At 44.7% G+C, this 141,369-nt stretch overlaps 10 protein-coding genes and 1 long non-coding RNA gene across 24 annotated transcripts; 7 read left to right on the top strand and 4 right to left on the bottom strand.

Annotated features, from left to right (window-relative positions):
• Positions 1-8,912: 8,912 nt before the first annotated feature.
• On the top strand, positions 8,913-17,998 carry LOC139575876 (platelet endothelial cell adhesion molecule-like). Of its 2 annotated transcripts, XM_071401268.1 has the most exons (15): positions 8,913-9,054; positions 9,205-9,228; positions 10,204-10,497; positions 10,806-11,087; positions 11,259-11,519; positions 12,903-13,190; positions 13,964-14,263; positions 14,563-14,844; positions 14,978-15,110; positions 15,280-15,350; positions 15,669-15,722; positions 15,823-15,912; positions 16,071-16,127; positions 17,433-17,461; positions 17,670-17,998. In XM_071401268.1, exons 1-15 carry the CDS (start codon positions 8,997-8,999, stop codon positions 17,808-17,810), a joined length of 2,364 nt encoding a protein of 787 aa, XP_071257369.1. In that variant the 5' UTR covers positions 8,913-8,996; the 3' UTR covers positions 17,811-17,998. The 2 variants fall into 2 exon arrangements, with proteins under 2 accessions (XP_071257369.1, XP_071257378.1); XM_071401277.1 differs by lacking the exon at positions 17,433-17,461.
• Positions 17,999-54,863: 36,865 nt separating this feature from the next.
• On the top strand, positions 54,864-57,730 carry ppp1r27a (protein phosphatase 1, regulatory subunit 27a). Its single transcript, XM_071401254.1, has 3 exons — positions 54,864-55,756; positions 56,134-56,284; positions 56,573-57,730. Exons 1-3 carry the CDS (start codon positions 55,237-55,239, stop codon positions 56,691-56,693), a joined length of 792 nt encoding a protein of 263 aa, XP_071257355.1. The 5' UTR covers positions 54,864-55,236; the 3' UTR covers positions 56,694-57,730.
• A 5,840-nt stretch (positions 57,731-63,570) lies between these two features.
• On the top strand, positions 63,571-67,399 carry LOC139575840 (mapk-regulated corepressor-interacting protein 1-like). 6 transcript variants are annotated; one of them, XM_071401209.1, is made up of 6 exons: positions 63,571-63,901; positions 65,022-65,137; positions 65,785-65,876; positions 66,071-66,189; positions 66,398-66,502; positions 66,595-67,399. In XM_071401209.1, the coding sequence occupies exons 3-6, from the start codon at positions 65,872-65,874 to the stop codon at positions 66,657-66,659; spliced, it is 294 nt and encodes a 97-aa protein (XP_071257310.1). In that variant the 5' UTR covers positions 63,571-63,901; positions 65,022-65,137; positions 65,785-65,871; the 3' UTR covers positions 66,660-67,399. The 6 variants fall into 6 exon arrangements, with proteins under 6 accessions (XP_071257310.1, XP_071257320.1, XP_071257344.1 ...); XM_071401219.1 differs by lacking the exon at positions 65,022-65,137 and having other exon boundaries at positions 63,730-63,901; XM_071401243.1 differs by lacking the exon at positions 65,022-65,137 and having other exon boundaries at positions 63,764-63,921.
• Positions 67,400-72,969: 5,570 nt separating this feature from the next.
• Positions 72,970-76,429, top strand: LOC139575832 (THO complex subunit 4-like). Its single transcript, XM_071401187.1, has 6 exons — positions 72,970-73,368; positions 74,810-74,965; positions 75,091-75,238; positions 75,620-75,686; positions 75,778-75,952; positions 76,124-76,429. Exons 1-6 carry the CDS (start codon positions 73,123-73,125, stop codon positions 76,136-76,138), a joined length of 807 nt encoding a protein of 268 aa, XP_071257288.1. The 5' UTR covers positions 72,970-73,122; the 3' UTR covers positions 76,139-76,429.
• A 1,013-nt stretch (positions 76,430-77,442) lies between these two features.
• Positions 77,443-93,314, top strand: LOC139532006 (rho GDP-dissociation inhibitor 1-like). Of its 5 annotated transcripts, none has more exons than XM_071329370.1 (6): positions 77,443-77,598; positions 88,272-88,467; positions 90,014-90,097; positions 90,775-90,851; positions 91,077-91,140; positions 91,554-93,314. In XM_071329370.1, the coding sequence occupies exons 2-6, from the start codon at positions 88,278-88,280 to the stop codon at positions 91,751-91,753; spliced, it is 615 nt and encodes a 204-aa protein (XP_071185471.1). In that variant the 5' UTR covers positions 77,443-77,598; positions 88,272-88,277; the 3' UTR covers positions 91,754-93,314. The 5 variants fall into 5 exon arrangements, with proteins under 5 accessions (XP_071185471.1, XP_071185237.1, XP_071185563.1 ...); XM_071329136.1 differs by having other exon boundaries at positions 77,444-77,598; positions 90,011-90,097; XM_071329462.1 differs by having other exon boundaries at positions 77,446-77,598; positions 88,275-88,467.
• On the bottom strand, positions 93,268-103,407 carry LOC139531812 (cerebellar degeneration-related protein 2-like). Of its 2 annotated transcripts, none has more exons than XM_071328801.1 (5): positions 102,816-103,407; positions 97,296-97,408; positions 96,091-96,239; positions 95,641-95,805; positions 93,268-95,458 (listed from the first exon to the last, which is right to left on the bottom strand). In XM_071328801.1, the coding sequence occupies exons 1-5, from the start codon at positions 102,892-102,894 to the stop codon at positions 94,489-94,491; spliced, it is 1,476 nt and encodes a 491-aa protein (XP_071184902.1). In that variant the 5' UTR covers positions 102,895-103,407; the 3' UTR covers positions 93,268-94,488. The 2 variants fall into 2 exon arrangements, with proteins under 2 accessions (XP_071184902.1, XP_071184817.1); XM_071328716.1 differs by lacking the exon at positions 102,816-103,407 and adding an exon at positions 97,587-98,681.
• Positions 103,408-103,525: 118 nt separating this feature from the next.
• Positions 103,526-118,107, bottom strand: LOC139531729 (ATP-dependent DNA helicase Q5-like). 2 transcript variants are annotated; one of them, XM_071328504.1, is made up of 18 exons: positions 117,717-118,106; positions 117,332-117,453; positions 116,657-117,178; positions 115,614-115,710; positions 115,180-115,454; positions 114,932-115,014; positions 108,415-108,636; positions 108,029-108,131; positions 107,460-107,496; positions 107,293-107,351; positions 106,605-106,678; positions 106,397-106,490; positions 106,101-106,277; positions 105,212-105,864; positions 105,078-105,123; positions 104,730-104,954; positions 104,550-104,622; positions 103,526-104,472 (listed from the first exon to the last, which is right to left on the bottom strand). In XM_071328504.1, the coding sequence occupies exons 1-18, from the start codon at positions 117,808-117,810 to the stop codon at positions 104,291-104,293; spliced, it is 3,138 nt and encodes a 1,045-aa protein (XP_071184605.1). In that variant the 5' UTR covers positions 117,811-118,106; the 3' UTR covers positions 103,526-104,290. The 2 variants fall into 2 exon arrangements, with proteins under 2 accessions (XP_071184605.1, XP_071184691.1); XM_071328590.1 differs by lacking the exon at positions 104,550-104,622 and having other exon boundaries at positions 117,717-118,107.
• LOC139532210 (uncharacterized) lies at positions 110,374-115,539 on the top strand. The gene is made up of 3 exons (XR_011666525.1): positions 110,374-111,091; positions 112,753-112,936; positions 113,176-115,539. It is a non-coding gene; the product is annotated as an uncharacterized lncRNA (long non-coding RNA).
• Positions 117,880-119,375, top strand: LOC139560465 (nucleoplasmin-like). Its single transcript, XM_071377313.1, has 7 exons — positions 117,880-117,885; positions 118,119-118,189; positions 118,310-118,428; positions 118,541-118,623; positions 118,768-118,978; positions 119,138-119,197; positions 119,307-119,375. The coding sequence occupies exons 1-7, from the start codon at positions 117,880-117,882 to the stop codon at positions 119,324-119,326; spliced, it is 570 nt and encodes a 189-aa protein (XP_071233414.1). The 3' UTR covers positions 119,327-119,375.
• Positions 119,374-123,668, bottom strand: LOC139531916 (butyrophilin subfamily 1 member A1-like). 2 transcript variants are annotated; one of them, XM_071329009.1, is made up of 7 exons: positions 123,456-123,668; positions 121,961-122,041; positions 121,180-121,278; positions 120,958-121,059; positions 120,574-120,846; positions 120,377-120,455; positions 119,374-120,271 (listed from the first exon to the last, which is right to left on the bottom strand). In XM_071329009.1, the coding sequence occupies exons 2-7, from the start codon at positions 122,018-122,020 to the stop codon at positions 119,685-119,687; spliced, it is 1,200 nt and encodes a 399-aa protein (XP_071185110.1). In that variant the 5' UTR covers positions 122,021-122,041; positions 123,456-123,668; the 3' UTR covers positions 119,374-119,684. The 2 variants fall into 2 exon arrangements, with proteins under 2 accessions (XP_071185110.1, XP_071185027.1); XM_071328926.1 differs by having other exon boundaries at positions 120,574-120,849; positions 123,456-123,617.
• An 8,211-nt stretch (positions 123,669-131,879) lies between these two features.
• LOC139575825 (uncharacterized) lies at positions 131,880-141,113 on the bottom strand. The gene is made up of 5 exons (XM_071401175.1): positions 140,781-141,113; positions 139,790-139,881; positions 136,670-136,768; positions 135,055-135,225; positions 131,880-133,774 (listed from the first exon to the last, which is right to left on the bottom strand). The coding sequence occupies exons 1-5, from the start codon at positions 140,851-140,853 to the stop codon at positions 133,580-133,582; spliced, it is 630 nt and encodes a 209-aa protein (XP_071257276.1). The 5' UTR covers positions 140,854-141,113; the 3' UTR covers positions 131,880-133,579.
• Between the last annotated feature and the right edge of the window lie 256 nt (positions 141,114-141,369).

The raw sequence follows: 141,369 nt of genomic DNA, 5'->3' as shown, positions 1-141,369 counted from the left end.
GAGATGGACAGAGCGTGACTTAGCCCGCTGAGTGAGGCTGTGTGTGGGAGAGAGGGAGTGAGGAGAGAGGGATGAGGGAGAGGTGGAGATAGGGCCATCACACGGAGATGTTCTGTAGTGATGCCATATAGAATTTTGGTTTATCATATCCAATGTGCAGTATTAGATGTTTGTGAATGGATGTCCCATCAAATGAGCACATTGAGAGCTTGGGACTAGAAGGTTCTATCTGCAAAAAGATGATTCTTAGGTAATTGGCATTAAATTCCGAAACCCTCAATGGTTTGAATGGTGTCAGCAGTTTTTTTATTGTATTCTTTTATACTTAACATGAATTGGGGTAGACATTGAACCCCCGCCTGCGCCAGGGTGCAGAGCGGTTGACTAGGTACCCAGATCCACGCACGGGTCTTGGGCGAGACCCAAGCGCTTGATATTGGAGACCGAGGTGGGAATACCCGGTTCACCGGCAACCCCGATCCCCTTCGTACACGGCCGATGCACCTGCCCACAGGTGCACCATGCAGCCGTGCCTAACTGGGAAAGGGGGGATGGAGCCGATCGGGAGCAATCCAGGCGACATGGAGAAGCAGGGAACTAAGCTTGGGCGAGAGCCGAAGCCACCCTCCCGGCCCAGAGCCACACACAGAGAGAAGGGAGAAGCCTCCCCAGTCTTCAGAGAGTCATAGATACTCCCGCCGTTTACCCGCGCTTCATTGATCTGTTTCGCTTGATAGCCCTCCGAACCTGCACTTGTTTGATGGCCCTCAGACCTGCAGACGTTTTTTACGGTTATATATTTGTTCCCTTTCTTGAAGTATAACTTATTGCCCGTTTTACTATCGTTCTGGGCTGATTGGTCAAGGCAATCCCGAAGTTACAGATCTGACTTGCCGACTTCCCTTACCTACATTGTTCTAACATGCCAGAGGCTGTTCAGCTTGGAGACCTGCTGCGGATATGGGTACGGCCCGGCGCGAGATTTACACCCTCTCCCCCGGATTTTCAAGGGCCAGTGAGAGCTCACCGGACGCTGCCGGAACCGCAACACTTTCCATTGCCATCCAGGACCTCTATACCAGGCAGTGTTAGAGGAAGGCCCTAAAAATTGTCAAAGACTCCAGTCCCCCTAGTCATAGACTGTTCTCTCTGCTATCGCACGGCAAGTGGTACCGAAGTGCCAAGTTTAGGTCCAAGAGACTTCTAAACAGCTTCTACCCCCAAGCCATAAGACTCCTGAATGTCAAATCAAATGGCTACCCAGACTATTTGCATTGCCCCCCCCCCCTCCCTTTATGCTGCTGCTACTCTCTGTTATTATCTATGCATAGTCACTTTAATAACTCTACCTACATGTACATATTACCTCAATCAATGTGCCCCCGCACATTGACTCTGTACCAGTACCCCCTGTATATAACCTCGCTATTGTTATTTTACTGCTGCTCTTTAATTATTTGTTACTTTTATTTCTTATTCTTATTTTTTGTAGGTATTTTTTTAAACTGCATTGTTGGTTAAGGGCTTGTAAGTAAGCATTTCACTGTAAGGTCTACACCTATTGTATTCAGCGCATGTGACAAATAACATTTGATTTGGATTAGATTTATTTAGAGTACTAAATGGGTAGAGAACATTGGTATAGGTAGAAAGCTATGTCAATAACTAAAGTTTGACAAAAATGCAGATAGAACCAAAAATAGTCCCAAGCTCTCGACATGAGAACCGTGGCTGTCAGCCTCGCTTGACTACGACTATGAGGAAAATGTTGTTTATGATATTTATTTTTTTAAAGTTGAGTCCTTGTTCGGTTATATAGGTTGTATCTACCTGTTCTTCCTGTAGAGAAAGACCTCTGTAGTGTTTCTATTTGAATACTTTGATTTCTGACTTGAAACATAACCTTAGATTCCAGTACAGTTTTTCCACGTCTTTTAAAGGGCTATTGGTCTACAGTGCACCAGAAACACAATTCAAATATGAGAGAACGTGAGAGCACAAACTAGGGAAACGGATGATTCACAATGTGCCAGACTAACTTACTGTAAGAATGACTGATTGGCATCATTGTCTCTACTTCAGTGTGTCAGAAGCAAGAGAAATTTGGCAACTTAATTTGCTTTAGAAAAATCGTTCATGTCTGTGAAGTTGTTGACTCAGTAAAGGATCACCTGCTAGTGGGAACTGTCAAACCACGGAGTACGGTGTAATAGAATATCACTGCTTTCCTATAACTGCCTATGTGAAGTATAGTGCCACGTATTGATAAAAGGCTGTAGCTAGAGGTGGCTACATTGATCATTGCAATGATTTATGTATATATCTGTGTTATTTTACTGTGTTACACCAATTCAATAATGACAATGTCAATAACAATTCCCTCTCATACCAGTCCTATTGGACAGTAGGAATGTTTGTGTTCAGCTAGAGATGTGCTCTACTGCTTCAAGGCCCAAAAGTTGTCGTCATGTGTCATGCTACTTTACTAGTTGATGTGCAGAACCTATGAAAGAAATGTGTATTAGAAGCTTGAAATGAGGCTAGTACATTACAGTTTTTGAAGGTTGTATCTAATACAAGCTAAATTAGCTGAGACTAATTCAAAGTGAGAGATGAATTCCAGGGTGACATCACAAAGAGAAATGCTAACGAGTTAGTAAGAGGACACTGGCGCTGCTGGTCTGATTGAGTTATAAGACAATGGTGCTCTCATTTAGTAGGCTGCTAATGCGCAGTTTACATGATTCTCTCTCTCCCTCCATGCCTCTCTCTAGCCCTTTACCACTCTCTCTTTCTCTCTCTCGCTCGCTCCCTCCCTGCCTCCCTCTCTCTCCCTCTCTGGTATTGATGACATGCATTATTAGCACGGTGAGAGGTCTTATAGGCAGAAGCATAGCAGTGCGGTGTGCAGAGCCTGAGCCAGTCAGAAGAGAGGAGGGGAGCTTTGGCAATGCCGCCCGGGGCTATGACATCAATCAGACCTCTGTACCCACGACCCACAGAGAACTGACCGCCTCAACAGCAACGCTACAGGGCACCATCAATCCCTCTCATATGTGAATGCTCTTTAATGGCGAATACAAACACATGCAGCCTGCCACTCTATTCTCTCAACAACACTGTCGTCGGTTTTGGAGGTCATTCACTGAATGTAATGTATACCTGATAAGAGAAACAATGAGAAAATGTCAAGTAGACAGACATTCTGCTCAAATAACACCCCCCACCACCTCCCTGTTGCACTCAGCCCTGCCTCTGCCGCAGCAGGCGGGTGACTCTCCCCTCCCTGTTGCACTCAGCCCTGCCTCTGCCGCAGCAGGCGGGTGACTCTCCCCTTCCTGTTGCACTCAGCCCTGCCTCTGCCGCAGCAGGCGGGTGACTCTCCCCTCCCTGTTGCACTCAGCCCTGCCTCTGCCGCAGCAGGCGGGTGACTCTCCACTCCCTGTTGCACTCAGCCCTGCCTCTGCCGCAGCAGGCGGGTGACTCTCCCCTCCCTGTTGCACTCAGCCCTGCCTCTGCCGCAGCAGGCGGGTGACTCTCCCCTCCCTGTTGCACTCAGCCCTGCCTCTGCCGCAGCAGGCGGGTGACTCTCCCCTCCCTGTTGCACTCAGCCCTGCCTCTGCCGCAGCAGGCGGGTGACTCTCCCCTCCCTGTTGCACTCAGCCCTGCCTCTGCCGCAGCAGGCGGGTGACTCTCCCCTCCCTGTTGCACTCAGCCCTGCCTCTGCCGCAGCAGGCGGGTGACTCTTCCCCTCCCTGTGGGACCTGTAGGATGATTTCCAAGTGACTGAGCATCATGGCATGATGAGGAGCTCAGCCAGATCCATTCAGACAGTCAGCTCCATCTCTACTGTACATCAGCCACAGTCAGCTGTGCACCCTCGTGTGACAGACAGACTGGCCATGGGCGCCAATTACACACAGCAGCATCCTGGGTAGAAGAATGTTTACCAACTACACTGTTTATGACAATCTAGGGCAGCGTAACAGTATGTTTTAGTTTAAATTAGGTGCACAAGGAGTCTGTGTTAATATACAGTATGTGTAAGGCAGGTGACTTTGAAAAGTCAGTTTGTCCAATGTGTGAAAACTTAAAAGCATGAGTACAAAACATGAAATAAGGCATTTTATGTAAGAAATGTAAGCAAATGACTGCACAGCGGATGTTACATCTATATATGCATGCTAGCTTCCAGCTATATTGCAACATTGAGTCTGAAGGACTTAAGGTACAGTATGTGGGTGGGTGCTGGACCCCTCAGGTACTTTGTGAGAAAACAAAGCTTTTTCACACTAACCCATGAGCCAGCGGTGCAATTAAGTACTAACCTGTCCCATGAATGTTTAACGAATACAGGTCATCACTCAGGTCCTGGGGCATATGGAGACGCAAAGACACACACCGCACCGCACCATAACACAACACAGCAGAGTAAAATATAACAGAACACAACACAACACAGCACAGCACAGCAAAACAGAACACAACACAGCAAAACAGAACAGAACACAACACACCACAACACACCACAACACAACACAGCACAGCACAGCAAAATAGAACACAACACAACACACCAGAACACAGCACAGCAAAACAGAACAGAACACAACACAACACACCAAAATAGAACAGAACACAACAAAACACACCACAGCACAGCAAAACACAACACAACACCCCACAGCACAGCAAAACACAACACAACACCCCACAGCACAGCACAGCAAAACACAACACAAGGACAGCAGCAATTAGGGCAACACCTCAGGCTTTACAGGCTACGGGCCATATGCAGATGTGGATGCGGTGAGAAGAACGTAGAGTAGGTGATGTTGCTGCTGTAGCCCTTTTCCCTGTGAGCCTTTAGCACCTCTTAGTGGTGAGATATAAGAATTGCAATCAGGACTGAGCAGGAATTCACACTATAATGTGGACAGACAGACAGTTTGTGTAAAATACCCCTATATGCTCTTTGGACAGAGTAGTTATTTCAGACATTCTCTGTTTGTCAAGCCCCTATTAGTGTACTATGTAGATCCTATGTAGATATCATCAGAACCACACTAGCCCAAGTCTTTTGTCTGAGAGGGAGCAAAGAAGTTGTCATAACAAGGTAAGCAGTAATGAAGCACAGTCTTTCGGTTTGACTTTCTCCCACTGACTGTAAAATTGAATTTCCTGGCTACAGACATAACCTTTTTGGTTAACCCTTTATGTGTTGTATGGTCATACTGCCTTAAAACCTAGGAGGGTTTTGTTGGACTTGCCAATCATTCATAAACAATAAGCACATGGACAAAGTACATTTTGGTCTGTATTTGGGGATATCTAATTCAAAACTCAATTTCCATTAGCAGACATGAGTGATGGAGAGTTGATGTTAATGACAAAGATGATATTGCTAAGAATATCTTGAAGGAGTTAATCTAAGGATTCTTGTCATCTTTCATTATTTTGAACAGCATTGTAATGAGAGGTTAGAATAAGATTCAGATCGTACTGTATGAGCCCCTGCTGTGTTGCTGGAGGATTAACAGCAGGTGGTATCAAAGACTACATTGAGTAGTCACTCATCACACTCCTGCATGGGTTTGGCTCAAAGTCAACACTCAGACTCATCATATCATAGCATCCTATCATGTCTGCCAATCAACCAGGGTCCTATCTATAGGCTAAAATCCACACTTGTTGAAGTCATGACTTCGTCCCTCTATGTACACTAACAAAGCCAGGCAAGGCTTAATTAATACTTAACTACTGACAATAACAAATACAGTGCCTTCAGAAAGTATTCATGCCCCTTGACTTTTTCCACATTTTGTTGTGTTACAGCCTGAATTTAAAATGGATTAAATGTAGAAGTTTTTGGTCACTGGCCTACACACAATACCCCATAATGTCAAAGTGGAATTATGATTTTTTTATATATATATATATATATATATATACAGTGGGGAGAACAAGTATTTGATACACTGATGATTTTGCAGGTTTTCCTACTTACAAAGCATGTAGAGGTCTGTAATTTTTATCATAGGTACACTTCAACTGTGAGAGACGGAATCTAAAACAAAAATCCAGAAAATCACATTGTATGATTTTTAAGTAATTAATTTGCATTTTATTGCATGACATAAGTATTTGATCACCTACCAACCAGTAAGCATTCCGGCTCTCACAGACCTGTTAGTTTTTCTTTAAGAAGCCCTCCTGTTCTCCACTCATTACCTGTATTAACTGCACCTGTTTGAACTCGTTACCTGTATAAAAGACACCTGTCCACACACTCAATCAAACAGACTCCAACCTCTCCACAATGGCCAAGACCAGAGAGCTGTGTAAGGACATCAGGGATAAATTGTAGACCTGTACAAGGCTGGGATGGGCTACAGGACAATAGCCAAGCAGCTTGGTGAGAAGGCAACAACTGTTGGCACAATTATTAGAAAATGGAAGAAGTTCAAGATGACGGTCAATCACCCTCGGTCTGGGGCTCCATGCAAGATCTCACCTCGTGGGGCATCAATGATCATGAGGAATGTGAGGGATCAGCCCAGAACTACACGGCAGGACCTGGTCAATGACCTGAAGAGAGCTGGGACCACAGTCTCAAAGAAAACCATTAGTAACACACTACGCCGTCATGGATTAAAATCCTGCAGCGCACGCAAGGTCCCCCTGCTCAAGCCAGCGCATGTCCAGGCCCGTCTGAAGTTTGCCAATGACCATCTGGATGATCCAGAGGAGGAATGGGAGAAGGTCATGTGGTCTGATGAGACAAAAATAGAGCTTTTTGCTCTAAACTCCACTCGCCGTGTTTGGAGGAATAGAAGGATGAGTACAACCCCAAGAACACCATCCCAACCGTGAAGCATGGAGGTGGAAACATCATTCTTTGGGGATGCTTTTCTGCAAAGGGGTCAGGACGAATGCACCGTATTGAGGGGAGGATGGATGGGGCCATGTATCGCAAGATCTTGGCCAACAACCTCCTTCCCTCAGTAAGAGCATTGAAGATGGGTCGTGGCTGGGTCTTCCAGCATGACAACGACACGAAACACACAGCCAGGGCAACTAAGGAGTGGCTCCGTAAGAAGCATCTCAAGGTCCTGGAGTGGCCTAGCCAGTCTCCAGACCTGAACCCAATAGAAAATCTTTGGAGGGAGCCGAAAGTCCGTATTGCCCAGCGACAGCCCCGAAACCTGAAGGATCTGGAGAAGGTCTGTATGGAGGAGTGGGCCAAAATCCCTGCTGCAGTGTGTGCAAACATGGTCAAGAACTACAGGAAACGTATGAGCTCTGTAATTGCAAACAAAGGTTTCTGTACCAAATATTAAGTTCTGCTTTTCTGATGTATCAAATACTTATGTCATGCAATAAAATGCAAATTAATTACTTAAAAATCATACAATGTAATTTTCTGGATTTTTGTTTTAGATTCCGTCTCTCACAGTTGAAGTGTACCTATGATAAAAATTACAGACCTCTACATGCTTTGTAAGTAGGAAAACCTGCAAAATCGGCAGTGTATCAAATACTTGTTCTCCCCACTGTACATCTATTTGTAAGATTCCTCAGTCAAGTAGTGAATATCAAACCCAGATTCAACCACAAAGACCAGGGAGCTTTTCAAAAGCCTTGCAAAGAATGGCACCTATTGGTGGATCGGTAACAATATAAATAAAGCAGACATTGAATATCCCTTTGAGCATGGTGAAGTTATTAATGACACTTCTGGATGGTGTATCAATACACCCAGTCACTACAAATATACAGGCGGACATCCTAACTCAGTTGCCAGAGATGATTTTACCATGAGGACAAAGGTGACTTTAAAATAGTTACAGAGTTTAATGGCTGTGATAGAAGAAAACTGAGGATGGATCAACAACATTGTAGTTACTCCACAATACTAACCTAATGGACAGAGTGAAAAGAAGGACGCCTGTACATAATAAATATATTCCAAAACATTCATCCTGTTTGCAACAACGCACTAAAGTAATACTGCAAAAAATGTGGCAAAGCAATTCACGTTTTGTTTAGGGCAAATCTAATACAGCACGTTACTGAGTACCACTCCATATTTTGAAGCATAGTGATGGCTGCTCATGTAATGTGTACGCTTGTAATCGTTAAGACTGGAGAGTTTTCAGGATAAAAAATAAACTGAATGAGGCACAGACAAAATGCTAGACGAAAACCTGGTTCAGTCTGCTTCCACCAGATACTGGGAAATGAATTCACATTTCTGCAGGACAATAACCTAAAACACAAGGCCAAATCTACACTGGAGTTGCTTACCAAGAAGACAGTGAATGTTCCTGAGTGACCGAGTTACAGTTTTTACTTAAATCTGCTTGAAAATCTATGGCCAGACCTGAAAATGGTTGTCTAGCAATGATCAATAACCAATTTGACAGAGCTTGAAGAATTATGAAATGAATAATGGGCAGATATTGTACAATCCAGGTGTGTAAAGCTCTTAGAGACTTACCCAGAAAGACTCACAGCTGTAATCACTGCCAAAGGTGATTCTAACATGTATTGACTCAGTGGTGTGAATACTTATGTAAATTAAATATTTCTGCATTTAATTTTCAATCAATTTGCAAAAATGTCACTTTGCCATTATAGGGTATTGTGTGTAGATGGGTGAGGGGAAAAAACTATTTAATCAACTTTGAATTCAAGCTGTAACACAAGAAAATTTGGGGTAAGTCAAGGCACTTTACATTTGGGAACTTGCATATCCTGAGGAAGCAGCGGTCCTTTCCTGGTCAATGAAACAAAAAGAAGGCCAATGATAAGACGAAGGCGTAACACACACACATAGACAATTATGCCCCGCCTTCTCCACCTTCCTGCTCCTTGCGTACTCCACCTCTCATTCCCTGTGGCCCGGCCCATGTTTCCCTTCTTCCCCTGTCCCTATGTGAGCGCCTGCCACTCTTGCTCCTGGCTGTGGTGCTGTATCAGTATCATCACTCAGGATGGACTCCCCACCACTCTACCTGCCTCTGCTGCTGCTGACCTGTCTGCTCACCCTCTGTAAGGATCCAGCACTCTACTCTACTTTCTGAGCTCAGATAGGTTACCTTTAGTTCACCTTCTATTCATATGTATGTCTGTCTCTCACATCACTTGCTTTCTATTCTTATTCCTCCTCCTCTGTCTCCCTCCACCTATCTCCACTCACAGGGCAAGGGGCAGGAGCTCAGTCATGTAAGTATGAGATACAATTACTTTCTGTATTTGATGCCACTTTAATAAATGCACCAGAGAGCTGGAAGAGTCCCGGCATAGAGACAGTTTGAGGGCAGTTGGTCCTCTCTACGGTTGATAAGCGGCTATTTTTATGCCTCACACAAAAAAAAATATTTTTGTAGGAAATGGGTATTGTGAGCGTCTGGCTTCCTTGACATTTTCATGTTTTTCATTCGATTTATTGAAGGTATTTTAAGCGGAATACGCAGCTGGTTTCATTGTTTTGTGTCAGCATGTGAACAAGCTTCTGAGATGTTGAACCTCTTTGATCCACCTACATTCTCAGATACTGTAATGGTTTTATTTTTCTCAGCAACTTAGTTCATTCTGAGCTCTTGGTGGGGTATTGAGAGTGAGCTGGTGGCATATAACTGTAATAACAGACCGTATCTATTCCCCGAAGGCTGAGTCACAAATTTGGCTCCAAAGTACTTTTGGCTCAGGTCTCAGCCTTTTCTCCTGCATGGCTGAGCTGTATGTGTTACCTATTCTAAAAGCATTCCCATGGAGGATGTGGAACAAAATGCCCGCTTTGTTGTGTCAGCTCAGGCACAATAGTGTTGTTGGTATTGAGTGCGAACAGGAGCCAAGGTAAGGCCACAGCCCTCCCAGGGGAGGGGACGGATGGTCTGTGTTTGTTAAAGTGTTTTCCTCCTTTCCTTCCTCCTCCACCTCCTGCTTACTGTGCAGTGGAGTGGAGGGCCGCCAGGCACACCTCCTGCTTACTGTGGAGGGCCGCCAGGCACCAGGGAAGGGCCTTCCTCTGTCTGGAGGACTCTACCTGCACTGTAAAGGAGAAAGCACAGAGGGAACTCCCTGGCTAGTCTTGAAGAATAGTCAATTTAGCCTTGGTTATTTTGCACCCCAAATAGTAGTTTGCATTAGCCTTGGATGTCATGGTGTCTTTGTGTGTCTGTCTGTGTGGTTGTCCAGTATTCACCATAGATAGTGTGACACTCAAACTGGACCCAAGTGGCGAGGTAACCAGTGGGACCTTGATGGACCTGAACTGTGAGGTCAGCGTCAGCCATGACCAGTCCCACCCCCTGACACACAGCTTCAACTTCCTGCGAGACGATGTCCTGGTCTACTCCAAAAACACCACCGAACCTGCGGTCCTTCACCAGCTCACCCCGGCCAGGGCTGCCAACTCTGGCACTTACAAGTGCCAGGTCATAGTTCAAGACAAGAGCAAAGGCAGCAGAACCCACAGACTCACCGTCACAGGTACTGCTGAAATGGATCCATGATTATATTGACTTTCTGGTAAAACTCTCTAGGTCTCTAGATCCCGTAGGGCGGTGCACAATTGGCACAGTATCGTCCGGGTTAGGGTTTGGACGGGGTAGGCCGTCATTGTAAATAAGAATTTGTTCTTAACTGACTTGCCTTTTTAAATAAAGGTTAAATAAAATAAAATAAAAATATCTTCATTCGTAATCCATTATATGTAGGTACATACAGTATCAAGTATTTTCCTCCTGATGATGCATGGTATGTGACATCCTAGTGACTGACTGATTGTTCGACCACAGGCTTACAGACGCCTGTGCTGCAGGTGACCTCCCAGATCCTGTTTGAGGGGGATGAGGTGATAGCTACCTGCAGCGCCCCAGAGGAGTCTGGCTCCCTGCTCTTCCACTTCTACCAGGACCAGGAGAAGATCAGGCAGGTGAGGGCCAATGGGAACTCAGTGGAGACCAGGCTGGAGCTGAAGCATGCTGGGGACAATCACCTGCGCTGTTACTTTGAAATCACCATGCTGCCCGACGCTGGGAGGTCCAACAACAGTAACACTGTCAAGGTCATGGTCAAAGGTAAGAGTGGGGTTGAATGCTGACTATAACTGTTGCATTTGTCATTCGAAGGTTCCGGTTCAGATTTATAGTAGCTATGGGCATTATGCTTCTGTGTGATTCAATATATCACCTGTAAAGAAAATAAATGTTGGGTTAAAGAATTTCCCTGTTCTTCTGTTGTATCATTAGAACTTTTCATCACACCCGTCATGAACATTCTTCCTGGTAAAGACGTGATTGAGGGTGACGTTGTCGAGTTTGTCTGTCGAGTGGTGAACCCCCCACCCAATGTGGTGGTCTTCCTGACTAAGGACAAGAGGGTGCTTAAGTCAGCCTTCATTAGTCTCAATCATTCGCTCAGTGTCCTGGCAGAGGACTCTGGGGAGTATGTGTGCAAGGCGGACAGAGGCAATGTGCAGAAAGAAGCCTATAAGAGCATCAAAGTCAAAGGCAAGTATTGGATGTCTGACTGTGTTGTAAAAGGTTGGGCCACATGATGTAATAGTGAGCATTTTCTAACTTAATTTAATGTTTGAATTTAATGTTTCGCCATGCCAAAGTTTCTTTGAATTTAATGTTTGGCCATGCCAAAGTTTCTTTGAATTTAATGTTTCGCCATGCCAAAGTTTCTTTGAATTTAATGTTTGGCCATGCCAAAGTTTCTTTGAATTTAATGTTTCACCATGCCAAAGTTTCTTTGAATTTAATGTTTCGCCAAGCCAAAGTTTCTTTGAATTTAATGTTTCGCCATGCCAAAGTTTCTTTGAATTGAATGTTTCGCCATGCCAAAGTTTCTTTGAATTTAATGTTTCGCCATGCCAAAGTATCTTTGAATTGAATGTTTCGCCATGCCAAAGTTTATTTGAATTTAATGTTTCGCCATGCCAAAGTTTATTTGAATTTAATGTTTCACCATTCCAAAGTTTCTTTGAATTTAATGTTTCGCCATGCCACAGTTTCTTTGAATTTAATGTTTCGCCATGCCAAAGTTTATTTGAATCTAATGTTTCGCCATGCCAAAGTTTATTTGAATTTAATGTTTCGCCATGCCAAAGTTTATTCGAATTTAATGTTTCGCCATGCTAAAGGTTATTTGAATCTAATGTTTCGCCATGCTAAAGTTTATTTGAATTTAATGTTTCGCCATGCCAAAGTTTATTCGAATTTAATGTTTCGCCATGCTAAAGTTTCTTTGAATTTAATGTTTCGCCATGCCAAAGTTTCTTTGAATTTAATGTTTCGCCATGCCAAAGTTTCTTTGAATTTAATGTTTCGCCATGCCAAAGTATCTTTGAATTTAATGTTTCGCCATGCCAAAGTTTATTTGAATCTAATGTTTCACCATGCCAAAGTTTATTTGAATTTAATGTTTCGCCATGCCAAAGTTTATTTGAATTTAATGTTTCGCCATGCCAAAGTTTATTTGAATTTAATGTTTCGCCATGCCAAAGTTTATTTGAATTTAATGTTTCGCCATGCCAAAGTTTATTTGAATTTAATGTTTCGCCATGCCAAAGTTTATTTGAATTTAATGTTTCGCCATGCCAAAGTGTATTTGAATTTAATGTTTCGCCATGCCAAAGTTTATTTGAATTTAATGTTTCGCCATGCCAAAGTTTATTTGAATTTAATGTTTCGCCATGCCAAAGTTTATTTGAATTTAATGTTTCGCCATGCCAAAGTTTATTTGAATTTAATGTTTCGCCATGCCAAAGTTTATTTGAATTTAATGTTTCGCCATGCCAAAGTTTATTTGAATTTAATGTTTCGCCATGCCAAAGTATATTTGAATTTAATGTTTGACACTCTGCTTTTTCTGTCTGATCCCCATAGAGTTGTTTTCCAAGCCAGTCCTGGTGATGAAGCCCAGAGAGGTGTTTGAGACACAGCGCTTCACACTGAACTGTGATACTGACAGCTATTCCCATGAGAGAATCAACATTGGGGACGTGAAGTACTCCTTGTACAGGAACCAGGTCCTACTGACATCAGGAGGGAAATACAGTGCCACAGCACACCCCTCCCTTAATGGAAATTACTCCTGCCAGGCCCAAGCCCAAGGAACAGGCCAAACCAAAAAGATCTTCAAAAACAGCACACAGATTGTCCTCAAGGCAAAAGGTGAGTCTCTCTGTGTGGTGTGGTGGTTAATTTCTTTACTTTCAAATGAGGAGAGACAAACTTATCACACAAGTCAGAGATATACTTAAACTGAATCTTTATTCACTTATTAATAAGGGAGCAGGTCAATACAACACACACATATAAAGTGAATCGATTGAGTGCCCTAAGATAATGATGGCTGGTCGACAAATCACCCTCAGATGATTCGTTGAGAGCCTCGAGACAAAGGTACAAAGGTCTTTTATAACCAAGATACACCCCCTTCAGTCTACATGACAAACAACAGATGTATGGAATGGGTTACAAGTTTAAGATTTGTTTGAAAGATACTGTCTGCTGTGAATTATAAGTATCTGCTGTAAAAACTTCTCATTGTTTAGAAACCAGGGTCTGGCCCGAGCTATCTCTCCCTGGTAGCTTCCAGTCAGGCACACAGACACTAATCATGCTATGGAATGCGATCTTGTCAGGTTTATCACCCAGAAGATATTGTAAATCTTCTGTCAGTGTTAAATTTCCTAGAGGCTCACTTTCAGTAGAACACACACAGATAGATGAGTGTTCTACCAACCCCTTATTATGTTGCATAAAACAACAATTTTCAACCAATTGTCATTTCTGTTCTGACAGTGGATGGGGTCATATTAAAAACACTCTCATTCAACATTCTCAAACATTGCATGTGCTTGATTTTCTAAACAGTTTTTCTCTTCTCTGGTCTCATTCTGTCTTATTCGTTCTCTTTTTTGTTCCCCCTCTCCCTCTGTCAGTGCCTGTGTCAGTCCCTCTTCTGAGTGTGGTAGGAGGCAGGTTGATCCTGGGCAAGCCCTTCCAGCTCCAGTGTCAGAGTGACAACGGTAGTCTGCCCATCACCTACACCCTGCTGAGCCCCTACGGACAAGCTGAGTTCAGGGTGGTCCGCAGACCCTGGGATCTGGCCCTCTTCAACATCACCTCCATCCACAGGAGCACTGACATCCACAGCTTCTCCTGCAAGGCCGAGAACTACCCCAGTCAGCCCCACATGGAGAGCTCAGGAGAGCACCTCCGACGCACTGCCACCATCATAGGTGAGTTGGCCACACCACCTGTTTATAACAGAACCAAATGTATATATATATACATACATACATACATACATACATACATACATACATACATACATACATACATACATACATACATACATACATACATACATACATACATACATACATACATACATACATACATACATACATACATACATACATACATACATACACCTACATATGGCTCTGGCTTATAAAAGGGAGATGCTGGTACAGTCAGTCTAACTGATGATATAGTAGATTTATTGTAATGACTCAACAACATTAATTCCCCACAGAGCCAGTGTCCAGGCCAGTACTGACCGTGACACCCAACATGGGGGACGTGGCTGAGGGGGAGAACCTGACCCTAACCTGCACTGTCCAGCGGGGCACGCCCCCCATCACCTACACATGGTATCACACAAAGAGTGCCCTGCCCCTGCTGTCCAAGACCACCAATGACATGCGATTATCCCACTCGGTTCAAGGTGTCAGTAGAGAGCATGGAGGCGGATACTACTGCGTCACTAACAACCCATCCAATGACAGCCAGAGGAGTGCCATGGTCACTGTTGGAGGTGAGAGGGGAAGGGATCTGCAGATGAAAGTATTATCACACAAACACACTGGTGTGTGACTAGAAGTCCTTTAGCTAAATCCACTGTGGCTGAGCTTGACCTGAGGTAACCTCTGTAACCTTGCTGTCTGCAGTGAAGTTGGCTGGCTGGAAGAAGGGGCTGATCGCAGCATTCTGCATCCTGCTCACAGTGTCTCTCATCATCATTATCCTCGTTAAGAAATGCCTTCTTCCATTCAGAAGAGAGAGAACAGTGGAACTCTCAGTGTGAGTAGGCTTTGATTTCATCATACTACCATAGTCTATTCACAAACCATTGAATGTACAGGTGATGCACAATTCTTTGTTTGGGAAGATGTGAATATTAAAGCGATAAAGGTCATATAGGAGTTTCCTGTTTAATTGTTCATTGTGTTTTCTTGTTCCCCTCTCTCAGGAAGCCAGCAAGCACTAAAACAGACGAGACTCTGAGACTGACCCATGGAGAAGTCAATGAGGCTGCCAATGGTAAGATCTGTCTACTGATTTACTGTACAGTAGAACCTATATCTGCTGTCAGGACTTCACACTGCTAAACCATTGGCCCATGATAGAAAGTTTATGAAGTCTTGCAGACCCCTACCATCTCAGCCCTAACCTTGCTCCAACCCTTCATCCTCTCAAGATGTCATCTTTCCTCTCTGTGTGTTCCTTCCTCCTAGCTTGGCTCAGGGTAAAGAGCAGGTGAGGGGATGCATACCTAATATGGCAAAGCAATGAATGTTTCATCCAATTGGATGTGACCGGTGTCCTGTATGACTGACCCCTGGTCTCTGTGTTTTGCAGTCACTCCTGGGGTCATGGGAAGGAGCATCTGGAGTGATCACGTCTCAGGCTCAGGTGAGTGTACCAGAGTTCATGAGGTCAACTCCTACATTTCAACAGTAGGAGCATTAACTATGTAACTATTCATGTCTAACATTAAGTGTGACTATTGTAGAGTCTGACGACCAGACCAGCGAGGAAGCTACTGAGGTACCTGAGCCACGATACACTGAGGTCCATCCCCAGGAGGTAGACCCCACCAGAGGTAAAAGACTGACCCATCCTCTTAGCTGGGAGGTGCTAGGCTTCAAATACGCATGTCAACATTATTATTGATCTATTGCTTAATGTCAAATAATCATGAGCTGTCCACTTGCATTTTTTGATTATGTCCCTATGAAGCATTTGTTTATGCATTTCTAGCCCCCGTGAAGAAAGGCACAGACACAGTGTACAGCGAAGTGCGGAATTCGAATCAAGGTAAGACTAACATCCTGTTCAATGTTCACTGAAGCCCTCTATACACTAAGAAACAGCTAATTAGATGGGCTTCTTCTCTGGGGTTTGAGAAATGTGCCATGCAGGAAACCAGGCCAGGCCTAACTCTAAACATCTGCATTGTCAGTGAGAGAGGGTGCCGTTAAGCCGGCCGCTTAGCCAGCTGTCCACTTCCTGCTCTCATCAAAGGGAACTTCCTGTTATTACAATCCAACCCAAACACAGGGTGCATCTGTCAAGCGGAGTCAGAGGACAGACTGCTCCCTTGTTTACCCCTGAAATAAGAACCCACACGCCAACCATATTGTCCATTGTTGAGTAATTGACCTACTCCTTGCAAATGTCAATGGTATTTGTATCAAACAATGTTGCAGCGCAGGGGAAGAGAAAACAATCATGGGCTTTGGCCTGCCTCTACATTGTCAAACAATGGGCTTGTCGGCAGGGAAACTGACTAGTAACACACACATGAATGGTTGTAATGTGATAAGCCCAAGGTGTCAGTCTTGAGGAGAGGTGGAGGCTCTGGATAGAGGGTGTTGTTTTGGGGAAGGGGGAGGTTCTGGGTGGAGGGTGTTGTTTTGGGGAAGGGGGAGGGGGAGGCTCTGGGTGGAGGATGTTGTTTTGGGGAAGGGGGAGGCTCTGGGTGGAGGGTGTTGTTTTGGGAAAGGGGGAGGTTCTGGGTGGAGGGTGTTGTTTTGGGAAAGGGGGAGGTTCTGGGTGGAGGGTGTTGTTTTGGGGAAGGGGGAGGCTCTGGGTGGAGGGTGTTGTTTTGGGGAAGGGGGAGGCTCTGGGTGGAGGGTGTTGTTTTGGGGAAGGGGGAGGTTCTGGGTGGAGGGTGTTGTTTTGGGGAAGGGGGAGGCTCTGGGTGGAGGATGTTGTTTTGGGGAAGGGGAAGGTTCTGGGTGGAGGGTGTTGTTTTGGGGAAGGGGGAGGTTCTGGGTGGAGGGTATTGTTTTGGGGAAGGGGGAGGTTCTGGGTGGAGGGTGTTGTTTTGGGGAAGGGGGAGGCTCTGGGTGGAGGGTGTTGTTTTGGGGAAGGGGGAGGTTCTGGGTGGAGGGTGTTGTTTTGGGGAAGGGGGAGGCTCTTGGTGGAGGGTGTTGTTTTGGGGAAGGGGGAGGTTCTGGGTGGAGGGTGTTGTTTTGGGGAAGGGGGAGGTTCTGGGTGGAGGGTGTTGTTTTGAGGAAGGGGGAGGCTCTGGGTGGAGGGTGTTGTTTTGGGAAAGGGGGAGGTTCTGGGTGGAGGGTGTTGTTTTCCTGAGCTTGTCTCCTGCTCTTGTTTTTGCAGGTGAGTCAGAGTCCGAACAAGCTGACGGCGTAAGTAGAGCAATGTACTAACAAATACACTCATGTACGTAACAGTACTGTTTTACATACAGTACATAGACCTTATGACTTTGTTTTGTCTTAGAGGGACCCCTTATGGAGAAAATAAGATTCAACACAGGAGGAGGAAACTGCTGGAATACACAGAAACAGACACAGGCTTCTTCTTGTAATTTGTATTTTATTTTGTCTATTTCAGCAAGGCTCAGTTGAGTATGCCCAGTTAAACCACAATGACCATGAGTCAGAAGAACCAGAGCACGAACCAGAACAAGAACCCCGGCCTGAACCAGAGCCAGAACCAGAACAAGGATCAGAGCAAGACGGACAACTTGAATGACCACCATCAATATTTATTCTCTAATTTATTCAGACCATTGAACAACTGGAGCTGTTATTGATTTGAATGCATTTGTATATTTTCTATATTTTTTACACCTCTTCTTCTTCTTAACCTTTTGTACAGTCTTTAAATGCCTGTAATTATGCCTTTGTGAATTGAGAATAAAACAATGCAGCAGAATGGGAGACCTTGTCCTGTGTCTCAATGAGAAAAAAATTGTTATTGACGGTTTCCGTCATCTCTCCTGAGAACGTGCACATGGGATGTTTTCCTCCATTGTGAGCTGAGCTCCATGGACAGGAAGGAAACCTTTGAAGCCTGCAGGGTGTAGTGACAGTCAGGCACTGTGACACCCCCTTAGAGAAGTGTAACAATATGAGAAAAGAAAGTCTATACCCCCTGGTGGGTGACCAGGCAAACCACTCTCCCTCTCCTGACCAGAGGAGGGCAGCACCTTGCTTATGATTCAGTAGGGAAACTTGGTGCCACACTGCTGAACTCATGTGAGAGGCTTCCACTGTATTTTAGCATCAAGGCATATCAGTTTCAGTTTCCATCCTTTCATGGCTTTGATTGACTCAGACAAGTAGTGACTCAATAAGTTATGAGGTCATGCAGGAGTCAATTCCTTTTCTCAGTAGTTGGCTACCAGAGGAGATTAAAAACAGAGAAACAAACTTTAAAGTGTAGGCTATATTGTCTTTGTACAAAGGTGTACACCGAACTGCAGTAATTTCAGAACCTCTCTTCAGTCCGGGAAGGCTAGTGGAGTCTTCACGCCCAAGGGAACACAACAACATTACATTAGTAAGGTCTGTGCCATCACATATCCTTGATCACAAAATGTAAATATCTATATTAGCTATAATGTATTTGTTTATTCAAAAAGCTTAATGAGACATCACCAAGGTGATCTGAACAACAACGGCCTATAGTCCACAAGAGGTTGATTCGTTCATTAATGTCATGGGACATGTTGTTGACAGTCCAGCTCATGCGGATTTGCCTTTTGACCAGGAGGCTCTTAGGGACGTTGAAAGACTGACCAACCCTGTGTGAAAAGCCATAAAGTCCTGACAACACAGCTAAACACCCACAGCCTGCCACCCACTTAAATGCTCTCAACTACATTCCCAGTTCAGTCTAACGTATACTGTATACCACAGCCCTTAGGATGAAGCATTTATCTTCATTAGAGATAGCCCAGTCCCTTGTTTGGATTATGTTTCAGTTATTTGTGTGTGCATGTTTCAGCTGTGTGTGTGTGTTTGTGTGCGCACCTGTGTGTGACAGAGAGGGGGCAGTACAGAGGGGGAAGTAAGGGTGAACCCAAGAGAGAGAGAAAGAGAGAGCTCTAGTGACAGTGTGTCTAAGCTAGCGCTCTTCCTTCCCCACCTCAGGTCATGTTGAGTTTGAATCGCCATCCTAGCAAGCAAAAATGTAAGGAAAAGTTCAGAGTGACAAGTCCAGCCACCTTTAGTGTAGTCAAACTATTCACTATTGGTTCTCGTACTGGGAAGTTCAAAATGTAACAAAACACGACAATATTTAATGTCCATGCAAATCTATTTTGTATTATGATACGGTAAGAAAGAAAATAAGTACTGCTATTTTAGGTAATCCCCCAAGGGGAAGACAAAACTATCGATAAAGACGGCCCCTTTAAGAGGAGGCCTTGGGTCCAAAGAGTCATCTATGAATGGATCGTTTTCCAAAATGCGTTCCAAAATGAAAACCGAATCCATCTCCATGTCTCAGCAGTCTGGAGCTCTGCAGGTTGTTATTACTGTATCGTTACATCACACGCTGCAGTTTCAGCTTTTAGAGTGTGGGTGAATTAATCATATTACTTAACAGGTCTGCCCTGACAGCGGTTAGCAGCATATTTTGAGAACTGGCAGCTGGGGGTCATGTGCCGCTATGGAATTAAAATGACTATAGCAGAAGTAGAATAAATAAGAATATGGTGGCTGGGTATTAATGAGCGGGTATTAACCTGTTCAAGCAATTTCTGGACGACATTTATTATAGCTCAGATTGGCTTTTTAATTTTCAACTTCACAATAATAAAGCCAAAGTGCTATATGTTTACACCCTGTGTCCTATACTATTTTCCTCCGCAAGGACACTACATACAGAAATAACCACAAGTTTGGTGAATCTGCTGAGGCCATCTCCTGCATACCTTGCGGCGTCAACCCGGCCACCATCCCCTCCAAACCCTGACATGTCCTGGCCATGGATGGTGCTGGCCTCTTCAGAGGGCCTGGTCTGATGTTTGAAGAGCCTGTCTACCCTGTCAAATACACGCTGCTGCATTTACCATGTTCCTGCATCCATCATGTGAGGTCATGTGCTGTCATAGACGCTGTGGATTCCTGTTACATGTCATCTGCCCATCTGCACAGGAGAAGACCAGACGGTATGTCCTCCATAGTCACAAGACCAATGGCGTGGTAACTAGATAGGACAGGTTTTCTTAATGTCTTTATAATGTTGATACAGTAGGAGAGAGTGATAAATGTGTCTTTGGAACTTTTCACATTTAGAAGTGTGGGACGCTGTGTCCCTTTATTTTTACTGCCTGTGTGTTCGTGTCTCAGCAAGGAAACCTGATCTGGCCCCTCCTGTATCTGAAGCAGGATTCTAGCTACACCATTGGCTACGCTGCTAAAATTGGCACGTTGACCCCTATGAATATTATGTTTTTCACTTGGCCTTATGGGGCCAGTGTTGTGCACTGCTGAGACTCAGTGGTGAGGTCATCGTGGCAGCAGGTTCATTGTTCTTAGATTTGCTACTATCACAAATTAAGACGTTTCCAGGTACTTATGAGCTTGTGCTTTCCAGTTGTACACATTGTTCAAGTTTACTGTGTTTTACAGATGTCGCAAAATACTGCTTATTAGCAGACACCATAGTTACAGCTAAAGCCTCTATTACTAATGTACTTGATAGCCCACAACAGCACACTAAGCACTGCCTCTGCAATACATGTTTTAAGTTTTTTTTTAAATGATGATTATAATCAAAGACCTGAGGGCGTGGCAAATTGTCAACATGATACACTGACCCAGTCTGTAGACTAGAGGAGGATACAGAAAGGATCCATCAAACACATGTGTTGTGTCATTATAGTGGTCTCTGACTTGTGGTCAGACTCAATCAGGTGAAGCAAACTTACACTTACACCTTTTTTGCTTCCTCCTCATGGTATGGCTAGTTACCTGACTTGCCTATCTATCATCATCTCTTCTCTAACTCTTCTCAGTACAACTGCTCCTTCAATTTCTACGCTGCTCTCAATATTCCCTGGTATTCGTGTTTCCATGCATACATTTTGGATGTAAACTTTATGTTCATTTTCCCCCTTTCATGAGTAATGGATCAGCTCATCTGATTCAAATCTCAGTCAGTCATTTAAGTCATGTAAACAAGCAACAAGGTATGTCATACTGTATAACACTACATACGAACAATAGAGCAGGTTTACACAAACAAGCCCAGCTCCCATAGTCCTACATTTGTTATTTCCACATCTTTATCCTAACATTGATAATATAACTCCTGCAATGTTAAACAGGTGGCTACTATCTGTTTCCCCATGTTCACTGAACAAAAATATAAAACGCAACAATTTCAAAGATTTTTCTGAGGTACAGTTCATATAAGGAAATCAGTCAATTTAAATAAATGAATTAGGCCCTAATCTATGGATTTCACATGACTGGGAATACAGATATGCATCTATTGGCCATAGATTCCTTAACAAAAAAGGTAGGGGTGTGGATCAAAAACCAGTCAGTATCTGGTGTGACCACCACTTACCTTATGCAGCGTGACATCTCCTTCGCATAGAGTTGATCAGGCTGTTGATTGTGGCCTGTGGAATGTTGTTCCACTCCTTTTCAATGGCTGTGTGAAGTTGCTGGATATTGGCGGGAACTGGAACACGCTGTCTTACACGTCAATCCAGTGCATCCTAAACAGGCTCAATGGGTGACATGTCCGGTAAGTATGCAGGCCATGGAAGAAGTGGGACATTTTCAGCTTCCAGGAATTGTGTGCAGATCTTTGCGACATGGGGCCGTGCATTATCATGCTGAAACATGAGGGGATGGCGGCGGATGAATGGCACGATAATGGGCCTCAGAATCTCTTCACGGTCTCTCTGTGCATTCAAATTGCCATTGTTAAAATGCAATTGTGTTCATTGTTCGTAGCTTATGCCTGTCCATACCATAACCCCAGCGCCAACATTGACATCAGCAAACCGCTCGCCCACACGACACCATCAGCCATCTGTCCGGACAGTTGAAACCGGAATTCATCCGTGAAGAGCAAACTTCTCCTACGTGCCAGTGGCCATCGAAGGTGAGCATTTTCCCACTAAAGTCGGTTACGACGCCAAACTGCAGTCAGATCAAGACCTTGGTGAGGACAACGAGCATGCAGATGAGCTTTGTGCAGAAATTCTTTGGTTGTGCAAACCCACAGTTTTATTAGCTGTCCAGGTGGCTGGTCTCAGACGATCTCGCAGGTGAAGAAGCTGCATGTGGAGGTCCTGTGCTGGCGTGATTACACATGGTGAGGCCGGTTGGACGTACTGCAAATTCTCTAAAATGACGTTGGAGGGGGCTTATTGTAATGAAATGAACATTCAATTCTCTGGTAACAGCTCTGGTGGATATTCCTGAAGTCAGCACGCCAATTGCACGCTCCCTCAAAACTTGAGACATCTGTGGCATTGTGTTATGTGACAAAACTGCACATTTTAGAGTGGCCTTTTATTGTCCCCAGCACAAGGTGCACCTGTTTAATGATCATGCTGTTTGATTTAAGATGACATATGGAATTGTTTTAAGATGGTAATACCATGGATAATTTAGGTATTTGATTTTAAATTATGTTCTTTTTTTTATCCGCTTCCTGATATACCACACCTGTCATGTGGATGGATTATCTTGGCAAAGGAGAAATGCTCACTAACAGGGATGTAAACAAATTTGTTCACAGAATTTGAGAGAAATAAGCTTTTTGTGAGTATGGAACATTTCTGAGCTCTTTTATTTCAGCTCATGAAACATGTTGTGTTTATATTTTTCTTCAGTATAACTACAGAGGGTAAAGCTTTGATTTAGATCATTCGTATGTTCAGATATTGAATATATCATACTTGTGTAGTACTTTTTTTGTAGCACAGTTATTTACGTAGTAAAATGGTAATTACTTAAGCAACCTTTTTTTAACTAGGCAAGTCACTTAAGAGCAAATTCTTATTTACAATGACGGCCTACCCTGGCCAAAGCTGGGCCAATTATGCATGGATTTGAACCAGGGACCACTTGTGCTAGACATGCAGTGCCTTAAACCGCTGCGCCACTCGGGAGTCCTGTGGGGTAGACAACCACCGGCATAACATGTCATTGGAATCCTATTAACACCCACTGTGTACGTTGCCCGTACGTTGACAATGGGCCGTGCGGTGCATTCTGGGTAAACTCCGACAAGGAGAACTCTCCTTCAAGGAGTCAATTGGGCGCTAGCACAAAAACCCAACACGAGCAAGAATTACATGAACAAGAACCTCAACATTACAAATATTTTCCAGGATTTAAGATAATTAACTTGTTCTCTGTAATATCGTATAGCTTTAGGCAGGTTTCTCGACTCCTACCCTGACTTTTATAAGGGATTTGTCACGATCGTCGTAACTTTGAGGAAGAGTGGACCAAGGCGCAGCGTGATAACAATAAATCTTCTTTAATGAAGACAAACAAAACACTTACAAACGAACAAAAACGTGAAGCTAAACAAACTACGTGCACACATGCAACATCGACATAGACAATTACCCACAATAGCCTAATGCCTATGGCTGCCTTAAATATGGCTCCCAATCAGAGACAATGAAAGACAGCTGTCTCTGATTGAGAACCATTCAGGCAACCATAGACATACCTAGACACCTACACTAAACACAACCCCATAACCTCTACAAAAACCCCTATACAATACAACCACCCAAGACGAGACAAATACACACAAACATCCCCCCTGTCACACCCTGACCTAACCAAAATATTACAGAAAACAAAGATAACTAAGGCCAGGGCGTGACAGGATTTCTGCCTGTCTGTCTAGTCTAGACTCTAGTGGCCATGTGTATGTTGTCTAGTATATCATGGGCAGGATAGACTCTAACAATGGGAATTCCAAACCACCCATTGTATAAACAATAATAACCAATGAATGATCAATTCTTATACAATTTACTGCTATACAATCAATTCTTATATGATTTGTATCTAAAGTAGTCAATACTATTAAATTGTATTTAGAGTAATGAATATAACTAATTGAATAACTAACTATTTGGCCTAATAATATCTGTCTCTTCATAATATCATGCATTATTTGATCCCTAATGGCAACTAATTCTAAACTGGTGGTAGGAACTTTAAGTTCTCAAATCAACTCTTCATATGACCTTTCATATGAGAGACCCAACATAGGTTGGTTTCTCTGTCCACTGGTAAACGATAGATCAGCAGAGCTGAGGAGGAGGTTTCGTAAGCATGGATGGCTGCAGGGCAGAGATTGACTGTGTGTGGTTGTCATCTTTAATAGGACTAATAAGTCCTGTCAGCTTGGCAATAGATAGGTGTGTATATTTTACATAACCTCTATGTTTCCTTGAAAAGCTCTCTTGGCAGGTGCATGACTGAAGACAGCGCAGCCCCAACCTGCTGGCCTGCAATAGGTCAAACTCCAGCTGGAAATTCTATTTGTGTTACGTAATTAGGTCACGCAGCTTGCTTCCCCCTTTTTTTTTACCATCCAATCTTTTGCCCGCTGGCTACTCAGTTGAATTCATTCCTGTCATGCAACCTCCACAGCTACTAACGAGGAACGGTATGCCAGAGATATGCCCCAACGGTGTGACAATAAGAGGTCACAGGGGCGAGAGCTCCTGCAGGCTGATCCTCCATGGTGGGAGCAGTGTTGATAAGGGCACACACTACATGGATATTGTGTCAGATATTAAGGAGGGATTAGTCTTGAGGTAAGTTTCAATAAGTCCATTAGTTGTCACGGTTATAATGGACCTGTGTGTCCACCATGACATGGGATCTTATATTTTGCATTTATGTCAGTGTCCTCTCCTTAATGGAAATTTCATAGGTAGGAATGATGACTGGTAAATGGTCTTGTCTGCACTTTGCTATAGAGGATGCCATCTGAAGATTGTCCAGAATGACATTGTTCTTTGATGTGGAGGGTACAAGTTTGTAAAGGTTAGTTTACTGCATGTTACTTGTTTTAATCACTATCTGTCCTCCTATCCATTGGCTGCTGAATGCCAACCATTCCCAGGGCAAAACTCAGTCACATGCCCCCATTGTGTAATCAAACATCAACAAATTAAATGCCCACACAGCTGGCCTTTCACCCCACCCTCATTTTCCGGAGATGCAGGCCCGGCTCGGGTAACCCTATCCCCAGACAAGCAGGCCTGCACCCTGGCTTTCTCCCCTCCGTGTGAAGTCCGGACACTCCTGCTCTGGCTGTGGACTGGACAGCTGCTGGCCCTGTTTACTGCTGCGGCCCTTCATGGGTTAGCATTCTTCATACCTGGTCACTGTCAGCAGCTACAGCCCCTCACTGTGGCCCGTGTCTCCAACGGGAGCACACAAAGCACTATTCTAAACATACTAAACACATAAAACTAGTGATCCCTTTGGAACAGCTTTGGCTCTGTAAAGCGGGAAGCCTTTTAACATTGGTTTGCTTTCGGTCATATGAACCTATTAGGTCAGCGGTGTTAATGGGGTGATTTGTACGGTCAGTAAGTTCCCAGGTTCAAATGTTCTGATCCATTATACGGTGCCTTGCAAAAGTATTCATCCCCCTTGACGTTTTTCCTATTTTGTTGCATTACAACCTGTAATTTAAATGGATTTTTATTTGGGTTTCATGTAATGGACATACACAAAATAGTCCAAGTTGGTGAAGTGAAATGAAAAAAATTACTTGTTTCAAAACATTCTCAAAAAATAAACTGAAATGTGGTGCGTGCATATGTATTCCCCCCCTTTGCTACGAAACCCCTAAATAAGATCTGGTGCAACCAATTGCCTTCAGAAGTCACATAATTAGTTAAATAAAGTCCACCTGTGTGCAATCTAAGTGTCACATGATCTGAGTATAAATACACCTGTTCTGAAAGGCCCCAGCTGTCACGCGGGACTAGGTGGGTGCAGGAATCAGACGCAGAGAGAGTTCCACTGGGGTATAGTGCTCTTTACTAAGGCACACACAAAATATAGGCCCAACAATACAGGGCGCGGACATACAACGTGACAACCCAAAAACCACAGGGTGTCAAGTGTAAGAAAGAAAATACACCTCAGCCTACAATGCACACACGTAACAAAATAAAGACAATCCCGCACAAAACAAGGGCGGGTCTACCTACTAAATATAGGGAAGCTCATTAAACAAAAACAGAAACACAGGTGAAACTAATAAGACAAAACAAACAGACAAACGAAAAAGGGATCGGTGGCGGCTAGTAGGACGGTGACGACGACCGCCGAGCACCGCCCGATCAGGCAGGGGAGCCAACTTCTGCGGAAGTCATGACAGTACCCCCCCCCCCCCCCCCTGACGCGCGGCTCCCGCAGCGTGCCGCCACCGGCCTCGAGGACGACCCGGAGGGCGAGGCGCCGGGCGATCCGGGTGGAGACAGTGGAAGTCTCTCAGTAGAGAAGGATCCAAAATGTCCCCCACCGGAACCCAGCATCTCCCCTCCGGACCGTACCCCTCCCAGTCCACGAGGTACTGTAGGCCCCTCACCCGGCGTCTCGAGTCCAGAATGCCACGCCGGGGACTCCTCGATGTCCAGAGGGGGCGGAGGAACCTCAGGCACCTCACCTTCTTGCAGGGGACCAGCCACCACTGGCCTGAGGAGAGACACATGAAACGAGGGGTTAATACGGTAATACCTAGGAAGTTGTAACCTGTAACACACCTCGTTTATTCTCCTCAGGACTTTAAACAGCCCCACACACTGTGGCCCCAGCTTCCGACAGGGCAGGCGGAGGGGCAGGTTTCGGGTCGAGAGCCAGACCCTGTCCCCCGGTGTGAACACGGGGGCCTCACTGCGGTGCTGGTCAGCGCTCCTCTTCTGCCGTTCTCCCGCTAACCTTAGCGATTCCTGGATGGCTTTCCAGGTGTCCTTGGAGCGCTGTACCCATTCCTCTACCGCAGGAGCCTCGTTCTGGCTCTGATGCCATGGGGCCAGGACCGGCTGGTAACCTAACACACACTCAAAAGGGGACATGTTCGTTGAGGAGTGGAGGAGGGAGTTCTGAGCGAGCTCAGCCCAAGGAACATACCTCGCCCACTCACCAGGCCGGTCCCGGCAATATGACCGCAGAAACCTGCCCACATCCTGGTTTACGCGCTCCACCTGCCCATTACTCTCGGGGTGAAAACCCGAGGTCAAGCTGACCGAGACCCCTAGTCTCTCCATAAACGCCCTCCAAACTCTGGACGTGAATTGGGGGCCCCGATCAGAAACGATGTCCTCAGGCACCCCATAGTACCGGAAGACATAGGTAAACAAGGCCTCCGCAGTCTGCAGGGCCGTAGGGAGACCGGGCAACGGGATGAGACAGCAAGACTTAGAAAACCGATCTAACGTCCTTAGCCACGTGGGCCACCAGTATCTCCCTCTAAGACTCCGCACTGTCCTCTCGATGCCAGGATGACCCGAGGAGGGGAGAGTATGAGCCCAACGGATTAGCTTATCCCGGACCCCCCCTGGCACGTACTGAGCCCCCGCTGGACAGTTAGGGGGGGCCGTCTCTAACCGTGAGGCTCTCTCTATCTCCGCGTCCACCTCCCATACCACCGGTGCCACGAGACATGAAGGTGGAATGATGGGAGTTGGCTCAACGGACCGCTCCTCGGTATCATAGAGGCGGGACAGCGCGTCGGCTTTGGTGTTTTGGGAGCCTGGCCGGTACGAGATGGTGAACTGAAACCGGGTGAAAAACATGGCCCATCTAGCCTGACGCGGATTTAGTCTCCTCGCTGCCCAGATGTACTCGAGATTACGATGGTCAGTCCAGATGAGAAAAGGGTGTTTCGCCCCCTCAAGCCAATGTCTCCACACCTTCAGAGCCTTGACTACAGCTAACAACTCCCGGTCCCCCACGTCATAGTTTCGCTCCGCCGGACCGAGCTTCCTCGAAAAGAAGGCACAAGGGCGGAGCTTGGGTGGTAAGCCCGAGCGCTAGGACAGCACGGCCCTGACCCCCGCCTCGGACGCGTCCACCTCCACTATGAACGCTAAAGAGGGGTCCGGGTGCGCCAACACGGGCGCATTGGTGAACAGCTCCTTCAGACGACTGAAAGCTCTGTCCGCCTCTGCTGACCAACGCAAGCGCACTGGTCCTCCCTTCAGCAGTGAGGTAATGGGAGCAGCCACCTGACCAAAACCCCGGATAAACCTCCGGTAGTAATTGGCAAACCCTAAAAACCGCTGCACCTCTTTCACCGTGGTCGGAGTCGGCCAATTACGCACGGCTGTAACACGGTCACCCTCCATCCCCACCCCGGAGGTGGAAATACGATAACCCAGGAAGGAAGCGGCCTGTTTGAAGAACTCACATTTCTCCGCCTTGCAATACAGGTCATGCTCCAGCAGTCGCCCAAGTACCTTACGCACCAGAGACACATGCGCCGCGCGTGTGGCAGAGTAGATCAAGATGTCATCGATGTACACTACCACTCCCTGCCCGAGCAGGTCTCGGAGAATCTCATCTACGAATGATTGGAAGACGGCTGGAGCATTTTTCAACCCATATGGCATGACGCGGTACTCATAATGGCCAGATGTAGTACTAAATGCGGTTTTCCACTCATCTCCTCCCCGGATACGTACCAGATTATACGCACTCCTCAGGTCCAGTTTTGTGAAGAAGCGCGCCCCGTGAAATGATTCCACCGCCGTAGCGATGTGAGTTAGTGGGTAACTAAACCCCACTGTGATGGAATTTAGACCTCGATAATCAATGCACGGACCCAGACCTCCCTCCTTCTTCTTCACAAAAAAGAAGCTCGAGGAGACGGGTGATGCGGAGGGCCGAATGTACCCCTGTCCCAGCGATTCAGTAACATATGTCTCCATAGCTACTGTCTCCTCCTGGGACAATGGATACACATGACTCCTAGGAAGTGCAGCGTTCTCCAAGAGGTTTATCGTGCAGTCCCCTCGACGATGGGGTGGTAAATGGGTCACCCTCTTTTTACTGAAGGCGATAGCCAAATCGGCATATTCAGAGGGAATGCGCACGGTGGAAACCTGGTCTGGACTCTCCACCGTAGTCGCACCAACGGCAACTCCTATACACCTGCCTGAACACTCCTCTGACCACCCCTTAAGAGCCCCCTGTCGCCAGGAAATCACCGGGTTGTGCTGAGCTAGCCAGGGAATTCCCAACACCACTGGAAACGCAGGTGAATCGATAAGGAACAGACTAATCTGCTCCTTATGACTCCCCTGCGTTACCATGTCCAGCGGCACCGTGGCCTCCCTGACCATTCCTGACCCTAATGGTCGGCTATCTAAGGAGTGCACGGGGAAAGGTAGGTCTAACGACACAAGAGGAATCCCTAGCCTTAACGCGAGGCCCCGATTTATGAAATTCCCAGCTGCGCCTGAATCGAATAGCGCCTTATGCTGTAGAGAGGGAGAAAACCCAGGGAAAGAGGTTAACACATACACATGACCAACAGGAAGCTCTGGGTGAGTCTGGTGCTGACTCACCTGGGGGGATCGAGTAGTGCTCCGCCTGCCCTCCCGACTCCCAGACGAGTTCCTCCAGCACCGGTCGGCCGCGTGTCCTCGCCGACCACAACTGGTGCAGGAGGACACTCCTCCTCCGGTCCCCCTCGAAGCTGCCCCCCCTAACTCCATAGGGATAGGAGCAGGAGGGCTGGGAGGTGGAAACGACAGGACCTGTTCCGAACGTCCTCGGGCAGCCAGCAGGTTGTCGAGACGGACGGCCATGTCAATGAGTTCATCCAGCGTGAGGGTGGTGTCCCGACACGCTAGCTCCCTGCGGACGTCCTCCCTGAGGCTGCATCGGAAATGGTCTATCAAGGCCCTGTCGTTCCACCCTGCTCCTGCGGCCAAGGTCCTGAACTCCAGGGCAAAGTCCTGTGCGCTCCTCGTCTCCTGACGCAGGTGGAACAGCCATTCACCCGCCGCACGACCCTCTGGTGGGTGGTCAAACACAGCTCGGAATCGGCGGGTGAACTCGGGGTAATGATCCCTCGCCGAGTCTGGACCATTCCACACTGCGTTGGCCCACTCGAGAGCTCGTCCAGTCAGACAGGAGACGAGGGCGCTCACGCTCTCCTCTCCGGAGGGAGTAGGACGAACGGTCGCCAGGTAAAGTTCCAGTTGTAGAAGGAAACCCTGACACCCAGCCGCCGTTCCATCATACTCCGTGGGAGCGCCAGCCGAAGAGCCCCGGAGCCGGATGCGGTAGCAGGAACAGGAGGTGCTGGAGGAGGGGGTGCTGGAGATGAGGTGGGAAGGCCACTCCTCTCCATCATTTGATCCATAGCAGAACCAATCCTGTGGAGGACACTGGTATGATGGAGGACCCTTTCCTCCATCGATGGGAGAGGAGATGCGGCTGCTCCTGCTGATTCCATTTCCGGTGCGGGATTCTGTCACGCGGGACTAGGTGGGTGCAGGAATCAGACGCAGAGAGAGTTCCACTGGGGTATAGTGCTCTTTACTAAGGCACACACAAAATATAAGCCTAACAATACAGGGCGCGGACATACAACGTGACAACCCAAAAACCACAGGGTGTCAAGTGTAAGAAAGAAAATACACCTCAGCCTACAATGCACACACGTAACAAAATAAAGACAATCCCGCACAAAACAAGGGCGGGTCTACCTACTAAATATAGGGAAGCTCATTAAACGAAAACAGAAACACAGGTGAAACTAATAAGACAAAACAAACAGACAAACGAAAAAGGGATCGGTGGCGGCTAGTAGGACGGTGACGACGACCGCCGAGCACCGCCCGAACAGGCAGGGGAGCCAACTTCAGCGGAAGTCGTGACACCAGCGTCTGCAACACCACAAAGCAAGGGGCACCACCAAGCAAGCGGCACCATGAAGACCAAGGAGCTCTCCAAACAGGTCAGGGACAAAGTTGTGGAGAAGTACAGATCAGGGTTGGGTTATAAAAAAAATCAGAAACTTTGAACATCCCATGGAGCACCGTTAAATCCATTATTAAAAAATGTAAAGAATATGGCACCCCAACAAACCTGCCAAGAGAGGGCCGTCCACCAAAACTCACGGACCAGGCAAGGAGGGCATTAATCAGAGAGGCAACAAAGAGACCAAAGATAATCCTGAAAGAGCTGCAAATCTCCACAGCAGAGATTGGAGTATCTGTCCATAGGACCACTTTAAGCCGTACACTCCACAAAGCTGGGCTTTATGGAAGAGTGGCCAGAAAAAAAGCTATTGCTTAAAGAAAAAAAATAAGCAAACACGTTTGGTGTTCGCCAAAAGGCATGTGGGAGACTCCCCAAACATATGGAAGAAGGTACTCTGGTCAGATGAGACTAAAATTGAGCTTTTTGGCCATCAAGGAAAATGCCCTGTCTGGCGCAAACCCAACAACTCTCATCACCCAGAGAATACCATCCCCACAGTGAAGAATGGTGGTGGAAGCATCATGCTGTGGGGATGTATTTCATCGGCAGGGACTGGGAAACTGGTCAGAATTGAAGGAATGATGGATGGTGCTAAATACAGGGGAATTCTTGAGGGAAACCTGTTTGTCTTCCAGAGATTTGAGACTGGGATGGAGGTTCACCTTCCAGCAGGACAATGACTCTAAGCATACTGCTAAAGCAACACTCGAGTGGTTTAAGGGGAAATATTTAAATGTCTTGGAATGGCCTGGTCAAAGCCTGAACCTCAATCCAATTGAGAATCTGTGGTATGACTTAAAGATTGCTGTACACGAGCGGAACCCATCCAACTTGAAGGAGCTGGGGCAGTTTTGCCTTGGAGAATGGGCAAAAATCCTAGTGTCTAGATGTGCCAAGCTTATAGAGATATACCCCAAGAGACTTGCAGCTGTAATTGCTGCAAAAGGTGTCTCTACAAAGTATTGACTTTGGGGGGGGGGGGGGTTGAATAGTTATGCACGCTCAAGTTTTCAGTTTTTTAAACTTATTTCTTCTTTGTTTCACAAGTAAAAATATTTTGCATCTTCAAAGTGGTAGGCATGTTGTGTAAATCAAATGATACAAACCCCCCCAAAATCAATTTTAATTTCAGGTTGTAAGGCAACAAAATAAGAAAAATGCCAAGTGGGGTGAATACTTTTGCAAGCCACTGTATCCCTTAGCTTGGAAAGGGCCTCAATACCTTTACCTCAGAACAAATAACACACTCTCAATCTCTAATATCTGCTCTATGGTAATAACGGAAAGGTATGGCTAGTCAAGTGTTTGACCAACTTCACATTTTACACACTCAAAATAATGAGCCTCAGTGAAAGTGTTCACTAACAAACATTGGTCTTTCTAAACGTTTATTACCTACATATAACCATTATATTATTAAGGAATGCAACCTCCTTTCCACCTTCTAGTGGATTTACACATCAAATCAAATTATATTTGTCACATACACATGGTTAGCAGATGATGCAGTAGATGGTATAGAGTATAGTATATACATATGAGATGAGTAGTGTAGGGTATGTAAACATTATATAAAGTGGCATAGTTTAAAGTGACTAGTGATACATTTATTACATCCAATTTGTAATTATCAAAAAAGCTGACTAGCATAGCCTAGCCTAACGCCACAGGGATATCATATAACATAATTTTCATGAAATCACAAGTCCAATACAGCAAATGAAAGATAAACATCTTGTGAATCCAGCCATCATTTCCGATTTTTTTTATGTTTTACAGCGAAAACACAATATGTATTTCTATTAGCTAACCACAATAGCAAAAGACTCAACCGCATATTTTCACAATTTTTTTATCGCATAGGTAGCTATCACAAAACCGACCAAATAGAGATATAATTAGTCACTAACCAAGAAACAACTTCATCAGATGACAGTCTTATAACATGTTATACAATAAATCTATGTTTTGTTCGAAAATGTGCATATTTGAGGTATAAATCATAGTTTTACATTGCAGCTACCATCAAAAATATCACCAAAGCAGCCAGAATATTTACAGAGAGCAACGTGAAATACCTAAATACTCATCATAAAACATTTATGAAAAATACATGGTGTACAGCAAATGAAAGATAAACATCTTGTGAATCAGGCCAATATTTCCGATTTTTTAAGTGTTTTACAGCGAAAACACAATATAGCATTATATTAGCTTACCACAATAGCCAAACACACAACCGCATTCATTCACCGCAAAGATAGCATTCGCAAAAACCAGCAAAATATATAAAATTAATCACTAACCTTGACCAACTTCATCAGATGACAGTCTTATAACATCATGTTACACAATACATATATGTTTTGTTCGAAAATGTGCATATTTAGAGGTACAAATCTTGGTTTTACATTGTGAATACGTAGCCAAAATGCACAAAATTCTCCGGAGATATTTTGGACAGTCACCTAATCTAATCAAAGAACTCATCATAAACTTTACTAAAAAATACATGTTGGACAGCAAATGAAAGATACGCTAGTTCTTAAGTTAATCGCCGTGTTAGATTTTTAAAAATAACTTTACCATAACAAACAGCTTACGTTATAGCGAGACAGCGCCCGCAAAAAGGAAGGAAAATAGGACTAAACATTTTCCACAGAAATACGAAATAACATCATAAATGGTTCTTACTTTTGCTGAGCTTCCATCAGAATCTTGTACAAGTAGTCCTTTGTCCAGAATAAATCGTTGTTTGGTTTTAGAATGTCCTCTTCTCCTGTCGAATTAGCAACATTAGCTAGCCATGTGGCGCGAACATGCCCAAATTCTCCTGACGCAAAGAAAGGAAAATTCCAAAACTCGCAATAAACGTTGAATAAACTGATACAACTCGGTTGAAAAAAAGTACTTTATGAAGTTTTTATCACATCTATCAAATAAAATCAGAGCCGGAGACATCCACCGTCTATACCGAACGCTTTTCAGAAGCTAATGCTGATGTCCTTCCTGCGCCTTGGTAGACAAAGGAAATTGTGGTCACGTCATTCCAAGAGCTCTTGTTCGACCTCAGATCAAGCTAGACACCCCATTCCACCTCCCACTGCCTGTTGACATCTAGTGGAAGGCGTATGAAGTGCATGTATATCCATAGATTTCAGGCAATTGAATAGGAAGGCCCTGGAACAGAGCATCGATTTCAGATTTTCCACTTCCTATCAGGAAGTTTGCTGCAAAATGAGTTCTGTTTTACTCACAGATATAATTCAAACGGTTTTAGAAACTTGAGAGTGTTTTCTATCCAATAGTAATAATAATATGCATATTGTACGAGCAAGAATTGAGTACGAGGCCATTTGAAATGGGCACCTTTCATCCAAGCTACTCAATACTGCCCCTGCAGCCATAAAAAGTTAACACACGCAAGGCTGCCGGCCCAGACGGCATCCCTAGCCGCGTCCTTAGAGCATGCGCAGACCAGTTGGCTGATCCTCCTCTCCACCCTCTCCGAGTTGGGCATCTCCGGCGCGGCCCACGCTTGGATTGCGTCCTACCTGACAGGTCGCTCCTACCAGGTGGCGTGGCGAGAATCTGTCTCCGCACCACGTGCTCTCACCACTGGTGTCCCCCAGGGCTCTGTTCTAGGCCCTCTCCTATTCTCGCTATACACCAAGTCACTTGGCTCTGTCATATCCTCACATGGTCTCTCCTATCATTGCTATGCAGACGACACACAATTAATCTTCTCCTTTCCCCCTTCTGATAACCAGGTGGCGAATCGCATCTCTGCATGTCTGGCAGACATATCAGTGTGGATGACGGATCACCACCTCAAGCTGAACCTCGGCAAGACGGAGCTGCTCTTCCTCCCGGGGAAGGACTGCCCGTTCCATGATCTCGCCATCACGGTTGACAACTCCATTGTGTCCTCCTCCCAGAGTGCTAAGAACCTTGGCGTGATCCTGGACAACACCCTGTCGTTCTCAACTAACATCAAGGCGGTGACCCTAGGTTCATGCTCTACAACATTCGCAGAGTATGACCCTGCCTCACACAGGAAGCGGCGCAGGTCCTAATCCAGGCACTTGTCATCTCCCGTTTGGATTACTGCAACTCGCTGTTGGCTGGGCTCCCTGCCTGTGCCATTAAACCCCTACAACTCATCCAGAACGCCGCAGCCCGTCTGGTGTTCAACCTTCCCAAGTTCTCTCACGTCACCCCGCTCCTCCGCTCTCTCCACTGGCTTCCAGTTGAAGCTCGCATCCGCTACCAGACCTTGGTGCTTGCCTACGGAGCTGTTAGGGGAACCGCACCTCCGTACCTTCAGGCTCTGATCAGGCCCTACACCCAAACAAGGGCACTGCGTTCATCCACCTCTGGCCTGCTCGCCTCCCTACCTCTGAGGAAGTACAGTTCCCGCTCAGCCCAGTCAAAACTGTTCGCTGCTCTGGCACCCCAATGGTGGAACAAACTCCCTCACGACGCCAGGTCAGCGGAGTCAATCACCACCTTCCGGAGACACCTGAAACCCCACCTCTTTAAGGAATACCTAGGATAGGATAAAGTAATCCTTCTAACCCCCCCCCCCCCCCCCTTAAAAGAGTTAGATGCACTATTGTAAAGTGGTTGTTCCACTGGATATCATAAGGTGAATGCACCAATTTGTAAGTCGCTCTGGATAAGAGCGTCTGCTAAATGACTTAAATGTAAATGTGTGTTTACGGACATATTCAATCAATCCTTATCCCAGTCTGCTAATCCCACATGCTTCAAGAGGGCCACCATTGTTCCTGTTCCCAAGAAAGCTAAGGTAACTGAGCTAAATGACTATCGCCCGTAGCACTCACCTCCGTCATCATGAAGTGCTTTGAGAGACTAGTCAAGGATCATATCACCTCCACCCTACCCTACCTCCACCCTACCTGACACCCTAGCCCCCCTCCAATTTGCTTACCGCCCCAATATGTCCACAGACGACGCAATCACACTGCACACTGCCCTAACCCACCTGGACAAGAGGAATACCTATGTAAGAATGCTGTTCATCGACTACAGCTCAGCATTTAACACCATAGTACCCTCCAAACTCGTCATTAAGCTCGAGACCCTGGGTCTCAACCCCGCCCTGTGCAACTGGGTCCTGGACTTCCTGACGGGCCGCCCCCAGGTGGTGAGGGTAGGAAACCACATATCCACCCCGCTGATCCTCAACACTGGGGCCCCACAAGGGTGCATTCTCAGCCCTCTCCTGTACTCCCTGTTCACCCATGACTGCGTGGCCATGCACGCCTCCAACTCAATCATCAAGTATGCAGATAACACTGCAGTGGTAGGCTTGATTACCAACAACGACGAGACGGCCTACAGGGAGGAGGTGAGGGCCCTCGGAGTGTGGTGTCAGGAAAATAACCTCACACTCAACGTCAACAAAACAAAGGAGATGATCGTGGACTTCAGGAAACAGCAGAGGGTGCACCCCCCTATCCACATCGTCGGGACAGTAGTGGAGAAGGTGGAAAGTTTTAAGTTCCTCGGCGTACACATCACGGACAAACTGAAAAGGTCCACCCACACAGACAGCGTGGTGAAGAAGGTGCAGCCGCGCCTCAGGAGGCTGAAGAAATTTGTCTTGTCACCAAAAACACTCACAAACTTTTACAGATGCACAATTGAGAGCATCCTGTCGGGCTGTATCACCGCCTGGTACAGCAACTGCTCCGCCCACAACCGTAAGGCTCTCCAGAGGGTAGTGAGGTCTGCACAACGCATCACCGGGGGCAAACTACCCGCCCTCCAGGACACCTACACCACCCGATGTCACAGGAAGGCCAAAAAGATCATCAAGGACAACAACCACTCGAGCCACTGCCTGTTCACCCCACTATCATACAGAAAGTGAGGTCAGTACAGGTGCATCAAAGCTGGAACCGAGAGACTGAAAAACAGCTTTTAACTCAAGGCGATCAGGGCCTCCCTATAAATTTGCTTGAAACGTATTAGTATACATGCACTTCATACGCCTTCCACTAGATGTCAATAGGCAGTGAGAGAAGAAATGGAGTGTATAGCTTGATCTGAGGTCAAAAGAGAGCCCTTGGAATGACATGACCCCAATTTCCTGTGTTCAGGAAGGCGCGAGAAGGGACTCTGGATTGCCTTCTGAAAAGCTGTCGTTATAGACGGCTACTATCTCCGGCTTTGATTTTATTTGATAAATGTGACAATATCATCGTAAAGTATGTTTTTTCAATATAGTTTTATCAGATTATTGAAAGTTTTTCGGGAGTTTTGGAGATTTCCGTTCTCTGCGTTTTGTGATTTTGGACCGTTTCGCGCCACTTGGCTAGCTTTCCTTGCTAATTTGACTGGAGAAGAGGACATTCTACAACCAAACAACGATTGTTCTGGACAAAGGAGCCCTTGTACAAGATTCTGATGGAAGCTCAGCAAAAAGTAAGAACAATTTATGATGTTATTTCGTATTTCCGTGGAAAATGTTTAGTACTAGTATCCGCCATCTTTGCAGGCGCTGTCTCGCTATAACGTAAACTGTATGTCGTACTAAAGTTATTTTTAGAATTCTAACACGGCGATTGCATTAAGAACTAGTGTATCTTTCAATTGCTGTCCAACATGTATTTTTTAGTAAAGTTTATGTATGAGTTATTTGATTAGATTAGGTGCCTCTCCAAGATTTCTCCCGACATTTTGTTTGCAGTTTGGCTACTATTCACATTGTAAAACCACGATTTGTGCCGCTAAATATGCACATTTTCGAACAAACCATATATGTATTGTGTAATATGATGTTATAGGACTGTCATCTGATGAAGTTTATGAAGGTTAGTGAAATAATTAATATATTTTGCTGGTTTTGTCGCTATCGCTACCGTTGCCTTGAATCAATGCTGTTGTGTGGTTGGCTATTGTAGTAAGCTAATATAATGCTATATTGTGTTTTCGCTGTAAAACACTTAAAAAATCTGAAATATTGGCTGGATTCACAAGATGTTTGTCTTTCATTTGCTGTACACCATGTATTTTTCAGAAATGTTTTATGATGAGTATTTAGGTATTTCACGTTGGTGTCTGTAATTACTCTGGCTGTGTTACGAATCCCGCCGAGGATGGTGCCTCTTCCTGTTCGGGCGGCGCTCGGCGGTCGTCGTCTCCGGTCTACTAGCTGCCACCGATCCCCTTTTCTGTTTTCCTTTGAGTTGGTCTAATTTGTTTCACCTGTGGTGTGTTTAGGTTAGGGGTTATTTAAACCCAGTTTGCCCGCTGACTTTTGTGCGGGCTTGTTTTTCTGTTTCGTGTTGGTGGTGTTCAGTAGTGGATTTCTATGATACATTTTTCCTTGGACAGTATTCTTTACGCGCCCAGTGTTTTGTGTGGCGTCGCCGTATTGTATGTTATTTCTATAAGGAAATAAACATCCACTTGTTGAAGATATTCCTGCTCTCTGCACCTGACTCTTTTATTCCACCACTGGAAGTGTTACAGAAGCCCGCACCACGTAATGGAGTCAGCAGAAGCAGCAACCACCCCTCTTCCATCGATGGAGGAGCGTGTCCTTCATCACACCGCCGTTCTCCATCGGATAGGGTCGGCGATGGACATGATGATGGAGAGGATGGAACGATGGGAGAGGAGTGGTATCCCGACATCTACACCAGCTCCTTCCCAGACGGCGCAACCTTCTCCATCAACGTCGGCATCTGGTTCAGGCGCATTGCGTCTCGCGCTCCCAAGGGAGTACGACGGAGCGGTGGCTGGGTGCCAGGGGTTTTTGCTCCAGTTGGAGCTCTACTTGGCCACCGTTCATCCGACTCCCTCTGGAGAGGAGAGTGTTAGCCTCCTCATCTCCTGTCTGACGGGTAGAGCCCTGGAATGGGCAAATGCGGTCTGGAACGGCCCAGACTCGGTTCGAGACCACTACCCAGAGTTCACCCGCCGCTTTCGGGCCGTATTTGACCACCCTCAGGAGGGCCGAGCGGTGGGTGAGCGACTGTTCCACCTCAGACAGGAGACGAGGAGTGCGCAAGACTTCGCCTTGGAGTTCCGGACCTTGGCTGCTGGTGCGGGGTGGAATGACAGGGCCCTGATGGACCATTATCGATGTAGCCTTCGGGAGGACGTCCGTCGGGAGCTAGCTTGTCGAGACACTACACTCTCTCTCGATGAGTTAATTGACATGTCTATACGACTGGACAACCTGCTAGCTGCCCGCGGGCGTTCAGAGGGGGTCCTGTCAGTTCCACCTCCCAGCCCTCCCGCTTCAACTCCGATGGAGTTGGGAGGGGCTGCATCTAGGGGGGCCGGAGGAGGTGGCTTCTCTTGCACCTATTGTGGCAGGAGAGGACACACTTCAGACCGGTGTTGGAGAGGCGCCTCTGGGAGTAGAGATGGCAGGCGGAATACTTCTCGGTCACCTCAGGTGAGTAGGCACAAGACTCACCCAGAGCTTCCTGTCGGTCACATGTTTTTGGTTATTTTTTTCCCTGCGTTTTTCCCTTCTCTCCAGCATAAGGCGCTAGTAGACTCAGGCGCAGCTGGGAGTTTTATGGATCGCGGTCTAGCCCGTAAGTTGGGTATTCCGTTGGTACAGATAGACCCTCCTTTCCCTGTGCACTCCTTAGATAGCCGACCGCTAGGGTCAGGGCTGATCAGGGAGGCCACGATTCCGCTGGACATGGTAACGCAGGGGGATCATAGGGAGCAGATTAGTTTCTACCTTATTGATTCACCTGGGTTTCCGGTGGTGTTGGGGGTTCCTTGGCTAGCCATTCACAATCCCCTCATTTCCTGGAGACAGGGAGCTCTTCAGGGGTGGTCAGAGGAGTGTTCAGGTAGGTGTGTGGGAGTTTCCATCGGTGCCACCTCGGTGGAGAGTCCAGACCAGGTTTCCACTGTGCGCATTCCCCCAGAATATGCCGATTTGGCTATCGCTTTTAGTAAGAAGAAAGCGACCAAATTACCACCTCATCGACGGTGGGATTGCGTGATAAACCTCCAGGAGAACGCTGCACTTCCCAGGAGTCATGTGTACCCCTTGTCACAGGAGGAGACGTTGGCTATGGAGACATATGTCACGGAAGCTCTGAGACAGGGGTTCATTCGGCCCTCCATGTCACCCGTCTCCTCGAGTTTCTTTTTTGTGAGAAAGAAGGAGGGAGGTCTGCGTCCGTGCATTGATTATCGAGGTCTAAATTCAATCACAGTGGGATTTAGTTATCCGCTACCTCTCATCGCTACGGCGGTGGAATCATTCCACGGAGCACGTTTCTTCACAAAACTGGATCTCAGGAGTGCGTATAATCTGGTGCGTATTCGGGGAGGAGACGAGTGGAAAACAGCGTTTAGTACCACATCAGGCCACTATGAGTACCTCGTCATGCCGTATGGGTTAAAGAATGCTCCAGCCGTTTTCCAATCCTTTGTAGATGAGATTCTCAGGGACATGCACGGGCAGGGTGTGGTAGTGTATATTGATGACATCTTGATCTATTCTGCTACAGGCGCCGCGCATGTCTCCCTGGTGCGCAGGGTCCTTGGGAGGCTGCTGGAGCATGACCTATACGTCAAGGCTGAGAAATGTGTGTTCTCCAAACAAGCCGTTTCCTTCCTGGGTTATCGCATTTCCACCTCAGGGGTGGTGATGGAGAGTGATCGCGTTAACGCCGTGCGTAATTGGCCGACTCCAACCACGGTAAAGGAGGTGCAGCGGTTTTTAGGGTTTGCCAATTACTACCGGAGGTTTATCCGGGGTTTTGGCCAAGTGGCGGCACCCATTACCTCACTGCTAAAGGGAGGGCCGGTGCGTCTACAGTGGTCGGCCGAGGCAGAGGGAGCTTTCAACCAGTTGAAGGCACGGTTTACTGAGGCTCCCGTGTTGGCGCATCCGGACCCTTCATTAGCGTTCATAGTGGAGGTGGATGCGTCCGAGGCTGGTGTTGGAGCCGTGCTATCACAGCGCTCGGGCACGCCACCGAAGCTCCGTCCCTGTGCTTTCTTTTCTAAGAAGCTGGGTCCGGCGGAGCGGAACTATGATGTGGGGGACAGGGAGCTACTAGCTATGGTAAAAGCCCTGAAGGTGTGGAGACACTGGCTTGAGGGGGCTAAGTACCCTTTTCTCATCTGGACTGACCATCGCAATCTGGAGTATATCCGAGAGGCGAGGAGACTGAATCCGCGTCAGGCGAGGTGGGCCATGTTCTTTACTCGGTTTAGATTTACGATCTCTTACCGACCAGGTTCCCTCAACACTAAGGCCGACGCGCTGTCTCGTCTCTATGACACGGATGACCGGCCCATCGATCCGACTCCCATCCTTCCCGCCTCTTGTCTGGTGGCTCCGGTGGTATGGGAGGTGGACGCGGACATCGAGCGGGCGTTGAGGGTAGAACCTGCGCCGTCCCAGTGTCCGACTGGCCTTAGGTACGTACCGCTTGGTGTCCGTGATCGATTGATTCGGTGGGCTCACACACTACCTGCTTCGGGTCATCCGGGGGTGGAGAGGACAGTGCGTGGTCTTAGAGGGAAATACTGGTGGCCCACCTTGGCTAAGGACGTGAGACTCTATGTCTCCTCCTGCTCGGTATGCGCTCAGAGTAAGGCTCCTAGGCACCTACCGAGGGGGAAGTTACAACCCCTTCCGGTTCCACAACGGCCATGGTCTCATCTATCGGTAGATTTTTTGACGGATCTTCCTCCATCTCAGGGGAACACTACCATTTTGGTCGTTGTGGATCGGTTCTCTAAGTCCTGTCGTCTCCTCCCATTGCCTGGTCTCCCTACGGCCCTACAGACTGCGGAGGCTCTATTTACCCACGTCTTCCGGCATTACGGGGTGCCGGAGGATATCGTATCTGATCGAGGTCCCCAGTTCACGTCCCGGGTATGGAGGGCGTTTATGGAGCGTCTGGGGGTCTCGGTCAGCCTCACCTCTGGGTATCACCCCGAAAGTAATGGGCAGGTGGAAAGAGTGAACCAGGAGGTGGGTAGGTTTCTGAGGTCGTACTGCCAGGACCGGCCAGGAGAATGGGCGAGGTACGTCCCGTGGGCGGAGTTGGCCCAGAACTCACTCCGCCACTCATCAACGAACATGTCGCCCTTCGAGTGTGTACTGGGGTACCAGCCGGTCCTGGCTCCGTGGCATCAGAGCCAGACTGAAGCTCCTGCGGTGGAGGAGTGGGTACAGCGCTCTAGAGAGACCTGGCGAGCGGTCCAGGACTCTCTCAAGCAGGCCAGTGAACGGCAGAAGAGGAGCGCTGACCGCCACCGCAGTGAGGCCCCTGTGTTCGCACCAGGGGACAGGGTCTGGCTCTCGGCCCGAAACCTGCCCCTCCGCCTGCCCTGCCGGAAGCTGGGGCCGCAGTGTGTGGGGCCATTTAAAGTCCTGAGGAGGATAAACGAGGTGTGTTATAGGTTACAACTTCCCTCTTATTATCGTATTAACCCCTCGTTTCATGTGTCTCTCCTCAGGCCGGTGGTAGCTGGTCCCCTGCAGGAAGGTGAGGTACCGGAGGTCCCTCCTCCCCCTCTTGACATCGAGGGGTCCCCGGCGTATAGGATACGAGCCATTCTGGACTCAAGACGCCGGGTGAGGGGCCTGCAGTACCTCGTGGACTGGGAGGGGTACGGTCCGGAGGAGAGATGCTGGGTACCGGTGGGGGACATTTTGGATCCGTCCCTCTTGAGGGACTTTCACCGCCTCCATCCGGAGCGCCCTGCTCCTCGCCCTCCGGGTCGTCCTCGAGGCCGGAGTCGGCGCGCTGCGGGAGCCGCGCGTCGGGAGGGGGGTACTGTTACGAATCCCGCCGAGGATGGTGCCTCTTCCTGTTCGGGCGGCGCTCGGCGGTCGTCGTCTCCGGTCTACTAGCTGCCACCGATCCCCTTTTCTGTTTTCCTTTGAGTTGGTCTAATTTGTTTCACCTGTGGTGTGTTTAGGTTAGGGGTTATTTAAACCCAGTTTGCCCGCTGACTTTTGTGCGGGCTTGTTTTTCTGTTTCGTGTTGGTGGTGTTCAGTAGTGGATTTCTATGATACATTTTTCCTTGGACAGTATTCTTTACGCGCCCAGTGTTTTGTGTGGCGTCGCCGTATTGTATGTTATTTCTATAAGGAAATAAACATCCACTTGTTGAAGATATTCCTGCTCTCTGCACCTGACTCTTTTATTCCACCACTGGAAGTGTTACAGGCTGCTTCGGTGCTATTTGTGACGGTAGCTGCAATGTAAAACTATGATTTATACCTGAAATATGCAAATTTTTCGAACAAAACATAGATTTATTGTATAACATGTTATAAGACTGTCATCTGATGAAGTTGTTTCTTGGTTAGTTTGGTTGGTTCTTGGTTAGTTTGGTTGGTTTTGTACAAGCTACCTGTGCTGTGAAAAATGTCTGTGCTTTTTTGTATTTGGTGGTGAGCTAACATAAATATACGTGGTGTTTTCGCTGTAAAACATTTTAAAAATCGGACATGTTGTCTGGATTCACAAGATGTTTATCTTTCATTTGCTGTATTGGACTTGTTAATGTGTGAAAGTTAAATATTTCTAAAAAATATCTTTTGAATTTCGCGCCCTGCACTTGGACTGGCTGTTGTCATAAGTGTACCGACATCGGGCTTGCAGCCATAAGAAGTTAACACGTTTAAATGCTTTACTCACGTTGGCTGCGGTGAAGGAGAGCCCGCAGGTTTTGGTAGCGGGTCGTGTCGTTGGCACTGTATTGACCTCAAAGCGAGCAAAGAAGTTGTTTAGTTTGTCTGGGAGCAGGACATTGTGGTCCGCGATGGGGCTGGTTTTCTTTTTGTTGTCCGTGATTGACTGTAGACCCTGCTACATACCTCTCGTGTCTGAGCCGTTGAATTGCGACTCTACTTTATCTCTATACTGCCGCTTAGCTTGTTTGATTGCCTTGCGGAGGGAATAGCTACACTGTTTGTATTCGGTCATGTTACCGGTCGCCTTGCCCTGATTAAAAGCAGTGGTTCGCGCTTTCAGTTTTGCACGAATGCTGCCATCAATCCACGGTTTCTGGTTGGGGAAGGTTTTAATAGTTGCTGTGGGTACAATATCACCGATGCACTTGCTAATAAACTCGCTCACCGAATCAGCGTATTCATCAATGTTGTTTTCCAACGCTATGCGGAACATATCCCAGTCCACGTGATTGAAGCAATTTTGAAGCGTGGAATCAGATTGGTCGGACCAGCGTTGAACAGACCTGAGCATGGGCCTTTCCTGTTTTAGTTTCTGTCTATAGGCTGGGAGCAACAAAATGGAGTCGTGGTCAGAAACATCTGCATTAATCTATGTGATCATAATTAGCATGAACTATATATCCCTGTATCCCTGTATTAAGCATAGGCTCATGTCTAATAGCCTGCTCTAAACCATTGTTCAGACCATGGTATAGGCATACACTTAAGAGTACCAGTGAACCTCCTTGAAAATCAAGGTGATATATTTCAGCCCTGAATTGTGACCACAAATAGTCACAATTCTAACTCTCTTTCTTTCAGCTTAAATTACCTCAAGGAATACTCTCCAACAATCTTTGGAGCCTTGACTTTTAAATTGATTGGTGCGTTTACACAGAAAGGGTGTTATTTAAAACTGAGCCCCAACTAAATATAGCCTTGAAATTCCCATGGTGCCCTCCTTGTGTGATGGGTGCAGCAGCAGGCCTGCTGTTTGTGTTCTTGAAGACGTGTGTCTTAGTTTCTCTGGGTCTGAGCACATCATATGATAAGCCTACCTATAATAGTTTTCAGGCAAAATGTCTACAATCGAAGTGCATCCAAGCCAAAGTACACAATTCATTTTTCTATGTGCTGTTAAACATGCCGTAACTTTCCTGTCTCTTTTATGTCAACTTAAAATAAGCAAAGGCAACACTGAAAGTCAAACAAATAAATGTATCATTGAAACTTTTCCGGGCAACACTATTTTGGTCTTCTCTCTGTAAGAAAATATTGACCAATTCCCATGGAAACTATGTCCCTGTGCCTTGAGGGCTCAGCACCTCTAGAGTCCAGAGGCATGGGAACTATGATGGCCATGCCATACATCTCGGGCCAGGTGGTGGACGCCGGACGCTCCCATTTGCAGAGCAAATAGCCCGATTTAGTTTGGGGTGGTCTGTCGTCCGTGCTAGGAGCAAGGCTCAGATTAGAGGCTCTGAAAGCTGTCAGATCATCCCTTTGTGGATGCCTGCCACAGCATGTTCAAAGACACGCATAGAGGGCAGCGCTGATAAGCAGTCAATGGAAATGTGCCACATTATGTGATGCACAGCAAACTTTGTAGCCCCCATGTATTGCAATAGTTGATGCCTACAATGAAGGCACAGAAATGTAGGTGTAACTGTCGGTCACCACTTCCATGGGCTGTGAAAAGGGTCACATATCCAGGGTACCTTTGGCCTTGATTATTACAATCCTGTAAACTCTTCAAAACAGAAAAGAGGATGGCCGTGTCTGAATATGTGTACTTGCATTCCAAATACTAAGCTGATTGAGTATTTGAAAATAGAACGTTTGAGAGTATGTGATATTCCGATAATTAAGTATGCTTTAAAATGCCAGCATCTCATACTGATTTCAGCTTTTTATCAACACTGAACAAAAATGTAAAACGCAACATGTAACAATTTCAAAGATATTACTGAGTTACAGTTCATATAAGTAAATCAGTCAATTGAAATAAATTCATTAGGCCCTAATTTATGACTCGGAATACTGATATGCATCAGAGTAGGTATGTGGATTACAAAACCAGTCATTATCTGGTGTGACCACCATCTGCCTCATGCAGCACGACACGTCTCCTTCGCACAGAGTTGATCAGGCTGTTGATTGTGGCCTGTGGAATGGTCCCACTCCTCTTCAATGGCTGGGTATTGGCGGGAACTGGAACACGCCGTCTTACATGTCAATCCAGAGCATCCCAAATATGCTCAATGGGTGACATAGCTGGTGAGTATGCAGGCCATGGAAGAACTGGGACATTTTCAGCTTCCAGGAATTGTGTGCAGATCTTTGCGACATGGGGCCGTGCATTATCATGCTGAAACATGAGGTGATGGCGGCGGATGAATGGCACGACAATGGGCCTCAGAATCTCTTCACGGTCTCTCTGTGCATTCAAATTGCCATTGTTAAAATGCAATTGTGTTCATTGTTCGTAGCTTATGCCTGTCCATACCATAACCCCAGCGCCAACATTGACATCAGCAAACCGCTCGCCCACATGACACCATCAGCCATCTATCCGGACAGTTGAAACCGGAATTCATCCGTGAAGAGCAAACTTCTCCTACGTGCCAGTGGCCATCGAAGGGGAGCATTTTCCCACTGAAGTCGGTTACGACGCCAAACTGCAGTCAGATCAAGACCTTGGTGAGGACAACGAGCATGCAGATGAGCTTTGTGCAGAAATTCTTTGGTTGTGCAAACCCACAGTTTTATTAGCTGTCCAGGTGGTTGGTCTCAGACGATCCCGCAGGTGAAGAAGCCGGATGTGGGGGTCCTGGGCTGGCGTGGTTACAAGTGGTCTGCGGTTGGAGGCAGTTTATGGTAGAGAAATGAACATTCAATTCTCTGGCAACAGCTCTGGTGGACATTCCTGAAGTCAGCATGCAATTTGCACGCTCCCTCAAAACTTGAGACATCTGTGGCATTGTGTTATGGAACAAAACTGCACGTTTTAGAGTGGCCTTTTATAGTCCACAGCAAAAGGTGCACCTGTGTAATGATCATGCTGTTTAATTTAAGATGACATATGGAATTGTTTTAAGATACCATGGATCATTTAGGTATTTGATTTTGAGTTTTAGGACCCCTTTAGGTATCAAAAATAAATATAAACAAATGATTTGGCCTTTACTACCACCCACAGAAACACATTGAGTAACACATTCATAAATGGCAAAAAAGACAATCAGAAATAAATCATAAGGAATAAGGTTTTGAAGTGTCTGTCCTATATCTAGGAGATATAAGAAAGCTCAGGAAATATGTATATACAGTACCAGTCAAAAGTTTGGACACACCAACTCATTGAAGGGTTTTTCTTTATTTGTTCTATTTTCTACATTGTAGAATAATAGTGAAGACATCAAAACTATGAAATAACACATTTAGAATCATGTAGTAACCTTTTTTTCTTTTAACAAATCAAAATATATTTTATATTTCAGATTCTTCAAAGTAGCCACCCTTTGTCTTGATGACAGCTTTACACACTATTGACATTCTCTCAACCAGCTTCATGAGGTAGTCATTTGGAATTGCATTTCAATTAACAGGTGTGCCTTGTTAAAAGTTAATTTGTGGAATTTCTTTCCTTCTTAATGCATTTGAGCCAATCAGTTGTGTTGTGAGAAGGTAAGTGTGGTATACAGAAGATAGCCCTATTTGGTAAAAGACCAAGTCCATATTATGGCAAGAACAGCTCAAATAAGCAAAGAGAAACAACAGTCCATCATTACTTTATGACATGAAGGTCAGTCAATGCGGAAAATGTCAAAACTTTGAAAGTTTCTTCAAGTTCAGTAGCAAAAAAAATCAGGAGCTATGATGAAACTGGCTCTCATGAGGATCTCCACAGGAAAGGAAGACCCAGAGTTACCTCTGCTGCAGAGGATAAGTTCATTAGAGTTAACTGCACCTCCGATTGCAGGCCAAATAAATGCTTCACAGAGTTCAAGTAACAGACACATTTCAACATCAACTATTCAGAGCAGACTGCGTGAATCCGGCCTTCATGGTCGAATTGCTGCACAGAAACCACTATTAAAGGACACCAATAATAAGAAGAGACTTGCTTGGGCCAAGAAACACACCAATGGACATTAGACTGGTGGAAATCTGTCCTTTGGTCTGATGAGTCCAAATTTGAGAATTTTGGTTACAACCGCCTTGTATTTGTGAGACGCAGAGTCGGTTAACGGATGATCTCTGCATGTGTAGTTCCCACCGTGAAGCATGGATGAGGAGGTGTGATGGTGTGGGGGTGCTTTGCTGGTGACACTGTCTGTGAGTTAACCATCATGGCTACAACAGCATTCTGCAGTGATACGCCATCCCATCTGGTTTGCACTTAGTGGGACTATCATTTACTTTTCAACAGGACAATGACCCAACACACCTCCAGGCTGTGTAAGGGCTGTGTAAGAAGGACAGTAATGGAGTGCTGCATCAGATGACCTGGCCTCCACAATCACCCGACCTTAACAAAATTGAGATGGTTTGGGATGAGTTGTACCGCAGAGTGAAGGAAAAGGAGCCAACAAGTGCTCAGCATATGTGGGAACTCCTTCAAGACGGTTGGAAAAGCATTCCAGGTGAAGCTGGTTGAGAGAACGCCAAGAGTGTGCAAAGCTGTCATCAAGGCAAAGGGTGGCTACTTTGAAGAATATAAAATATATTTTGATTTGTTTAACACTTTTTTGCTAAATACATGACACCATATCTATTATTTCATAGATTTGATGTCTTCACTATTGTTCTACAATGTAGAAAATATTTTTTTAAATAAGAAAAACCCTTGAATGAGTAGGTGTGTCCAAACTTTTGACTGGTACTGTATATTTTTTTCCCACATATTTAACCCCATTTTTTGAGTAGGCACAAAACTACCTCCATACTTCCATTAATGTTTTAAACCGGTACCGGTTACCTTCAGACGAGTCCCATGACACTTTGTAGCCCAAACGGATCAGACGCTAAAAACTGAAGTTGGCACATCGATGGTACTGACTTGAAACGAGTCCCCTGACACTTGTGGGTGTCGTAGAACAAAACTGAGACCACCATAGTGTTCGTGAGAGGCTCGTGAGATATTTCCATAGAGTGGTCATACTAGTTTGTAGTATCCGTTCGGATGCTACAGATGTTTTTGTGAGAAGATCAATCTAGCTCTGTCACCTTTCACCGCAGATGCGGAAGTGCGACATCGGCGGATGCGGTAGATTGAGACGCATCCAATGCAAAACTGATATCTCTAGTTTAAACTGACTGATTTTAATGGGGATTTTGTTTAAATGTTACTTAGATTGATGCACCGATGCGTCAACCGACTCTGGGGGGATATATTCAGGGCCCTAAATGTGTGGCTCAACCAGTTGTTGGGGGAAAATCGAGAAGTCATGGACACGCTTTCTCATCACTTTTTCTAACATGCAAACTTCCCTGCTATAAATGACCTCATGTCTGCAGTCGATTCAGTCTCACACTTCTGCCACTGTTACTGGTGATTGCAGCTGGCATGGTGGAGGCCTCCCTGTGCAAGGACTGAGGATTACTGGCTCCTGATTTAGATGTAGGCTTCCTATTCTGGCCTAGCCACACGTGCCGTAACTGGATCCAGCCAGCCCGAGCATGTATCTCCCACTGGGCCTGGAGGATCCAGGCTGAGATCCAGTCCCACAGTGTTCACTGTCCAGTAATCCAGGTGTGTCAGTCTGCTCCCTGTCTCTGCCCCCCTGATGAGAGCATAGTGCTGCCACCAATGGGGCTCACTGTGACCGGGTCAGGCCAGGCTGTTCTGAGAAGAGGCTCATCACGCCATGCACAGGAAGCACGCGGTACCTGGCACCTCATCATCAGTACAAGAATGTTGTCTGCCAACTTGGCAATAGGTATGCATTTTGCAGACAGCCCCATGCCCTAGTCCTGCTAATCTGTTAGGAGATCAATCAAAGCTCAGAATATGCACTGTGTACAAAACATTAGAACACCCTTTTTCCCTCAGAACAGCCTCAATTTGTTGGGGAATGGACTCTACAAGGTGTCGAAAGCGTTCCACAGGGAAGATGGCCCATGTTAACTCCAATGCTTCCCACAGTTGTGTCAAGTTAGCTGGATGTCCTTTGGGTGGTGGACCATTCTTGACACATAGGAAACTGTTGCGCGTGAAAAACCCAGCAGCGTTGAAGTTCTTGACACACTCAAACTGGTGTGCTTGGCACCTACTACCATACCCGTTCAAAGGCACTTAAATCTTTTGTCTTGCCCATTCACCATTTGAATGGCATGCATACACAATGTCTCAATTGTCTCAAGGTTTAAAAATCCTTATTTAACCGGTCTACTCCCTTTCATCTACACTGATTGAAGAGGATCAATAAGGGATCATAGCTTTCACCTAGACTCACCTGGTAAGTGAGCAGGTGTTCCTAACGTTTTGTTCTGTTCTGTATGCTCATATCTAAGGATGATCCTGAAAATAATGTGTATGTCAATCATACAATGAAGTGCAGCAGGGGACTCCAGTGTTGATCCAGGAATAGCCAATATTCTATGAATTCTTGTGAAGTCTTTGCTGACATTGGTTGTTTCACTGTTCTGGTTTCTATGGTTTTATCTCACCTTGAACATATTTAGAGAGTGAGTCACCAACTGTCCAGCCACCAGCTTGATGAAAGTCAACATCAAAGTGTTTTGGAATCCATAGCTGTCCGGTCAACATGATAAACCTATTTGACAGGTTGTTAACATCACGATGCCTCTGTCTGTCCTCGGCTGTGTCCTAAACCTTTGGTCTGTTATTGAAGGTCTGTCGTTATAAGGATCCTAATACTTTGCAGTGGGTACAGATACCTGACTGGTTCAACCGCTTATTCATAGAAGGAAAATGTGCATTGCCAGGTAATTTATAACATAGATCTTAAACTATACAGTGCATTTGGAAAGTATTCAGACCGCTTGACTTTTTCCACATTGTGTTACGTTACAGCCTTATTCTAAAATTGATTAAATTGTTTTTTTTCCCTCTGACCAGAAATTTGGAACCACTAAGAATCTTCCTAGAGCCGGCCTCTTCCTAGAGATGGGGACAAGGGCCTTGATCAGGGAGGTGACCAAGAACCCGATGGTCCCCCTGACAGAGCTCCAGAGTTCCTCTATGGAGATTGGAGAACCTTCCAGAAGTACAACCATCTCTGAAGCCACTCCTCAGTAAAAGGCACATAAGGCTGCATGACTACTTGGAGTTTGCCAAAAGGCACCTAAAGACTCTCAGACCATGAGAAACAAGATTCTCTGGTCTTATGAAACCAAGTTTGAACTCTTTGGCCTGAATATCAAGCATCACTTCTGGAGGAAACCTGGCACCATCCCTACTGTGAAGCATGGTGGTGGCAGCATCATGCTGTGGGGATGTTTTTCAGTAGCAGGAACTGGGAGATTAGTAAGGATCGTTGGAGGAATGAACGGAGCAAAGTACAGAGAGATCCTTGATGAAAACCTGCTCCAGATCGCTCAGGACCTCAGACTTGGGTGAAGGTTCACCTTCCAACAGGACAACGACCCTAAGCACACAGCCAAGACAACTCAGGAGTGGCTTCGGGACAAGTCTCTGAATGTCCTTGAGTGGCCTAGCCAGAGCCCGGAATTGAACCCAATTGAACATCTCTGGAGAGGCCTAAAAATAGTTGTGCAGCGACGCTCCCCATCCAACCTGACAGAGCTTGAAAGGATCAGCAGAGATGAATGGGAGAAACTCCCCAAATACTGGTGTGCGAAGCCTGTAGCGTCATACCCAAGAAGACTTGAGGCTGTAATAGCTGCCAAAAGTGCTTCAACAAAGTACTGAGTAAAGGGTCTAAATACTTATGTAAATATCGTATTTCATTTTTTTATTATACATTTTTTGGGCAAATTTTTTTTATTGTCAATTTAGGGTATTGTGTGTAGATTGATGAGGGATATTTTTTTTAATCCATTATAAAATAAGGCAGTAACGTAACAAAATGTGGAAAAAGTCAAGGGGTCTGAATACTTTCCCAATGCACTGTATACATAAAGGCTTTGCCAAAGTCATGACACAGCTGCAATTGGAAAACATGGACTGTTCTCTCTTTTCTCATGGACTGTTCTCTCTGCTCCCGTCCGGCAGGCGGTACCGGAGAATCGGGTCTCGGACCAAAAGGTTTAGAGACAGGTTCTTTCCCCAAGCCATAAGACTTTTCAATAGACAGCTACCACTGTACTACCTGCACGAACTCTATGCTCATCCACAGGTATTTATTATGGATCCCCATTAGCTGCTGTTATCGTGTGTGTGTGTGTGTGTGCGTGTGCGTGTGCGTGTGCGTGTGCGTGTGCGTGTGTGTGTGTGTGTGTGTGTGTGTGTGTGTGTGTGTGTGTGTGTGTGTGTGTGTGTGTGTGTGTGTGTGTGTGTGTGTGTGTGTGTGTGTGTGTGTGTGTGTGTGTGTGCCTATGTTTGTGTCTACCCACTAAGGCACACACGCCTACAGGCACACACTAAGGCACACACTGACACTCTTCTCACACGCCCATACACACACACACATGCACCCACACGCATACACACACACATGCACCCACACTCACAACTCACACCACACACTTACACTCATCACCATGCACAGACCCACTCACCACATACACTACTGCTATAGTGATTATTGTGATTACTAACTTGAAACACTACAGCGATTCACACACCAGGAAGGTTTTAACATGGAACTGCTTGGTGGTAATTGACAGTATGCAATACTGTATGTGCCCTATAAGGCATGCGGGAGGTGGGCCTGTATCTATGTATAGCACATTGAATGGAGGGTGATTCAACCCCTACAGATACGTGAGCACTCCTTTTGGCATGTATCCAAGGGTGATGCAAGAGGACAACAAACAAACAACTCCCACCAAATGAGGCCCTTCTCAGTCTTGGGTGGGTAGGGGCTTTGGGAAGGGGTAGCACCATGGTTCATGGAACTCCACCACCCTCTCACCACACTTCTTTATGAGAGACTGGTGAACTCGATAATCAGTGCATAAAGCTTCTTCCCCGAGCTGCGGTTATAAATTACTCTCACTTCAATTTGTCTAGACAAGAGCTCTAAGACTTTTCCACCAGCTCCTCGGTGCAGAATGGCCAGCTGTGCTGGGTGGAGACAGTGCAGGGCTAAAAAAGGTTTATGTTCAGGGCCGGGGTCAGTTCTAATCCGAAGGTAAAGTCACCCATACAGTTCCAATCCCAACGTGGATAATCATAATGAGTTTAAAGGGCCCCTCCAGTTAGGTAATGGATGGAGTTAATGGATGTATGTAACTTCATTTCTTTGTAACTGAATACACAAGCCTATTATACCCCTAATTACAATCAACTGTTCTAGAAGAAGGATGGTTTTGCAACAAGCTTATACTGTATCTCCTCCCTCATTGTAATACAATTTGCCATGATGTGATATAATATAAGCCTTGACATTTTGACGGTTAGTGAGCCAGTGGATCCTTATAGTGGAATTGTACCTAATGACAGATGCAGGACACACATAACAGGATGTACATTACAGTAGAATGTACTGCTTCTCAAGCCAGGACTGATAGTAAGATGAAGCCTATGTTGTGGATTCTAGTCAACCATAAAGGTTGCCCCTTAGGGCACAGTAAAGTCTAGCCTGCGAGACCTTGGTAAGAGAAAACCAGTGGGATGGTAGCCATGCTATTTTCGTTGGCTAGCATGGAGCAGCTCCTGTGAAATGTCCAAGTCCAAAGCCTTTGAAATCCAGCTTGAACCAGCTCTGCCACTCTTAGAAGTTCCTGCCTGTCTGCTGAGAACAGCTGGCACTGGCACAATGTCCCGGCTGTCACGGTTCACATGCACAACTTCCAACTCACAAAATCATATGATATGAAAATGGAGTAACCACAGTACCAACTTTACTACATTTCAAAACATTGCTTTGGAATTTGAGCTAATCAGATTTTCCAATATGATTGAAGGTCACACAGATTGAAAGATCACTGCACTGTAAAGGGCCTTCTTTTTTAAACCAAAACCATCTGATCTTTTAATGCCATCTAGAGAAATGGGTTACATTTCGCAGCATAGATTTATGTCCCTATGACACAACTGTTGGCCAAGACTGCGCTCCTGCACTGAACTCCCTGAATGGTTGGATACTATTGGCCCAGTGGTTCCTGAACGTCCTGTATGGCAAGATACTATTGGTCCAATGGATCCAGGCAAGTGAGTGTAGATCAGATGTCAACCATGTGATGGGGTTACTGTTTGCTCTAATAGCAGAGATGCTACGGTCAAAATATTGATCCTTCCAAAGTTTCAAGACCTGTCACAATAAGAATAGATACAGTAGTTGTTCAAGCAACCAAAAAGTATGTTATCCTTTCATGGCAAATAAAATAACTTTTGAAGACCTTGTTTGTCTGCTATTTTCTTAATGTCAAATAACGTGTCCTAAATTCTCGTACATTACCTCTGTTGAAATAGTTCAAGTATTCAGGTTTTTGTTGTTTTGAGGCGAGAGTTCTTGAACCCTTCAAAGTAACAAAAACAAAATGTCAAACTAATTCTGAAAATCACATTACTCGACATGTGACTCTCACACTGTTGACCACCATGACCATGTGTCAGTGCTGTCGCTTGTGAAATTCCAAAAAAGGCTGCCTGACCTGTACCCAAGGGCCACACTTCTACACTGAACTGTAAACATTTCATTTCCCTCAACTGTTAATGACAGTTTGTTCCTCTCCTCTCCTCTGATGTTGATCATGGACATTTTGATGTGATGTGGTATTAGACATGTTGGGCAAGCTCCATAAAGACCCCAATGTGTTTGTGCTATGGGGTTAGGGGTGGAGGCAGTGTCAGGGGTCACGTGACCGCATAGTGGGAGGAGCCTGGCCTGGCAGAGACCACTCCGTTCCAAGCTAAAGTCACTCGATATGAGGGATGACGGGCCCCAAAATAGCCCTCCAGAGTGTATATAGGGACCCTCTCCCACCTGCTCCATCAGACCACCAGCCTGTACAAAGCCAGAGGAAACTGTAGTGACATACAAAAGGACTGGAGAAACAAGACAGGAGGCACGAGGGAGAAATCCAGAGAACCAGAAGGAAATAAATAAATAAAAAGAGGAAGTTTGGTCAGTGAGAATTGACTTTGGGAAAGTTTTGGTACTCTGCAGAGATAGTAGCCGTGCTACTCTGGTTGGAAACTCAAGGATCAGAAGGAAGTGAGAAAAGAACGATAAGCGTGAAAAGGACAAAGGAAATTGTTTTCCCTGACTGGATTGCAAAGTATTCTTGGATTTCTCCCACCACTCCTCCTGGGCTGAGCGCATAGGGGGAGGAAGAACCGTGTTGACCGCAGGGATGAAGTATAGCTACCAGCTACCAGTGTCATCGTACACCACGCGATATAGTCAGTACACACCAATGACGTACACACCAACACACTACACCCCCACCAATTACACACCTACGCACTACACCCCCAGCAATTACACACCTACGCACTACACCCCCACCAATTACACACCTACGCATTACACCCCCACCAAATACACACCCACTTCATATACCCCAACAAAGTACAGCTCAACTCACTACACCCCCACAAGCTACTCCACATCACTTTACACACCTACACACAAAAGCAGTTCCAGTTCCACCCCTTCGTACAGCAAAGGAACACGCTACAGTGCTGCTCCACGTCGCACAGCACACATACCTGCACAGCAGACTCCTGCACCTCTACCACTCAAGCCAGTCCGGGCTGTACACTTCTCCAATGATATTATCTTCCAGGACCTTGTCCGACATGGTGAGATGGAGCAGATTGGACGCTTTATGAGAGCGAAGAAAGTACGTCTGCATACCCTCTTCCCATCTGGTGAGTGAATCTACAAATACATAAAGACATAGGAAAAGTGTTGAGAGATTGACAGGAGTTACCACAGCAGGCAAAGGCACCTACAACTGTCTGCATGGAAATATAGTCACCAACTACAACAGCTTATTTTTCGGAGTGATATTGTGTTGACAAATATAAAACTACTGAGAAGTTAAAGGGTCTCAAATATGTATTTATATTCTAAACCAGTAAAAGAATAAAGGCTCGAAATAATTGTTTGACAAATGCATAGTGAAGTTCAGAAATATTCTGAAGTTAAAAGCAGGGGTTGAAATGACAGAAAAGCAGTGTAAGGGTATGTACAGTGCAGCTGAGCCCTCTTCTGACTGTGCCCATGTATGGTGTTCTGTGTACAGGTATGGCAGCACTCCATGAGGCCGTACTCACAGGGAACCTGGATTGCGTGAAGCTGCTAGTGAGATATGGAGCTGATGTCCACCAGAGAGATGAGGACGGCTGGACGCCGCTGCACATGGCCTGCAGTGATGGCTTCCCCGAAATCGCCAGGTTGGTGTACAAATGAAACACAAACTCATAAAACGTCCACAGAAATATTTCCCTACAGTACGGAGACCACAAAACACAACATTCAATTGATCTATCATGCAACATTGCTGCCTCTGAGAAATAACTCTTCTGACAAAAGGCAGGTAGTGATTTGCTAACCATACTGACCTCGGTGACCTGATTGAACCAGACATGCAGCATTTCATAGCCAGTGTGAATATAGACAATGAAGATGCCTTGTGTGAATGTGACTTGTGCTGAACAACACTGTATTTTGTCCCTCCTTAGCTACCTGCTCTCTCTTGGTGCCAGTGTATTTGCAGAGAACGAGAATGGGGAGAAGCCAGCGGACCTCATTGACCCAGACTGTAAGGAGCTGGTAAATCTATTTGAGGCAGGCTGTGTGTAACTCACTGGCCACCTATAGAACAGGACCTGAAGGAGCTTGATGTGGACAGATGGACAGTGTACCCTGGTCCTGAGACTAGCTTCTTGGAATGGAAAAGCCCAGCCAGAGAGAAGGAGAAAGACTGTGACAAGGGACCAGGCCACTTTTCCTGCTACAGAGCACTTGTAGCCTATTCTTTGCTAAATGCATAATTGTGACTCACAATGCTTTTTGGAGAGGTTTTGTGTATCAAGTTGGACAATGCTTTGTAAAGGTTATTATTTTTTGTATCTTTTTCATTCTTTGCTTAAAAGAAGTTGGCTAATTTTTGTTTGGTGCTTTTCCACAAAAACATGCAAACCAGTCTTGTCACTTTAGTTGTCACAAACAGCATATCAGGCTGTTAATAGCACCAGCAGCTTTCAGTTTCCCAGATCATGTAGCACCACATACCAAAAAATACAGTGTGACACACCACAGTAAACAGTTGTTATTTAATCTGTGTAATGAATCAATAGGGTATGTCTTCATTCTGATTACCCAATGAGATCATCCAGCCCAATTCTGTGATCAATCTTATAAAAATCTGACTGTTCATTGCTTGAATTTTCCACAAAACTACGCAGCATTGAGGATAGTTCCTGCATATGGGCAGAGACTATTTTCAACTCACTGCTTCCAAAATACAGATAGAGTACAAACTGTATTTGACATTGTTCTCTGCATTTAGCCTGTATGTTTATGGCTTGAGAAAAGTTGTGTGTATCCTCTCTGCTGAGCAGAGAGAGGGCGTCAATAACAATTCACATAAAAAATTACATTTCATTTGGTAGGCCAGAGATCATTGGAAAATAGCTACTATGCCATACATGCACTGGTGCTGCTGTTTTGGCATTTTTCCTATTATGCTTGGCAGTTGTTATTTTCTGAAATAGTTAACAGTGTTGCTGAAAGTGTAAGTGGTATTCTGCCCATTTCAACTAATCTAATGAATTTCACCAATGAAAGTCTTATTTTTTACAAAGTATTTTCCTAAATAAAGGTGCTTTTTATAAATATTGATGAAATTATGAAATTAATTGGTTTCTATATCACTGATTGACCCTTGATGGAAAAATCTATATAGCCTATTATAGGTTATGATAAGGATCACCTAGAGGAAAAGGGTAACGAGCTGCTAATTCACATCATAATTTCATATCAACCTGAGGTTTATGTTTAGGCTTAGTGTGGCGTTCACATGCTGTCAGAGATCTCTGAAGTGTGGAGTTCTGACTTGGAAGTTTCACTTGAACGACCCTCAAGTCGTACAGTGAATCCCAAACCAGGCCCTCGCGCCTACCAAATAACTCATTTGTAGTGCCCTCAATTTTACGTGTTACTGATAAAATTCCGAGTGTGACTTCAAAAGTGGCGAGGGGACCAAATAAACCCATCGACTTCGGGACACACTCGTGACTTGAATGATGCAATTACACAGGTACATAATAATACAAGCATACAATTTTAATGACAAAATTCCATCACGTTTCTTCCAATGAGAAAACATTTATTTTGTTTAGGGTCAAAGTAGTCGGATGGGGTGGTGGGTTTTTGGGGATAGTGTATAGGTGCAGGTTTAGATGGTGGTGCAATTTAAGATTTTCCCATTCCCTTTTCCCTTTTTTGTTTGTGACCAAAATGTGCAATCTGCACTCCGACCTGCGAAAAGCAGCAATACACAACACAGCGTCTACTCTGCTGGAAAACCACATGAAGAAGAAGTTTTGAACACGGTAACACACCTTTGTCGGAGGACTGAGGATGGATGGCGAGAAGAAGCGAGGCAGAAAGAAGGGTGCGAGGTGCAAACCTGAACTGACGGTGAAATACAAGCTGAGTACTTTCTCCTTTGGGTCAAGTACAGGAGAGAAAAATGCATGTTACGCACCTGAAAATCCTGAGCAGTCGACGGATAATGAACTTGAAATTGATCCTGACAAAAGTGAGGAGAAAGAATCTGCGTTGTCAGGTGAAGTGAAGACGTCCAAGCCTCACCCCAATGATCAGGAAAATGCATGAGATGACTCTGGCCCAGTGGGAGTACGATTCATGGAGAAAGTGGATCCATGCCTTTTGGCCGATCCGTTTGTGCTATCAGGCTGGGTGAAGGAGTGGGGTTCTGTCAATTCGGTCAAAGTATCCAGAGATGGACTTGTGTTGATTTTTTTGTGTGTCTGCTGCTCAGAGGGAAAGGTCGTTGCGCATTTCTAGTCTTGGGACGAAAGCAATGTCCTGCTTTGATCTCCGGAGCAGACAGGAGTGATAACTGGGGTGGGGTTGAGTGGATCAAGTTGGGGGTCCCCGGTGTTTGTGACATACGTTGTTTAGTACGGCGCAGACTAGAGTGTTTTCCGGATAAAGTCATGCTAGGGTATATACATTTTCATACAGAGCTTTTGTTCCGAACCCACTGTGGTGTTTCAGGTGCCAAGTTTATGGTCATGTTGCAGCAGTATGTAGGAGGGAGATTCCTAAATGTGAGAAGTGTACATGTGGGAGTGGGCTGGGGAAGTCTTTCAATTGTGGGGGTGGCTTTGTTGCTGGGGATCAGAAATGTCCTGTGTAAGTGAGACAGATTGAAGTTTCCAGGGTGAGAGCAGTGCAGAAAGTGTCATATGCTGAGACAGTAAGGAAAGTAGAGGTTGATGGGCAAAGTGTGAGGGAGCCTGAGAGGATCCCTGTGAGTATTTCTATTTACTACCACAAACCGATGCTGGCACTAAGAACGTACTCAACGAGCTATATAGGACCATAAGCCAACAAGAAATGGCTCATCCAGAGGCAGCGCTCCTACTGGCCGTGATTTTAATGCAGGAAAACTTAAATCTGTTTTACTTAATTTCTACCAGCATGTCACCTGTGCAACTAGAGGGCAACATTTTTTACATCACCTGACTGGAATATGTTATTGGATTCATGGCATTGCGGTGTTTTACCACATCAGTAAATGGCTTCATTAATAAGTGCATCGACGACGTCGTCTCCACAGTAACCGTACGTACATATCCCAACCAGAAGCCATGAATTACAGGCAACATATGCACTGAGCTAAAGGCTAGAGCTGCCACTTTCAAGGAGTGGGACAATAACCAGGATGTCCTCCGACGAACCATCAAACAGGCAAAGCATCAATAAAAGACTAAGATCGAATTCTACTACACCGGCTCTGACGCTAGTCGTATTTGGCAGGGCTTGCGTACGTACTGTACATATCCCAACTAGAAGCCATGGATTACAGACAACATCCGCACTGACCTAAAGGCCAGAGCTGGCGCTTTCAAGGAGTGGTACACTAACCCGTACGCTCTCCGACAAACCATCAAACAGGCAGAGCGTCAATAAAGGACTAAGATTGAATCCTACTACAGCACCTCTGATGCTCGGCAGATGTGGCAGGGCTTGTAAACTATCACAGATTACAAAGGGAAACCCAGCTGCGAGCTGTCCATTGACACGAGCCTACCCGACGAGCTAAATATCTTCTATGCTCGCTTTGAGGCAAGCAACACTGAAACATGCATGAGACCACCAGCTGTTCCGGATGACTGTGGGATCACGCTCTCCGTAGACGATGTGAGTAAGACTTTTAAACAGGTTAAAATTCACAGGGCCAGACGGATTACAAGGATGCGCACTCAGAGCATGTGCTGACCAGGTGGCAAGTGTCTTCACTGACATTTTCAACCTCTCCCTAACCCAGTCTGTAATACCTACATGTTTCAAGCAGACCACCGTAGTCCCTGTGCCCAAGAACGCCAAGATAACCTGTTTAAATTACTATCGCCACGTAGCACTCACAACTGTAGCCATGAAATGCTTTGGAAGGCTGGTCATAGCTCACATCAACACTATCCTCCCAGAAACCGTGCACCCTCTGCATTTCGCATACTGCCCCAACAGATCCATAGATGATGCAATTCTATTGCACTCCACACTGCCCTTTCCCACTTGGACAAAAGGAACACCAATGTGAAAATGCTGTTTATTGACTACAGCTCAGCGTTCAACACCATAGAGCCCTTGAAGCTCATCACTAAGCTAACGTCCCTGGGACTGAACACCTCCCTCTGCAACTGAATCCTGGACTTCCTGACAGGCCGTCCCCAGATGGTGAGGGTAGGCAACAACACATCCGCCACGCTGACCCTCAACACGGGGGCCCCTCAGGGGTGCATGCTTAGTCCCTTCCTGTACTCCCTGTTCATCCATGACTGCAGATGACACGACGGTGGTAGGCCTGATCACCGACGATGATGATAGGGAGCCTATAGGGAGGAGGTCAGGGACCTGGCAGGACAAGAACCTCTCCCTCAACGTCAGTAAGAAAAAGGAGATGATCGTGGACTACAAGAAACGGAGGGCCGAGCACGCCCCCATTCACATCGATGGGGCTGTAGTGGAGCGGATTGAGAGCTTCAAGTTCCTCGGTGTCCAGAACACTAAAGATCTATCATGGTCCAAATACACCAACACAGTCATGAAGAGGGCAAGACAACACCTCTTCCCTTTCAGGAGGCTGAAAATATTTTGCATGGGCCCTCAGATCTTTAAAAAGTTTGACAGCTGCACCATCGAGATCATCTTGACTGGCTGCATCAACGCTTGGTATGACAATTGCTTGGCATCCGACCGCAAGGCTTCACAGAAGGTAGTGCGTACAGCCTAGTACATCACTGGGGCTGAGAGCTTCCTGTCATATGAGGCAGTGTCAGATGAAGGCACCAAAAATGTTCAAACTCTCCAGCCACCCAAGCTGACAAGCAGTACCAATGCACCAAGTCTGGAACCAACAGGACCATGAACAGCTTCTACCCCAAGCCATAAGACTTCTAAACAGCTGCTAAATATCTAATCAAATGGTTACCTTGACTACCTGCATTGATCCTTTTTTACACACACACTCACACTGACACCCCAACACACAGACACTACATACGCACACACACACACACAACATGCACACACATGCTGGAGGAAACAGGTACAAAAGTATCTATATCCACAGTAAAATGAGTCCTATATCGACATAACCTGAAAGGCTGCTAAGCAAGGAAGAAGCCACTGCTCCAAAACCGCTATAAAAAAGCCAGACTATGGTTTGCAACTGCATATGGGGACAAAGATTGCACTTTTTGAAGAAATGTCCTCTGGTCTGATGAAACAAAAATAGAACTGTTTGGCCATAATGACCATCGTTATGTTTGGAGGAAAAAGGGGGAGGCTTGCAAGCGGAAGAACACCATCCCAACCGTGAAGCACGGCGGTGGCAGCATCATGTTGTGGGGGTGCTTTGCTGCAGGAGGGCCTGGTGCACTTCACAAAATCGATGGCATCATGAGGCAGGAAAATTATGTGGATATATTGAAGCAACACCTCAAGACATTAGTCAGGAAGTTAAAGCTTGGTCGCAAATGGGTCTTCCAAATGGACATTGACCCCAAGCATACTTCCAAAGTTGTGGCAAAATGGCTTAAGGACAACAAAGTCAAGGTATTGGAGTCGCCATCACAAAGCCCTGACCTCAATCCCATAGAAAATTTGTGGGCAGAGCTGAAAAAGCTGCGTGAGCAAGGAGGCCTACAAACCTGACTCAGTTATACCAGCTCTGTCAGGAGGAATGGGCCAAAATTCGCCCAACTTATTGTGGAAAGCTTGTGGAAGGCTACCTGAAAAATTTGTTTCAGGTAGCCAAATACTAATTGATGTATGCTAACTTCTGACCCACTGGGAATGTGATGAAAGAAATAAAAGCTGAAATCCTTATCTCTACTATTATTCTGACATTTCACATTCTTAAAATAAAGTGGTGATCTTAACTGACCCAAGACAGGGAATTTTTACTAGGATTAAATGTCAGGAATTGTGAAAAAGTGAGTTTAAATGTATTTGGCTAACACGGAACCCAAACCGGCTGCGCGCGTGCACCATCGTACGCTATCGTGCAAAATGTATGTTGTCCACCTACACCAAACTCGATCACTACACGCAGGTTAAAATATCAAAACAAACGCTGAACCAATGACATTAATTTGGGGACAGGTCGAAAAGCATTAAACATGTATGGCAGTTTAGCTAGTTAGCTTGCACTTGCTAGCTAATTTGTCCTATTTAGCTAGCTTGCTGTTGCTAGCTAATTTGCCCTGGGATATAAACATTGAGTTGTTATTTTGCCTGAAATGCATCAAGTTCCTCTACTCCGACAATTAATCCACACATAAAACGGCCAACCGAATCGTTTCTAGTCATCTCTCCTCCTTCCAGGCTTTTTAATCTTTTAACTTATCTGATGATTGGCATCTAAACTTTCATAGTATTACCACGACAACTGGCAGAACATTTCGTCTTTCAATCACCCACGTGGGTATAACCAATGAGGAGATGGCACGTGGGTACCTGCTTCTATAAACCAATGAGGAGATGGGAGAGGCAGAACTTGCAGCGAGATCTGTGTCAGAAATAGGAATGACTTCTATTTTAGCCCTTGGCAACGCAAACGCTCGTTGGCGTGCGCAAGCAGTGTGGGTGCAATAATTGAATAACATGGATTTCTAAATTTATTTTGCGACGCTCGCGCACGCGACGTGTCCGGTCTGGTCAGCATGTAAGGTGTATGTAAACATCCGACTTCAACTGTAGCTACCTCATACCCTTACACATCTACTAGGTACTGGTACTCCATTTCAGTGTTGCCAACTCCTTAGTAAGGAAAGTAGCTATTGGCTAAAAGTCTCTAAATTATGTTATCGCCTAATTTGCATATTTGGCCATGTGCATGTAATTGTGATGGATGCTGTAGGAGAGAGGAATAAAGTCGTGGGAGAGACAAAAAGTGAGTAAAAAACACTCTAAATATGTTTAGAACTACAAATGAACTTTATTCTGTCGGTTCTTGTTTTTTTAATGTCACAATTCCAACCCTCCTTCTTTATCTGGGCTTGGGACTCGCAAAAGTGAACCAAAAGAGACACTCTGGCGGATTTACTTCCTTTTTTATTTTTTATTTTATTTAGTTACATTTACATCCTGCCCTGAATGTAAGCCAGGGCGGGATCAGCCAGCGACGGCTTCCCGCATGCGCGATTCATTTGCAGTCTGGACGCAGAGGGGTGAACAGCTCCTGCTCTGACTGCAGCTGGGAGGGACTGCTGCGCGAGGACTGGGCCGCCTGTGAGTGCATTGGGCCGCCTGTGAGTGTTTTGGGCCGCCTGTGAGTGCTTTGGGACGGGGTGGGACCTACGGCAGCACCCGCTGCTCGTTGAGCAGAGTAAGAACGATACGTGCTTTCACGTCAGAGTCTCCAATAACACCAGAAAAAGTATCTAGATTTGTCGCTAGTCGCTTTTTTGAAAATGTGTCGCTAGAGGGGTCTGAATACTCGCTACATATAGCAACACTGATTAGAAGCCCCACAGTGGAGGTGTCATAATACCCATAAAACCTAGCGGTCAAACAGGGAAATGGTGTGGGGCTCTATATAGCCATGCTATTTTTTACCTGTTATCGTTAACTCTTCATTGTTGGAAAAGGACACATAAGTAAGCATTTCACTGTTAGTCAACGAAGCATGTGACAAATAAGATTTGATTTGAGTAGTAGGCCACTACAGGGGTAATATAGGGTTACATGGCGGTTTCCTTTTATTGTCAACAAATGTGCAATGCACTTTCCAAACTGTGAAAGGCAGCAATACGCAACAAAGTGTCTTCTAGTCTGCCGGAAAACTACACGAAGAAGAAGAAAGCAACACCTTTCTCAATCGATTAGAATATATTTTAAACAGACAAGATGGTGGTGTACACACTGTTTGTATTTAATATTGGAGCAATTTCTAAATTCAAACGAACCCCCCCCCCAGTAACTAGACATGGACATTTAGAAGAAATGCGTTCTTCCAAGTCGGGAACTGAGGAAGCATCGTCAAGTTGGTCGAAAATGATCTGTGCTACACTTAACATTACCTTCCTAATAACGCCTATAAGCCAGCTGGAACAGTAATGGTCTGACTAGGGCTTGGTGATATTTTTAATAACTGGGGTGCATTATGATGATGATTTTTAATTCGCAGGGTGCCTTTTGTTAGGGCCTATAAACTCAGGTAAAGGTATTTTTAGCCAATGCTTTTTCTAACTTCTTCGCAAGCTGGTCCATGGTCTGTTTTATTTAAACAAGTACCAAAAAGACCTGAGCAGAGAGGGTAAATGTTGGGGAGAGGGCATTCATAGAAGCATTCTTTTGGGATTTTAACATTATTTTCAACCAACAAACCTTTTAAGTTTTGTTGACTTCCGTTTTAAATTACCTGCCCAGAAATGATTGGTTGGCATTGGCAACCGTTTTAGCCGACGGGAGGCCTAGCTCGCTAACGCTAGTTACATCTTGTTGGCTGACTAAAGAAAGCGAAAGGAAGCCGGATCTAAAGACAGGTTTGTAAACATAGTTTACATCTTGGTAATTTTCGGATTATTTCAAGATGGCTATAGCGTTATTAATTAATATGCCACTGCTGTTGGAAACATTTAATTTGTACTATTGTCTGGATATATTCAGCTAGATAAAGTTAAATGGCTTAGCTAATAATATTAGATGTTGATATCGTGTAGCAAACATTCGCTAGATAGCTTATTCGGTACCATAACGTTCGCTAACGTTAGCTTGTTAGTTAGCTAACTTCAACCGCAAGCTAATTTCTAACCAACAAAAATGTCAATATAAAATATACGATATTGGGTAACGTTAGTTAGCAAGCTAGGTGCTTTATATTTTACGAGTCGCTGGTCAATATGGGTTGTCTAGTATACTTTCTTGTTAGCTGTCTTAGCTAACGTTAGCTAGCTCGCTTGTGTAACGTTAAGTGTCAGATACAAACATGTAAACGTTGAAGCATAACTAACATCAATAAGCAAGCTAATGCCGATAGTGTTGCATCCAATGTAGCTTTCTGGCTGTATAGTTAAGTAACTGTATTTTGCAGTCTGTTTTAGCTAGCTTTCAAATGTCAACATTCCTCTATTGTTTGTGATTGGTGTCTTTATTTAGAATTAATCATGTCACGCCTTGTTTCCACCACTAGCTATCCAACAGAGGATAAAGAAGATTCATATTCTCTCAACCCCCGAACTATTCCTTAGAAAGGAGCAAGAGACAGACTGCACACAGAATGAGGTTGGAAGAGATTTGTTTACCTGTTATGGTTGTGTTGTGTGCTAACTGTATATCAAGCTGTATCTTGTAGAATCAGGTATACTGCATAATTGCCAGAAAAACGTATGTTCTGTTTTCCAGCCTGTCTGTTCTGTTTTCATTCTTTTTTGCTTTTTTGCTGTTTGTTTTTTATTTGTATCTTTGCTGCTTTATAGCTCATCTGCTCCCAGGATGGTGAACAACTACAAGCGGACTTCCAGTCCTCGGTCTCCTACGAACAGTGGGGAGCTCTTCACTCCAGCGCATGAGGAGAATGTGCGCTTCATCCATGACAGTGAGTCTGCCTCAGAAGACCAATATCTTACTAAGACTAGCCCTTACTGTCTCTCACCTGAGTAGGCTTATATGTTGGCAATCAACATCATCCACTGTAAAAAGCTCCTTACAGAGACCCTGTACCACTGAGCTCAGATGAGCCATTTGGATGGAATGTGGTATGTAAGGAGATGGTTGAAAGCTGGCATGTGTATGCTTCTTTACAGCCTGGCAGTGTGTGCTCAGAGACATCCGGTCACCACAGAGCAGTGAACGCAAAGACCGTGGACCACAGGAGTATGTGGAAAAGAACCCAAATCCCAACTTAAATTGTAAGTGACTTGATGGAGTATGTTTGTCATTTAAACAGGCTATTTACTAGATTTGTCAAAGACAGTAACGTTATTTTTATCCTTTCTTGCAGCTTTCACACCAGTTGACCTGAGTGACCTCAAGAAATGCAACACACAGGACTCCAAGAAGTCCTAGTCTTTCTCTTTATAGTCAAAAGCTTTTTTTCTGCACCAATTATCCTTGAGAACTTTCTCCTCCTCTGTCAGCCAGGAAGTCAACCTTTTGGCCATTCCTGCCCAGAATGCCGGTCCTCTTTCTGCCCACCCGGACTAACAGCCTGCCCATTCAACAGCAGTGGGCTGATGTCCTAACAACCACAATATTTTTGGAGTTCCTTATCCACCCCAGTCCCCCCCCTCTCTTTCTCTGTCCAGGCTGGATATTTTCTTACCCTACCTCTCATCTGGTTGACGTGGAATGCAAGAAAGCTGGCATTTGATTTCCAGGGATTCTCTCTTCCGGTTCTTGGTTTTACAGCCATGAATTTTGCATTTTCACTCTTTTTATGTGAATGGGACTGATGCAGAGTTTCAATGAAATATGCTGACATCCTAATGCCGAAGTACAGACTGTGTACAAATTCTTCATGGGACACTTTTTAAAGGACTGCAGTCTTAAATATAAACTGTTTTCTTTTCAATCTACAAAGGATAATGCTGAAGGGCTGGCATTCTTTTTTTGGAAGATAGTTGAATTGTAGATATATTGGAATGGAATCCGATTGTACGGGCGAGTTTTGGAAACCAAAAATTGTTTAGGATAAATGCCAACATTTTTCATATAAATTCATGCCCCTAAAATGGACTTCAAGTAGTCATCTCCACATTGACTTCCCAGCCTTGGAAAAAAATATTGAATAAAATACTTTTACAATATTTCACTCTCAATGCATTGGTCATAGATGTTCTGACCTAAATTTTCTTTTTGGATGTGTTACCTATATACTCACCAATGATGTATGTACAGACATCACAGAACCTACAGTAGGATGGTAAATTGTTGTCTCATGCTCTTTGTTTTGTTTGTGCATTGTTACTGAAAACAGTGTAATAGGCTACTGAACAAAAATATAATTGCAACATGCAACAATTTCTAAGATTTTACTGAATGCAGTTCATATAAGGAAATCAGTCAGTTTAAATAAGTTAGGCCCTAATCTATGGATTTCACATGACTGGGCAGGAATGCAACCATGGGTGGGCCTTGGAGGGCATAGGCCCACCCACTGAGTTTTTACCCACAAAAGGGCTATTACAGACAAATACTCCTCAGCAACCCCTCCACACCCCCCTCATACGATCCTGTGGGTGAAGAAGCCGGATGTTGAGGTCCTGGGCTGGCGTGGTTACACGTGGTCTGCGGTTGTGAGGCCGGTTGGACGTACTGCTGCATTCTCTAAAACAATGTTCGAGGCACCTTGTGGTAGAGAAATTAACATCAAATTATCTGGCAACAGCTCTGGTGGATATTCCTGCAGTCAGCATGACTAATGCACGCTCCCTCAAAACGTGAGGCGTTGTGTAACAAATTAGTGGCCTTTTATTGGCCCTAGCACAAGGCGCACCTGTGTAATGACCATGCTGTTTAATGTGCATCTTGATATGCCACACCTGTCAGGTGGATGGATTATCTTGGCAAAGGAGAAATGCTCACTAACAGGGATGTAAACAAATGTGTGCACAACATTTGAGAGAAATAAGCCTTTTGTGCATATGGAAAACATGGGACCAACACTTTACATGTTGCGTTTATTTTCATTGTATGTATAGTCAACCATATTTCTTTCTCTGATCTAGTTCCTTCATATCACAGAGGGAATCATGAAGTGCTCGGTAATGGTCTGAAAGTAGTTCTAACAACAGGGCTCAGCCAGTATTCACAAAAGTTAGCAAAGAGAGAATTACTCCATAATGGTAAACCTATTAGTAGTGCAAACAAGTACAAGAAGATACAATCATGGCGGCATGATATACACTGCTCAAAAAAATAAAGGGAACACTTAAACAACACAATGTAACTCCAAGTCAATCACACTTCTGTGAAATCAAACTGTCCACTTAGGAAGCAACACTGATTGACAATAAATTTCACATGCTATTGTGCAAATGGAATAGACAAAAGGTGGAAATTATAGGCAATTAGCAAGACACCCCCAATAAAGGAGTGGTTCTGCAGGTGGTGACCACAGACCACTTCTCAGTTCCTATGCTTCCTGGCTGATGTTTTGGTCACTTTTGAATGCTGGCGGTGCTTTCACTCTAGTGGTAGCATGAGACGGAGTCTACAACCCACACAAGTGGCTCAGGTAGTGCAGCTCATCCAGGATTGCACATCAATGCGAGCTGTGGCAAGAAGGTTTGCTGTGTCTGTCAGCGTAGTGTCCAGAGCATGGAGGCGCTACCAGGAGACAGGCCAGTACATCAGGAGACGTGGAGGAGGCCGTAGGAGGGCAACAACCCAGTAGCAGGACCGCTACCTCCGCCTTTGTGCAAGGAGGAGCAGGTGGAGCACTGCCAGAGCCCTGCAAAATGACCTCCAGCAGGCCACAAATGTGCATGTGTCTGCTCAAATGGTCAGAAACAGACTCCATGAGGGCCCGACGTCCACAGGTGGGGGTTGTGCTTACAGCCCAACACGTGCAGGACGTTTGGCATTTGCCAGAGAACACCAAGATTGGCAAATTCGCCACTGGCCCCCTGTGCTCTTCACAGATGAAAGCAGGTTCACACTGAGCACGTGACAGACGTGACAGTGTCTGGAGACACCGTGGAGAACGTTCTGCTGCCTGCAACATCCTCCTTCATGACCGGTTTGGCGGTGGGTCAGTCATGGTATGGGGTGGCATTTCTTTGGGGGGCCGCACAGCCCTCCATGTGCTCGCCAGAGGTAGCCTGACTGCCATTAGGTACCGAGATGAGATCCTCAGACCCCTTGTGAGACCATATGCTGGTGCGGTTGGCCCTGGGTTCCTCCTAATGCAAGACAATGCTAGACCTCATGTGGCTGGAGTGTCAGCAGTTCCTGCAAGAGGAAGGCATTGATGCTATGGACTGGCCCGCCCGTTCCCCAGACCTGAATCCAATTGAGCACATCTGGGACATCATGTCTCGCTCCATCCACCAACGCCACGTTGCACCACAGACTGTCCAGGAGTTGGCGGATGCTTTAGTCCAGGTCTGGGAGGAGATCCCTCAGGAGACCATCCGCCACCTCATCAGGAGCATGCCCAGGCGTTGTAGGGAGGTCATACAGGCATGTGGAGGCCACACACACTACTGAGCCTCATTTTGACTTGTTTTAAGGACATTACATCAAAGTTGGATCAGCCTGTAGTGTGGTTTTCCACTTTAATTTTGAGTGTGACTCCAAATCCAGACCTCCATGGGTTGATAAATTTGATTTCCATTGATCATTTTTGTGTGATTTTGTTGTCAGCACATTCAACTATGTAAAGAAAAAAGTATTTAATAAGATTATTTCATTCATTCAGATCTAGGATGTGTTATTTTAGTGTTCCCTTTATTTTTTTGAGCAGTGTATTTTAACGATATTGTGGGCTATGTGAATCTGCACTCAAATATAGGTGTTGATGCATCTGTGTTGACAAAGTTCACATGTGGATACAGTTGGTGTAGGCCATGGTATTAACACAACACATTTATTTACACCTTTGTCTCAGGAATCTTATATCAAATAAAATGTTATTGGTCGCGTACACATTTTGCAGATGTTATCGCATGCTGGTAAAGTAAAGGTTAAATAAATAAAATAATAAGTGCAGCTAAATGCTTATGTTTCTAGTTTCCACATTGCAGTATACCTAACAATACACACCAATCCTAAAAATAATGAAATTAAGAAATATTACAACGAGCAATGTCAGAGTCTAGGATATATACACTGCTCAAAAAAATAAAGGGAACACTTAAACAACACAATGTAACTCCAAGTCAATCACACTTCTATGAAATCAAACTGTCCACTTAGGAAGCAACACTGATTGACAATAAATTTCACATGCTGTTGTGCAAATGGAATAGACAAAAGGTGGAAATTATAGGCAATTAGCAAGACACCCCCAAAAAAGGAGTGATTCTGCAGGTGGTGACCACAGACAACTTCTCAGTTCCTATGCTTCCTGGCTGATGTTTTGGTCACTTTTGAATGCTGGCGGTGCTCTCACTCTAGTGGTAGCATGAGACGGAGTCTACAACCCACACAAGTGGCTCAGGTAGTGCAGTTCATCCAGGATGGCACATCAATGCGAGCTGTGGCAAAAAGGTTTGCTGTGTCTGTCAGCGTAGTGTCCAGAGCATGGAGGCGCTACCAGGAGACAGGCCAGTACATCAGGAGACGTGGAGGAGGCCGTAGGAGGGCAACAACCCAGCAGCAGGACCGCTACCTCCGCCTTTGTGCAAGGAGGTGCACTGCCAGAGCCCTGCAAAATGACCTCCAGCAGGCCACAAATGTGCATATGTCAGCATATGGTCTCACAAGGGGTCTGAAGATCTCATCTCGGTACCTAATGGCAGTCAGGCTACCTCTGGCGAGCACATGGAGGGCTGTGCGGACCCACAAAGAAATGCCACCCCACACCATGACTGACCCACCGCCAAACCGGTCATGCTGGAGGATGTTGCAGGCAGCAGAACATTCTCCACGGCGTCTCCAGACTCTGTCACGTCTGTCACATGTGCTCATGTGCTCAGTGTGAACCTGCTTTCATCTGTGAAGAGCACAGGGCGCCAGTGGCGAATTTGCCAATCTTGGTGTTCTCTGGCAAATGCCAAACGTCCTGCACGGTGCTGGGCTGTTAGCACAACCCCCACCTGTGGACGTCGGGCCCTCATACCACCCTCATGGAGTCTGTTTCTGACCGTTTGAGCAGACACATGCACATTTGTGGCCTGCTGGAGGTCATTTTGCAGGGCTCTGGCAGTGCACCTCCTTGCACAAAGGCGGAGGTAGCGGTCCTGCTGCTGGGTTGTTGCCCTCCTTCGGCCTCCTCCACGTCTCCTGATGTACTGGCCTGTCTCCTGGTAGCGCCTCCATGCTCTGGACACTACGCTGACAGACACAGCAAACCTTTTTGCCACAGCTCGCATTGATGTGCCATCCTGGATGAACTGCACTACCTGAGCCACTTGTGTGGGTTGTAGACTCCGTCTCATGCTACCACTAGAGTGAGAGCACCGCCAGCATTCAAAAGTGACCAAAACATCAGCCAGGAAGCATAGGAACTGAGAAGTTGTCTGTGGTCACCACCTGCAGAATCACTCCTTTTTTGGGGGTGTCTTGCTAATTGCCTATAATTTCCACCTTTTGTCTATTCCATTTGCACAACAGCATGTGAAATTTATTGTCAATCAGTGTTGCTTCCTAAGTGGACAGTTTGATTTCACAGAAGTGTGATTGACTTGGAGTTACATTGTGTTGTTTAAGTGTTCCCTTTATTTTTTTGAGCAGTGTATATTTATATATACATATATTTATAAACTGGGATGTTCGAGCCCTGAATACTGATTGGCTGACAGCCGTGGTATATCAGACCTTATATACCACGGGTATGACAAAACATGTATTTTTACAGCTCTAATTATGTTGGTAATCAGTTTATAATGGCAATTATAAACTGGGTGGTTCGAGCCCTGAATGCCGATTGGCTGACAGCCATGGTATATCAGACCTTATATACCATAGGTATGACAAAACATTTACTTTTACTACTCCAATTAAGTTGGTAACCAGTTTATAATAGCAATAAGGTACCTCAGAGGTTTGTGGCACACCCCCGTGCCTTATTGTGTAATATAATGGTGTGTATAGACAGTATGGCTAGTATACTGTATGAACAGGAACAGTGTGTACAGCGGTAGTTATAGGATGATTCTGGACTAGAATACAGTATATACATATGAAGTGGGTAAACGTTATTAAAGTGGCCAGTGTTCAATGACAATGTACATAGGGCAGCAGTCTCTAAGGTAGCTGGCTAGTAAAAGTGCCCTAAGTTCAGGGCAGTGTACTGGGGGGAAGCCGGCTAGGGGTTGACTATTAAACAGTCTGATGGATTGGAGCTGTTTTAAAGTCTCTCGGTCCCGGCTTTGATGCACCTGTACTGTCTCGGCTTTCTAGATGGTAGAGGGGTGACCAGGCCATGTCTCGGATGGCTGAGGGGCCAAGCCGAATTGCACCAACTATCAAGGAATATGTCAGATCTATCTATTTTTGTATAACCAGCACTACAGTAAATTCTAGACCATTGCGCTGCTGCACTGATAATAGCAGCACAGGTCTTTGTAGTGATATGACTCAAGGGATCAATTTCAAATGGTCCCTTCTTGATTTGACAGCATAACCTGAGTAAAACTGTGGAAGGGGCGGCGCACAACAAGCGGACACAGACAGCGTCATCCGTCCTCACGTAACGAGGGCTCGTGGCTATAAAGACAGCTTGCGCTCCATTTTAGCGTTTTTTTTTCTCACGCAGCTGAATAGTACCGCAGGGATATAACCAAGGTTTTTACTTAAGGCAGGGATCAGTCAGGCTAGTTTTTAGTTCGCTAACAGTTCTTCTTGGCGTAATTGAAACTTCATAATGGCCGATAAGATGGATATGTCTCTAGATGACATCATCAAGCAGAACAGGCAGCAGAGAGGAGGCGCAGGAGGCCGTGGTGGTGGAAGAGGCCGTGGCCGGGGAGGCTCTGGCGGGGGCCGAGGTGGTGGTGTTGGCCGTGGAGCAGTTGGTGGAGGCTTTGGGGGCCGAGGTGGAGGATCGGGCCCCATGAGGAACCGACCGAACCTGAGCCGTGGCAGAGCAAGACCTACGCCATACAGCAGGGTATGACAAATTTAAAGGAATGGGCTGAGAAAAAGGAAAACGCCTCGTAACCTGAAAATGCCTGCGCGACGTCCTCTAATCTTCAGGCTTACTAGCTGCTCCCAATGCAATCAATGGCTAGCTTGCTAGTCGAGAGGCACTTAGCTAGCTAATCGAATTTCTTTCGAATTAGCGAAGGGAAACCCTTTAAATTGCGGTTGATATGGAAATAATGCACGTAAAGTGTCCTTGTCCACCCAAACCCATGTCTGTTACCACTTTTTGAGAATAAGCTTTTGGAGCGGGTTAGCTAGTTGCTAACTCTGGAATAGCTGCTAACCTACAAGGCCCAGACGGCGCCATTTTGAATTCAGCATCTTCAATCAATGAAATATTTATTTCATGGTCCGTCGCAGTAGCTTTCGTCCCAGAAAGTCACTTGTTGGACCACCGAACGGCACTGCATCGAAGAATATCGTTGCATTTGGAAGATTTTTGTAGCAGAGGCGACTTTTGGAGAGTTTCATCCTGCACTCCTATCCTTTGTTTGGGAGTGGCTGGCGGGTTAACACAATCCCCTTTGAGCAACACCATATCAACACAGAATGGTGTCATTTATGGATGGAGCAGTGGACTTTTCCCCTCTTATTACATACATATTTTTATCTCTACATTTCTAGTAATGTTACAACTCAATCAAAATGGCGTGGTTTCAAAATGGACGCTCAGATGGTTGCCATCCATGTTCAGGCCAGGTAGTTGGCCTACTTTATTTTGCTAGTTGTCTCTTTCAGAAAATGGACACTTAACTCATCAAAGCTAACTCATGGCTTTTAAAGAACAATTTAAGCAAATAACCACACAGCTGGAGTCGACACTGATGCAGCGCCATACGGATGGATGACTTTCTTCAGCATACTACTCTCGCTGGGGATGGCCGCCTGGAGAGCCTTTGGTGGAGGAGCAGATGGCAAGAGAACAGTGGGCGACATTGTTAGCCTAGTTAGCCAACAAGGGGGTGGGAGCGGAGTGCAGATGGTAGCGAGTAAATGTGTACTGTTATTAATGACTTTACTGCTAAATGTTGATCAAAATAGCCTCAAGACGTCAATGCATACATTTCTTCATTCTATTATGGGAAATGTTTCATTTTTTACTATTATGGCCCATCAGTTTTAGCTAAATGCTTTATGGCCTGTTAACTTGGTCTAGTGTCTAGAATTTATATGTTGCCAGGTGTCCTGTTTTTGCACTGGTTTACTTGCTTGTAGTAATGGGTTGGGCACTGGGTGGGGAATGCTGGTAATCTCCATGGGGTAGCAGTGTGCCAACCACCTGGCCCTGTTGGCTGTGTAGTCCCTGGTCTCCCCAGCACCTACCCAGCTGTGTGGACTGGACTCTGTGATTGGCAGAGACAGGGGAGCCTGAAGTCAGCAGGTTCGTTCTCTTTCATCTGTTGCAGCCCAAGCAGCTTCCTGATAAATGGCAACACGACATGTACGGCAATCATGGCTTCAATGCCAGTGTTGGGGGCGGTGGGGGTGGAGCTGGTGTGGAAACCGGAGGGAAGCTTCTTGTCTCCAATCTCGACTTTGGCGTTTCAGACGCAGATATTCAGGTACATCTTATTTTCTTTTTGACTTGGTTGACTCTTTAGAAATTGCGTATTTACCTTGGTTTAGCATTTCCAAAATGGCACGTGAAATCACTTACAATCACAATACATGGTTTCTCTCACTGCAGGAGCTCTTTGCAGAGTTTGGTACACTGAAGAAGGCAGCTGTTCACTATGACCGGTCGGGCAGGAGCTTAGGCACTGCAGACGTCCACTTTGAGAGGAAGGCAGATGCTCTAAAAGCTATGAAACAGTACAACGGTGTACCACTTGATGGTAGGTTTCTCAAGTGGCTTTGACAGTTGCGACAAATATTATCATGTCATTTGTACCTTGCTGAAACATTTAATTGTTTTGTGCTGCTGAGGTGTCTTTCACCATGCTGACACTGTATATTCATCCAACTTTCAAGTTGCTGAACGTTGAAACTTTCAAAAAAAATGGGTGCTTGTTAGTTAGCCTGTTTTGCAAGTTCTCTTTCAGAAAATGGACGTTTAACTCATCAAAGCCAACTCATGGCTTTTAAAGAACAATTTAAACAAATAACCACACCGCTGGAGTCAACACTGATGCAAAGAACTACAGTGCCATACGGATGTTTTTCTTTCTTCAGCACACTACTCTTGCTGGTGATAACCTGAATACTTTCTCTTGCAGGGCGTCCCATGAACATACAACTCGTCACATCACAGATCGACACACAAAGACGGCCACCCATGCAGGGGTAAGTGTTAAGATTGAACTGTTTTCCAAAACAACCTGAGCCAATGATAAGTATCATGAATGGAAAGTGCTAATGTTCAGATGTTCTACAGTATGAACCGAGGTGGTGGTGGCATGAACAGGGGTCGTGGCGGTGGGTTTAGAGGGATGCAGAGAGGACGTGGAGCAGGTCGTGGAGGAGGCAGGGGCCGAGGTGGCCGCGGGGGAAGCACTAAGCCACTTTCTGCTGAAGAGCTGGATGCCCAGCTAGATGCCTACAATGCCAGGGTGAGTCTCGGTTTGCAAATGAGAAAGGGGTTATGAAGTGTCATAGGGAGTTAAATAAAAACAAAAAAACATTTGTCTGCCTACATGTATATAGCGTTGGAAATTAATGATGGGACAGGCCTACTATGGTAGCATGCGTCTTATCTGATGCCTTTCTTCCACCCACCCCAGATGGAAACAAGCTAAGAGCCTAGGTGAATCCTCCAGGCTGCATTACTCTCCAGGCTGAACATGAGGACAGTCTGTTCTTACAGCGTTGAAGATGCAGGACATTTTACACTTGGATGTCTTCTGATGTGATTTAAATTTGTGTATCAATCCTTTTAAATGCTCCGATGTGTTTTTTACCAGTTTATGTTTTTTGGAAAAAAATATTGGTTTTGACTGTAGGTTTAAGGGGGTGGGTGGGGCTTTCCCTGTTGCTCTTCCTTTCCCCGTAGATCATTGTAATAAACCCTGCAGTACATATGAACCATACTCTGACTGCTTTGTTTTTATTGTCAAGTGCACAAGTACAGAGAAATCCCTTGCATTGTTGGGAGGGCCTGCAAGTAAGGGTTTCACAGTCTACACCTGTTTACAAAGCATGTGACAATTAGAATGTGATTTGATTGCTCATTCCCAACAATGCTGTGATCAATATCAGTACTATAAAGTACAACAGACACATGACACAAAGGTAAGCGGTCTACAGGGTTAGTGCCAATACCATATTTACAATGTGCAGGGAATGGGATATTAGTGGTAGGGGTAGATATGTAGAGTTAAGGTGATTAGGTGTCAGGGTATATGAAAAACAGCAGAAGTGTGTGTGTTGGGTCAGTGTGAGCAAGTAGTGTGCATGGAGCAAAAAATAAGTGGCAATGAAGATGGTCAGTGTCGTCATCTTAGCTATTTTGCGGTCTTATGGCTTTGAGGGCTCTAAGCCAAATAGTTTTGCAGTGCCAAATGTCTTCCTGGTTCCAAACATTGTGTAACACAGCCGGACACAAAGTACTGAGGTTGTCATGCACGTCTTAGCTGAAGTGCACTGCATCCAACGGTGCACTAAAACATGGGAAACTGTCTAAAGATTTGTCATTTGGCGACGTAAAATATCCTGTCGTTTTACTAGAATTCGGCCAACTGACGCAACTGCGACCCATTTGATTTGCAAGCTGCTGCATGTCGCCCAGATCCAAATGATGTATAAATGACTGGATTACCTAGGCTAAACCACTAGATGGCCGCATAGTCCATTAAGTGTAAACATTGCTTTGAGGCTACTTTGTCAATTTTACAGTCTGTCCATTACTGATGTTTAAAAACATGGTCTGTTCTTACTCCGTGTACTAGATAAGGTAATTCCTGTCCCGTCTGGGCTCTCAGATGACGTGATTGGCTGCGAATTTTCATACTGTATTAGGGTAATTGCGCTAATTTACTATACGTGTATTCTAGTCTACAAATACATTTGCGAGTTTATAGTAACGAGCAGTTACCTGACTAGTGCACTTTACACCAGGCTTGTTGCTGAGCGCCCGCCTACGTTCGGACAGCCTTTGTGGTGTGAGTCAATATTCCCGGAAGCGTGTTGTGCGTTTGATTTGAGCTGCTCCTTCCTCGCCATTCAGTGACGCGTACTCCAGCGTAGCAGCAGCATAACGGTAAAGTCCGAGAAAATATTTAATCAACTTTTCAAACATTTGTCTATACATTTAAGTTAGAACGCGGTTAGCTCATTTGTACGTCCATTTTTGGTAGTACAAAGTCGCAAGTTCTGGTTATTCGTGCAACTTGTTACATGCTAACTAGCAACTTCATGATGTCTAGCTTAATTCGACTAGTGTAGATTACTAATTTTAATTGTGACGGAGAACAGGAACTGTTGTCACTGATGTTTGCTCTGTGGTTGCTGCCAGTTTAATTAATTATAGTGATAAGTAATATCTTTCCATGGAGGTAGGCTATCCTTGTGAATATCCACTCAATTGATCTGTGATTAGATCCTGTTGACTAAGCAAGTCTTTAAATTAATTTCAGAACAACACTATTCAAGAGAAAAAAAGTTACTTGTTTGATCAGACCCAATGAATGGGTATGTATAGGCTAACTTTTCATCTCATGAAAGTTGCTCACGTTCTGTCAGCAGTCGACACTTCCTGGAATGCAAGTTAATTTCCCGCGGTGATTCATCATTGAACATGTTTTTCTTAAACTTGATTGAAGGGAATGAGCGAATCCTGTAAATTGCTACAAATATTATTTATATACCCTCTCTGAAAGTGAGTTTGATACAGATGTGTATTTAAAATAGGCCTAGTGAAGTTCGGATTTGACTGACGGATTCAGGAGGACTCACCAACTGACTGGCACTTAAAATAATGCGACTTTTAAACCCAGTCAGCCTATCTGTTAGGACGTGTTTTTATGGCATACAAACGTGTGCATCTTTTCTGAGAATCATTAGGCCCAGTAACCCGATAAACTGGCGGTGACATGCTTGCAAAACTACGAGGGCTGCTTTTCCTTCCTGTTTCAGACGAATGGCGCGGTAGAGTTCTAGTTTCTTCTGTTGGAGAGTAGGCCAGGGCGAGTCTTAGGTCTTCACCAAACTTAACCCTTTCCTCTTAGTATTATTAATTTACGGGTAGTTCACTCACTAAGTAAAACGATTTATAGTATCTGTAAGGTAAAGCAAACATACTCAAATTTAAACAGCCAGGCTGCTCCAATTGTTGCTCTTCTCGACCTACATAAGAACACTAGCATCTGCTGGATGTTCAGCAGCTCAAAGGTCCCCTAGCCTTGTTATTGTTAACTCATCAAGCTTACAATGTTCTATGCAACAGGAATAAAAACATTAACTCTACACATTAATATTTCTTTCCAGAGGTCCAGGGACATGTAATGTTGACTTAATTGATGTACACTTCAAGCCAAATAGCATCTTCATATTTTCAGCCTTAGGGCTTCACTAGTCTGTTATTCAGTTCATGTGACATCTTGTATTTCCCTGTTAGTTTGTGGCAATGGAGAGAGGGGAGAGAGGGGTGGGGGTATTGATCCATAGGGATACTTTGGGCATCTGTCCCCTTTACCACTATCCAATCAATGGCAGCTCACCACTGTAACTACCATTGCTTTCTCATCCGGAATGTTGTTTTTCTACAGGCTTTTTTTGTTTTGAGTAGGACTAGAGATTTGAAATCTCTGATGTGATGTTTTTCAGTACACGCCTTTCAACAATAATTGGTTTCATGTTTTCTATGCTATGTTATTAAATAGGACTTTTTAGAGAATTTTCCAGCCTCTGGATTGATGTAAGTTAACTTCTCATTCGACAACCACATGCCTTGGACTATACTCCACATGATTCCAGGAACCAATCTTAACCTTATTTTTGATAAAGATACACAGCTATTTTTCTTCTTAAAAGTGAGCAAGCTTCCATCTCTCTCCTAGCTGATTTCTAACCTCCATTACAGGATAGGCTACATGGCTGTGGAGTAATCACTACGCTTCTCTCTCCTTGTCTCTACTTCCCTGTCACTCTGCATTAAGGGAGGGGATCTGGCTGGGGAAATTGTAGCAAACCAAAGGAGATTAAACTCAGGGCTGAGCACAGCACCATCTGATGGCCTACAATATGTAGCACACAGTGTACATAAAGACAACTCGCCACTATGGAGGCATTTAATGACGCCTCCCACACATTCCACCCCCTCCTATAGCCTGTCATGACAAGAACCAGGCCTGATGGTGACCCCTTTTCTCTCAGAGCCAGTTGGCTATCTGTCCTCTTTCTGCCTTTAAGTGGCACGTCAGTCCCTTCCGTTTTTGCTGTAACTCGCAAGGGACTAGAAACGAGGACACTGGCCAGCATCTCCACACATACAGCAGTGTTAAAGATTAGCTCTTCTCTTCTGCTGTTCCTCCTCATTGTACTGTGGCTTAGACCGAACAACAGACCACACAACCCCCAAATGTCCCCCAGTGGATATCAGCCTTCACATACACCTCATTCAAAAGGAAATGGCTTCCCTTCATGCTGGATATGTCCTTATTTAGTCATTGCTATCATCCACCAGAGGGCAAACATTACACTGTGCATACTATTTAGTTTCTTGTTGCAGATGTTGAGATGTTCCTCAGACCACATGAATAGTGCCATCAAGTTTACCACCCATCATCAGGTCATTGCTCTGTCAATGACACCACATTAAAAAGCCCAACTTGAATGGAGCCACCATACAACAGTAGGCTTACTACTGTCCATAGTGGATGCTGTTGCCTTGTTGTTACCAAGGGAGGCAGACATAATCTGGGCATGTGTCGCTACTCGCTAAGCCCCCCCCCACCACTGTGCAGGGAGAGAGCCCTGACCTTTCAGCTGGCACCTTGGCACTCCCGTTCACTCTCAGCTTCCTGCTGTGTCTATACAGAGTGATTTCTCAGACAGGCTATTTTTAATGCTCAGACCGGATTTGTTCTAGTTTTCCCCCTTGAGGTAGAATATATTTTTCTCTTTCGTCTGACACTTCCTCAATTTTGACTCCTCTCTGCTCTGTTTATTCATGTCTCACTCTGTGGAAATGAGTGCCTCCTGCATTGCATCAGCTTTGCCAGGCACAATCCTCCTTCCTGAAGGCACTGTTCTGCATTTAGTGCTGCATCCTCTGCTTTGTGCAGCAGCCCAGCGTGTGTCTGTTGACATTACATCAAGCCAACGTTGCTTACCTGAATACCTGCTAACAAATCAAGACTGCAATGGGGTTTACGTCAGGTGGAGAAAGTCAAGGGGATCATTTAGAAGCCTTTTGCATTACTATGTGTGTTTAAGTGCAGTCCAACATGATGTGGTTAAACACAGTTCTCTTTTCTAACTGGCGGATGTGAGTCATGTTGTCGGCAGAACATGAAGGAAACATACAATCACAGTTGACAAAAGTGCTGCAGAGCACAAGGAAGTCAAGCACTCTGGTGAATGGCACATAAGTCTAGAAGGGCATCACAAAGCTACATCACAAGGACACATGAAACGGGGCGTCCTGTGGGGAGGAAAGGGAGAAATGCTGAAGTTCACTCTCAAAGCTAGGTCTATGACAGGGAGGGAGACAGAACAGAGAGGATCAAACTAGCCATAGATGTTTTGTGTGTGACATTAGGAGTCAGAGTAAAAAGAGTATCCAGGCTGCTTTCCAAATCTGAAGTAGGTACTAGAGGTCGACTGATTAATCGGAATGGCCGATTTAATTAGGGCCGATTTCAAGTTTTCATAACAATCGGAAATCGGTATTTTTGGACACCGATTTGGCCGATTTGTAAAAATGATTATATATATTTTTTACACCTTTTTATTTAATCTTTATTTAACTAGGCAAGTCAGTTAAGAACACATTCTTATTTTCAATGATGGCCTAGGAACGGTGGGTTAACTGCCTCATTCAGGGGCAGAACGACAGATTTTTACCGTCAGCTTGGGGGATTCAATCTTGCAACCTTAGTTAACTAGTCCAACGCTCTAACCACCTGATTTACATTGCACTCCACAAGGAGCCTGCCTGTTACGCGAATGCAGTAAGCCAAGGTAAGTTGCTAGCTAGCATTAAACTTATAAAAAACAATCAATCAATCATAATCACTAGTTAACTACACAGGGTTGATGATATTACTCGTTTATCTAGCGTGTCCTGCGTAGCAAATAATTGATGCGGTGCGTATCGTTGCTCCAATGTGTACCTAAGCATAAACACCAATGCCTTTCTTAAAATCAATACACAGAAGTATATATTTTTAAACCTGCATATTTAGCTAAAAGAAATCCAGGTTAGCAGGCAATATTAACCAGGTGAAATTGTGTCACTTCTCTTGCGTTCATTGCACGCAGAGTCAGTGTAATTTGCCTGAATTTTACATAATTATGAAATAACATTGAAGGTTGTGCAATGTAACAGGAATATTTAGACTTATGGATGCCACCCGTTAGATAAAATACGGAACGATTCCGTATTTCACTGAAAGAATAAACGTCTTGTTTTCGAGATGATAGTTTCCGGATTCGACCATATTAATGACCTAAGGCTCGTATTTCTGTGTGTTATTATGTTATAACTAAGTCTATGATTTGATAGAGCAGTCTGACTGAGCGGTGGTAGGCAGCAGCAGGCTCGTAAGCATTCATTCAAACAGCACTTTCCTGCGTTTGCCAGCAGCTCTTCGTAATGCTTAAAGCGTTGCTCTGTTTATGACTTCGAGCCTATCAACTCCCGAGATTAGGCTGGTGTAACCGATGTGAAATGGCTAGCTAGTTAGCGGGGTGCGCTCTAATAGCGTTTCAAACGTCACTCGCTCTGAGACTTGGAGTGGTTGTTCCCCTTGCTCTGCATGGGTAACACTGCTTCGAGGGTGGCTGTTGTCGATGTGTTCCTGGTTCGAGCCCAGGTAGGAGCGAGGAGAGGGACGGAAGCTATACTGTTACACTGGCAATACTAAAGTGCCTATAAGATCATCCAATAGTCAAAGGTTAATGAAATACAAATGGTATAGAGAGAAATAGTCCTATAATTCCTATAATAACTACAACCTAAAACTTCTTACCTGGGAATATTGAAGACTCATGTTAAAAGGAACCACCAGCTTTCATATGTTCATGTTCTGAGCAAGGAACTTAAACGTCAGGTTTCTTACGTGGCACATATTGCACTTTTACTTTCTTCTCCAACACTTTGTTTTTGCATTATTTAAACCAAATTGAACATGTTTCATTATTTATTTGAGGCTAAATAGATTTTATTGATGTATTATATTAAGCTAAAATAAGTGTTCATTCAGTATTGTTGTAATTGTCATTATTATTTAAAAAATAGTCAGATTTAATCGTTATCGGCTTTTTTTGGTCCACCAATAATCGGTATCGGGGTTGAAAAATCATAATCGGTCGACCTCTAGTTGGTACAGCACAACGTTCCTGGAGGCGGTTGACAGTGATTAGGTAGGTTTATCAGAGACCTGCCTGGAGCTGGAGTTCAGCCCAATGAATGATTACGTAATCCCTGATTTCTCAATCTCTTCTTCTCTTGTCCTGACTGCCATTTCTCCTCCCCCTCTGTGGTTTAAAGCTAATTGTAGCTTTTGGGCAATGCCAGCTGTTCTCTATTGCAGAATACACTTGGGCGATCACTTTTTTTTCTTTTCTTTTTACCCTGCCTTAGAACTGGGACATGGCTGAGACTAGATTGCAGTAAATGCTTCTATTTTAGCATTTGTAATGTATCGTGTCATCTATTAAAATTCCATTCAATTTGCTGTCAGCCTTGTGCTGTCCCTTTCCTGTACTCTTCCCTGTGAAATGTCAAAGGTGAAGTCCTATGAGAGTACACAGTGAATGGGTTAGTTGAACAAATAAAATAAAAAGACCGCTATGTGACCTTTACTACAGAAGAATGATTTATGAGCTGGACATTTCTTGATGAACCCTTTCTTGTTTGCCTTTTTTGGGGGATTAAGATCTGGTTTCTGACCAAGAAATCTTCTGATTTTAAGATTAAACTGAACTAACTTTAAAGGAAAAGAGGAACTTAAGGCTTTGTCTTTGAGTTCCTGTCACTTTCGCCTCCAACTCTGACCTGTGCTGAATTTCTTTATGTTTGTGTCCTGCTTACAGAAAGCCTCGTCCATCAACCACAATGTCTTTAGCCATTTTCATCAACTCAGGAGGCGTGTCTCGCCCTTGTTCAATTTGGTAATGAAGACCCTTGAATCTCTATAGGAAACCAAAAAGGTTTGTCAGTGGAATCCTATTGATGTGTCACCACTGACACCCCAAAACATTTCCCCAATGCCTTATTAGCAGTAATCTCTGTCCCAAGAATCTCACTGCTCTAATTGTTGCTAAGGAACAGCCCTAATCTGGGTGTCAGCTACTCTAGAAACCAGAGTGCTTGGATGACTATTCCTGAACCTGATCAAATGGGGATAATCCTCCAATTAAAGCTAGTGGTATTTATTTAGCTGCCAATGGTAAGAACCAGTGTGAGGGGTTCAATGTTGACACATAAACCGATCACTACCTGTATTTATACCTCAGTTACACCAAAACATGTCACTTAGCAGTGACGAGTGAACAAGGCCTATTTATTTCCGTAGTCAGTCACTATGTGTGCCATGTCAGCTGGTGGAAAAATGTGTATTGGGACTTATGTTATTGTTGAAACTAGGCCTAATCTATTCCATTGAGCTCAGTGGACATATGATTGACCCAATCATCCATTTCGTGCTTAGTGAAGATCGCATACGAATCATTATCTTGACATGGTAGGTCAAGCCAGAATCTGAATGTGCTCCAATAATTTATTCTATGCAAGCCAAACTGTGTTGGGAATGAGATGGCTGCCAACTATTGAACAGTGTTTATAGTCTACTTGTTTGCCTATGGGCATTGGTCAGTCATGCCAAGCAATGGCCACACTGATAAACGTGTGAGACTGAAGTGGGTCACTGCTCGGATGGTGCCTCACATCCGTTGTAACTTTCTACTAAAATATGTATTTCTTTAAGGTTGTCATGATAATTGTTGCATTGTACTATTTTTTTTTAACTCTAGCCACCCTGACTCCCATCCTAGTACTCTCAACATTATGCTTTTTGTTTTTCACCCTCTTGTTTGTCACTATTTCCTGATGTCCCCCACCTCACCCCCTCTTTTTATTGATCCACTTATTCTGATGCACACATCCCCTGCAGCTGTAGCCGCTTGACCCAACAGCAGGCCAGTCATGAGAGGCTGTGTTGTGGTGTGCGTTAGCAGCAGAGAAATATAGCACTCCTAAAGTATGTCCCTCTCATTTATCACCACACCAATCCTGGGGGACAGCTCGGTATGTAGCGGCAGTCCACCAAGGCTCAGGTCTGGATCTAGGCTAGCACATGAGGAGGAGCGACTGCCAAATGAATAGAGATGACGTGAGAAAGATGACACAATATCCCTGAATCTGGTCCCGTCCTCCCACTCCTAGCAACAAGTCCTTCTCACTATTTCGCCAACTTCACACACATTTGCACAGCTGAGCTACCAAAACACACTACTGCTAACAGAACAGGAATTTCTGCTTTAATGAGAATGTGGAGAGGCCCTGTTTGGGGAAAAATGGTGCAATGTGCTCCCTGTTCCTGCTTGGCGCAGGTCCATCTGTGTGTCAGGCGCTATGCAAAACAGAGAGGGGCAGAGGGAGGGAGGTGGAACTGGTTAGTGTGGTGAGGTTTGAGAGCCAGACAGGAGCCCTTGTTTGCGGTGGTGTGATTTTAATGTACTATTGCTGGGATTGCGTGTTGAGCTGTGATTTTATGGTGCGTTATGTCACCAAGGTAATACCGGCGTCTGTTCATCTGGAGCCTTGCTCATGGCACAGCATCAATGTTGTGTGTAGCCCAATAATAACATCTTTCACACATCCCCCGAGGCGTTCTACGTGGCTTTTTAGAGCACACGCCTGTTTTGTTATTTTTTTCTACTATTGTTATGGGCCTAAGGTTTCTCTCGTTATATTGGAATGTGTGAGCTACTACGGTCCTTGAACAAGTGTGTTTCAAACTCGACTGCTGCATGAGCATGACAGTGTGTGATATATAGCATAGCCTAGGCTTCCTGTCTCATTGTTGGTTAGGTGGTTTCCTGTGAACTGACTGACATCCACAAACATACTGGCATTGTTCTGTGTTGTGTCAGTGGAGGTCTGCCAGTGCCCTTTGTCAAAGTAGTATTCTTGCTCTTGCCATTTTCTGTTTTACAATTCGTCAGAGATACTCAATGTTGCTCAGTTAATTGATTGTATTGGTCTGTGGTACAGTGAACCTTTTAAAGTATTAGATGCAGTAAATCACTAATGCATCAGTAGAAAATGCAGCATGGCATTGGCGCCATCACGCTGAACTGCTACCACTGAAGACTACGCTGCTGACTGTGGTGTGTACACGGATACAGAGAGGCGCTCTGTGCCAATCACTCACAATACCACAAGGAGGCCAGTCTTCATGAAGGAAGACAAAGCACAGAGCAGCAGTGTTATGAAATCACCTCGGTGTAGCAGAGGTATTACACCAGCTAGACGAAGGCTAGATGTAGGCCTCTATATTACTACAGTACTTAATCGGCAGGTAGCCTAGCGTAGTGGTTCCCAAACTGTGGGGCAAGGGGTGTCCGCCCCCCCTAAAAAAAAAGAAAACCTCTGTCCGGCTTTTTGAAAGCTGTAGGTGCGATTTCGAAATTGAGTAGTGTATCATCAGTTTTCCTCAGTCATTGTAGACCTTAGAGAGCTATTTATAACTTGTCAGAAATGTCCAAAGATCAACTAGGCCATGTCGGCTAAAGATTTTTTAGCTCGGTTTTTTAGCACATAGATTTTGTTGTAATGTTTGAGTCACTCAAATAACACATGAATAAACATTAGACACAGCAAAATGTATAGAATTTCAAGAACGTGAGCTTTAAAACGGCAACAACATTTTTGTACCCCGTGACAAATTGCAGGAAATTAGCTTTAAACAAAAATGTTATCTTCGCTAACTAGATGGGTGTGAACAGTTTGTGTCATGAATAGTGCTTGTACCCATAGAAAAAAGGGTGGCGCGGGATGTTCCCCAATGTTGGAAGGGGACCTGAGTAAAAAAGTGAACCCCTGGCCTAGTGGTTAAGAGCTTTGGGCCAGTAACCGAAAGGTCGCTGGCAAGGTGGACAAATCTGCCGTTCTGCCCTTGAGCAAGGCAGTTAACCCCCAACAACAACTGCTCCTGGACGCCGGTGACAGGGATGTCGATTAAGGCAGCCCCCCCGCACCTCTCTGATTCTGAGGGTTTGGGTTAAATGCGGAAGACACATTTCAGTTGAATGCATTCAGTTTTGCAAGTGACTAGGTATCCCATTTCCCTAACTGGGGGGAAAGGTTGATTTCAACACTCACAGCTCTCTCCTCACGACACCCACCTCTCTGGCAAGAGGACCCTTCCCCTAATATCGTTGTCCTGATTCCTGCTTAGCATCACTCTCCCCAGACCCTACTTGATGTTGACTGGTAATGCAGTGCAGCTGGGTGCTGCTCCCACATTAGCATGTTGTTATCTGCTTGATCCACAGAAGCTTGACTGTAGCTCACTACAGCGTGGTAGAGGAGGGAGGGAGAGGGTTTGAGTTGAGATAAAGCTCTGCTTTTCGACCAACCAGCCCTCTGTAGTTCCCCCCGCGTGTACAGCGCTGGCCCCTCTGGTCTGACCTCCATACTGGGACTGTGTCCAATGTAGTCCAAGCCAGGACGTGTGAGTCAGGCCCCGGAATCTTTATCGCAATAGAAGGCTCTGGTTAGGCTCAGTCACATGCCCTGGCTCTGTGTGTGTGATTGGGTATTGTTTCAGAGCAGCAATGAGGCTGCTGAGGTCAAAGTGCAATGAGAGAAGGATGTAAGTCCATAATCATCTACCAGGACACCCTATTAACCTGGTGCCTGCCCCACACTGCATGCAAATCAGATTTATTTAAAGGATCCTAATGAGCATCTGGGAAGTGGCGTGTTGACTGCTACCACAGAGTTTCTAAACCCAGAGGCCCAATATCGCAAGACTTCCGGGAATCCATGCGAAGCAGACTTGAGGCCGACCAGGGTTTGAGAAGTGAAAAATGATTCCTTAGTTGTTACTCGACAAAGTGACACGTTTTCATTTTTGTCAAAAACAACTTTATATGGAAGGAGTGCCTTTGATCTGATGGCCTGTACATCCGCAGTTCTGCGCAAGACGACCGCTAGACCCGGTGACGTATTTCTGCGCATGAGCTTAGCTAGCCAACGTTGCCATGACATCGCCTACAAGCGTGATCTGGGATTTCTATTGGTTCATACTAAACCATCTTTGCTGCTACCATCTTTCAAACTCTGGCCCTGCTTGAATAGTTTGGAAATACAACATCCTTACCTCCTCCCTCCCCTGTAAAAGTAACCAATCTCACACGATTCATTAGTTAGTAGCATGTGAGGTCTCTACTACACGTCTTTTACCAATGCAGTCATTTCAGACCAGTGGTTTACCTGAAGACGAGGTACTGTAGGGAGGTCCAATTTTTCACCCTGACAAACTATTCAGGGAGTACGCTCAGGTGTGCTGTCTTTAATCTTGTCCTCCTGCGATGTAACTTAATAAAGGCTTTTACATTTTTTGGTAAGACAGTGCCTTGGAGGGGTTTTTCAAGTGTTTTGTGCTCACTATGCAACAACAGTGTTTTGCCTTACAGTTTGTTGATCTATTTTCAACGTATTGGACCAAACCTCCTGACCTGTGTCTCTCTCGCTCTCAGTAGACTATGGCAGAGCAGGATCCCACCCCGGAACAGCTGGCGGCCATCGCAGCGGCCAACGAGGAAGCGGAGGGCGGGGTCAACTACAAGCCCCCCGCTCAGAAGAGTCTGCAGGAGATCCAGGAGCTGGACAAGGACGACGAGAGCCTGCGCAAGTACAAGGAGGCCCTGCTGGGGAACGCCGCCGCGGCTGCAGGTTTGTGTTGCTGCGCCAACTACACATGTTGTAGAGACACACACACACTCTGCAGACGCACTCATGCAATTTGGACACACCAGCCCTGCAGACTGTTTCTCTTTCTCCCTCTTGACCTGATTAGAAAACAAACCCACATCCACAATGCACATCTCATGCAATCATCTCTTTGTTTATTTTCTTTTAATTCCCTCCTACTTTCAAGTCCTTCAGCAGGCTTTCTTTTTAGGGATTTAGTTGAATGAGTTTGCAAATACCATAAGAGAGGGTGGGAGAGGGCAACAGGTTAGCAGTCTTGGTGCTCAGTGGGTACAGCAGTGACAGAGTTACCCCCCCCCCCAGACAGGTCAGTAGTCTGTGAACTAGATACAGGCTGGCAAGATACAGGCTGCTGACTGGAAAGGAGGCCAAGCCGCCCGGGCTTTAGTTAGAGCTGCGGTATCAAAGACTGCGATGAACCACTGATCGCTGATAGAAATATTTTCACATTGTTTTATGTCTGATACTCACTTTCATCTGTTGCAAATGTCATTATTCACAGTTGAACTGTTCTTCATGAACTGTTGTAGTTTTCTGCTTCAGCCTATTGACTTAACCCCCTTGAGTTGATTGACGCACCGGTGCATAACAAAAAATCCCCATCAAAATCATTCAATTTAAGCTAGAGAAGTTTTTTTGCATTTGGATGCATCTCAATCCACCACATCCTCCGATGTCGTACTTCCGCATCTGAAAGTTGGCACAGCTAGAACAGTGTTTGTCAGACTATTAGACATCCTGAAAAGTAGTCTTCTCACGTTAAATGTCTGTAGCGTCGGAACAGTTTGACCTAGAAATTATTATGACCACTCTTTTTTTTAACGAAGCAAGTCAGTTAAGAACAAATTCTTATTTACAATGACTGCCTACCCCGGCCAAACCCTAACCCAGATGACGCTGGGCCAATTGTGTACCGCCCTATGGGACTCCCAATCACGGCCAGTTATAATACAGCCTGGAATCGAACCAAGGTCTGTAGTGACGTCTCTAGCACTGAGATGCAGTGCCTTAGAACACTGCGCCACTCGGGAGCCATTCAAAGGGGAGATTCTCCATTTTGTGTCACAAGTGTCACCCGTTTTAAAAACAAATGGAAGTATGAAGGTAGTTTTGTGCCTACCCATAAAAATTGTTGAATATATAAATATATATATATATATTTCCATAGTTTAAAAAAATTAATATATCTCCTAGATCTAGGACTGACACTTTTGTTTTTGACTGACCTTTTTCCATTCATGAATGTGTTATTCAATGCGTTTCTATGGGCTTTAGTATTAAAGGCTGAAATCAAATTTTTATTAAAAAAAATTATACCTAAAGGGGTCCTAAAATTCTAAATAAAATAGCTAAATGATCGGTAGTATGAGCATCTTAACCCCACAATGTCTTATGCTCTAAAGAATTAAACATGCACTGCTTATAATAGTCAATGTTTTTTGTGTTTACCATGAATTATTTTTACATTTTTGTACTTTGCTTTGTTTTTTTCCCTTTCTCCCAGTAGACCCCAACGCTCCCAATGTCCAGGTGACACGCTTGACCCTGATGTGTGAGACGGCGCCGCTGCCCCTGACCCTTGACCTACAGGGTGAGTAGAGCAGCACAGTGGTTGTACTGGTATTTAGAGGGCGCGTGAGAGAGGTGCACTTTTTGAGAAAAGGCTCCATATTGAAAGACTTGTAATGTGTTTTAGTGTGAAAAGAAGCCTTTGTAGTGAGCACATGTAATATTTTCCATATGAATGTGTGAGGGTGGAACTAAAGACATTGCCTCATAGCAGCCGCAATTGTGCATAGTAGCCGCAACACCTGGCCACCTATGGTTTAGAAACATACGTTTTCCAGTAGACATATCAGGCATATTCCATGGGCCATTCCTAATGTATTGGTTTTATTATTTGAGTTAATGAGGCATTTCTTCTGCTGGTTTGAGACTCTTCTACCCTCATATGGCCTGTAGAGCCACCTACAGGGAAGAAACCAGGGCCATAGAGCTGAACTCACATACAGGGAAACGCCATCTAGTGGACACTATAATAGCAGGCTACAACCCTGTTGGAACACTTAGAAAATCCTGCCTTTGTGCTCACATTTTTAAAGATGCTGAATCACTGATCTGACACCTTTCACCTATCCAGTCTAACACGATTACTTCCAGGGGAGAACTTTGTGCATTGCATATATTGGAACAAAATGATAGACTCCTCCTGCATTCACTCTGCCTGAGGGTCTCTGACGTTCTCTTTCTGTGGTCTGGCCGCCTCAGGAGACCTGGAGTCCTTTAAGAAACAGTCCTTTGTCCTGAAGGAAGGCGTGGAGTACAAGATAAAGATCAGCTTCAAGGTGAATGAGTCTGGCCTTTTTCAACAACGTGTTATGTCTGTTTATCCAATCCAACTAGCATGACCAGTGTCAGCTTGGCCACTATCAAACTATTTTGGACATTGAAATTCAATTGTAAGCTGAATGTCCTATCATGTCCTATCATGAAAGGGCTGCTGTCTTATCCGAAGGGTGGATGTGGAAAGAGGATGTGACCTCATCACTGACTGTTGTCTCTGTCTGCAGGTCAACAAGGAGATTGTGTCTGGACTGAAGTATGCCCAGCAGACCTACAGGAAAGGAGTCAAGGGTAAGTTCTGCTGTTTCATTTCCTTGCTCTGTCTACTGTGAGAATTTGAGAAGGCCGGATAAGGTTAAGCAATATAGTGTACCTTCTGTCTAGAGGACAACATGGGGATATGACCATATTGCTTATACTTATCCAATTATCTCAGATATCCACAAGTGCATCGGAGACAGGGTTAGGGATGTATCTGGGATTGGATGTTGGGAGTGGCTTGGTCAACTCAGGTGACTGTATTCGCCTGTGCACAGTAATTAGGTCAAGTTAGTAGATGAGGTATTTACATTGGCATTCCTAGACGGTCATTAAATGACTTGTTAATAGTTCCGGAGTGGCCATAGTATTTGTATTTGGTGACGCAGAGAAGTTTTTGTCAAGAGGAAACTTTGGAAAATAAATCTAAGCCCCTCTCTGTGTAGTTGACAAGTCAGACTACATGGTGGGGAGCTACGGGCCGCGGCCGGCAGAGTACGAGTTCCTGACCCCTCTGGAGGAGGCCCCTAAAGGCATGCTGGCCCGCGGCACCTACAACATCAAGTCCAAGTTCACTGATGACGATAAGCACGACCACCTCTCCTGGGAGTGGAACCTTAACATCAAGAAAGAGTGGAAAGACTGAGTCCCCGTCAACTTAATTCTTCCCCATTCCCCTCCTTCTTATTCCCCCTCCATTATTTTGAATTCATAATTATGGGATAAGTAATTTAGGCAAATTGCTCTCTCGTCCACCCCAATCCCTGCAGTAGTTTCATTGCAATCACGTTGTCATGCCATTCACTCCCCCACACACTCCTTGTGATGCTGAGTATTGAATATGTGGAGAAAGCAAATCATGTGCACAATCATGAATTTATTTTGGTTAGTTTGTATATAAACTTTTTTTTAAATGAAAGATTGATTTGTTAATGCTCTTGATATGGATGTTATAATCAACTGTGTGAATTCCATCCTTTCCCCTTCATCCCATCTTGTCTTTCTGTCATTCCTTTTTACCCCCCTTCCTGCTGATTGTTTTATACAACCAGGATCTGCCTTGTAAAGGTGTTGCTGTGTGTTAAAGGCTGTGGTAGATCCACACTCTGTACTCTTTGTTGGGGACGTTGCCCTCTGTCAGTGGAAAGCCTTTGAGCAGATTATATGTACCAGAGTCCACACAATTAGTTTATTCTGGAACTAGTGTGAATTCCTAACCGTTAAGAGGCGGCATGATCAGCACTTACCGGCAGTCCACCAGAGGCACTGTGACCACCTGCTGAAGGTGCAAGTGTGCCTCTTCCTGATCAGGGTTTTCACCTCCCTACCTAGTTCATTCAGCAGCCAAGTGGCCTTAAAGAGGATTCCTGTAGAACTAACGATGAAGGAAATGATTACAAAGAGCCATTTGCCTTTAGAACAGAACTGTCAGATTGTTACGAGAGCCTCCTACAGGGTTTTAGGCACGAACAGATGATCAGACAGACCATTGAGATGCTTGTACCTTCTTTCCAGATTAGCCAGTAGAAGTAGACCATGAAAGTGAACAGCAGCCATCTCTGCTCCCTCCTCACCACATCAGGTGGTCTCAATGTGGACCACCTTTAGTGCAGTTTGCTGATATAAAGAACCTGGTTTTGTTGACAACTAAGAAATGAGCTCCTTGTCAAATGCCCTCTAAGCAGACCGTGGCCTTCTTCCAGTCACTAACTCCATTACTGTAGCGTCTCATATGGGGCCTTGCTGGTGGCCCTTGTGAACAGAGAGGAATGTCACAAGGGTTGTTAATCTGCACCCCTCGAGTATGAATCAACTCCAGGATTACCAAAACTGGCTGTGCCTCTAGCTTTTACAACCACCAGCTGCTCTCGTCGGTTTACTTCCAGAATGGGAGCTCAACATCAAATAGTTATTTTAGGTCAGGTCTAACTTGTGCACAGACCGAGTTTCAAGTAGAACGAGAACAGCCAAGACCTCTTACTACTACATAACCGTGTTGTATTTTTCTACACTCCATTTTTCAACGTCATAACTTGTGATGTAGGGCTCAGGCTTTGTTTGGTTTCATTGGATCATTGTTTCAGTATGGTTTTGATTCTGTGTAACTCTTCTGTGCCACCTGGAGAATACTGTTCACCTGTCACATTAAAGTCTTCAGACTGGAGGTCACGCTGTCTTTTTAATCAATAAAGTCATGTTACTTTTTACACTTCTGTTATTGATCCAGCTCTAAAGTACAACGTTCTGTAAACCATCTTTACCCGTCTATCATGCAATCTCCATCTAACACACCAGCAACCTCTCTCATTGAACAGAACACAATGTTAGACATTTAGATGGTCGTCTACAAATGCATGGAAGACCATATCACATGAAGTTCGTACACAATGAAGAGCAGAAGAGAACAAGGAAAATATTAAAATGACAAACCAAAGTACTGATAAGAGGGCAGCTAGAGCCCCTTGTGTACTTGAAATAAGCAGTCCAGAAAACAAGGAGTCGGTGCTTAGAGCACAGTTACAGTAGCTTAGTCAAGTGTGGTTGAGAGTTCCATTTCTACACAGTGCATCATCAGGAGCTCCTCAGTTCTCTAGCTTGGACAATCTAACTCCATTTTGGCAACATTATCATATCCATCTTGAGAATCCTTTTACAAAAGGTAAATTCACCAATACACTGAGTTTTACAGTTTACATACAGTATTTAATTTAGAACAAGTTACTACTTCCTTGAGTACCATGGGCTCCCTCAATTGAAGTCTACTGGCTTTACCTACTGATTTCAAAACCAATGTATATGTTGGATTGATGCATACGTGAAGCCTAAGATGTTAAGGCAACAGTGTTATTCATTGAGATCAGGAATATTTAACTAGATTGTTTATGAACAGCTCTGCACATGTTATTCATTGTCAGTCATCAAAAACATTAAAATAGCAATTATTTATACATTTTAAATAGAATTAATGCAGTCTCAATATACACGCTCAGTCATTTAAACATTGTACTGGATTGTCTTGACCAAAGACAGGGTGCACGACTACGTTGTCAAGAATCAAGGCATTTCATCTACCCAGATGATGAATGTCATCAGATGTACAATTCATTCATATTGGGATGGGTGAAATGTGGCTGTATCCAGAGAGATGGATAAAACGTGGCAGTATCTAGAGAGGGATAAAACAGCGGAGGGGATCATCCACAGTAGATTGTATAATTTCCCCAGTGCAGAAGTACAGGTCATTAAGACATCAAGTGACCACTTTGAACAAACACGGTGAAACAAATTCTGAAAGAAATCTGTGGCTTTTGTACCCATTGTTTTCAGTGCATGTTTAGTAGTATCAGGAGAGGTCATGTTCAGTAGTATCACGAAAGCAGCTCATTTGTCTTTGGACTTTCTTCCCTTAGGACTTCCTACCCTTGGGGACTTTCTACCCTTGGGGACTCCCTTGGTGGAGTTCACTTCACTCTTGGTCTTCTGCAGGCGGGAGAAGATCTCTTTGAACAGGGCCTTGTACTCTGGGGTGTTCTGGCCCAGCCTCTTGTCCACCTGGTCTACCTGCCGGCTGATGCCCTCCAGGGCCTCTGGGGTGGAGGGGGTCTGGGGCGGGGTGGGGGGTGCAGCAGCCATGGCTGAGGGGCCGGGGGTGGCCATGCCGTAGTTCTTCATGGAGGGGTCTCTGGAGACAGGGCGTGACGTCTGCACCCCCGCGTGGCACATGCTCTCCTCGTGGCGCCGGCACTTCCCCAGCAGCTCCTCGTATTTCTCCAGCAGGGCGTGGTACTGCTCGTCCACTTCCCTCAGGATGGACATACCCCGCTTGCGCACGCCGTTGGCGTGGATTGCGTAGCTGCCCTGTCGCCTGCCAGAGGCGTCGCAGGCCGAGATGGCGTTGAGCGCCGTGTCGCTGCAGCTCTTCCTCACGGGGCCTCCCTGCTGCCCCCCTCCTCCTGTCCCCTCCCCTCCCTCCTTTTGCCCCGGTCCCTCCTCGGGTGTGTCGGTCTCGGGGGCATTGTTGAGCAGGGTCTGCTCCAGACCCTCATCCAACAGACAGACCCGGGACCTCCTCAGCTGCTGCATCTCCTGTAGCTCCGCCTCCAGCTCCTGCACTCGCAGCTGGCAGCCCTCAGCCCCCAGGAGGCGTTGTTCCATAAGCTCAAACTCCTGCAGCACAGCTGTGCACTCCCTCTCTGCCCCCTCCCTCCGGCCCCGTTCTGCCACCATGGTGGACCTCAGGGAGGAGACCACACCCTTTAGACGCTCGTTCTCCTCGTCCAGCGGCCGGCGCTCACGCTCAGACACCAGGTCCACACTGCCGGGGTTGGCCACCAGAAAGCCATCCTCATACCTGTAGAGTGATACACCACACAGAGGAGCACAAGGATACAGCAGGGAGATTGCATTCTTATGTAATCTGAACACCATACATTCAGGTCATTTGGCAAATGTACTCAGCATATTAGCATATTTTCACATAGAGTACTTTGGACTTTTGAGAGAGACTACATAGAGCATTGCTCTTTACTGTACTTTGGTGCAGTGCAGAGTTCTTTAAGGCAGGGGAAGGAGTGGACAGTCTTGCGTCGCTCCCGCTTCTCTCTGTGGACCCTCAGCTCCTCTAGTGTACGTAGTTCCTCCACACGAGCTGTCATGGTATCCACCTGAGCCTGCAGTGTCTCCATGGTACCTGTCAACCTGGAAGCGCGCACACACACGAAAGTGGATTAAATCTTATTTACATCACAACATAATGTACAATACTGTACCGTGACTATACTGAGCCTGTGTTACAAAAACAACAGCGAGACTTATTTATTTACTATGAACAGTAGGAACCATTCAAGAACTAAGCTTGTTAACGCTTAAACCAAATATTTCTTAGAAATAAACACCATGAAGAAAGAGGTCATGGTACAGTCTTACATAGAGTGAATGCTCATAATAGCAGCTAAAACAACACAGGAGAGTATTAACCCTCACCTGTCTATCTTCTGCTGCGAGGCCTTGCTTTCTATAACCAGTTTCTCATTGGTGATCTCCAGCTCTCTGGCCGTCACGTCTAGCTGCTCGTAGACCTTGGCGTGCTGCTCGTTCATCTCCCTCAGCATCTCCAGCTGCTTGGACAGGTACTGCAGGGGGAATAGACGTGTGAATGAAGACACGGACCTTACAGGGAGACAATCTAAAGAGTCTAAAACTAATATAAAATAACTGGACATCTATACGTTACATCAGTGCAGATGGAGAGGAGGAGAGGAAGCCGTTTTAGACTATTGAGATACACTCAATGCCAGACACTGCTGTAAATTTGTATTTAAAAAATTTAATAAATAAAAATCACAGATATGACAGTATTCCATGATGGTTAAGCAAAATATCAGTTTCCTAATTCCTGTCTACACAAACAAGTGTGGATCAACTTTATTCTTCTTCTCCAACAGATTAAAGTGTGTGATTGGTTGAGTCAGCCATCAGCAGGCAGCTTTGTTGTTGCCTAATAAGGAGGCCAGTCTTTGTTGTCTAATGAGGTGACTCTGGCTCAGAGTCAGAGGAGTCAGTGGGTTCCCCTCTCCCACACAGCCACACACTAAGTAAACACACACTATCTCGCTCTCCCGCTCTCATGCAGCTGCACTCTACTCCTCTCCTATCAGAGCTCTGCAGGGTTTAATTGGCTTGATGGCGCATCAAGGTGAATGTAATTGTGCTAGCCTAGAGAGAAGAGCCACTTTGCAGCATCATCAAGTGCACCGTCAGTAGTTTAAAACCCACACACTCCAGCTAACATACCAGTCCGGTGCCATGCTTGACAATATGGCCTCTCAGCAATTCAACATTTAATTGTATTTTTACATTTTAGTCATTTAGCAGACACTCTTATCCAGAGCAACTTACAGTTAGTACATTCATCTTCAGATAGCTAGGTGGGACAACCACATAAAGGCATAGAAAGTACATTTTACTCAATAAAGTAGCTATAGGTAGTCAGAGCTAGAAAGGGGGAAGGGGTCAAGTGCTGGTTCAGTTTTTTTTGGGGGGGGGGTCAAGGTGATGAGGATTATTTAAGATACGGTTTGAAGAGGTAGGGTTTCAGATGTTTTCGGAAGATGGGCAGGGCACTTTGCAGGATCAGCATCAATCATGACATGTACACACACATAGTTAGTGAAAGTGTGATTCTATACCTCGATCTCCTGCACCTGTTCCTCATTGTTGATGTACATCTGTTGTAGGGAGTCCTCCAGCTCCTTGTTGCGCTCCAAAAGGGTCTTCCCCAGCTCAGCTGCCAGGTGCAGATCTGTGAGAGGGGACAGAGAGGAGGACGAGAGAGACAGTGGTGAGAGTACTGGTCTAGATACAGAAAAACAACTATTTTAACTCTTTCATTCACATTTCATCCACCAGTAATATTGGTAGTTGCTGCATTAGCCCAGCTCAGTTAAAGTGTTGCATTGGATCATTATGCAATGTTTTACCTCCATTTATGCAATGCTTTCTGGCTTTCCTTAAAGTGATGAATTTAAGACTTCGCCCCCTCATTTCAAATTCCATCAGAACGAGCAATAGAGAAAATCCCCTCATTCAATTCCCCCTGCTGGAGTAAAGAAAAAAATAATCCTCCATCTTCTCTGATTAAGACCAGCTTCTGTGATCTCTGCCAAGATGCGCTCAAGAAAATGGAGTCTGACTACAGGGGAAAGGAGGAGGATAAGGGAGAAAACCTAGTTAGCACAGGCTCTGTCTGGATTACACAGGGCAAAACACCAACAGGTCATCTCAGAACTCATTTACCATTACTCCTGGTCAGAATGACAGAAATATCCCTCTTAGTTCTTATTACCCCACTCCAAAAAGAAGAGCTGTACATACAAGCATAAAGGTTTTAGCTGCACTGGTTGCTACACAAACAATCTTGTTGTGACAAAGATGTAACATTTTCCCCAGAAACCAATCAACTCCAGCACATCTCTGCTCGTTGCTCTCAATCTGCTCTGACAGACATTTCCACAAATAAAACACGCATACAAACATGATCCCATTTTAGACCTGGGAGGGCTAAGGGCAGCGAGCCACTTGGTTTCCACCAGCAGCTTGATGGATCCATTATTCATTGGGTGATGCAGTGACGAGGCCTACTTGGACTGAGAGTAAGGATGAGGAGGGGAGCTGTGCTGGCTCCTGGCTCCAACATGCCTGCCCCACTACTCAGAGCCCATGACAGTACAGTGGGAGGAGGAGAGGGGGTGTTAAACTGAGAACAATTGACCTCCATTACAGAACATGAATGTAGCATTTTAAAATCAGCACAGTGCATGGTGTCAGCACTAATAGGAACACAACAGTGGGGAACACCATGCTGCTGCACAGTACACATCTAAGGAACATGAGTTTAATTATAGTATGGCTGTCTGGAGCAGTAGCTGTGTGTGTGCGTATCAGAGATAATGCAATGAATGGCAACAGGAGTTAACAATTCAAAAAGGACAGAGGCAGAGGACAAGAGGCCCGTCTTCAACACGTACAGTACCAGTTGGACGCCTACTCATTCAAGGGTATTTCTTTATTTTTACTATTTTCTACATTGTAGAATAATAGTGAAGACATCAACACTATGAAATAACACATTTGGAATCATGTAGTAACCCCCAAAAAGTGTTAAATCAAAATATATTAATTCTTTATTGTAACCACCCTTGATGACAGCTTTGCACACTCTTGGCATTCCCTCAACCAGCTTCATGAGGTACTCACCTAGAATGCATTTCAATTAACAGGTGTGCCTTGTTAAAAGTTCATTTGTGGAATTTCTTTCCTTCTTAATGTGTTTGAGCCAATCAGTTGTGTTGTGACAAGGTAGGGGTGGTATACAGAAGATAGCCCTATTTGGTAAAAGACCAAGTCCATATTATGGCAAGAAAAGCTCAAATAAGCAAAGAGAAACAACAGTCCATCATTACATCAGTTTCAAGTGCAATCACAAAAACCATCAATATGATGAAACTAGCTTTCACGAGGACTGCCACAGGAAAGGAAGACCCAGAGTTACCTCTGCTGCAAAGGATAAGTTAATTAGAGTTAACTGCGCACCAGATTGCAGCCCAAATAAATGCTTCACAAGTATCAGACACATCTCTACATCAACTATTCAGAGCAGACTGCGTGAATCCGGCCTTCATGGTCGAATTGCTGCAAAGAAACCACTACTAAAGGACACCAATAAGAAGAAGAGACTTGCTTGGGCCAAGAAACACGAGCAATGGACATTAGACCAGTGGAAATCTGTCCTTTGGTCTGATGAGTCCAAATGAGATTTTTGTTTCCAACCGCTGCGTCTTTGTGTGACGCAGAGTAGGTGAACGGATGATCTCCGCATGTGTGGTTCCCACCATGAAGCATGGAGGTGGTGTGATGGTGCTTTGCTGGTGACACGGTCAGTGATTTATTTAGAATTCAAGGCACACTTAACCAGCATGACTACAGCGATACGCGATCCCATCTGGTTTGCGCTTAGTGGGACTATCATGTGTTTTTCAACAGGACAATGATCCAAAACACACCTCCAGGCTGTGTAAGGACTATTTGACCAAGAAGGAGAGTGATGGAGTTCTGCATCATATGACCTGGCCTCAACAATTACCCGACCTCAACCCAATTGAGATGGTTTGGGATGAGTTGGACCACAGAGTGAAGGAAAAGCAGCCAACAAGTGCTCAGCATATGTGGGAACTCCTTCAAGACTGTTGGAAAAGCATTCCAGGTGAAGCTGGTTGAGAGAATGCCAAGTGTGCGAAGCTGTAATCAAGGCAAAGGGTGGCTACTTTGAAGAATCTCAAATATATTTAGATTTGTTTAACACTTTTTTGGTTACTACATGATTCCATATTTGTTATTTCATAGTTTTGATGTCTTCGCTATTATTCTATAATGTAGAAAATAGTAAAAATAAAGAAAAACCCTTGAATGAGTAGGTGTGTACAACCTTTTGACTGGTACTGTAGCTAAAAATGTAATTAGCTCATCTGTAGGCTACCATATCTTCCCGTTTTAACACAATGGACAGACTATTAGAGAGAGAGAACTAGAAGAGGGATAAGGGTCTGTATTATAAACAGTACCAGCTCGTGTGTGTGTGTGTGTGTGTGTGTGTGTGTGTGTGTGTGTGTGTGTGTGTGTGTGTGTGTGTGTGTGTGACAATAGAGCAAGCATTCCAAATAAATCACTACAACACAGACGCTACGTGACCAACACAAAAGTGCCTGGTACACATTGTCTAAAGCTTAAAAAGTTATGTAATCTTATGGTTGTGCCTTTATCAAAACGCTGCCGCACAACGGTTGTTTGTGCTGGCAAACGGATAAGAATCTGAGTTTGCTGAGAGGGCAAGAGATATCCCGGTAAATAGGAGAAATCATGTACCCACTTCATTGAATACAAGTGAATAACATAAGAATTGTAACAGGACAAAGCAATGACACTGTCAAACTGACATCCCCCCCATGGCAACCTTGGCACACACATAGCTCATGTGCACTGCAGCCTTCTGCACGTGTGGTTATGCATCATCCTTATGCCCTCGGATGTGTATAACTTATATAGCACCTAGTGAAGCACGTCACAACCACACTGCACCAGCTGCTACAACTATGACGTCATACCCTACCACCTGGACAGACAGGATACACATGTTGAGCTGATGATTATGACCACTGAGTGCAATAAGTGAGCAGCCCTGAATACAGATCATAGATCACTTACATAATAATCACGTATTCACTCTGTGTGACAGTGAGTGGAAATAGACCATAGCAAATACAATATGACCCCTTGGTTGGAACAGCATGCTAAAACTGTACTATTACATTTTTACATGCAGGGTCGCCTCAAATCTCTCTAACCCCCAGGCTGAAATCTCTGATCCCAGCCTGAGAGGCCATGTCTGAGGCCCTCCTAAACAGATCATCCAGCTGGGATTAATGCTCCGACTCTCCATTTTGGATAACGCTGTGAGATGATATCGAGCCTGCTGCTGGCTGCAGAACAGCAGGACCCACCTGGTTTTCAAATCCTGACCAGGGAAACACTGATGAGACGCAAAGCTACTTTTATTCTCTGGGTCATCGGTCAATGGGGTGACGTGGAGGACGAGGCCTGGGCTAGGGAAGGACATATACTGTACATACCGCATCACACCATCTGGAACTCACACCGCCTACCATCGTAATATACCAACCTTACCCTTTAGAATGAATGATTGCTAGGAAAATACGGCTTTGACCTATATCATCATTTGTGGAGACATTTCAAATGCTAAAAGCTTCTAAAATAGCTTCTTTCCCGTTCTGTATCGAAATATGGGGATAAGACCAGAGGTGGGAGACACTGCTCTGCCAGATCAATACACAGGGAGTGAGAGCAGAGACTACACAGGCCCTCATCTATGTCAATCTAGCCATTAGTGGAGAAAGAGACAGACGATGGGGTTCAATTGAGTTAACTAAATCAACCAGTTGAGGAAGAGATACAAAGGGGTGTGTCACTCTATAGGAGGAATGTATTATCAGACTAAGCTCTGGGTGAATGGAAAAGTTTGTGTGTATTATGTGCCTTTTCAACAAGCATCTCGAAACATAGATTATTTGGGAGCGTCTCCATTGTTGATCCCTATGATTTATCAGAGCACAGACATTAGGTTAGTAAATGTCCTGTGTCTTCAGTCTAACCAGTAATAAAAAACAATTAAAAAAACAGAACTCTGACATTTTCTTCACTCAGAGATTGCAACTGCATAGGATCTTTGTTCAAAAATTCCACAGAATCCTGCGAATGTCAACCAGTTGTCTCCCTGAATATCCCACTTGTTTTAGATCATCTCTCGGTCTGTCAGCCTGATGTCAGGCTCCATCACCTAATACCTCACCAGCACATCCCCATGCAAAAGGGAACCACGACTCAGTATTTTGGTGACTTGAGGAAAATAACCGAGGGCAGAGGGTTGGCACGTGACCATTCATCATATGTGATGTGAGAGATGGAGGGTGAAGTCAGACAGACAGTAGGGTTATTCTGAGAACACGCACGTCACTGACAAGATCAGAATAATTGGCAAAGAGCTCGATAATGGATAAAGGGAAAGTCTAGAGCAGTGCCTATACACAGAGGTGGAAATGAGAGAAACGAAAGTAGGCCTGTGTGTGTCAGAGAGCAACACACACAGAGAGGAGAGAATAACAGAGTGTAACATGGTCTGACAGGTGAAACCTGCAGCAGAATTTCGAAAGTTCCCACGCCTCATTCTCAAATGTATGGGACTTGGGGTGTGGGGTACGTCTTTAAAGTGCATGAGCGCCATCACAAAATCTCAGTTTGATCATATCAAGGATAATATCGACAATTAAAACAGTAGTCCATTCCAGACACGCACGCTTGTATATCGAGCCAAAATTGCAGAATATGTCATATATTCTTGAAATGAATGTCAATAATATCGTCTTATTTTCTTGAAGGGTCAATTAGCATCCTTTGATACATCTTCAGGTTGTTGCATTAAATGACAGTGATGAGGTCGGTAACCAGCATCAGCTGCTTTTTGCTGGGAATGTTTTTATTGTATCGGGAATGATTCGCATACAAGGCTAAACAAAACCTGCAACAAATATAACCACAACGGCCACAAAGTAACAACAATAGTGTGTCAGTCTACTCACCCTGCTCCAAATCCCGTTGGTCGTACCATGGCTCATCTTCCTCCGTAACAAACTCCTCCATTCTGCCTGCACCAAGCATCGATGCTCGGTCTATCGTTGTGGATGTTCACCGTGCGCTCTGTAACATCTCTGACCGCTCGCCCGGAAGCGAAAGCATGCCTCGTATGACCACGAAATCTCGAACAGCGCAGCCTCCCAAACCGTAACCCTTTCAGCGACCATTATCATTCACTAGGAAAGCCGCGGTCGCACCTGCCCCCAACATTCTGCTATGAACCATTCGAATGAGACAGATGCATCAATTTACCGCACCTGACACTAAATTAATATCTCAAGGCCGACAAATGCTCGCACAAACTGGACACTGTAAGCAAGTCCCTATACGCAACGACAGCACTGTCGGCCTACAATAAAAAGAGAATAACGTACGAAATAATTGTACAATATTGAGACGTGTACGTTCACTGAACAAATGTGTGACACTGGCACACTTCATAATCCCCCCCCGCCATTGTGATTTACGTAGGACTCCGGCTGTTGTTACAAGCCCCCACTCACTCGTGCTTTGCACCGATATCTCTCCAGATCCATTCTGCAACGATCCCCAACCCCCTTCCCTATACAGGGGAAGACGCTGCTCCATAAAACAGTCTCTCCACTTAATCTAATTGTATATAGCCCATGAGCCACTTAGTACCAGCCACTAGACATTCAGTGTTAGAGATTTTATTGTAAACAGGTCTCACATGGAGCAATAGTGTGTGATGGCTGGGTTTTGTGGATACATTTCTGTGATGGCTGGGAGCTTTTCCCCCTTTGGTGCATCAAGTGCTCTTTGGATTCCATCATGTTTGAAATGACTGACTGTTTGAAAAGGCACCCACCCAGTCACCAACCTGCACAGGCAGAGTGGCCAGCTCTGATCTTTTTAGACAAGATAACTTTGTACCATATGGACAAGAGAAAAAACTAATCTTTTTGGGGATTCCTCAGCATAAACAAAAGTTCTCATTGAGAATCTCATGAAAACAACTAATAACAAACTAACTAACAACAAAAAATACATTAAATTACAGCTCTAAAATCAATCAAGGATAAAGTGTGGCTGTTACACATCCAGCTGGGTGTCCTCTTTAGTCAGGCAGAATGACAGACCAGGTAGCAGCAGGGTTTGACCTAGTAAAACCATAGCATCCATGTCCTAGTCACATGGTGCTAACATCAAACAAAGAGCCACCTCTGTTCGGCATTGAGCAGGGATGACTAATTGTTCCATAGCAGCACCAGCAGCCGTGCTGTATACAGTACATGTTTAATGGCCGCCATTACAGCGGCTCTCCACGCCACGACAGCACGAGCCTGGAGTTGACACAGCCTAGCAGCATATCATCTCTGTAACGGCTCAGTATCTTGGCCTGGGAGAGATGTGAGGGAGGGAATCAGTTGGAGAGCGAGAGAGAGAGTGGATGAAGGGATCAGACCCCCAGGTTGTTATCCTCCTCGACCTTTCCGTTCATAGTCCCGCCTCCTCCCATCCCTCTGTGTTCAGAGGTCTCAGTGCTGTGTGGTCCCTTCAGGTGCTTCCAGTCTGCTTCACTCTCACAGCGCTTCACACCGCTGAAGAACTTCTTTATCAGATTCTTGGCCTGCATTTTCACTGTGGACACAAATATAGTTCATTATTAGAAAAGGCAGCTTGTGCTAGTGTGCACACACAATGTTTGTCTTCCTCACCTTGACCTCTTCCCCTACTCCTCCCCTCTGCTAGTAGATGAGACAAGTAGCGGGCAAATGACTTGAATAGCTCCTATAACAAGGAAGATTTCACATTTGGAATACTACAATTTGAAAAAGTGACAAATGAAGAACTAAATATCTTCATCACAGCTTATGCCCCTTCCCTCTCTCCCTCACCTTGGTGGCAAACTTGCCCTGTGTATAGAAGGGGTCTAGACAGCGCACCACGATGTCAGCCACCTCCTTCAGAGACACAGGCTTGGGGGCTTTGCTTGGGCTCCCTGGCTCCAGTACAGTCTCCTGGATGTTTGGGTTAAAGGTCACCTTCTTCCTGCTGTCCTGTAGGGGGCAGCTGCGCTTGGCTGGGCGGAGGGCCTCCCTCTCTTCACTGTCCTCACATAACTGACACACACACAGAGAACATGTGGTAGTAGATGTTAACAATGATGTCATCATTACATTACTGTTAAAAAACATGAACAACACAATAAGACTGTTGTGGCAATATAATATTGATCTCCATACCCTTAGTTTTAGCAACGATTTAGCCTTGTTTTCATGTGCATTTTGCCTGTGAAGAAGACAAAGGAGTTTAGAGAGAGAGGCGCATAACGGAATAAACCAGTCAAAGACCAATCAACTTCCGAGGGACATCTTACACTGTGATAGAGTCCAGTTTAGCTTCCTCTTTAACCTCCTCATCATCATTATCCAAGTTGTTGGTTTCTGTGGGGATAGTGTCCATAGGGATAGTTTCAATGGGGATGGTTTCCGTGGGGATGATTTCCATGGGACTAGTGTCCATAGAGATGGTATCCATGGAGACAGTAGCAGGTGTGATTTCCTGAGTGGGGAGTGACTGGGGTGGTATTGAAAAGGCCTGAGACGACACATCATTGGTTCTTATCTCCACTTCTTGACTCTTTTCAATCGGTTTCTTCCCAAAGTACTGGGTAATGTTGCGGGAGTTCTTAGCAGCCTCTGCTAGCTTCTGCTTCTTGCTCAGGGCCTTGCCTCCTGTCTTGGTGGGACTGTTCAGGAAGGCAGAGACTGCACTGGCTTTAGCTCTGATGGAGGAGCTGATGGTTGGTGCTGTATCTCCAGTCTTTGTCTCCTTCCTCTTCCCCCTCTCCTCCTCACCGGCTGACTCTCCAGACCCAGCCAGGCAGTCAGGGCCCCCGCTCCCTGTCCCCCTGTTGGCCCCTGGACCTGTAGTGGAGCCCTCACAGTTAGAGGCCCTCAGCAGCTCACTGGCAGTCTGGAAAGGGTTGGAGGAGCCCCTCAGACCTGCTCCTATTCTCTTCCGCTTTAGCTGGTGGAGAGAAGGAGACACAGAAGGAAGGATGCTTAGTTACTAATAGAACCCAGTATGAGGCTGACTCACAATAACACTGACTGCATCCTGTTACTAAATGGGCTGAGACAGCCTCAATGCATTAGCCAGTAGATACATATTTAGTCATTACTGCTGCTTATAAAGGAGCCTACAGTATTTTCTAAGGCAAAGTAAAAGCAGAGTCCTCTGTGTGCTGTGGTGTTGGGCCTTACTGAGTAGATCTGTGAGGCGGGCGTGAAGCCCTGCTGCTCCTCAGTCAAGGAGGAAGAGGAGGAGGCTGCTTCGTCTTTGGATTCAGTCTTTATCTCTGTGGATTCCCCAGAGCCGCTGGTCCCTTCTCCTCTTCCTCCTCCTGCAGAGGCAGCCCATCCCTTCTTCATCTCTGATACCTTTAGAGATAAGTTAGTTGAGTGAAAGAATAACTTAATAAGAATAGCTTCCATAGGACTCGATACATAGTGACTTTAGAGTTGTACAATAAACTAGACAGTAGTCAGGAGCTACTTACTCTCTTCAGGACAGCTGCTTTGTACAGGTTGGAAGACTTTGTGATCTTGAAGACCTCATGTTCAATATCCACTGCCAAGGAGAGTGTGTCAGAGCTGGGTGAGGGGCGGGGAAAAAGGCAAAGAAAGAAATCCAAGTGTCACTTCAGCTGTCCCAGTGGTATCAGTGACTTGGCATTTTAGGTGCATGTGGTTAGTAGTGACTGGTACCTGTGTGTGTCTGCTGCTGCCACCTGGTGGTTGTTCAGAGCCTCCTGTAACAGGGCCACACAGTGCTCCCGGGCCTAGAATTGATGCACACATTTGGCACACACTCTCATCAAAACAATTTTTTTTAAAGGCAAGTGAAGAAGTATTCATTTGATTTCATCCTCCCTTAAAGGGAAAGTGTCATTGAGATTTAAAGCATGTCTTTACAAGGGAGAACTGGTCAGTAGCAGCTCCAGAATAAAATCAACACTATACATACATTTAAACTTTTTTAAATCATGACATACAATCAGTCAGACATTGCTAAAAAAAGATACAAATGGGGCTAAATATTTTCCTTGAAAATGGGTATTCTTGTAATACATGTATGAACCACACAGTGGTAGTACAACCCCTCTCTGTTCCCTCAATCTGCAAACATAGATGTTCAGTGCTCTGTGCATTTGATCACATATTGAGAGTGGGACCCTGGATAAGACAGCATCTTGTTGGGTAAAGGATTTAAAGCAGAATGTAATTATGGATGAATAAATAGTTTCTAACGAGCTCATGATGGTGGAGACGCTGAATACACAAGGACATGTGCATTAAACATCAAAAACATGTGAATGTGCATATTGCTTTGCACGTACGTGAGCATGCATGTGAGCATGCGCGTGTGTGAGACGTTTCCATAGTAGAGCTGTACCTTGACAGTGAGCCTGGGGATTTTCTGGCTGCTGGCCTCCCTGAGTGGGCAGTTATCATCTGCAGGCACAGTTGAACACAATATCCAAACCCATTCAGTCACATAACAGTATTATTAGTCAGTCACTTTGCTTGTCTACACTGATATTACAACAATAGAGAACCCACCTGGGGGGATAAATGAATCTGTGTGTCCCTCAGACACCTAGAGGAAAGAGAGAAAAGAAAACAAAGGGAAATAAGACACCCCCCTCACACTGCGATTGTCAGTTAGAGCAGAGAACCTACAGAGGGCCCCTCAAATTCCTCACTCCAGCACTAGACCGCTGCCTCTCTCACCTAGTTGCTAGTGTTTCAGTGTTCCAAGCCCCATGCTGTTGCTGGCAGCATCTCAAACCAACAGTCTCAAAATAATGGCTCAACTCAACACATCTTTTGTTTGTCAGGATTAATAGTATGGATTTGAATAGCCCTGTTGTGCTGATTTGACTCCACATATGGGAGAGATTTACCACATGGTGCCTTACAGGGGCCCCTAGCCCCATAGCCTCCTTGCCTGGCTGACTGGCTGGCCACAGCTGGAACACAGATGTGGAGAGAGAGGGAGCTGCTACAGTGTATGAAGGTTTGTTTACTGAAGCAATGGAATGCTTATGAGTCAGATGTTGTGTATAACAGTATGACAGCAGGGCTGTCCATGTACAGCATGTACACAGTACATGAATGTGAGGTTTCACCTTGCGCAGCTTAATTTGTTTCTTGAAGAGATCTCCAAACTCTTTCCTCCGATGTTCGGAGCCATCATCATCACCTCCGCTCTCCCAGCCCTCCTCATCATGCCTGAGGAGATGACATCACCACAGACCTCAGCATTCCTACTGTACTGTCTATGAGTGACAGCTAGAAAGCACATTTTAAAATCAACAATACATTATAAAATAATTCTAACCCAACCAAATAGTGCAACCAAAACATGAATAGCAAGTCAGAAGGAAAGACCCCCCATCTTGCCCTGTTAGCAACTAAAAACTACAACAAATGTTAGCCTGGATGCCAGTCTGTTTCTACTTTAACCAACAGACTTAGACTGGCCTCCAGGCTACTAGACCGTTGCATTTCTGACCTCTCAAAGCCGTAGCCCTTCCTCCCCCCGGCGTAGAGGTCACGGTCAAACCCAAACGGGCCCCTGGGCTGTGTGCTCCGAGCTGCTCCAGTCTTGGTGCACAAAGTAGCCCCCTTCTCCAGCTGGGCCCGCACAGCCTTGGGGTCACGACAGTAGTCACAGGCTCCCGCACAGTCCGGCTTCTGGTCCCCAAAGAACTTGGAGATGGTGGCATGGCGGCAGCTGAGAGCCCAGAAATACAGGTGTGAGAGAGAAAACATATTGCACAGACATGCTAGACGTCAAACCCCTAGGAGGCCTTGCATTTACAGAGTAGCTCAGTAGAGCCCACAGCGTCTCAAAATGCTCAGAGCCAAGATATTGTGCATTCCTCATTAAGACTCAGAATACAGAAAAGTGCACATGACACAGTATGATATCAGAAAAGTAGCTAATGCTGCTGATAGGAGGAATTATACAATGATTGTGTCATGGAGAAATGACAAAAGAGGATCGTCATTGATTAATAGCTACCAATAACTACCATTTATTAGTGAAAGTCACCCAGTAAAATACTACTTGAGTAAAAGTATTTGGTTTTAAATATACTTAAGTATCAAAAGGAAATGCAATTGCTAAAATACACTTAAATATCAAAGTAAAAATAATTTTAAATTCCTTATATTAAGAAAACCAGACGGCACATTTACGGATAGCCAGGGACATGCTCCAACACTCAGACATAATTTACAAACTAAGCATTTGTGTTTCGTGAGTCCACCAGATAAGAGGCAATAGGGATGACCAGGGATGTTGTTTTCTTGATTAGTGCGTGAATTGGACAATTTTCCTGACCTGTCCTGCTAAGCAGTCAAAATGTAAGGAGTACTTTTGGGTATCAGGGAAAATGTAAAGATTAAAAGGACATAATTTTCTTTAGGAATGTAGTGAAGTAAAAGTAAAAGTTGTCAAAAATATAAAATAGTAAAGTAAAGTACAGATACCAAAAAAAAATGACTTAAGTAGTACTTTAAAGTATTTTTACTTAAGTACTTTAGACCACTGCTTTTTGAAACCTGAATGCCAAAACATTTAGGCGATATAGGTGCTCAAGGTGACTTCTTTTGCATGCCCCACCATAATGATTGACATCAAAGGTAAAACATGTTTTGGGAAGAAATAATCTAATATTTTGACAACCCTTTTTGTAAGCTTTTAAATGATTTAAAACTCAACTGTTTATCTTTTCCAGTGATGAAGACATGGATATCTCATGGAATTGTGGGGGACGCAAAATGGGTCCACTTTGAGCAATGGATAACTTTGAGCTAGAATGTTTTGGTCAACAACAAAAAAAAGACACTTTCTGACCACTTCTACCATGGGAAAATATGTATGGAAAGATTCATTCAAATCAAAATGGGTCAAACAGTTATTGAAATCAGATGCAGTGACTCTGCAGGAGTGTGAAGTGTATTCTCCAGTAAAACACCAGTTTAACGATACGTCTGTGAACTGGATGTGGTTTCTGCTCACTCAGACACACCACTCCCTTCTATTCTGACAAACTTGATTGATGAGGAGAAAAAGGGGTTGTGGGTGTGGAATGACTCCTGTGTGAATAATGTGAAACAGAGACGAGGTTCTATAAAATAACTGCTTCCCTAGAGTCTAGTCTGAATAGCAAACCAACATTTAGGAGACTTGTAGGTGAGTGAGATTGGCCATGGGTGGTGGTTGGTGAGGATGTTACTGTTCTAAATGACTTTTAAATAGATTTAAAAATCTGAATGTCTATTCACTCTTTAGAGTATGGCTGTTCCGCTTCTTTGTATAACAGCTTGCTCTTTCACTCAATACACAATATTATGTCATGTATACACACAGAGATCCACTCAGTCGTACACACATTCATACAGGCTAGTGTCTCAGAGGAATACTAATCAAGCCACCTCCATAACACACAAAGCAAGACTACCTCGGATGGAAACCCAGTCTCCACAGTTTTCAAAGAGGGGGGAAAGAGGCAGTCTCACCAAGGGAGGAGGGGAGAGTAAGAGAGAGAGAGAGAGAGAGAGAGAGAGACAGAGGATTGAGAGAGACAGAGAGCAAGAGAGAGACAAAGACAGAGAGAGAGAGAGCTCATGAAGCAACAGAGTCTTTCCAGAGGAGGAGTGAAGGAAGAAGATAACGACTCAGAGCAGAAGGAGGTGATGATGAACTAGCATATATACATGATGAACTAGCATTAATACAACAGGCAGAGAGCACAAAAACACAGCAGGAGTCCTTTGAAAGTGGAGATAAACAGTGTTGCTATTGCACAACTGCTGCCTTTTCCACTGGCACCAAGAGATGACAACAGCTACTACTAACTAGGAGAGAAGCAAGAATAAAAGGAGAGAGTAAGAGTGGAGCGAGAAACAGTGGAAAGCAAACCAATGACAGCTGGAGAAAGCTCACTTCGAGCCCGATTTGTTTCCTTTCTGAAACCCAGAACAGACTGTACAGAGGACAGCGGATGGGGTTTTGGTCAACTCTTGGCTTCGATGCTAATCGCTACTTGAGGACTTATCTCTGCTAACCCTAATCCTGAAAAGACCGCTGGGTCGAGGAGGCGAGGTCACCACCTCTGTCTCACTGCTGGCTCCAGCTCACCCAGCAACACACAGGGAACTCGCTCTCCACACTCACTCAGGTAGGTGTTGGTTCTTGTGTTACATCACTAACTGATTTGCTTTGTTCGACAAGCACAGTTTAGCACCTTTATTTACTCTGTTGCATATCTGCAAACTACCCATACAGCAAATACAGGCCAGAATAACAGTGTTAGCATACTTTATAGCCTAACCAAAAGAATGTGAAGAGAGTAATTTAGCGGTCATCAGTGTATTCCAGCTGTGTATTAATAGGGAGGCTATTTACATGTGAACACAGTGTGGACCAGAGTTGGAACAGCTCTAGAAGGAGAGCTCTCTTCCTGTTTGTCATTACCATAATGACATTTCTAACAGCTGAATATTTAGCTAGACTTTACTACTGTGGGAAGACTTGCTCCCATACCCCCCAGCCTAGCCATGAAACCTGAGACTGGTGAAAGCCCAGTCTGACTGGGATCTATCACTACACCAGCTGGTGGGAGTCTACCTGGGAGAGAGAGACAGAGCAGCTGTGGGAAACAGAACTAAAGTAAAAACTATTGTCAGCGAAATTCATACAAAATACATCGGACAGAACACATTCCACCACGATGGACTCGGTCTGGTCCAGCAACACAACAGGAACAGAAACTCTTTAAAGGGACACAGACAGCAGGACAAAGAGACTGAGCCAACAGTCTGGTATCTGTTTTACATGCCACACCTATAGTCAATAAAGCATTTTACTGTCAAATGAATTGAAGCACTATTCTATTTTTCTAAAGACTTCCCCTTTAATAGAATCAATACATTCAAGTCTATCCCAATCCAAGTCAATCTAGTGTTGTGATGAAGAGAACAGACATGTAATGTAATCAAGTAGCCTACAGTGTGATCAGGGTTGGGAGAGAAGTAACACTGGTGTAACTGCATAGCTAGAGAGAAGAAGATAAAGAGAGTGTGATGAGGAGGAGAACTGTGGAGGGATGATCATGAGATAATTCATATGAGCAGGATCCTGTCTTGGCATCAATTGTCACACCCAACTGCTATTTACAGTTTATAGGGAACATACTTTCCCATAGCAACAGCAACATATGGCCTACTCATATGTACATAAAGAATTGACAGAAACCTAGAATATATTTTAACACACAACAAGGCAAACATCGATGTCTGCCCTTGAAATAACAGATAAAAGTCCTCCCTTTATACAGTCAGCCAGTGGGACCCTCCTCTCGGTCTCATGACTGTTGTGATAACTCTGGTGTGTCAGTTCACAGATATGCTGCTGGGAGAGCCCTATAATTACTCTAGTAAGACTGGAACAGACACAATCCCACTGGCCCAGAAAAACTAAATCCTTTACACACCAACATATTACCAGATTATAACACACTTTCTAGATCCTCCTCTTTCTTATAGGAGGAGCTTGAATCAGTTGATTTCACTCTGTCCTACCTAGTCATCAGAAACACATGCACTAGCAGCTAGCCTATATATTCAAGGATGAACACAATGGTTTGTCAACATTCCATTGGTGTCAGGTCATCTACATAGTTAGACAGTAACATACAGCATCTCTGACTTCTAGACTCACAGTCTATTATGGGTGAAGAATAAGGAATGAAACAAATGCCTAGATTCTAATAATTCTAACAATATATTGTAATAATAATCAATCATCCATCTTCCATCCACTTGTATCCCTTTATTTCAGCAAAGTGGTCACATCACACAACCTGCACCCAGATACTACAGAGTTGCACCCAGTGTGAGTAACATGATGGATGCCAGGGAGGAGATGCTGACCCTGCTACAGAAGCTCTGGGCCAAACTGCAGGGTCTCCCCACCGCCAGCCCTCTGGAGATGGGGGCCTTCGCTGTCCTCCTCCTCTTTATCGGTAAGCTACACCTCATATATATATACACACACACACACACACCTCTCAGTGGAGATATACTCCATACACCTAACCATGTGCTTCAGAACATGTCTTGCAAAGGATGAAACTCCAACATCTTTAATATCACTTTAGATAGGATGGGTGATTTCACACTGTCTGGACATAGCCTAGACATAATTCAAATATGTAGGCCAGCTACTATAAAAAGGTGTTGTCAATGGTGTGTTCTTTCCTAGTGGTCTTCCTGCTCATGCTGCTGATGACCTGTTTGACGTGCTGCTGCTGTCACAGAACCAGAACCAAGGGGGCACATAGTCAGCTAACCTGAGACAATCCCCACTTCCCCCAATAATGAGGAGAGACATTATCAACAGGCACTCTATGGACCTCTAAACCCCAGAAGAATGAGGACCCATGCAGAGTGGTGTGAACTGAAAACCCTCTGTCACCACTGTATCACCAGGAGAGACATTCTGGAGAAGCACTCTATGGGCCTATTAACCCCGGAGGAATGAGGAGGACCCACGGGGAGGGTGTGGAGCCCATCTATAAAGGAGCCCGGCCCTTGAACAACACACCTCCATACAAAACACACACAGAGCCTCCCTGAGAAGCAGCCAAACAGGCCCGACTTCCAGGCTTTCAGGAGTATCAACATTCCATGGGGCATCCCTGGGCTCTGCTGGCTAATAAAGCAGTCTTTGACGTGAGAGATGGACAAGACTAGACCTCTAGGACGGCTTCAACTGATCCACACAACACAAGGAACACAGGAGCATGGAATCACACACACAAAGGCATCAAGTAATACAAACTGGACATGTAGCTAAAATATCCTAATAGAAGCACAGGAGATTGCTTGGGGAGATGAATGTCTGTCAGTTCTAGGCTGTATGGGTGTCAACTCAACCTCTGCCACAGGCTCAGAGACTCTAAGAAAGAGCCCTCTGCAGTTCGCATCAACAACTCACTTAAATGGAGGCATCTTGCCAAACACCTTGTGAGAGTGTTGCCATATGTCTTCTATGTAAAGGTCTTCCTTTGCTTTATTGCCTTGTTCAAGTGCTAGATGGAACTAGGAAACTCAGAAATGTGCGACTTGCTAACTGGTTGAACGCGGCATGTGTATAACTACAACCAGTTAGCAAGTCGAAAAAGTCTGTTTCCTAGTTCCGACTAGCACGTGAACACAGCATTAGTTCAGCAAAAACAAGCCATTATCTCATTCCTCAGGGGATTCAGAGGACCATGCCTGCCCTCTGCTGTACAAACATGGAACTGGGGCAGTGAGGAAGCCTTGTAATATGCTTCACAGTTATACACAAAAACAGAAAAAGAGTAATGCTGTCATATCCGTATAGTTGTTGCATAGGTTAAAAAGGGCATCTCGTCCTTCTGAAAAAGCATTTTCTTAGCCTGCCTAAAATAGTGCAATATGCTTTTGTATCTCTCTTGCATGAAATAAAACAAAAACGCAGATGATTGTGGTGAGTTATATCAGTGGTTCCCAAACTGTGGGCTGCTGCTGTGCCCCCCCACACACACTCTTGAACATTTAAATAATAGAATGCACAAGTTGCAATGTCATAATTATGTAGTGCATCATCAGTTTCTCAGTCATTGCAGACCTTAGAGAGCCATTTATAACTTGTCAGAAATGTTCAGATCAACAAGCCTGTTGATTTTTTTGTAATGAGAGTCACTCAAATATCACATGACAAAACATATAGAATTGCAAGAAAATTTGCTTTAAAACTGCAAAAGTTTCTCCCCACACCATAACAAAATGTGTAGATTTGCTGGAAATATTGTAAGCTTTTAAACCTGCAAAATCTTCTCTCCTCCAACAAGAGGGGTGTGTCATGAACAGTGCTTGTGCCCACAGAAATAGACGTTGCGCGCGAGCGCAGAGGGAGCGAGAGATGTTCCCCAATGCTGGAAGGGGGGGGTCTGAGTGAAAAAGTTTGGGAACCCCTGTGTTACATAACTCACCCCTCTTGCTCACAGAATGACACCATGGCCTCGAAGTCTGTGATGGAAGCCTTGTCCTGATCTTTCTCAGAGCCACGCTTTGCCTGCAGAGAAGTCACACAATCATTCGCTCAAAGTTAAATAAACAAACATAAAAAGATTTGAACACTGTACACACCAATTGCAATCCCCATGCATTTACAGCACCATCATATTGCTATGCTAATAACAAGCCTGTGAGGCAGGTTGACAGTGTAGTTAGACGTAACCTGTTTGCAGGCCACCTCCTTGCGGATGAGGAAGTTCAACTGCTCCCTGTCCTTTGGGGAGTAGTACGTCCTGCAGGAAGAGGGCAGCCCGTCTCGCCCCGCACGCCCAGATTCCTGGTAGTAACTGGCAAGTGACTTGGCAAGGTTCCAGTGGGCCACAAACCTGACATTAGATTTGTCCACCCCCATGCCAAAGCTGATCGTGGCCACAATGACAAGCACCTTACCCTGCATCCAATCAGTCTGAGCCTCTGTGCGATCTCCTGCCTTCAACCCTAGACAAGCAGGAGTTAAAGGTCAAGAGTTATGCCGCCCACTTTGTTATGTCTCATCTCTCCATCAATAAAATAATCTGCTTGATTCTTGTCTTTATTAAACTTTAACATTTACTATCCTACCCCACAATGTTTGTAAGCCCTTGAGGAATGTCTCACCTGCATGGTAAGGCTTGGCCAGGACTCCCAGCTTAGTCAGTTGGTAAGCCACCGTCTCACAGCCTTCTCTGGTCCGACAGTACACAATTCCACAACCCTGAAGAAAGACATACAGATAAATATCCCAAGCTAAGTACCATGCACTGATTACAAGGCTGGATGACATATTGAATTCATTTGAATATATGTTTTCGTGCAATTTTCCAAATGCCTGTATCGCAACAATCACTTTTTTGTATTTTATGACCGTTTATGTCTGCTTTTTCTCATGTATTTTTGGTCTTGTCTCCTTTGCTCCCTCTATGCACCTTCCCATTCTCACACACACACACACACACACACACACACACACACACACACACACACACACACACACACACACACACACACACACACACACACACACACACACACACACACACACACACACACACACACACACACACACACACAGATCACTTCCTCCCTGATAAGTGGTTTCAACTCGCTATTTGCATTTAAGGTTTGTTCCAACAGAATCGGTCATAGGGTCACCGAAACACATTACTCTGATTACACCATCCATGATTTTACTGTAATAGAGGAGAAGTTAACCTTTCAACTCCTCAAATTGCATGCTGAGCAGACACTACTAAAACCAGAGAATCAATGAACACTGATTCTGCTAAATTTATGTTCAGTTTGTTGCAAAACGGGCATTTTCAGCCAGATCAGTGAATATTGCAAAAAGGCAGGTTAAACTATTTTGATCAAATAATTACATTATTAGTGGGTTTTATGGTTGTGGAAGGCTTATATTTACCCTAGGTATAATATCACAAGACCTGAATTCATTAGATTATTGCTGACTGTTTGAAATGCAGTGTATTTGACCTTTAAATCTAGATATATATTGTGAATCGCCCATAATAAAAAAAATGGACTTATGATTTTTAGGCCATATCGCCCAGCCCTAACTGATTACACCATCCATTAGATATAGGGTACAGTAGGAAGAGATACTGCATATAAGAGAGAGTCAGAGGGGAATCTAGTCCACCAACCTGTCCTTTGGGGCCTTCCCCCATGGTCAGGGCCTCCCTGATGAAGGCATGCAGGTGCTTGTAGGGGTCCTCCAGTAGCTCCCTGTACACCACCTCATAATGCAGGTTACTGCGAAACACAGGTGTGGCAAAGGACAGCGGTGATCGCAGCCTCAGGGACTTTGCTATGTCCTCCTGCACCTTCTGGGGAGCCGTGGCCGTCAGCGCCACGCAGGGTACCCCGGGCAGACGGGCACGCAGACTGCCCAGTTTGAGGTAGTCTGGTCTGAAGTCATGCCCCCACTGGGAGACACAGTGAGCCTCGTCCACAGCCAGGTAGGAGAGGAGGCTCCGGGAGAGCAGGCCTGTAAGGCAGGGCTGGAAGGCAGGGGAGGCCACCATCTCTGGGGTGATGTAAAGCAGCTTCAACCTGGGGCTCTCACTCTCCAGATCAGCCAGGATCAGACGGCGCTCCCCTGCAGGGAGCTTGGAGTTGATGGAGCATGCAGGAATGTTCAGGTCCCTTAGGTGGTCCACTTGGTCCTGTTATGGTGGATACAGAGAAAGGGATCATAATTGAAGAAACCTAAATACACAGCTAGCTATGCAGTTAAGGATAGCTCAGTCTATATCAGAATCAATCATGTAATCAGGACAAATTACACAACAGAAGAAAATACTAAAGAAGAGACTGACCTGGATGAGAGCGATAAGAGGGGATATGACCAAGGTAATACCCTTAGCCAACACTGCAGGAAGCTGGTAGCAGAGGGACTTCCCTGCCCCGGTGGGCATGCACACAAAAACATCCCTGTCACCTGCACACAACAGGGGCAGTAATTTACAATATTCCATCGACTGTCCGATTTGGGCAATGGCATTACTCAGATATGTTTAATGACAATAACTGATCATGCTAGCTAGTAGTAGGTAACAGTCAATGAACTGGTTGAAGAATTGGCTAATTAGCTACCTAGCTAGTTAGATAGCCCGCGGCTGGCTAAGATTAGCTAAAACTAGAAGAGCCGTTCATAGGTAAGTTAAGTTATTGTAAGTCCAACATGTCTATTATGGTCCTCACCTTTAACAACTGCTTTAACAACGTCCTCCTGCTTCTGGGATCGGAACTTATCGAACCCAAAATTGTTTTTTAACGCATTTTTAATGGAAGTCATCTCTTATTTAGAAAAACGTCCAACTTGACAACAAACTTCATTCTCTCGTCGTCGCGTATCGATGACATCATGCCAGTCGGCACATAATAAAGGAAGTCATATTTTTTACCAGTGAATCTCTTTAAACATATTTTATCTACGGTTCTCTTTTAAATATAAATTTTTATTTAATGTCAAATGACCGAAACAGATCTGTTTATGTTTTGTGCAAAAAAACATTAAACACACACAACTCTGATTGGATTCATCATCCATGGGTACACGCCTTTGTTTTCCTTGCAAATGAGAGTCGAATGCGCTGTGATTAGCACCTGATTAGCACGACCCAGGCCAGGACAGATTTTAATGCTCGATTTTTTTTGTTGTCTCGATCGGTGAGGTGAGTCTCAGTTTACGTTTGATTTCTGGTTGAATTTGGTGACCTCCATAGACCACTTTATCAACACCCTAACCAAAAACACTGACACAATCAAAAACCCAGATTTATTTATCAATAAAGCAGGGAGAGAAGAGGCATAGGATTGCAGAATATTAAAAGGAGGATAACTCCACTCCACTTCATCTACACGGATCTCTCCCTTTCACCCTCTGTTTCTGACACTGTCTGTGTGCTCTGGGGTATGTACTGAGGTTAATGCCACTTTGAGATGGTTTGAAATTGGTGACCTAGATGCACAACGATGTCCAACGATGTATTGTAAACCCAGGGTCTCCTCTCTCCTCTGACTAGGCTGTGAGCTGAATGACACCCAGAGAAAGGCAGTGTTTGAAATAGCGGAGGATTTGTTGGAGCATCAGTTCTTTATCCGAATGGTCAGTCTGTTCAAGTCTTTAGTCCATCTCCAGCCCTCTCCACACACCCCATTAGCAGAGATCACTTTGACTTAGTCTGTGACACAAAACTAAACATAGTCCAATGACAGCCCAACCCCTAATCTCTGCTCCCCTTGTGTATAGATGTGTCTGAGTGCAGAGGCCAGTAAGGAGATGCATGTAGTGGAGGTACAGGACAGAATTGGGGAATACTGCAAGCCAGTGCCCATTGCCACTCTTCACCCTATGTGCCAACCTATGGTCAGTTTCAGTGGGTTTGAGCTCATGCCACCTGTCATCGTCAACCTTCGCTCTGGGCAGGGCCCCCTCTTCATTTCTGGACAGCATTTGACATGTAAGTAATTGAGATATGAGAAAATGATGTTATTGTCGAGAGAATGGCATGAAAATAAATATTCATCAGAAACTATTTGTATGTCAATGCTGGGACTCGGTTCTTTATTTGGCTTTAAGTTCAATTCAAATGATACCTGGTATTTTTGTGCTGTCATAGTGGTCTATGAGGAGGAGGAGGAGGAGAAGGAGGAGGTCTTCTCATCAACACCCCCACTTGGTAAGTAAACAAATCTAGAACTGCTAAGCTTTTTAACAGGATTACCTATTTTGATCCCTTATGACATTGTACAGTTCAGTATGAAATAGTTATTGTGTTTTTATTTCAGATCACAGTGGTCTTCAATAACATGATCAAATTTGAAGGACTTCAATAAAACACAGCACAAAAAGTAGAACCTTTGAGTTTTGTATATTTATTCATCACAGGAAGTACATTGTTATTGCAGGATTAATATTTCACAATAGATTACAATAATACTACGGTATTCTTTCAAATGTACGAAAATACAGAGCATGTGAGTGCATAGCATAACTCGAGTAAGGAAGAGGCAGAAAGAATCACATAGAAGCAGCAGCATCAGTGGTCCCATAGCTATCCAATATCATGATGGTCTAGTTCTTTACAGTAACGAAGGTTCTGATTACTCTATAGGAGTGATGAGAGGGTAACCATAGGGTGGAGGGATGGTGTTAAGAGGGAAAGTTCAGCCCCACAGGCACAGGGAGGGACAGAGGCAATAGGCCTTGCTCCCAGGGGACTTGATCACCAAGTCCTTAATGAACTCCGTCGTGCCGAACAGAGGGAACAGCTTCTCGTTGAAGCTCTCATTGTAGGTGTAGATGTGGGAGCGGCTGTCTACGTCATAAAAGGACAGCTGGCCCTGGTCGTAGTCCAGGTAGACGGCCACCTTGCGGGGGATGAGACCAGGCGGCAGGGCAGTGAAGGGCACAGTCAGGGCCTTGAGCTCCGTGCCCCTCTCCAGGCGCAGGGTCAGGTAGCCCGTGTCTGTGTTCAGGGACTTGAAGCCCTTCCTCAGGGCTGACTCCTTGGCCACACCCAGCCGAAAGTCCCGCTCCCCCACCTCCACCTCCCAGTAGTGGCGGCCAGAGTTGAAACCCTCCACCCCTGTGGCGCACCACCAGCCATCGAAGCGCTGGTGGTAGTTTGGCACATTCTTTCTCTCGAAGCCGCAGCGCATCTTCTTCTCGTCGTTGGAGATCAGCAGGTCAGGGTTGGCCGTGTCCAGGTCAAGGGAAATCTCCACTGCTGCATTAGAGATCCAGTCCCATACTGGAATATACATAACAGATTAGTAACAAATATTAGTCAAATTAACAATACGTTCTGTGAACATTACATCTGGCTCTGTCAATGCCTGTCCAAGGCATCACATACCTGAGTGAGGAATGTAGCGGGCAGCACCTATCTTCTGAGTCCTCTGCTTCCATATGAGCCACTGTTGAGGGATGGCTTCCTGTAAGCACAAAGATGGAGAGGGAGAATAGCGGCTTTGGTAAATATCAGAGCTGTTAACATGAATATACATTAATTTATTTTAAAGGGGGACAATTGATATTTAAGGAGGCCCACACCTTATCCAGGCCCTGTGTCAGTAAGACCCACATGAGCAGTTCCATGGCTGTCAAGAGGTTGGGCATGTGGCGACTCCTCCATGCAGCCTGGAGGTCCTCCAGAACTTGAGCCACAGCCTCCCCAGGCCACACACTTTGCTCAGGTTGGGCTCTCAGGTCCTTGGTCCAGTTGATGATGGTCCTCTTAGCGTTCTCCATCTCATTCTCACTGAACAGGTCCTGCTCCCTCCACTCGCTCTCCTCTGGCCAGCCATCCGACTGCATGGGCCTCTTCTGCTGACAACAGGTGAAGACTCATTCAACACGTGTTTGGAGAAAGTTACCTGCAAGCTATACAGTATATATTAATAGCTGTTACAGAATATTGGCTCCTGCTCTCCATACCTTGCTCTCCAGCAGAGACGCCCACTCCAGGATGAAGGCCCTGCAAAGAGGAGTGGGCCAGATGTCCTCTAGTTTCCAGATGTTCCCCAGCACCTCAGACCTCTGCAGAGAGGGCATAGACAAGTGTGGGATTTAGTAGACTTGTTTATCCTCCAAACTAGACCTGACAATGGATACTGGTATAATGGATGTTACAAAAGGTGTGTATATATTTCAGGGTACCTGGCACACTCGATTGAGGTCTCTAGCCAGCTCCACTATAAACAGCTGATTCTCTTCCAGTGGCTCTCTCTTCTCATTTTTCGCCCTCTTGCGAGATTCCTGACAGACAAAAAAAAGAGTGAAAAGAGTTAGCCATAGAACACACAGAATGTAGCAATGAAATATAAACATTAGGAAAAGAGGAAAGGAAACAGATTTGGGACAGAAATTGGTGTTTTACTAGTGCTTTAGAAAGTAATAAGGTCAACCCAGAAAAGGACCCACTTGGCCTTATCAAAATGCACACCATGCTCTTCTCCTGTCAGCAGGAAAGAAAGATATCTCCTCTCTCCCATAACCCCCCTGACAGCATCTATTATCTACCCAACAACACCCTCATATACTTGTTCAGACAATCAAATGAAACTAAATCAAATCAACAGTCCGTGCAGGTTACTTGACCCTGCATGCTCACTGCTGCTGTCTCATCTGCCAGCAGTAATCTGTTTTCCCTGGGTTTTTCCATACCACACACACACGTCAACTTTGATTTGATTTGTTTTAAATATAAATCAATAGGTAATTAAATCAAACTACAGAAACAATTAAAACCTATCTACTTGAGTAAGCATGTGACTGGTGACGCTACCATGACAACCCCTCCACAGCCGTTTCAAGGTCACTTTCCTTTATGATAAAATCTCTGACCGTAGCAAAAAAGATTTTAACAAAAAACCATGTAAATGGTGTTTTTGTTGTTTGTAGGATTTGTAATGCATGACAGGAGTTTGACCTACTGTACCTTAAGCTTGGCTGTGATGTTCTTGACCGGCTCGACTATAAAGTGGAAACACTGCATCATCTTGGAAACTGTGCTGAGACTCTAAAAAGAAAAAGACAGATAAAATAGCATTATAAATGTACCTTGACAGACAGGGAACCTCTACTTGACAGAATATACACTACCCGTGTAAGGATTTCAGATTGACAGGTGCTACTGCTGAACTAAAACAACACCACTGATCTGATTCAGTGGTAGCAGGACCACCTAAATTCTCTAAGGGGACTTTCATTAGAAATGTGTCAGCTGTTCCACCCTACTGCCCTATATTCTGTCCGGAGTTAAGTTAAAAGACATTGGCATTATGGCCAAAGGAGTAACGCAGCTCCACTGTTAAGAAGATTGCTTTAAATCGTTAATCATAGGGTGGAGGACAGGCAACACATGGCTAATCATACTGGACCAAATCATAACAGCAACACCTCTGTGGTCATCATAACATGAAGAATGCCTCCCCTTTGGAATCTTTAATGATACTCTGACCTAGTTATTGTGTGGATGTTATTCAAGTCATATCATTGTGAGGTAAGCACGGGGTCCTACCCACTTTTAGAGCCTGGGGCATCAACTGATCAGTAACTTGGTTAGGATCAGTGATGAGTCAGAGCAGAGGTTACTTGGCTCTCTGTAACGTGACTGGCCCTGCATGCTCTTTGCTGCTGTCTCATCTGCCAGCAGTAATGTGTTTGGCCTTTGTTTTTCCATAACACAGACACACACAAACACACACCTTGTGGGCTAAGCCAGTAAGTCTGCTGTCAGCAGCAGGGTAAATGTGGCACGTGAGTTAGGTCAGTGTGCCACTGAAGCCCTTAGCAGATTACCTAGGAGGACTTCCAAACAGGGTCCTGATACAGCCAAGCACAAACAGATAGAGGATGGCAAGCACAATATAGACCAAATAATAATGACTGGCGCAAAATAATAATATTACTAAATGAAATGCATATTCATCAGCACACATTGTGGAGAGCAAAACCAGGTGGCATTTGTTATAAAATCCATGGTAAACTCATGTCAACCTTTAGTAATAGAATACAAATAAATACAATGGAAGGAAATGGAATACAATGCAACAAAAATGTGAGTAGGCAAATTAAATCATGAAAACAAAAACAGGAAACATTGTTCAGGTATTCAGAGTAGGCCTATGTGTATTGCATCTTTTGTTTGAGTGACAGTGACCCAGTTACAGACCAGTCTAAACACACGCAGTCTGCGCAAAAAGTAATGAGCAGGGTCGTGTGACTTTGCGGCACTGCCAGAGAGTTTGATCCTATATATCCTTGGTTGACATTGCAACATGTCGAATTTTGCACTATGCATGATAGTTAAGTTATTTTTGCGACACTAAACAATGCCATGCTGTTATGTGACGTCTGTGGATTTTCATGCAATCGAAATTAATGTATCATATTTTATGGAAAATTTGACACAATCATGCAGTTAGACATACCTGTCACAATGTTGTAATGTAAGCCGATTGGTGTCTTCTATACACAGGAGTAATTCTACTGGAGAACAAGTTGACTGTATGCTGCAGTATGACTGACCTTGTTTACATACAAGATTTTCCTAGGAACGAAGATGGTTCGGCTCTCTCCGTTTTCTGAATCCGAAGGCAGACAAACAGCGTCGCCATGATTGTTGTGGCACATGAGTTGTCCACGAAGTGGAACGCCGGGCTGTCTAGCTCCCGCCTATATCCTTTCTTTGGATTGGTGGATACATAGCATTATTGTAATCCCGTTTTGAATATTCGATGAGGTTTGTTGACGTCAACCGCCTGTATTCAATGGAAAGAGATACTATGCTACTAGCCTAATTTCATGAATATGCATAGCCATCTCGAGACAACTCTGATATAAAGTGTTTTTTTCTCAAAGTTGGCGGGATGTCACCATGTCCTACTTATATCAGTAGAGGAGAATGAAGGTGTCTGTAATATAATAAACGTGATAAAAACAAATATATACTTTTAATAAATGCATTTCTATAGCTTCCAAAATATTTTTACTCCGTTGGGGGAGTGCCAAGATGGAGGCACGGTGGCATCAAAACAGCCCTGACATCATCTAGTGTGTATATATAAATTGTTGACCCTGCCCTGTTTCCCAAAAGCATCTTCAGGTTAAGTTCATCTAACCATTTTAATGATTAACTTAGCCTTAAGATGCTTTCGGGAAACCGGGCCCTGTTCAATACATTGTAAAGGCATCCTCTCTGTAGTATGAACCAGTGTTCACTACTTGACATGAGAATCTGAGTTTCAGAAGCTGAGTAGTTAACTGTGATATATTTCAGGTTACTTCAAAAGCAAGTTCCATTACAACATGGCTAAAGAGAGAATCCATTTATCCATTAGTTTCAAGTTTTAATGTCACATGCAATTAAATGCCTTTCTTGCAAGCTCCAAACCCAACAATGCAGTAATCAATATCAAAGTAGCACTAAAAAATAACATAAGGTAGAAAAAAACGTTTATATTTCTGTTCAGTATATGTATAGGGTAGGTGACTAAACATCAGGATACCAATGCCCCCTGTATATAGCCTCGTTATTCTTATTGTGTTACTTTTTATTTTAGCCTACTTTGTAAATCTTTTTTTCTTCTTGAACTGCACTGTTGGTTAAGGGCTTGTAAGTAAGCATGTCACAGTAAAGTCTACACTTGTATTTGGCGCATGTGGCAAATAAAGTTTGATTTGATTTGATAAACAGCGTAGCAGCAGCGTAAATGATGATTCTATGTGAGTATGTGTGCGTGTCTGTAGTCAGTATAAATGTGTGTGCATGTTATGTGTGTGTTGGAGTGTCAGTGTGCGTGAGTGTGTAGAGTCCTGTGAGTGTGCATAGAGACAGAGCAACAAAAAAATATATGTAGTCTGTGTAGCCATTCTGTTAGCTATTTAGCATTCTTATGGCTTGGAGATACAGGCTGTTCAGGAGTCTGTTGTTGTCTTTTTCTCTCCAAAACTCTCGAACGTGCCGTCCTTGGCCAGCTCTCCCGCTATCTCTCTCAGAATGACCTTCTTGATCCAAATCAGTCAGGTTTCAAGACTAGTCATTCAACTGAGACTGCTCTTCTCTGTATCACGGAGGCGCTCCGCACTGCTAAAGCTAACTCTCTCTCCTCTGCTCTCATCCTCCTAGACCTATCGGCTGCCTTCGATACTGTGAAGCATCAGATCCTCCTCTCCACCCTCTCCGAGTTGGGCATCTCTGGCGCGGCCCACGCTTGGATTGCGTCCTACCTGACAGGTCGCTCCTACCAGGTGGCGTGGCGAGAATCTGTCTCCTCACCACGTGCTCTCACCACTGGTGTCCCCCAGGGCTCTGTTCTAGGCCCTCTCCTATTCTCGCTATACACCAAGTCACTTGGCTCTGTCATAACCTCACATGGTCTCTCCTATCATTGCTATGCAGACGACACACAATTAATCTTCTCCTTTCCCCCTTCTGATGACCAGGTGGCGAATCGCATCTCTGCATGTCTGGCAGACATATCAGTGTGGATGACGGACCACCACCTCAAGCTGAACCTCGGCAAGACGGAGCTGCTCTTCCTCCCGGGGAAGGACTGCCCGTTCCATGATCTCGCCATCACGGTTGACAACTCCATTGTGTCCTCCTCCCAGAGCGCTAAGAACCTTGGCGTGATCCTGGACAACACCCTGTCGTTCTCAACTAACATCAAGGCGGTGGCCCGTTCCTGTAGGTTCATGCTCTACAACATCCGCAGAGTACGACCCTGCCTCACACAGGAAGCGGCGCAGGTCCTAATCCAGGCACTTGTCATCTCCCGTCTGGATTACTGCAACTCGCTGTTGGCTGGGCTCCCTGCCTGTGCCATTAAACCCCTACAACTCATCCAGAACGCCGCAGCCCGTCTGGTGTTCAACCTTCCCAAGTTCTCTCACGTCACCCCGCTCCTCCGCTCTCTCCACTGGCTTCCAGTTGAAGCTCGCATCCGCTACAAGACCATGGTGCTTGCCTACGGAGCTGTGAGGGGAACGGCACCTCAGTACCTTCAGGCTCTGATCAGGCCCTACACCCAAACAAGGGCACTGCGTTCATCCACCTCTGGCCTGCTCGCCTCCCTACCACTGAGGAAGTACAGTTCCCGCTCAGCCCAGTCAAAACTGTTCGCTGCTCTGGCACCCCAATGGTGGAACAAACTCCCTCACGACGCCAGGACAGCGGAGTCAATCACCACCTTCCGGAGACACCTGAAACCCCACCTCTTCAAGGAATACCTAGGATAGGATAAAGTAATCCTTCTGACCCCCCCCCCCCTTAAAAGATTTAGATGCACTATTGTAAAGTGGCTGTTCCACTGGATGTCATAAGGTGAATGCACCAATTTGTAAGTCGCTCTGGATAAGAGCGTCTGCTAAATGACTTAAATGTAAATGTAAATGTTGATGCACCAATACTGCTTGCCATGTGGAAGCAGAGAGAATAGTCCATGGCTTGGGTGGCTGGAGTCTTTAACACTTTTCTTGGCTTTCCTATCACACCACCTGATATACAGTGGGGAGAACAAGTATTTGATACACTGCCGATTTTGCAGGTTTTCCTATTTACAAAGCATGTAGAGGTCTGTAATTTTTATCATAGGTACACTTCAACTGTGAGAGATGGAATCTAAAACAAAAATCCAGAAAATCACATTGTATGATTTTTAAGTAATTAATTTGCATTTTATTGCATGACATAAGTATTTGATACATCAGAAAAGCAGAACTTAATATTTGGTACAGAAACCTTTGTTTGCAATTACAGAGATCATACGTTTCCTGTAGTTCTTGACCAGGTTTGCACACACTGCAGCAGGGATTTTGGCCCACTCCTCCATACAGACCTTCTCCAGATCCTTCAGGTTTCGGGGCTGTCGCTGGGCAATACGGAATTTCAGCTCCCTCCAAAGATTTTCTATTGGGTTCAGGTCTGGAGACTGGCTAGGCCACTCCAGGACCTTGAGATGCTTCTTACGGAGCCACTCCTTAGTTGCCCTGGCTGTGTGTTTCGGGTCGTTGTCAAGCTGGAAGACCCAGCCACGACCCATCTTCAATGCTCTTACTGAGGGAAGGAGGTTGTTGGCCAAGATCTCGCGATACATGGCCCCATCCATCCTCCCCTCAATACGGTGCAGTCGTCCTGTCCCCTTTGCAGAAAAGCTTCCCCAAAGAATGATGTTTCCACCTCCATGCTTCACGGTTGGGATGGTGTTCTTGGGGTTGTACTCATCCTTCTTCTTCCTCCAAACACGGTGAGTGGAGTTTAGACCAAAAAGCTCTATTTTTGTGTCATCAGACCACATGACCTTCTCCCATTCCTCATCTGGATCATCCAGATGGTCAATTGCAAACTTCAGGCGGGGCTGGACATGCGCTGGCTTGAGCAGGGGGACCTTGCTTGCGCTGCAGGATTTTAATCCATGACGGCGTAGTGCACAGGTGTCAAACTCATTCCACGGGGGGCCGAGTGTCTGCGGGTTTTCGCTCCTCCCTTGTACTTGATTGATGAATTTACATCACTAATTAGTTAGGAACTCCCCACACCTGGTTGTCTAGGGCTTTATTGAAAGGAAAAACCAAAAACCTGCAGACACTAGGCCCTCCGTGGAATGAGTTTGACACCCCTGGCGTAGTGTGTTACTAATGGTTTTCTTTGAGACTGTGGTCCCAGCTCTCTTCAGGTCATTGACCAGGTCCTGCCGTGTAGTTCTGGGCTGATCCCTCACCTTCCTCATGATCATTGATGCCCCACGAGGTGAGATCTTGCATGGAGCCCCATACCGAGGGTGATTGACCGTCATCTTGAACTTCTTCCATTTTCTAATAATTGCGCCAACAGTTGTTGCCTTCTCACCAAGCTGCTTGCCTATTGTCCTGTAGCCCATCCCAACCTTGTGCAGGTCTACAATTTTATCCCTGATGTCCTTACACAGCTCTCTGGTCTTGGCCATTGTGGAGAGGTTGGAGTCTGTTTGATTGAGTGTGTGGACAGGTGTCTTTTATACAGGTAACGAGTTCAAACAGGTGCAGCACCTAAAGACTCTCAGACCATGAGAAACAAGATTCTCTGGTCTGATGAAACCAAGATTGAACTCTTTGGCCTGAATGTCAAGCATCACATCTGGAGGAAAACTGGCACCATCCCTACGGTGAAGCATGGTGGTGACATCATTATGATGTGAGGATGTTTTTCAGCGGCAGGGACTTGGAGACTAGACAGGATCGAGGCAAAGATGAACAGAGCAAAGTACAGAGAGATCCTTGATGAAAACCTACTCCAGAGAGCTCAGGACCTCAGACTGTGGGCAAAGGTTCACCTTCCAACGGGACAACGACCCTAAGCACACAGCCAAGACAACACGAGTGGCTTCGGGACAAGTCTTTCAATGTCCTTGAGTGGCCCAGCCAGAGCCCGGACTTGAACCTGATTGAACATCTCTGGAGAGACCTGAAAATAGCTGTGCAGCAACACTCCCCATCCAACCTGACAGAGCTTGAGAGGATCTGCAGAGAAGAATGGGAGAAATCCCCCAAATACAGGTGTGCCAAGCTTGTAGCGTCATACTCAAGAAGACTCGAGGCTGTAATCGCTGCCAAAGGTGCTTCAACAAAGTGCTGAGTAAAGAGTCTGAATACTTTCAAAACATTTCTAAAACCTGTTTTTGTTTTGTCATTATGGGGTATTGTGTGTAGATTGATGAGGGGTGGGGTGATGAAAACCATTTAATCAATTTTTGAATAAGGCTGTAACGTAACAAAATGTAGAAAAAGGCAAGGGGTTCAAATACTTTGTGTGTGTTTGTTTGTGTGTGTGTGTGTGTGTGCGCAATATAAATTATATAAAACGCATATCCATAATCATGGTAGCAATTGAAAGGGAACAGCTTGGAGATGATGGGAAAATTATTAGATGAAAGGTGAGGACGCAACAGTTCACCTGACACAAGACTGAATCCAAACATTACACTGTTTACTTTCTGTGCATTTTACATTTACTGTACTTTTTGAAGCATTTCTTGATAACAAAATTTAAAACTACTCTGGATACATTCTGTAACATGATGAGACTACTCCTGGAGAATATGGGGTAGGTGTAACATAAGACCCCCAAAAATTGCAAGGGTCTGAGTGAGTAGGTTCGAGAGGACTTAGTGGCCACACACCTCTCCAAAGTGTGCTCAGTTCCTAAGCATTTTCAATGCACTTTTATGAGTCGAAGAAGAATCTTCAACTATAAGGATTTTTTTTAGCTCTCCTAGCTGTGCTGTTGAAGAACTAGAGCAAGCACACTTGTAGTTGATTTGTTTGGAACACAACCCTGCATTCCTGCCATCACACAATTACTGTTGTTGTTTACGCAATCCAAAAACGGTCCATTAACTAATCACAATCTGGGTCAGGTGGGCATGATTTGAAAGCTTGTTCTATTGCCAACACGACTAGCTAAGTTATAAAATAACATCTTACAGTGTTAGGCTTTCACAAGGCAATTCAGGGAAACAGATTGTAATCTTGGTGGGCACAGAAAATAGTCATGAGTACATTCAGGTGTGTGTACTGCGGCGAATATTCTTCCCAATAAACAAATCATCTCATTCTGTTAAAAAAAAAACAGGGTATGATGCCATGTCATCCGGTAACTGTACATCAAACATAGTGATCATAAACACTGACACTGACATGAGTTTTATGATTTGGAAATGTGAAGTTCACATTTGGACTCATGGATGTTTGTGTTGCTCGTATGACATCAAAGCTGTATTTATTATATTCCTCAACATCTCATCTTTCAGAATACATTGATTAATCTTAATTTACAGCATTTCCCTCACTCAGACAACAAACTATTTGCAAAAGTTGACCAATTACTGGGAGTGATTGAGGAAACTTCTGTCACGCGTGGTGCTCAAGTTCAGAACGGCTGTCAGTCAAAACCCATACTGCACTGTGAAGTTCAGAGCCAGAGCTCTGATGTCATGTATAGCATGTTATTGTACAGTAACTGCATTCCAATTTAGGCACTTATTAGTGCCCAAATCTGTCATTTTCAATCCATACACAGGTACGAGTATAAAGGGCTACGAAGATTAGAACGTTTATTGAAGAAACAATCCACTGCTATTTGCTTTCGTTCATTGAAATCTGAACGGTTATCAGAAAGTAATTGTAAATTTAACAAAGCCTGTCTTTCAATATAGCATGTGCTAATCCCCTAAATGCTTAATTAGCTGTTGAGATGCCAATGATGAAGAGAGAACCCCATGTCACCTCTTTTTGTGGTCTGTATTTTACGGGATCAAATGACCATAAGACCTAATTAACTATATGGGGCTCATCTTTTACGACAAGAGCTCAAGGGGATTACCAAACAGTTGCACTTTGTGTCTGTCAGTCAGAAGACGATGATGGAAGTTGTTCATCCTGTAGTGTCTTCTCATTCTGCCCCTAGGCTGTTTCCAGCTGTGCTGCCCAACTGTGAGGAGCTTAATGACCTCTGAGTTCCTCTTTTTGTTCTCTCGCTCTCTCTCATTAGACACCCAACAGCAGGACAATGGAACCCTTGTGGACACTTCATCTAATGAGTTAAATATATTACTGACTGTGACATTATGTTTATGTGAGAGTATTGTCTCAAAAGTATGGGGTGGGTTGGTTCAGTTTTCAGTTAAAATGGTGTAATCTTCAAGACTGCAATTCTATAGCTGGCCACCAGATGTCAGAGGTCAAGCTTTTGAGTGACAATGGATGGAGAAGGACTTTGACAAGGCACAGAGGTAACATATGTTCATTAATACAGAAACAAATGCATCCATTTTCCTCCTTAGACTGTCATTATGACTTTTAAAAACAATTCACCTATTGCAAGTAACAATTTACATGATTAAGAAAATATTAAGAAAACCCCCCTGTATATAGTCTCGCTATTGTTATTTTACTGTTGCTCTTGAATTACTTGTTACTTTTATTTCTTATTCTTATCTGTAATCTTATCCGTATATCCAACTACATTGTTGGTTAGGGGCTCGTAAGTAAGCATTTCACTGTAAAGTCTACACCTGTTGTATTCGGCGCATGTGGCTAATACAATTTGATTTAATAACAGTTTATTATTTACATACATATGTTCAATGTGTGTGCACAGGTCAGATGTAACTTGGTGGTGGGTTCAAAGTAAACTTACAGGTAATCAATTCACTTGTATAATACTTAGGTTCCAGGGTCATTCAAAATGCACAAAAACACTGCTCCCACCAATGTAATGTGCAGTTTAGAGGGTTCGGAAAGTGAAAGTTAGACGTCCTCCAGTGATTTTGTTTTACTTTTCCTGTTCAAATATCCCAAGTATAAATACATACACTAAAAGGGCAAAAAAATACGTTTTGAGTAAAATTGTGTTTTTGAGACAACCGCAAACTTTAAGTTAACTTCAAGGATTTTGGAGTGGCAGGTTTGGGGCGGCAGGTAGCCTAGTAGTTAGTAACCGAAAGGTTGCTAGATCGAATCCCCGAGCTGACAAGGTAAAAATCTGTCGTTCTGCCCCTGAACAAGGCAGTTAACCCACTGTTCCTAGGCTGTTATTGTAAGTAAGAATGTTCTTAACTGACTTGCCAGGTTAAATAAAGGTTAAATAAATGGTCAGATGTGATGTCATCAGCCTCCTCCTTGTTTGAGGAACAATAGAGGAGCAATAGAGAACAAAAGAGGAAAGCACCACCTGCCCCTCCCCCTGCTTGTTCCATGTCATGTCATACCTGGACCACCTATTGAGATGTGCCTTTTTGTTAAGTAAATCATGTGTTAAATGAGGTGAAAAGGAAACTAGTGGACATTAAGGCCAGACAGAGACAGCACACAGGCGCTATGTTAAACATGTCTTTATCTAGAAGCCACCACCATCTCAATTAGTTTACGTGACAGACAGGAATTTATAGACACAGGTCTATAAATGATTATCAACTCCAATTCTCACTCTTACACTTGTATAAACATACAAGTATTTCACAATTGCTGTCTTTTGAATAGACTTGTCTCTACTTGCTAACAGCTGCTGAAACCTCATACTTTTGTTTCAGACATGATGTGAGGGAAATATTACATACTTTTTCTTGTCATTGATACTGGTTTCTTCTCAAGCTTGTGCAGGGACTGTTAAGACAGGCAGCCCAATTAATCAACAACAAAAAAGCTTTTTACACAACTATTCTCATTCACTGTTCACAGAGCTCTTGAATAAACAAAGCTAGCTACTTAGTTAACGCTTCCCAGAATCCCAATGCTGAATTGTATCTTAAAGGCCCCGTGCAGTCAAAATTCAGTTTTCTGTGTTTTGCATCATATTGTACAACAGCTGATGAAACTAACAAGATTTGGTCAGTATTATTTCCTGGTTGAAAATACATTCTACATTGGACCTTCTAAACAGCAGGTTTTGCATGGGTGGAGTTTCAGCTTGCCTGGTGACATCACCAGGTGGTAAATGAGTTAATAGATTAATAACAAAGAGTTCCAAACCTCTCTAACAATAACAACTATTTTTCCCTTTTCTCTTCCCCACTCAGACCACAATTCTTGCTTGTTAAAACGTTTAACGCTTAAAACGCTTAAAAGCAACAACAAAAAACTATTTTGATCATTTTAATGGAAAACCATTACAGTAAGGTACATTATTGTTACCCATAAATTATTTGATATAAAAACGGCTGCATTGGGCCTTTAAGACCTGTTACCAGAGCCAACACAGGTTTGGTGTTGTTGACTCACCCGTCACAGGTTCCAAGACTAGCACACAAGTTGTAGCTGGCTCAGCTGTACAACCCAAGCTCAGCAGGGAAGGACATAGGAGCATTTTACAACTCACGCTTATACATTTTTGGCTCGGACATTGCACTAAAAGAGGAGAGTGGTTTTACTCAGAAAAGGACTTGCTACAACACAGTTCCCCAAAAAACAATAATCCAGATGACTTTAATCCATAAAATAATCAAATGTAGAAAATATGAGAAACATTTTTTTTAAATCTAAAGATCGTTCTTCCCTTTTTGGTGCTTTTTCTGTTCACAGCAAAATGGTCTTTGTTTTTCAGCAGCACATTTGCCATGGAGTGTCTTTCTACCTGGCCTGTCTCCTCTTACAGTTCACTTTGGCATTAGAACCTGCCATCTCAGACACATATAGTCATGGTATTGGTCATCTACAGGACGGTTTCCCTTTTCACTGAAGAATGGCAATCCAAGTCTTCCCAGTTCACCAATCTTATTTAGGCTCCAGTTTAAAATCACAACTGACAAGAGGTGTTTAGACATTCAAGTTTGTCAGTATGGAGTAACCCGCAATGTAGAATTTCACTATCTTTGGTCACTATCTTCCAGCATACTGTCACTGCAGGATGTTCCTACAGTACAGTCAACCCATTGGCTGCTGGATCTGATTCAAACCTATTGAGAATGTGTGCATTTCCACTGTCTGTTATCCTCTGACTAGTTTGGCACATCAAGGTGGATAAAAAGCATCAATACTCCAGTTGTCCTTGTCATCGTGTGTCAGTAGCGAGTCTGAGGTTTCAGACTGGTAGGGTGGCACTGTTGGCATCCTGAGTGGACGGGCACTGAGTGGTTACCTCTGACTGAGTGGTAATGTCTGTGCCAGGGTGCGGAGGATAAATGTTCTGGGGATGAGGGGCGTCTATTACAGACCCCAGAATGTCAAAGGGCACTTCAATGGAGTGGCAGATGCTCTCCTCATACGTTGGAGGGGGCTGTGGGAGAGAAAGAGTAAGCTTTGGTTAACACTGCTTTAGAACCTAGGGTAAGTGGGTACGAGTAAAATTGGTGAGTGAATGGCTTGATTTGAGTGTGTCGCGACTCATCATATCAAGCTATACTTTGTGACAAAGTGAGCCACTTAGAATGAGTCACCCTCCTAAAATAAAGGTTAAATAAAAAAATATTTAAAAAATGTTAACACTCATAATTGAGAGGCTATAAAACGTACTGAAAATGTTAAACGCTATATATTCCACATACACAATAAAATAACCCATGAGCTTCAAAAATGATATCCCATCTAAGATTAGAGACTCCATTTCCCAGGTGTAGGTGTTTCCTAGCGTGTATTGACTGATACATGATCTCTAACATCAAACCTAATGGCATCATGTTAGCGTTTACATGACAGATTAGGTTGGCAGCACCTGGGCTGCCTTTAGCATCACTCTTCCAGTACAGAGCCTATCTCCGTCATCAGCCAGCTCCTCACTCCCTGACTAACTCCTTATCTTTTAATTGCTTGGGGCCCCCGCGGGCTCCCGCGGGCGACAAGGACAGCCCTGCACGCCTATAAAAACACCACACACGTACAACGCAACAAAGTTTCACTCCAGCCCCTACGGCCACAGCACAGGCAGGGCAATTATGGGCCATCAGACCCCCTCTAAAGTCTGACAGGGGCCACTTTGAGCTACCGGTGACAGAATGGGAGACTGATGGGAGGGCACTTATTCACTGGGACATTTATTAAAGAAAAAGAGGAGCAAAAAAAGACAAATAAAGGAGAAAAAAGGCACAAAGCTGCATTCTCTGCCACTGTTTACACTGAGGATCCAAGCTTTAATTATGTTTGATTTGCCCTTTTCTCATTACCTTGTTTGCTCGAGCGTTACGCAAGTCAAAGCCCCGGCGAAAGATCAACACTGTAAAACCTGGGAATGCGCAGTCTGTGCATCACTACAGCAGAAGATGAGATGATAGGGCTCCTATTTACGGCGTTCTGAATAGTGTTTCATCTTAGAACAAGCTCCAGTTATCCTGTGACAGCACATTCATAATGAACAAAACCTCTCATTTATTCTCTTTTATAGGTCACTGCACTTTGGAGTAAACAACAGATTATATATGTGAGGCTCTTTAATAATGGATTAAGATTAACTTTGGTAACGTTCAATAACCCACACTTTCAGGCAGCTGAGGCAGCGTTCAATACTTATGAGGATACATGCCACTTATCTCAATGCTACCCGTCCACCCCCCGGTATCTTACCTCAGTCAGCATTGAGCCGTTGAGGCCGAAACGGTCAGCGATCATCATGTGTATCTGTCTCTGGCGGTCCTTCTTCCTGACACTCTCGTAGGAGGGCAGCCTGGGGAGGGGCGCCTCCAGGGAGGGCAGGCGGTAGCTGGAGGGCAGGCCGATAAGGAACAGCTGCCCTGACTGATGGAGAGAAGATGCAGACAGCCGGGGAACACAATGGAACAGTTAGAGAGATGTCACAAACACTTTGATGGAAGATACTGCTGGTGTCAGTTTGGTCATGGAGAATCCTTGTCAGTGCATCACTGCTGACTATACGCATCAGAGCAATAGACCTATCCACACACAGCAGAAGCGGGGCCTCCTGTTCCTGGAGATTTTTTACAAGAAAAACATTGTACCAAAAACCAAATTCAAAAAATATTATTTAACACTATAAAACATGACAAATGTATATATAATATGATATACTGTATACTATGATTTTGTTAAATCTTGGAATTGGTCTGAGCTGGTATTGCTTATTTTATAAAGCAATGTACCGCTAGCTGTGTGTCGCTATACCCCCTTGAGGGGGCCCCCTGGCCTGAGACTGGCGCTGCGCTGCTGGTGATTATGGCTATATGAAATTGCATTGGCAATAGTCTTGTTTGTTAATTTAGTAGAAAATACACTTTTATATTCCTGTGCCCTTATCACAGTCAAGACACCCTATTTTATAGGTAGAATATTACGGAATACATAACAAAATAAATAGAAAATAATATTTTTGAAAAGCAAAGAATTGCAAGTGTGAAGTGAGATGCACCTCTCATGACTGGAATAGTTACTTTTTAAAAAGAGTGACAATTTGAGAAGGGTCTCATGCGCTCAATTTTAAGTTGAAAGACAATTTATTTAGGGATAAAGACCGTATAATTTATTATTTTCGACAATATATATAGATGTTAGTTCGGATTTGGTTCTGCCTGATCTTTGGACATTTCAAAATGTATTTACAATTTTACATTGCATGATTACGCATGAATGACCTTTTACCACATGACACGACACATCTGTTTGGTGAGTAGGTTTACTATAATGTTCTTCCCTGTAACTGGTTTTTAAATGGCATATGAAAGCAAAAGTAGTTTATTCTATATTACCTAATTAGGTTGAACTATAGCACAGTAGTTAGTAGACACATGGGATTCAGTTCCTTGTGCTTGACTGCAGAAAGCAATAGCCTATCAAATTGATGTGGATGTGTTTGCTGCTTATGTTGTAGACTGCAGTCTACCTGATCTTGCATGATTGATGTTATTTAGTTTACTGTCTGACTTATCTAAAGAGCAAGGTGTAGCCTAGGCCTAATTCTTTCTCCATGGTTCTGACTTGTCTGCTCGTTGCACATTGCCTTGTATCAATCTGTGCGCTTAATAATCCTGGTGCAGGTATAAGCTACTTAATGATGATTGACGACCATTCAAGTATTAATGCATTTATGATACCAGCTACTTTGGAAGTTATAAGCCCCCCCCCCCCCCCCCCCCCTCCAGCTCCGCACCTGACACACCGGTATCACTGGGACTGACAACGTATCGACTGAAAATGTATTGACCCACCCAGTGCTGGGCCTTCTTACCTGTGAGTGTGTGTTGTCGTGTATGATGTCGTGAGTCTGTTCCAGACAGGGGTTTCCCACCAGTGTCTGTCTGCTGCTGTAGTACTGAGGAGGGGCATCCTGCAGGAGGACAGAGGGAACAGTGATTAATGTGAGTTAGACTATAGTATGATGAACCCTCCATTAGCACATTAACTACAGAGATGACTGAACAATTTCTAACAACCCTACATTTACATTTGAGATTCAACGAGAATCTAATTCAAATAGAGATTGAATGTCGACGATCTGCCCAACGTTAACCTTGTACAACATTCCGAAAGTCTTGCGAGCTTACATTCTGTTTTGATAACGCAGTGGTAATCAGTCTGGTAATTACGAGGCTAGCCCAACATCCCAATTAGGAAGGCATTCCCTAATTTCAGCCTCATTGACCAATTGTCATGCCTTGTTTCATTCGTCTTGGTCCTGACTGTTTTAGCAATACCATAAATGATCTAGCCTATAAGACGACCACCCTACGATTTCCGTGCCTCCTCCCAGTCCCACCCATTTCAAACAAGATTAGGCAGGCTCACACTGTATGAGGTGCTGGAATTCTTCAAAAGCCCTGCCGGAAAACTAGGTGATTACCCTGGGCCTAAATGAGTCTCTTTGTATTGGGGACAATGCAGTGTCCTACTGTGTCACCAGGGTCCCTAGCAAGAAACCACACAGTGTGACCTTTTCAGCATCTCTCTCTTCCCTTGTAACTGTAGCAGGTTCCTCTTAACAAGCATGCTCAAATACACATTATGTCCCCCATAGTTAATTTGGATGACAATACACAGCATTACAACAAAGGATTTTTTTGCCTGACAGAGTTCAATCCAGCATCACAACCGGCCGTGCTTGGGAGTCCCAATTGGCCCAGCGTCATCCGGGTTAGGGTTTGGTCGTCATTGTAAATAATAATTTGTTCTTAACTGACTTGCCTAGTTAAATAAAGGTCAAATAAAATAAATAAAAATTAGGATGCGTGATGAGTAGGAGAACGGTTGTAGCAATTTACATAGGAAAATTGCCCCCACTGCAAATTACGCATAGGGAAGTAAGCTTGTTCATATTGACAAAATGGTCACCTTCAAAACATCAGGGCCAGTTTTTGATGCCTGCCTGAACAGGGACATCACTCACGTTCCCAGTGATGCAGTTTGACCTTTGTCACCACCCCTCCAGCATGTGACAGAGAGACGCCACAGAAACATTGATGTCAAAGGTCACCTTCCCTCGCTAGTTTGCACTTTCAAGGGACGAAAAAAGTCTTCAGGATAAAAAGGGGAGATGTCCTTTTGTTTACTGCCTCTGATTCACCCAGCGTGAAAAAGCACAACCGTGTAAAATCAGAGCTGAAGTGGGGGGAGGACCCCATCGGCAGTGTGCCTTTTTCAGTGACGCGACCTGAAGGAGAGCCATTGTCCCCAACACCCACAGGAGGGTCTGGCCATTATTCAAACTGAAGCAGGGAAAGGTATGTGGCAACAACACATATAGAGGAAAGTAAACGTTCCATAGAAAACAATAATAGAGGCTTTTTTCCATGTGAGCCTCCCTCACAATCTGGCTTGCCTTCAAGTTGGTGTCCTTGTAATGATCTTGTAACAAAACCACCCTCTTCTGCAACATGCCTCAGTTAACCAGTCACTATGACTATATGGGTGACTGGATAGGATTTCAGGGAATGTGTAAACGACATAACAAGGACACCAAAAACAACAAACTGATTTCAACAAATCTGTTTCTATATAAAAAACAACTTAAACTTAACTTAACTTGATTTTTTACTTTGCTCACACCGCCAGCTAGCTGTGTATTCTTTCACCCAGTAACACTTTGTCACCTGTACAGTTCCCAGAGGTCATCTCCATACCCACCAAGATCTTTCCATATTTACACCCTGTCACCCACTGTTTACTATATAGACTAGACTCCACTCCACACACTGACAATATGGTAGGAAATAGTGACGAGCAATGTTGTCTGATCTGTCATGTGTGGGTTACTCTAGCTGACAGCAGGTCAAAATGGCTGACATGTACAAGAGGGCAAGCCTGTCTATTCCTGACAAGAGACAGCAAAACTTTTCTCTAATCTGTTCAGGCCAGAGCCAAACATAGCAGAGACAAAGGAGATGTTGATGTTTCCTGTCTCTCTGAGAAAGGGAAAGAGTTGGAAGGTGTGAGTAGTGTCCCTGTGCTCCAGAGATAACATACTAACCCTACCCCAGGGACGCAGGTCAGGAAGAGGAAACATGGAGGATAGGCAGAAACTGAAAACTGACCTCCATGGAGAGTTTATACTTCCTGTTCCCTATTTCCTGTACCAAGTTAGGGACTTGAATATTGGTCATAGTTTGAAGTTGTTAAATAGTATTGATATGTATAAACCTCCATACTTTAGGCATCCATCAAGATGCCATTCATATAAGATTCTCTTGTCTGCTAAATTCTATTCTCTGGGAGGGAGAGGAAAGGAGGTCAACAGTGATACAGAAGACTCCTCCTCTGTGCCAGTGTTTGTGTTCCTCACTCAGGGGAACACTGAATATTGTATCCAGTTTCTGGTTTCTGGGTGAGATTTACCAGTAGGCTGTGCAGGATATGCTTGTATGCAGTCAAGATCAGATTTTCCTCCGCCCTGTGTTAGCCATTCATATGTTTTCATACAACATGTTTTGAGTCAAATGTTTAGCTAAACAATCTGTTTGTAATATTCTCATTGTAGTGGTGTTGACACATCACAAGATTGGCGCAGGTATCAATAGCATTTGTCAATGCTGCCTGACCACACACTATGGCCCATGATTGCTTTGGCACTCAGGGATAGTTATGGAAGCCGGAGCTCATAGCCAAAGCACTGTTAATTCCATTAAATGCAAATGCATGGTTTTAAAGTTATCATATCAAGTTTATTCTGGGCCTGTTCTTATAGCCATGCAAATTAAACGTGACACCTCTTAATGGCGCTACATTTAATTTGCATGGTACATTTGGCCTCAGTCACATCTACTCTGTATTGTGCCTAACTTTAATTTATGGTTTGTTTACAAACCATTAATTGTATCTTTCAATAAAATATAGTGAGAGAGCTCAAGGTCCTTACCATGTCTCCATGGGTGTCCTTGCAGCACTGAGGTTCTTTCCGGTATATGGACAGCAGCACCACGATCACCACAAAGAACACCAGAGCTGAAACTAGTAAAGGAGAGAAGAGAAAACTCATCACCCGCTGTTAACAATGCATCAAAATGACAATGGACATGCACTTGTACAAAAGATACATTACGTAATGCCCCAGTCTAATTCATGTTAAGTAATAGTTTATTATAGTGTTCAGAACACTGTAATATGCGTTTGCAAGGGGACAGAGCTTTTCCTGCTCAGGTCACAGGTAATTAAGTTGAAACGCTGTGTGGACATACTGTGTAGACTATTTAATGGAACGCTGTTCACAATATGTTTTTCAATCTGTGGACAGGGATAATTGGCTATCGTAATGTTAGTCGCAGTCGATTTTCCACACTTCAAATTCATTTACTATCAAATATAAATGTGAAGTCAACCATGTAATTCATCTTCTGATGCAAAACAAGTCCAAGAGGAACACTAGCAGCTTCAAGATAATACAGATAGGTTCTAAAAATAGAAAGCTTCATATCTAACATGGTAGGCAAATAGGCTGCTATCTACAGTGATAGCAGCTGGCGAACAGTGTATTCGACATATTCCTTATCACACCACCACAGCAGTGATTTGATGAAGTAAAAGGATCCATCACTGGTGTGAACAACCTGCTGAGGCAACAGACTCCCCATCTAGATCTATAGCATAGGTCAGTGGTCCACATAGGCTACAGTGTTGCAGTTTTCTACAACTTTACAATAGTTGTGTTTTGTCCAAAGAAAACTAATGAACACATACAACTGCTATTAATGTAACAGGCAAAAGTGACATGCCAATACACCTGTTCATCATAACAGATGGGTTAATTACAAAAATATGCCTAAGATTATATCTGATTCTGATCTATGCTCAAATGCCACCATCAGTTTCATGGAAAATGTGACATTTTGAGAGATTAAAATCTTACTTACATGCTGCCACAATGACCGTGAGTTGATCCGATGTTAACTGAGAGGGGGTGGTTGGAGTTGCAGCGGTGGACATCTCTGGCGAATAGACTATCTATACCCAATTGGATCATGAAGTCAGAGGGTAAAAGGGGACTGTTTTCATCAAAGGGACCGAGATCATAGATTCTGATTATTTTCCTTATCCCTTGTACTATTCCAATGCAAGAGAGACGAGCTCCAAACAAGAGTCGGTTCAAGGAAACTCACGTCGGTTAACTTGCCACAGTATTTGAATCCTAGGACTGTTTGTTGAGAGCACTGTCGCGCTCTCAAATTCCGTGACGTCGCCCGGCACCGGACAACAAACAGTCCTTGTACGATGTTGATAGACACGCGCGCGCAGTCGCCAAGGAGGCAACTTGGCTGACACTGGTTATTAAGTAGCCACTGAACTCATAGCAGCACACCGAAGCCTTTTCATAATGTTGGGACAATGCAATAAAGGTTTTTCTGTTGCATTTTCTTGATCAATCATTCAGAAATGCACTAGTTTGTATTCTTCATGACAGACTAGATAGGCTTAACCATCAACCAGACTATATAACACACT

The sequence above is a fragment of the Salvelinus alpinus genome, chromosome 1 (genome assembly GCF_045679555.1).
Source record: "Salvelinus alpinus chromosome 1, SLU_Salpinus.1, whole genome shotgun sequence".
NCBI classification, from domain to species: domain Eukaryota; kingdom Metazoa; phylum Chordata; class Actinopteri; order Salmoniformes; family Salmonidae; genus Salvelinus; species Salvelinus alpinus.
This window is presented reverse-complemented; position numbering and strand designations above follow the sequence as displayed.

Coding starts and splice junctions, on each gene's coding strand:
- LOC139575825 (XM_071401175.1), bottom strand. CDS start 140,853: ATGTCCACCGCTGCAACTCCAACCACCCCCTCTCAGTTAACATCGGAT. Junction 139,882..140,780: donor CACGGTCATTGTGGCAGCAT/GTAAGTAAGATT, acceptor CTCCTTTACTAG/TTTCAGCTCTGGTGTTCTTT. Junction 136,769..139,789: donor AGGACACCCATGGAGACATG/GTAAGGACCTTG, acceptor GTCCTCCTGCAG/GATGCCCCTCCTCAGTACTA.
- LOC139531812 (XM_071328716.1), bottom strand. CDS start 97,692: ATGAGGGGATTTTCTCTATTGCTCGTTCTGATGGAATTTGAAATGAGG. Junction 96,240..97,295: donor AACAGGTGCAGGAGATCGAG/GTATAGAATCAC, acceptor TTCCCCCTGCAG/TACCTGTCCAAGCAGCTGGA. Junction 95,459..95,640: donor GAACTCTGCACTGCACCAAA/GTACAGTAAAGA, acceptor ATCACTCTACAG/GTATGAGGATGGCTTTCTGG.
- LOC139532006 (XM_071329136.1), top strand. CDS start 88,278: ATGGCAGAGCAGGATCCCACCCCGGAACAGCTGGCGGCCATCGCAGCG. Junction 90,098..90,774: donor CCTGACCCTTGACCTACAGG/GTGAGTAGAGCA, acceptor TGGCCGCCTCAG/GAGACCTGGAGTCCTTTAAG. Junction 90,852..91,076: donor AGATAAAGATCAGCTTCAAG/GTGAATGAGTCT, acceptor CTCTGTCTGCAG/GTCAACAAGGAGATTGTGTC.
- ppp1r27a (XM_071401254.1), top strand. CDS start 55,237: ATGAAGTATAGCTACCAGCTACCAGTGTCATCGTACACCACGCGATAT. Junction 55,757..56,133: donor GCATACCCTCTTCCCATCTG/GTGAGTGAATCT, acceptor TTCTGTGTACAG/GTATGGCAGCACTCCATGAG. Junction 56,285..56,572: donor GGCTTCCCCGAAATCGCCAG/GTTGGTGTACAA, acceptor GTCCCTCCTTAG/CTACCTGCTCTCTCTTGGTG.
- LOC139575832 (XM_071401187.1), top strand. CDS start 73,123: ATGGCCGATAAGATGGATATGTCTCTAGATGACATCATCAAGCAGAAC. Junction 74,966..75,090: donor TTTCAGACGCAGATATTCAG/GTACATCTTATT, acceptor CTCTCACTGCAG/GAGCTCTTTGCAGAGTTTGG. Junction 75,239..75,619: donor CAACGGTGTACCACTTGATG/GTAGGTTTCTCA, acceptor TTTCTCTTGCAG/GGCGTCCCATGAACATACAA.
- LOC139531916 (XM_071328926.1), bottom strand. CDS start 122,020: ATGATGCAGTGTTTCCACTTTATAGTCGAGCCGGTCAAGAACATCACA. Junction 121,279..121,960: donor ACATCACAGCCAAGCTTAAG/GTACAGTAGGTC, acceptor TTTGTCTGTCAG/GAATCTCGCAAGAGGGCGAA. Junction 121,060..121,179: donor ACCTCAATCGAGTGTGCCAG/GTACCCTGAAAT, acceptor CCCTCTCTGCAG/AGGTCTGAGGTGCTGGGGAA.
- LOC139560465 (XM_071377313.1), top strand. Junction 118,624..118,767: donor ATCAGTTCTTTATCCGAATG/GTCAGTCTGTTC, acceptor CCTTGTGTATAG/ATGTGTCTGAGTGCAGAGGC. Junction 118,979..119,137: donor TTCTGGACAGCATTTGACAT/GTAAGTAATTGA, acceptor GTGCTGTCATAG/TGGTCTATGAGGAGGAGGAG.
- LOC139531729 (XM_071328504.1), bottom strand. CDS start 117,810: ATGACTTCCATTAAAAATGCGTTAAAAAACAATTTTGGGTTCGATAAG. Junction 117,454..117,716: donor TGTTAAAGCAGTTGTTAAAG/GTGAGGACCATA, acceptor TGTTGTGTGCAG/GTGACAGGGATGTTTTTGTG. Junction 115,455..115,613: donor GGCCAAGCCTTACCATGCAG/GTGAGACATTCC, acceptor CTGCTTGTCTAG/GGTTGAAGGCAGGAGATCGC.
- LOC139575840 (XM_071401209.1), top strand. Junction 66,190..66,397: donor TGTGCGCTTCATCCATGACA/GTGAGTCTGCCT, acceptor GCTTCTTTACAG/CCTGGCAGTGTGTGCTCAGA. Junction 66,503..66,594: donor CCCAAATCCCAACTTAAATT/GTAAGTGACTTG, acceptor CCTTTCTTGCAG/CTTTCACACCAGTTGACCTG.
- LOC139575876 (XM_071401268.1), top strand. CDS start 8,997: ATGGACTCCCCACCACTCTACCTGCCTCTGCTGCTGCTGACCTGTCTG. Junction 11,088..11,258: donor TGTCAAGGTCATGGTCAAAG/GTAAGAGTGGGG, acceptor TTGTATCATTAG/AACTTTTCATCACACCCGTC. Junction 15,723..15,822: donor TGATCACGTCTCAGGCTCAG/GTGAGTGTACCA, acceptor TGACTATTGTAG/AGTCTGACGACCAGACCAGC.